The following is a 144,179-nucleotide window of genomic DNA, read 5'->3' on the forward strand; positions in this document are numbered from 1 at the left end:
CGAAAACCAGTATTTCTGACAGTCAACAGACATAACTTCAGTGTCGAATGGATCAGAAAAGTATAAGTTGATTTTGGTTTCTGTCCAAAACTTTATATTGGCAAAACGGAGAGGAACTTTTCCCTAAGAATATAAGAACATAGTAAAAGAAAATTGGTTTGAGTTTCAGTTCTATGTTTCCTCTATTCGTTTATGCGTTGGGTTGGAAAAGATGAATACTTAAATGAGTTTTTTCAATTTTTTTGTAATTTTTGTGATTGATTTTCTCCTTAGAAATGCATATTCAAATACAACTCAACACTTCGCATTTTCAGCCTCATCAAAACAGTAATTCCTCCATAATATTACTCGTATAATATTTCATTACGTATCTCCAAATTCATAATACTAATACTCCAAAAAGTTTTATATAAATCAGTTCCACTGTATGGTTCATGAAAGTTATTATTCTAACACTTTTCTTAATCCTCCTTCATCACGGTTACGGGCCTGTCTCCACCATTAAATCACTATTTGAAACCCCCAAATCACATTCAAATCGTTTCTCATTTTACTCCTTTTGATAAGCCTACGCGGACCATTTGCCAAGACGTTCCTGGTTCTCAGGATCCCAAAGAAATTAATTATCTTCAATCGCAAAGCTCCGGTCTCTCCAAAGATCCTGAATAATTTTAAGTTTAATCCTGTATGTAAATACGATTCCATTGGTTGGTCTGAGTTTCCGTTAACTTTGTAGAACTTTGGTGCTGCCTAGTGTAAATATTTTCTCAAGCATAAGGTAGGTTTGTAATAATATTAGAGGGCATTTCAACAGGATCGTCTGTTTTATTCAACAATTCCAATTATATACGGCAGAGCGACTCATATGCATGGTCTGGAATGTACAATGTTATTCAACAAATAACTGGATGAATGAGTTCTGTTAACATTTCAGTATTATACCGTTTCGAAATGATGCGAGGGACTCGATTTTCTATCGATCTTTCATTTATATAAAAAAAACAGAAAACGCGAAATGAAAAGTTTCAACGAACCTCACTGGAAAATGATATGTTCATGGAATCTCATACAATTCTGTGAGCTTTTATGCTGGATAATATTCACTAGACTCAAGGACATAAGTCACGATTTGAAAGACGAAACTCTGGACTGACAGACTGTGGTAGAAATAAATATGTGTATCAAAAATGTTGTCTACCACTGCGACGGATATAGTCAGTGTTGTGTGCGTTGACATCGAAAAAAGAGTAATATTTCCAAATCTTTGCAACAACTGTCCGATGATTTCTTCAGTTCGGACTCCCACTGTCTGATATGATATAAAATGATTTTAAATACCTGAAAAAAATCAATAAAATTGAAATGAATATTTGAAAGTAACAAATATATCAACAAATAAAAACTGAAATGAGATTCCAATAATACAAAATATAGGCAAACAATTTGAAATTGAACAATGAAAAAAATTGAAATTAAAAGACTTCAAGCCGAGTCACTTCACGACGATTCGATTGTTAGTAGCCACAATCGTCTTCGGGTGATAAATTTGAATACTCAATTGATGTTGTCAAGGTTGAGAATTCTGTACCATTATATGATGTTTCATTTTTATATTCTTTCTATTTTTATACTCAAATAAAACAAAGTGTGTGAGATTTCATCCAAATTTTTATATCGTTCGAAAGAGCTATCGATGCCATTATATATGGAATATAACAACGTTCAAATGTCCGCTACGGCTTCTCTTGGTGGAGCGGAGTCAAATCACACGACCTCGGTGGTCAGTTCACACCACCTCCACGTGAGATGACCATGTCCCTAATCGCACTTGCACAATATCCAATGTGGCATGAGCTGTGTGGCACGTAGCGCCGTCCTCTTGAAATCACATGTCCAATTCAGGCTAAAAGAAGTTGACGAGCACCTATAGTGTTCGCTGTTGACAGTGATAGCCTGACTGATGTCGTTCTCAAAGAAATATGGAACGATGACGCCGCCAGCTCAAAATTGACACCGAACAGTTACTTTTTCAGGATGCATTGGACGCTTATGGATCTCATTTGAATTGGTTTATTACCAAATTTGACAATTTAGTTTGTTCACGTACCGATTAATCCAGAAATGGGCCTCATCGCTGAATATGACTTTTCGATTATTATTAGGGTCGGTTGCAAACTGCTCCAGAGCTCAATCAGCAAAATCACGTTGTTGTCTATAGTCGTTTATCTCCAGTTCCTGGGTCAGTTGAATTTAATACAAGTGCATATCGAAGTCACTGTTAAAATATGCCTAATACTGGTGATTTTTGTATTATGCTTTTGGCTGCACTGCCTTGACATATAATGAAGTTTTAGTTAACTCTGTTCCTTGATGTAGGTTGAAGAGGAATGTAGTGTCAAGTTGGAAATACAAAATAAAATAGAAAATGTATACGGGGTTTTGATAAAGTAAAACAACAAAGTAAAAGGAGCCTATATTAACATGGTAGCATAGGCCCGTGGTTAAAAAAGGTGAAGGTGGCCGAGAAAAGAGACAATTCAACTTTGCAAATTTTTGATGGCGTGGAGTACGATAAGTGGAAGTTTAGACTTAACCTTTTTTTAAAAATGAGAAACTGCAATGAGGTGATAACAAATGAGACACGACCAACAAAAATAGAACAAGTTGAATGTGACAAAAAATAAATTCGAGCACAAAATTACATTGTAAATAGTGTGACTAATGCACAGTTGGAGTTGATTATATCTGAGACATCGGCCAGAAAAATGATTAAGAAACTTGATGACATATATTTAGTAAAAAGTAGTGCCGTGAAGCTGTTATGCAAGAGAAAATTATTAGATTTAAAAATGAAAGACGACGAAAACCCACTGGAATTTTTTGAACTATTTGAGAGACAAATAAACGAATTAAAGAATGCTGGAGAAACAATTTCAACTGAGGACAAATTAAACTATTTTCTATTAACTCTACCAGGAAATTTAGCTCATATTGTCGATATAGTAGATGCCCTTCCAAATGATGAAAAGACTGTTGAATATGTGAAAAACAAGTTGCTATTAGAATTTAAAAAAAACAATCTTCAAGTAAATTTAAACTACAAACATTCACCTCACAAATGCCAATACAAACAAATAGATACAATGCCTGACGAGAAATGAAGTGTATTAAGTGTAATAAACTTGGCCATACCCAAGCAATGTGGAAGCAATGCAAACTATAGGGGAAGAAATTATAGCAGAGGACACGGTCAAGGCTTTTATAGAGGAAATTCGACCTATAGAGGTAGAGGATCCATTCCAAGAACCCCTAATAGACAGAATATGGAAGGAAATTCAACAACACTGGAAGAAGGTATTACTTTTAACATAGAGTTCCTAACAACAAGCCAGGAGGCAGAAACTGAAAATCAAAAAAATGGAATGAACTGGTTATTAGATAGTGGCTGCACAGATCATATAGTAAATTCAGAAAATTATTTTTATGAACAAAAAATGTTAGACAAACCAGTAAATATTATGGTAGAAGATGGTTTTTTATTACAATCAAGTATGATACCTAATATTCCTGTTTATTTTTATGTTTTCAATAAGCTCATAAAAACTGAAATAAAAAATGTTTATTATGTACCAAATATGAAAAGAAATTTGTTAAGTGTTTCTTCTATTGTAAATCAGAATAACTCAATTATATTTCAAAATAATACAGCAAAAATCTACAACAAGATGAATTGATTGCAATTGCTAACTCAAAAAATAAGTTATTTGAAATATACAGTAAAGTTATAAATACTAAAAATCAAATTGAATCAAATGTTAGTGCGAAAGTAATGACTAATAAAGAAAAGTGGCACCGTATCTTAGGGCACGTAAATTTCGATGACTTAAATTATATTTGAAAGAAACAATTACTTGATGGTGTGCCAAAAACGACAGAAAAAGAATTCTTGAAATGTGAAATATGTTCACAAAATAAAATGACAAATTTAAAATTCAAAAATGATAGGCGTAGAGCAAATGATATTCTAGAAATCATACATACTGATGTGCATGGGCCAATCACACAGACAGGGTACAAAGGTGAAAAGTACTTTGTAACCTTTATAGATGATTCTAGTAAAATAGTTATGATATTTTGTTTAAAACAAAGAAGTGAAGTTTTTGATCGTTTTGTTGCATATATAAGGTTCGTGCGAAACGAAACTGGTAAAAAATTAAAGAAATCCGTTGTGACAATGGTAAAGAATACATTAATAAAGATTTTTATAGGGTAGCTGAAGAGGAGGGTATATATTTAAGACCTGGTCCAGCTCATACCCACGAATTAAATGGAGTGCAGAGAAATACAATAGGACAATTATGGATCGTGCGAGATGAGTACTTGCTGAAGCAAATATAGCAAAATGTTATTGTCCAGAATGTGTTTATACTGCAGCTTATATTGGTAATCGTTTATTAGCCAACACAAAAACTAAAAAAACCCGTTATGAAATATTTTTTAATAGAAAACCAAATGTTACATTTATATGGAAGTACTGCTTATGTTAGAATACCTGAAGGAAAAAGATCATCAAAACTGAATCCTAAAGCAGTTGAAGGTATATTGGTAGGTTATACAGATACAGGTTATAAAATATTAGTTGGAAACAAGTTAGTTATAAGTCGACAAGTACAATTCATTGAGAAAGATACAAAGTATATCAGATTTGAAAACGAAGAAGAAGAAAACATAGAAGAAAAGAAAGAAAGCTCTTTGGAAGAAAATGAGATAGGAGAAAAACAAGAAGAAGTGACACGTGAAGAAAGACCAAGAAGAGATATAAGATTACCGAAGAGATTTGATGATCATGTAATATTATGTAAATTATACAAGTGCGGAAATACCAGAGAGTTATGAAGAAGCCATGAGTTGTGAAGATCATGCTAAATGGAAAAATGCAATGGATGAAGAAATCAGAAATTTAGAAGAAAATGATACATGGGAAATAGTGAATGAACCGAAAAATAAGCGAATTGTTGAAGTTTAATGGATGAAATATATTCGACTGTGGCACGATTAAATACTTTAAAAATTTTACTATCGGTAGCTTGTAAAAGAAATTTCAACATTGAACAAATGTATGTTCAAGCGGCTTTTTTGAATGGACAAATTGAATCTGAAGTATATGTTTATCCTCCTGATGGCTATAATATCGAACCAAATAGAGTATGTCCTTTAAAGAAATCACTGTACGGCTTAAGGGAAAGTCCACGAGACTGGTATGAATGTTTTCACAATTTTATAGTAAACTTAAACTTCAAAAGATCAGATCATGACTATTGTTTGTACATAGGAAATGTTAATGATAATCTAGTGTTCATAATCCTATATGTAGATATTTTGATATTTAGTTCTGATAAAAACTCTATTCTTAAAATAAAAACTGTATTGAATAAAAAATTTAAAATGACAGATTTAGGTCAAGTAAAACAATATGTAGGAATTGAAATTAAGCATAATTTAAATGAACAAAAAATATTTTCAAAGCAGCAAAAATATATTGAAAGTCTAGGTGTTGAATATAATATTAAGGATTCTAAGATTTATAATACACCAATGGAAATAAACTCAAAATTAGAGTGTGCTCGAAATTGAACTAAAATATATGAACTTAATAGGATCTTTGTTGTATATAGCAAATGGTTCACGCCCAGATATTTCATACTCAGTTAACTACTTAAGCAGATATCAAAACAGTTTCAATAGTACTCACTTCAAATATGCATTGCGTGTTCTTAAATATTTGTATCATACATGTTTTTTGAATTTAGTCTACGACAATAACTTTACCGAAATAATGGATGCCTATGTAGACGCTGACTGGGCTTCAGACATTGTTGATAGAAAGTCAACAACTGGTATAATAATTCGTGTGTTTGGAAATGTAATTTTTTGGAAATCCCAACACATGCAGAATATTATGCACAAGCTGATTGTGTAGGAGAGATTTTACCTCTTAAGGGTATTTTGAACGATATTGGTATAAATATTAATAGTCTAGTTAAAATAAATGAAGATAAAACTGGTGCTACTTCCTTAGCTAAAAAATGATAAATTTTGTAAAAACTCTAAACACATCGACGTAAGTTTTCATTTTGTTAATGATTATGAAAACGAAGGTTTAATTGAAGTTCAAAAGGTTTCGAGTGAATATCAAATAGCAGATATTTTAACAAAATCACTTGGTAAAACTAAGTTTCAATCTTTCAGATCTTTATTAGGTTTACAGAATGATTGCAATTAATGATTATATTTAAAATTATTGTTATTTGTTTGAATACAAAAAATCAAGGAGGTGTGTTAAAATATTCCTAATACTGGTGATTTTTGTATTATGCTTTTGGCTGCACTGCCTTGACATATAGTGAAGTTTTAGTTAAGTTCTGTGTTCCTTGATGTAGGTTGAAGAGGAATGTAGTGTCAAGTTGGAAATACAAAATAAAATAGAAAATGTATACGGTGTTTTGATAAAGTAAAACAACAAAGTAAAAGGGGCCTATATTAATAGTCACGATGCAAAATTCGCCAAGATTTGTTCTGCAAAAGGCCGAGTACAGTTGTTGGTTGATCTTTCAGTAAACTAGTGACTTCAAATTTATCCACCACATTGCGAATAATCCTCTCGGTATAAAACAATTTCAATATTTGCACGTGTTATTGAATGCTTTATTCGTTCTTTGTGTTTTGGCAAAAGAGAGAGAATAAATATCTACTGATTTGACAGATGTAGCTTCAACAAGACGACCATTATCAATCATCAAGGACCGAAAGTCCCTGTTATTTCGCTCTAGTAAAATATGAATCTTTCACAAAATCATAAAATAATTGGGACCAACCAATTAATAATGGATACTTTCAATAATTTATAAAAAACCGATAAAATTTTTCGATGACTTACTTTTATCTGAAAATATAGTTTTTTATATGATGGAATTGGCGGATAGATACTTGGTGAAAATCGATAACACATTCAATTAATAGTTTATTCTGAGATTTTCACTGTATGGATACTGGGATATCTATAGTCAGCTCCAAATCCGCTGTCTTACTTCATATAGGAATGAATCCTATATGTGAGATTTCTTGAAAATCAAAATCGCTTTTTTTTAAGACAATTACAATATCTTGGTTCTCTATAGAACTTCTCCAATTCCAGAGTTCGATATTTGGATTTTTTTCCTCTTCGTCGTTATCCACATTTGGATATTATAAGAGCGAAGAAAAAAAAGTGTCAAAGACACGGAGTCATCTGTAATCTGAGTCTGGGATGGTGGAGTCTTTTGCGTCGAAAGCTCTAGGTTGATACATTCTGCTACTAGAGAATTGGAACGTCAACCACTGGTCATACGTAGACTTTCACGTGAAGACACCTTATTCACTTGTTGAGTGCGGCTAAACACGTACTTTCCGGCTGCGGCAACTCTAGAGAGGCTAGGCAGATTCGCGTGTTGTTTGTAATCTTTAGGTTCAGGAGCCTGGCTGGTTCTCGAAATGATAATTTCAATTCTTGAAATCCATTCAATATTCTGATCACTGGTGGAAAATATTCTAGTGAATACATTTATTCAAACTAGATATTCCAAAACTGATTGTAAATATTTCTGTTCATTGAACAAAAACAAAATTTCCCGTGACATAATTTGTAATGGATAATATAGATAGGATATTTAATCACGGGGCATTTATGTAAACAGAAAATTCAGAATTAGTGGAAAACATGTGCTCTCCAATTAAATTTGTTTATGACCTCAACATTTTTGTTTCATCTCTGCAAAATGACGGCAATTGCAAAATAGTTTTGTATTCATGTAATGGAGCAAACATGGATATAAAATAAGTGGATTAGGTACATATTTTCCATGTGAAACGCTTGCTGCTAGCTAAATTGTTCATTTCGTGCTGGCTGAAGAATATTACTGAGCATTTATTCGGTTGAATTTGTTGATCGTTCTCACAGATGATTCAATTATCGAGAGATTCATTTATATGAATGATATTGGATATAAATCCAGATCTGGTCACGAAGGTAACGTTAAAGATCATTCTACCTTAAATAAAACAAGCATGAAAATGACTATTCGAAAAGAAACACCATCTATGGAATTTTCAAAAAATTCAAGAATATCTAGATGAAACCAGAGCCCAAAAGAGTTTGATTCATGATTTCTCATCATCAAACAACAATATTTCGATACTTGGTAATACTTGGTTGTGTCACGGATGCAATGTTTCATCTTATTTGTGGATGTATCTCTTTGCAAGTGATAAAAATAACAACTTCCGTCACGATGACGCCCTGTACGGAATCGACAAACACTACCGATAATCATAATTATAGGGGTTTCGATTCCATAGATAGCGTTTTATCAAGGCGACATTATTGCATTTTCCCACTCAAACCTGTTCTGTAAGAACAATAGTTGAGTCCATTAGTGCACTCGTTGTTCAGCCTAGCAGCACTTATGTAAACTGCTCTCAGCAATCATATTTTTTTTATTCTGTAACATTCCATTTTTCCACTTTTCATTTCATTTTCCACATTCCATGCAGTAGAACTATAAATAAATCAGGATCAGGATGCTGTCATCTATTCAAAGTCCATTTTAATTGTTTTGATTATTTTTATTCATGTTACGGTTATGTATACAAATAGTCGTGTGCCGGAAGTGCGGGAAGTGAGGTACAGACAGATATATCCACTTTTAGTAACGCCATATTTAGAATCGCAGTCTTGGACTTTGAGTACCGATGATAATAATAATGATAGTAACGTCTTTATTATTTCTTCTTTCAGTACATTTAAGTAAAAGTAATCCTTTAAAATACATTCAAGAAAATAAAGGGCGAAGTTCAACTCAGAAGCGGAGAGTGCTACTCTGTTGTACTCCCACTCAATCCTGAAAAATACCTATGCGTACCTACTGATATGATAAGAAAGAAAGAACTCCTGAAGAGTTCAGTTTCCGTATATTAACCGAGGCAAGAATTTTGTACCTTCTGAATTTTTTGTTTATACTTGTTGAATTTGGTCCATAAACGGAGTTCACATAATAAAAATTAGATTAATTCAAGGTCTCGTAGGGTAAGGATTTCAATTCAATAAGAAGACAATGACCTTATATAACTCGTAAAGATGGGAATGCTCTTTGCACAGACATGTTAAACCTCAAGTTGATATCCAATAATATTCCTAGAAACCTGGATTCGTCTACTATTCTGATAGTTTCATTAATAATTTTGATATCTACTGATTTCAGAACATCAACTCGCTTGATATTGGGTCCTAATAAGATAGGTTTTTTGGTAGGAAAATATAAATAAATTTGGGTATCTCCACATAACAATAAATGTTGCGTTGCTGAATTCTTCTAAGAAGAATGGCGGAGTAAAGAGCAAACAACACGAAACCTGATATTGAGCCTTGTGGTACTCCAGATATAAGTGAAAGATAATCAGACTGTATGTTGTCAATAGAAACCCTCTATAATCCTTGGTCCGTTGCTCTCATGATATCATCAACAACGTGTAGGAGAGCGGTTGTGCCACGGTATCTTTTCTGAACCAAGATTGAACAGGTGGCAGTATATTGAATTCTGAAAGATGTTCTACCTCTCTATCGCACGCTCTAATATTTTTGACAAAGTAGATATGATACTGATGGCACGAAAATTTTTATATTCAACAGGGTTTGATTTTTTGGCAGTACTTCAACTAGCGCTCTACCCCAAGCTGCCGGAAAATACCCTCAATGCCTCAAGGAGACAAGTGTTTATGATATGGGTGATATACTCTTATGTGTGGACAACAGAGTCTGATTAGCCTAATATCTATTCCATCACAACCAGCTGCATTCGTCTTTATATTTAAGATTGTTTCGGCAACAAATCAGTGATTTGCTTCTTGAAAGCAGAATAACGGATTAACGAGACAGCTGTGTCTGTGAAAATTCGTTAGTTCTTCAGATGGATCCAACTGTGGTGTTGAATTGATGAAGAAATGATTGATTTTTCTTAGGTTTTTTAGATTTTCTGAAGAGAGAGCAAGTGAGAAGTTTTGCTCCAATATATACTTTTCTATTCCAATGGTTCAGTGAATAATATGAACTATTATAATCTGCCAGAGATTATATTTCAACTTCTTATGATTATCTGAATTACACTTTCCAAAATCTAAATGCAAGTGATTTCACAACATTGGATTCTAGAAGTGGCTTTCAAATTTTGTAATCGACATCTACTTACATCTTTCAAATACATTTGACAGTGACATTCAAATATTTGATTCACATACCAGCCACATTATTTTTCATAGTAATTGGAACGAAGACTCAGAAAATAATTATAGGTTTGTCCAAAATAACATTGTTATGCCAATTCACGTCAATGATAATCTTTGGTGGCTCATTTAAAAAATATGTCTCTATTTGAGGTTCCATGCCATTCTTATAGCACCCGTTTCACCGGGATGAGAATGCCAATTCTTTTAACAAATTTGGTCTTTATTTTTATTTTTTATTACATGGGGTCAAGATGTTCAATTACATGCCCTCAGATATACAACAGGCAAATTTGACCAACAAAATGTTTAGAATAAGGTCAAAACATTTTTGGCTGATAGACCCTATTATAATTTGCAAGAGTTCTATAATGATGAATTTACGTGACAAAATGTTCATATTCTTGTTTGAATATAAATATGTGTTTGTCTGGTGCAATGAGTGTGTTTATTTATATTATATTATATATAAGTATATATATTTATGAGTCTATTTATGAGTGTTGATAATGTTTTCAAACAAATCTGTACAGAACCATGTATTTATTCAAAATTTCGATGTTGAACTATATTGTATGTTCTAACTTCACTTTTTTGTATGTGTTTTCATATTCACATTTTATATTTCTATGCTTACATTTGTATGTGTTTTTCACAAGCTTTGTCCACAAGATTCATTCTTAAAGTATATTATTATTATTTTTTCTTCCATCGTAGTGTGCGCTGGTCGGGCCCTATCCCCCGAAGCCGAGTCCTGCGTTACAAATCTATTATTATCATTATTATTATTATTATAACGGCAAACCTCAATTCAACAGAAATGGCGAGCATGCTGTCGCAATAAAAAATCTCGCCTTCTGGCAATGGTGTAAAAATCTCAGAGCCGTAAACTGAACTATGTTTATTTATTTAGTTCGGATTTCTTCTATCTAATCATATATATAGAAATGGATGTTTGTTGGTTGGTTGGTTGCTGAACCAATCGTGATGAAACTTGACATGTATAAGTAATTTTTCATAGAGAAAGTTTTTAGGCTATCAATTTTTCTGTTACTCGCCACTAGATGGCACTGTAGAACAATTTTTTGAATGCACTGTTCTATAACGCTGCCCATTACTAAGTTCTTTGATTCTGATTCTGTCAAAACATTGGAACAACAGCGATACAGCAACATAGTACTAGTATGATATAAATTGATTTGAAATACCGAAAAAAATCTGATTTTTCATTTCGTGTTGATAGTTTTTTTTTGACTTTTTGGTCGTTTGGTCGTCTAACCGCCCGGCTAATCTCTTTTTCAATTTTTCACAGATTCTTTTCGGTATTTCAAATCAATTATATCATATTAAACAATGGAAGTCCGAACTAATGAAATGTACCAAGAACCTTCAAACGAATTAGGTTTCTTAGTGCTCGCAAAAGCTGCACAAACTTCACAATCAGAGAATTAGGGATGAACTATTTGCCAATCCCAACGAGTCCAGATCCTTCTGGTCGATAGCTGAAGCTGTTAATCAGAACTTTATAAAATTCACAATTACACCACTAACCCAGGAGGATGGTTGAATTGCAAATCTACAAGCTGAAAAAATTATGTTTCACTCCACAGTCGATTTTCTGGAAAAGGCTCCACCTACTATACCCACACTAGAATCCACAATGCCAGAAATTACTTCCCGACAGCGTCTAGTCAGGGGAATTTTTAAGCAGCTCAATATCAACAAGATCTAGTCTTGATTAAGTTCCCGTCATAGTACTTGAAAAGTGCGCAAATGAACTCGCACCAGTATTTTGCAGACTTTTCAACCTGTCTTACAAGAACGGGTTTTTTCGTTAGAAGATTGCTCGCGTTTAGCCTATTCCAAAAAATGGCAAGAAAACTCTTACAAATAACTAAAGACCGGTCGCTTCACTATCAGTGATATCAAACATCATGGAGAAAGCCGTAAACCACCATATCCTCAAATATTTGAAAGGCTTCAACATCTATCTGATCATCTATATGGCTTTCGGAAACAAAGATCAACAGACGACCTTCTATCGTATGTTACCCATATTTGGAGTAACGCAATCGAGAAACATGAAAAGTCAAGAGCTGTTGCGCTTGATATTTCTTAGGCCTTTGACCGTGTGTTGCATGATGGTTTGCTGGCCAAACTTCGATGCTTTGGCTTATCGGACCATTTTTTTGTATGGCTCTCAGCTTCCTGAAAGAACGTTCCCTGCAAGTGTCGATGGATATCTATCGAATACTTTCACCATCAACCATTTCATCCATTTCATCTCCAACCCCTCTTTTCATTGTATATCAACGACTCATTGAAAAAAAAAACGAGAATACTATACATTGCTTTGCTGACGACAGCACACTTGTCTTGTCATATTCAGAATATTCTTCATTTTCGAGTACTGATCAAATATTTCTTGGTTATTCATTAGTGTCTCAATCAATTGTTCTTGCTATTGAATTTTTCACTCATTTTTTCATTATCACCTTTTGAAAGATCAATTTCCTTGGCATCCGAGCAAATAATGTTTCAGTGATGGTGTTTGCCAATTGAGTAGGAAATTCTCCAGATGTACACAACTGAAGTTGATGAAATATCATATCTCAATACTTATTATCCTATTCCCGATGAGGACAAATCCGAAAACACAAAAGTCATAAAAATTGGTTCAGCTATTCTTGAGTGCTTTTGTCATTATTATTATTATTGGTATTATTTTCATTGACGAAGTGTCATATTGTAATACTCACTATCCTATTTCCGAAGAAGACAAATCCAAAAAAACAAAAATCATAAACATTGGTCCAGGAGTTCTTTTATTTTCGTTATTAATATTGTTCTCGAGCTCTCTTATTATTATTTGTCTTTTTTCCTTTTACCATATTCATAACCTTTCAAACCTTCCCCGGACTTCCACAAATGATTCAAAACCAAAATTAGCCAAATCAGTCTAGCCCACCAACAGAAATTCATTTTTATATATTAGAAGATTTATAGTTTTGGCACGCAGAATCATAAGAGCACAAAATCATGAAAAGCGTACGAGAAGAAGAAGCATAAAAATCATACAAGAACGAACATATCGAATTATAAAAACCATTGATAGCAAAACAACGAAAATGGATTAGACACAACGAGAATATCGTCTTGAACTGGCTGCAATGTAAAACAAAGGTCTTATGTCGCTACTGCTGGAGCCTGCAGGAATTCCGGATCTCGAAAATCAGAGAAGTCTATTTGGAGGAGTGTAGAACAAAAGCCTTGATCTTTCTTGATTATTTCGGGAAATAGGATTTCGTTCAGAAGTTGTGAGGTTCAGTTCATTGAAGACTAGGGTAAGTACCTGTACTTTGTTCTATTTTCTATCAAAGCAATCATTGAAACGGGTAGAAAATTCAGAACCTCAACACTATTAATTTCTTTATACAGCAATTATAATTGAATATGAATGGAAAACAGTACCGACCTGCGCCATTGCTCTAAATTGGAAAAAGAGTGGGGAAATGGTACAATTGAAAAAGAAAGAAATATGTCACATATTCATAATGAATAAATCAGGAGATCTCACTTCTCCACCGTATTTCCTTCGCTAATTTAGTGGGTGAGTTAACATTTCAACACGTCTGTCTGAAAGTGGAGTCAATGACATCTCCCCTTCGAAGATGTCATCTAAGGAATCGACAGAAGGCTCAATCCTAGAATATCAAAGGTAAACGTGGCTACACAAGTTCATCTAGCTACCAGCTAACTGAATGAACTTGTTATTCAACACCAGTCAGTGACGTTTCGACCCACCAGTTTTTATCAGAGATGATGAGCTGAACCATTGAACTATCCCAAAAGGAACAAGCCGGAAAGTAAAGGCGATGACATCTTCCCTTACGAAGACGTCATTGGTGCGGTCGATAGAGAACTGAATTTTTGAATATCAAAGAATATTCTCTGTCAGAATTGACCCTTTATCAAAAACTGATTCAATTTTGTAGGTAAGAAAGTGTATATGCCAATAATCGTGTAAATATTCTTATTACAGTCGTAATTATTTTTCATTAGGTTTCTATCCAGTTCGATTATTTTTAGAAAAATAATTCAATTGCTAACAAACCCAAAACATTAGGTATACTCTTCTGTGAACCGAACTATCCAAAAGACTTTGGTTCTAGCGATTTCGACTACACATGATATCAAATTCTGTGTTTTGAAACAATACAAGACTAATACATTATCTTCAAATGGAATTGCAGTAACTGATTGAATCAAATGGAAATTTTCCATTGGCAGGCTATTTAAACAAATTTAAAGTTATGATTAATGTCAGATTATTGTTTGTGATGCACCTTTTGGAACCTTTGGTGTAGTAATGAATATTACTGGAGTTTTTATCCAACAACAAACAGTTATTTTTAACACGAGGTGACGAGGTGTTGAAAATAACAGTTTGAACTCCAGTAATATTCAAATTATTGCGTTTAATAAATCGAATTGTTTTGTGTACACTCATAATTCACAAACGAGTTTTATGAACAATGTTATCCACACAAGACGAAGTGGTGAAAATTGTTCTTTTATGTGGTGAGAATATACTATATCGAGAAATATTCACTACAGTATTCTGAAAAGGATATTAAACATATTGGCTCTGTGGACAGGCTTGTTGAAAAACCATACAATTCAATAAGGTATAATGGAGAGAAACAACCTAATATTTGTTTGAGTATTGTGGAGAACGGGAAAACTGATATTGGGAATATATGTAAGAATACAGAGGTTTGCAGAGAAACTGCGAGAAACATTCTCCGCAATGATATTTTCCTGTAGAAAGGGATTATCATTAAATTTTTTTCCCATGTGAGAGAGAAAATAATATTGAATTTCCCTATAGGATTTTATGGACAGATGAGGCAACTTTCACGTCGAACGGAACAGTTAGTTCCCAAAATCGTCGCTGGTGGTTCAACCATAATCTTACCTGTTTGATAGAATGCCGTGACCTCAAGACAAATATGTATTTTATTACATAAAAAACAACTGAAACATATTTTTTGGCGAAAATTTGTTAGGAGATATGTACAGGAACTTCCTGGTGAATTATTCATTTGAAATGATAGACGAAAATTGTGACGAGGCACCGATCTACCAAACAATAGTAGTCACTGTGTCTCAGTGAGATATTCGGAAGTAAATTGATGGGACGAGATTGGGAATATTATTGGCCACCAAAATCATCGGATTATTTGGAGATCATGGGGTTATTTGAAACAAGAAGTTTATAAGAACAGACCATTTACAGACAATGAAAATTTAGACTACACCATTCGGGAATGGAATTGAAAATTCCATGAAGTCAAATAATTTGAATACGACGGGAAAGATGGCATACTGAATGATGAAATCGTGTTCTTTCTAAGATTATTGATATATCTCTCAGAAATGGCCCTCAACAATGAGGCCCATTTCTGAATGAATGGGTACGTGAACGAACAAAATTTTAAAATTTTACATGATACCAATCCACATGAAATCCAAGAGCATACAATGCATCTCGAAAGAATCACTCTCTGATATGGCTGGCGGCGTCATCGGTCTATATTTCTTTGAGAACGACATTGGTCAGGCCATCACTGTCAACAGCTAGCACTATATTTCCATGATAACCAACTACTTTTGGCCTGAATTAGATGATCTAGACACCAATGACATGTGTTTCCAACAGGATGGCGCTACGTGCCACACAGCTCATGCCACTTTGGATATTCTGCACGAGCGATTTGATGGCATGGCCATCTCACGAGGAAGTGATGTGAACTGGCCACCGAGATCGTGCGATTTGACCCCGTTAGACATTCTCTTGTGTGGTTTTCTTGAGTTGTAGGTGTATGCGTATAAGCCACAAACCACAGCAGTCCTCAAAACCTATATAACCTATGCCATCGGTCAAATTCACCCTGATTTATGCGCCAGAGTCATAGACATTAGAAATTTCGGAAGCACTCCACCCATAAAGTAGTGGCGGACATATGAATGATGTTAAATTCATGAATAACTGGGTTTTTGAATAAAAAAACAGTATAAATATTCTTTAGGTTTTTTACGCATTTCTTACCTTTGAAACCGCTGATAACATTACTAGATAGTATGAAAAATGCCAATGCACTAGGGATTAGTTTGAATATTAGAAAAACAAATTTGATTAAGTGAACGCAAGAAAATATATTTTTTGTGGTTACAACAATTATTAAAACTTGGTATAATTTATGAAATATTAGTTTTCCGTATAGTATACAACTGATGAAAAATGTAGGGAAATGTTGAAGCATTTGATGCAAAGGATTCTATTGACAAAAATTGAATTATGTCTGTTTGAAAATGCATGAAATTTGACCGGTTTCACCGAGCACACTATATATTGTTTCCAAAAGTTGAGATTCCAGAAATTATTATAGTGATGTTGACTATTCCTAAAAATAATCCACTTATTCGCGGTAGACATCCGGGTGGTGAATTGAAAAAATATTGTCTGCAAAATAGATTTTTCTGGAATAACTTGGCAATGCCGCAATGGAAATTGGAAAAGTGAAGAGAACTCACATAGCTAAAAAAATATGGAATCGAATGACGTATTAAACGGGGTGTTCTATTGAGAAAATATAACTTTGGCTGGCCACGCTCGGCTGAATCACACAGTATGCGAGAAAATAATTTTAAAGACAATATTATCAATATGACTGCAGAAAAAAAATTGAGCAGTTTGAAAAATTGTTTCCTCTGTTAGCAATGGACAGAGGGAATCTTGTTGACTCGCTCTGTATAATGGCATCGATAGGTCTTTTGAACGAATGAAAAATTTCGATGATATCTCACACACACTTTATTTTATTTAAATTTAAAAATAGGAAGCGTCTAATGGAAGACCGTATACTTTTCCAATAATTGAAATAACATACAATTACCTTTCGGACAACTACCGAAAAATGTATGCCCCATTTTCCACACTGAAATTGAACCTAAAGAAAACTCTCAGGCTGTTAATACTTTCTTTGAATTTTGATCTGTATAATCTTGAGCCATTTTTTATGAACCATTGTCTGGAACTGAATTCAAATGAAACTATTGCAATCGTTTTTGGTGGAGAGAATGCAAGAAAATAATTTATTGCAAATAACTTGGGTTGGAGAGGGTCCTTTAACACTTTCTGATGAAGTTAAGAATCTGGGTTTGTGGATTGACCAACATAGTTCAAAATAGTTGCTTGAGGTTGATCTATGAAATAAGAAAATACGATAGGATTTCATATACATTGAAATGTATCAACTGGCTCATTATGAGCTATCATACTGCTTCCTTGTTTCACAAAGTTTTGAAATACCAAAACCCTCCCTAAGTGTACAATAAGATAAACATTTTGCTCTGGTGTAATATTAACATTCGACGAACAATTTTGCTTACTCTTCCACATAATTTGCTTACTCTTACACATAATTTTTCAGATCATTGTCTTATCACATTGCCAAATGTATTAATCAAATACCACCAGAGTTGAAGAAACTCTCGTTATCGACTTTTCAGACGCGTATCACCAAATTTATTGATAGATAGGGATTATTCCTTAGTTCTGTTAGTATTTTTTTCTAATAATGAAAAAAACTTTTTATCTCTAGTACGATTTGAGAATTGCTAATTTAGCAGTAACTGTGCTGGAAAAAATCTTAATTTATGTTTCCTTGAGTAATCTTTATCTTAAATTCGATCTGAAATTCATTAACTTGTGATACCAATGGTTATATTCCTTGTAACGGAAGTGCGATCAAAAGTAATTAATTTTTTGGTGTTTGTTCTGACTTGACATTTAGTAGTCTGTTTCGGGTTAGGTGGAAGAACAGATGGCAGTGTGCACCTTCTGGTGCCGATTGCCATACTGAATCTCTCCCATTTACTTATTTAATTCGCATGTATGAATACAACTGAAAATTTGTCAGAAAACTTTCCGACCTAAAAAAGATACAATAGATCTTTTCAAATTTAATTTTTATTCTTCAACAAAGTCTCCTTTCAACTCTACATATTTCTCCCAGCGATGATCATGTCTCTTTAACCCGTCTAAATAGTACTACGCGTTTTTTTCCTGCAAAATAATTGTTTATGAAGATGATTGATTTTTCATTCGACGAGAATATCTGTCCTACGAGCACAATTTCCAGATGAGGGGGCTTGGGGCTAGGTCACGTTAGTGAGGTTACTGGTCAAGCAGTTCAAACCGTAGTTCATGGATTTTCGCCATGGCAAACCTCTGAGGTGTGAGACGGTGCGTTGTTTTGGTGAAACAGAATTTTCTTTTTCAGCAAATGTTGCCGTTTTTTCCACAAGTTCTGCCTCCAGCTTGTTGAAAAATGATGGATTTTTTCTGAAGAATATCAAATGAAATTATTTCATGAATATTCCAAAAAACAATTTTGGCAGGAAAAACAGATTTTGCTATTTGGAGCTGGTTCTTCCTTTGTTCCTTTGTAGTCCACTGTTTGGACTGAATTTTCATTTCGGACGTATAATGGTGTCTGTATCCACGTTTCATCTGCAGTAATTATTCGGTGACAAAACTTGGATTCATTGTACCTGAAATGGAATAACAAAGCATAGTTAATGTTCAATAAAACTTGTATTTTGGTCTAACGTGAGCAGACGCAGCACCCAACGCTTGGACAGATTTCTCATGTCTAAATTTTGATTCCATATGTGAGTAACACGTTCTTTTGACATGTTTATGATCTCTGTTATCTTTCTCACTTCGATTCAGCGGTCGTCTAGCACCATTTGATGAACTTAGGCGATGTTTTCGTCGATAGTTACAGTTTTTGTACGCCTCGAACGTTTGTCGTCTCCCAAGCTCTTACGGCCACGTTTACATTCAGCTGCCCAAAATTTCACTGTGGTAGATGATAGTGCAGAGTTCTTATACTCAGAAACCAACTTGCTTTATAGGAATTTTGGGAGACGGTCAGCTGAAACAAATTAATTTGTTCAAGTCTAGATAGCAAGTGTTTAATTTCTGGCAGTCCACCTCTCAACGTGGGTCACATAACAATAGCTTGTCACTTCTATTTCACAGGTCACTAACATCCCCCTTATTTCGGATGTCCAAAATAAGGGGGATGTTATATATATATATATATATATATATATATATATATATATATATATATATATATATATATATATATATATATATATATATATATATATATATATATATATATATATATATATATACATATATATATATATATATATATATATATATATATATATATATATATATATACAGGGTGTAACATAGGTACGTTGAAATATTCAAGTGACATATTCCTGAGAAAATTTCAAGAAAAAAATTCTTTATGAACTTGTGTCCGAAATTGCTTCGATTCGGAAATACGGGGTGTTGAAATTGAATTTCTTGTTCTCTTTTTGAAAATAACTCGTGCAAAAAATAAGTTATTTGCACGAAATTCGGTACCGCAGGTTTTTTTGACGTGGGAAATTATAATTTTGTATCAATTTCCATGTAACACTAGAGGGCGCTGCGTACGCTGTCATTATTTATTTCAAATTGGTCTAACTTTTTTGACAGTAAACTTTTGGTACTTTTCATGAAAAAACCTAATTCCCACACCTTTTACAAGTAAAAAAGGTACACTCCTCAACAACGCTGGATGTGATTGTTTTCGAAATATTTACAATTTTCTATATCGATGCATATTACTTAGCTCCTAGGGCGCTAAGTGAAGTTGCTGAGAACATTACAAAAACCAAGTATGTGGTGGATCTCGTCAAAATAAACAACTTTTTTCCATAATATGTTTGACGAAAATAACTAAAATTGCAAAAAACTTATGACAAAACCTATTATGTTTTGAAAAATTTCAACAATCTCTATGTCGAAAATTGGCGTGAAGTTATCCACAGATTTCTGGCCACACATGCTGACGTAGAGGAAAATAAAAATCTGTGGTTGGGATACGAAATTTAGCACCCGTACTAATATCTGTGGCTGGAAATACCTATTCACAATAGGTTGAACGTGGAATTATTAAGACTATTTGGTGTTTAACTTTTTTATAGAATCTTGAGTAGATTGACGCGTTGATAATCGTTTTCTCATCAACAATACAAATTTAGGAAAAAATAAAATTGGAAATATTAGACTTACTTTCCAATACCCCATATAAAAATGATATCCGATGATGTGCGTCCATCAAAATCACACAACTTACATAGTTTCTTGAGTAGATCAACTTGGTGATGACAGTTTTCTTGTCATCTAAACAGTTTTCGAAAAAGAAATTATTGAAACAATCAGACTCATTTTTTGTGATTCCTTGTATTCATGAAAATCACATATCTCTTATAGAATCTTAGGCAGATCGATATAGTGAAAACTGTTTTCTTGTCACCCATACAGATTTGCGATAAAAAAATTGTTGCAACAATCAGACTCATTTTTTGAGATTCCTTGTAGAATTGGAACCAGAAGATGTGCGTTCATGAAAATCACAAAACTCTCATAGAATCTTGAGTATATCGATATAATGAAAACCGTTTTCTTGTCACCCATACAGATTTCGATAAAAAAATTGTTGCAACAATCAGACTCATTTTTTGAGATTCCTTGTATAATTGGAACCAGAAGATGTGCGTTCATGAAAATCACACAACTGTTATAGAATTTTCGGTAGATCGATATAGTAAAAACCATTTTGTTGTCACCCATACAGATTTCGATAAAAAAATTGTTGCATCAATCAGACTCATTTTTTGAGATTCCTTGTAGAATTGGAACCAGAAGATGTGCGTTCATGAAAATCACAAAACTCTCATAGAATCTTGAGTATATCGATATAGTGAAAACCGTTTTCTTGTCACCCATACAGATTTCGATAAAAAAATTGTTGCAACAATCAGACTCATTTTTTGAGATTCCTTGTATAATTGGAACCAGAAGATGTGCGTTCATGAAAATTACACAACTGTTATAGAATCTTCGGTAGATCGATATAGTAAAAACCATTTTTTTGTCACCCATACAGGTTTCGAGAAAAAAAATTGTTGCAACAATCAGACTCACTTTTTAAAACACCTTGTAGAATTGGAACCATGAAAATAACACAACTCTTATAGAATCTTGGGTAGATCTATAGACTGAAAACTGTTTTCTTGTCACCCATACATATTTGCGATAAAAAAATTGTTTCAATTCTACAAGGAATCTCAAAAAATGACGAGAAAACACATCTGAACGCACATCTTCTGGTTCCAATTCTACAAGGAATCTCAAGAAATGAGTCTGATTGTAGCAACAATTTTTTATTGAAATCTGTATGGGTGACAAGAAAACGGTTTTCACTATATCGATCTATTCAAGATTCAATAAGATTTGTGTGATTTTCATGAACGCACATCATATGGTTTCAATTCTATTCACTATATCGATCTACTCAAGATTCTATAAGAGTTGTGTGATTTTCATGAACGCACATCTTCTGGTTCCAATTCTACAAGGAATCTCAAGAAATGAGTCTGATTGTTGCAACAATTTTTTTATCGAAATCTGTAAGGGTGACAAGAAAACGGTTTCCACTACCAAGATTCTATAAAAGTTGTGTGATTTTCATGAACGCACATCATATGGTTCCAATTCTACAAGGTGTTTTAAAAAGTGAGTCTGATTGTTGTAACCATTTTTTTCTCGAAATCTGTATGGGGATAAGAAAATGATTTCCACTTTATCGAACTACCCAAGATTCTATACGATTCGTGTAATTTTCATGAACGCACATCATATGGTTTAATTTTTTTTCTCGAAAACTGTATGGAAAACAAGAAAACGGTTTTCACCATATTGAACTACCCAAGATTCTATAAGAGTTGTGTAATTTTCATGGATGCACATCATATGGTTCTAATTCTACAAGGTGTTTAAAAAGTGAGTCTGATTGTTGCAACAATTTTTTTCTCTAAATCTTTATTGATGACAAGAAAACGGTTTTCACTATATCAATCTACCCAAGATTCTATAACAGTTGTGTAATTTTCATGAACGCACATCTTCTGGTTCCAATTCTACAAGGAATCTCAAAAAATGAGTCTGATTGTTGCCACAATTTTTTTATTGAAATCTATATGGGTGATAAGAAAACGGTTTTCACTTTTATCGATCTACACAAGATTCTATTAGAGTTGTGTAATTCTCATGAACGCACATCATATGGTTTCATTTCTACAAGGTGTTTTAAAAAGTGAGTCTGATTGTTGCAACAATTTTATTCTAGAAATCTGTATGGGTGACAAGAAAACGGTTTTCACTGTGTTTATCTATTTAATTCAATTCCACAAGGAATCTCAAAAAATGAGTCTGATTGTTTCAACATTTTTGTTTTCGAAATCTGTTCGGTTAACATAAAAATTGTTATCACTACGTCAATCTACCTAAGATTCCATAAGTGTTGTGCGACAAGGGGTCTTAAAAAGTGAGTCTGATTGTTGCAACAATTTTTTTCTCGAAATCTGTATGAGTGACAAGAAAACGGTTTCCACTATATCGATCTACCCAAAGTTCTATAAGAGTTGTGTAATTTTCATGAATGCACATCATATGGTTCCAATTCTACAAGGTGTTTTAAAAAGTGAGTCCGATTGTTGCAACAATTTTTCTCTCGAAATCTGTATGGGTGATAAGAAAACGGTATTCACTATATCGATCTACCAAGATTCTATGACAGTTCTGTAATTTTCATGAACGCACATCTTCTGGTTCCAATTCTTCAAGGTGTTTTGAAAAGTTAGTCTGATCGTTTCAACAATTTTATTTTTGAAATCTGTATGGGTGACAAGAAAACAGTTTTCACTATATCGATCTATCCAAGATTCTATAATAATAGTGTGATTTTCATGAATACAAGGAATCTCAAATAATGAGTCAGATTATTTCAACAATTTCTGTCATCACCAAGTTAATCTACTCAAGAAACTATGGAAGTTGTGTGATTTTGATGGACGCAGTAAGCCTGATATTTCCAATTTTATTTTTCCCTAAATTTGTATTGTTGATGAGAAAACGATTATCAACGCGTGGATCTACTCAAGATTCTATAAAAAAGTTAAACACCAAATAGTCTTAATAATTCCACGTTCAACCTATAGTGAATTGGTATTTCCATCCACAGATATTAGTACGAGTGCTCATAATTTCGTATCCCAACCACAGATTTTTATTTTCCTCTACGTCAGCATGTGTGGCCAGAAATCTGTGGATAACTTCACGCCAATATTTCGAGAACGAATCATTTTCACTATCTAGTGGTATATTTCTATAATAAAGTAGTGCTGAATAGGGGTCTTTTTTCATCGAAAATACTCTTTCTTTTAATATTCCTAATCGTTTTTATTGGTTTTTCTACTTGTCAATTTGACTGTGGATATAGAGGAGATATTATGTTTTGGAAATCCTAGGACCTACTGGAGCTTTGAAATTCGGAACACAAAAATTGTGGACCACTACCTGAAATTAGTACTTCTGGGATCCCAAACATAGCTTCCAATTTATGTATTACATTTTCAGCTGTTAAATCATTACCCAAATCGGCTATTTATACAAACTCTGAGTAATAATCCACTACCAAAATATAGGAGTCTGTCTGAAAATGAAAAATATCTGCCCCTAACTTAACCCAAGGCGACTTGGGAACTTAGCTGCCTTAGAGGTTCAGGACCTTGAGTCCTTCTGGAAGATTGTCAGTAAAACGAGAAGTTACATTTTTCTAAACACTTTTCATAGCCTAAATGGCTATAATACAATTTTTTTGGGATTTCTTCTCTCAGAGCTTTGGATACTATTGATTTACGTCCTTTGAACATGAGTTGATTTATCGAAGATAATCCAGAACTGTATTTAAAATAGAATTTGATATTTTCTGGCCAGTGTTTTATGTTCGAGCATAGTGGGCTCTCTTAAATATTTTTCAGATTAGTTAGTTCTGAATCGTCGCCGGTCATTTTTTGAATTTTCTGTTTCTTATTTTCTGATATATTTAGAGTGAGTTCCAAACTGCATCTTTCTGTTTCTATAAGCAGAAATATGCAAATATATATTCATATCAGAGATCAAAGCCATATTTTTTTAGCTGAATCAACATTCGTTGTAATCTCGGAGGAACAGAGATGTGAAGGCTTCTAATTATCACAATCGAAGGTTATGATCCGTTTCAACTATACATTTTTTTCCATAGACAAATTGAGCAAATTTTGTAATTCCAAACCAACATGCTAATAACTCTTTCTCTATTGGGAATATCTCCTCTGAGTTTCTGTTCGAGCTTTTGATGCACGAGCATCTAACGAGCTCTGACTAGGAACCTTCGTTTGCTTTGTTTATCTTTATATTATGATCCCTAGCTATTTTTAGTACTTTATCTAATATTCTGTCATGCTCATGGATTGTCTTGGCAAAAGTTATAATGTCATCTATATAGACATCACAGCCTTCTATATTTCCAAATATGTTGAACATTCGTTCCTGAAATACTTCAGGAGAGCAAGAAAGACCACATGGGAGCCTAGTAAATGAATACCTCCCAAAAGGTGTAGCAAAAGTACACTGTAAAAACCCTTGGGTCGCGTCAAGTGTGCTAAAAAAGTAACAGTTAGCCATTTTTGCTGTTATTTCCTTCAAAGTAGAAATTTCGAAAATTTGCCTTCTGATATATTCATTTAAGTCTGTTGGGTCCAAACAAATTCTTAAAGTTCCATCTGCCTTTTCCACTATAACCATGGGAAAGACACATCCCTCACTATCCATTACATTTTTGAATATATAGTTTTTTTCTAGTTCATCAAGAGTCGATTTCAATTTTTCTTTCAATGCAAATGGAATTTTTCTTCGTGGATAAACTGTTGATTCAGCTGTTTTAGACACCCTACACAATCGGAAGTATCTTTATATTTATTCAAAAGTGCCTCTAGGTTTTCATTTTGAACTGATTTCTTTTGTTTCTATTCTTTTCATAAGTTCTAATTCAACAGACCCCCTGAGTCTTAATATTGGAAAATGTTCTATTTCCACAACATAAAACATAAGTTCTACTTGTTTATTTCGCTTTTTGCATTTCAGATAACATTGTCATTGTCACTGGCAAGCTCACTGGTATTAAATTTGACATTGATCCAGTATCCATTTTGAACGTTATGGCATCACTTTCATTAACTTCAAAGTCCACTATCCAAGATTCTCCACTCAGTGCCCCAATCTCCTCAGGTTGGTGGTTGGTTGACTCGAAACTACCTATAAAGGAAACCTCTTGTGAATCTACATCATCACAGTGAATCACAGTTATCTCTTGAATGTTTTGAAAAGTTTTGACAAGAATATTTGACAAGAACATTGATTTTAAAAAAGTTAGAATAATGATTCATGATACCACATTTATCATACTTCTGTCCAAAGGCTGGGAATTTTCGATAACCATGTAATCGACCACATTTCTGGCAATCACTTTGTCCCTTGCTCTTTCATATATGGTTCTTCTTGAATGTATCTGACTTTTACTGTTGATACTTTCTTAGAATATAGGACATCTATCTCAGAACTTCCTTCGTCAAACCCATTCGTTATTTATCTATTACATTCTCTGGTATATTCCTCGTTGACACACCTCCACAGTTTTTGTGTCTTCCTGTAGTAGTCTCTCACGAAATCGCTCAAATTTCAATCCGCATACCAACAGCTTCTTTCAACATGCCAAATCCACATGAAAGAGAGAGATTTTTGAGCTCTGTTACAAAATGTTCTATGTTGTATCCCTCTTTCTGTTCGAAAGTCAAAACCTTGTAGCGTTCAAACAATAAATTCTTCTTGGGGTTGAAATGTTCGTCAACCTTTTTCAGAAGACCATACACAGTTACATTTTCTTTTCTCTCGGTCTTGAATGTTTCATACATTCTGATTCCTTCGTCTCCAATCAACGTTAAAAGTTGTGCACATTTTGTACTTTCGTCCTTTTTACTTATTTCTGTTGCCTTTAAGTACATTTAGAACTTTTGTTTCCAGAATTTCCATTTTTCTGACAAGTTTCCTGTCATGCACATTGGTGGGATACCTCGGAAATCCATAATCATCGGCTATATTTCTAACTTTTTTCCATTCAATTAATAAGCACTTTCTGATAATCATTTTCTATGCAGTATTTCCCACAAACTAGAGAAAAATTATTGATCTCTTGTTCAATTTCCTCTCAGTTCAAAGTTCACGACTGCGCCATATTTTATAAGAATTTTGGCAGAAGGCCAATTAAAACAACTACTTGTTCAAGTCTAGATAGCAACTGTTTATTTCCAGCAGTCCACCTCTTGACGTGTGTCACAGAACAATAACTTGTCACTCCTATTTTACAGGTAATAAAATACTCATCTTTGATTTGTGTAGGCGTATTGCCTTTTAAAAACAAATGTTCAATGATAGCTCAATAATCGACTTTGTCCATTTTCATAAAAATACTCTCATCAACTGACTCAAGCGACTGTTTCATAACAACTGCCCATTCAAAATGGCTTGAACTTTGGTGAATATCTGTCAATAGATGAACAACAAAATTCACTAGCTTATATTTATGAGGGCTGTTATCTTCATGTTGAGGTCGGAAACTTTTCAGACCATCCTTGTATATTTCAACAGGAAAAGCCCAAGTAGATTACCTACATGTAAGTAGTTCAATAAATAAATTATTTTTGAGTACAGATACTTGCTTATTCTACTCCCTTTTTTTGACAATAATCAATTAAACCTCCATTCAGTTCTATATGTAACTTACCGTACATGAGAAAGGTATCAATCTGCATAGTCAATGGGCAAACATTTTTTGTGAGTTTGAAATGAGACTGTACAAAATTCAGTCATTTTTTACTTCCATAATACTCCACAATTTTCATGCAGCTACCCATCTGAATAATACAAATTGGAGTAGTGGTTTTCAATGCACTTTTGGTTATAATCGATAAACGTGTGAATCTTTCCAGTAACAGCTTTCTGGTATAATCCCCCAGAGAAAACGAAGTACTAGGACGACTCTAATCTTATTTGATTGAAATTATGGGAATTTCTCGACGTCAAGGCAATTAGACAATGAACACCCACCCGAGTAATATGTTCTACCCGATGGAAATTCATCGATACTAATCCTGTTTATTGGATTATATAGGGGTGAATCGAGGCAAACAGGTGATAGATTGTTGCAATTGAGTTACCTTTGAGCTATCGTGTGTGTACGTCGTCTCTCGCTGTTTGTAGATTTGTCGACGTTTGCTGTTCGACGAGCACATATTCAGTCGCTCATTCGAGGACTAATTTGGAGTGCGTTTGAAATAAAATTATACGGTGTGGGTTTATGGGACGATGGAAATCAATACTTACCTGTATAACGTAATTTTGAATTAGTTCACTGATTTCAAGTTTCTGTTAGAAATGGTAGATTTCATAGCAGGTACTTCTCATTAACATTTCCCAATTCTCCTCATGTACCAGACTCACATTAAAGAGCTTCACTTTTTGACTAATCAACTTCTTGAAAGTTTCCAATTAGGTAGTAGCTTGGTGACTCTATTTGAAAATGATCTGAAAACAAATACTTGTGGCTACACACAAATGAAAAAGACTATCAGGTTTTGGCTTTCTACTCATGTATCTTCATACAAAATTTGTGAGAATCTTCCAAAGAAAAAATGAAAGCATCTCATTTCAAAATACACTCTTTACAAAAATGCAAAAATCATGCAAAATTCAGGCAAAATTCTAATTTCGTAAATTCCAGAAACATCACTGAAGTGTACTTTGACTCAAACTTCACGGTTATGATAAAAAACAGTAACGACTAGATGATGAACATTCATCCTCAGACTGATAAAATTTTTATGAGTGTAATTTTTGGACCATGTACAAAATTCAGGATGCATAAGATAATTTTTATTTTTCACCCATTGTTTGCATATTTCACTTTGTCAAATAAGACTCACTGCAACTTATATTATTTTGATAGCGTATATTTTCATCCTCAGAAAAAAGACTATAAAAAATATTAAAATGATAGAGTTATATTTTTGGGAGTGATTAAAATCACAATTTAAAATCATGGAAAAATAGCCAGTGTTCATGATAAAAATGGAAACTATGAACACATTTTCAAATACACAAACTAAGGACATATGACTGAAAAACAATAAAATCTCATATTAGTCAATAATTACAGAAAAAACTTTATTATTAACACGACTAGCACATGTGATTCAATAGGCCACCTTACTTAACTATGAAGATGTACAAAACTACTGAGAAGAAGAATTTAACATATTATTTAAAGTTTATTTGAAAAAACTGAGAAAGGAGAAGCACATTTTCTGTACTTGCAGTAAGTAGTATATCATATAAGAGAGTTATCAGGCAATTTGTCCATTTTTTGTAATATTGAACTATCACAGTGAAAATGTATTCAATTCGTGAACAATTATCTTCGAAGGAAATTGTTATTCAAAAATCTTTTCTCGAAATTTATCTTATGCCTGGTGCAGTCGAAAGTAGCATTTGTCTAACGGTTATAACTATATAACTTGCGAAAAAACTGCGAAACAGCTGAAGACGTTGCCAGATTTATCTTCGACACGTCAAAATAAGTAACCTATAAAATGTTCAGTAGTACAGTGCAGTGATGCACTGTTTGGGAACTTTTGGTGTAGTAATGAATATTACTGGAGTTTTTTTTTATTTTCCCCAACATCAACTAGTTTGATCTTCCTCTTGAAGAGGATCACTTGGTAATCGAAACACGTGTCGAGGTGTTAAAATAACAGTTCGGTGTTGGGAATATCCAAGTTACTGAATACGACAAAAAACACTTGTGAGAAGAACATTTTTTTGGAAACATTTTCATTCATCCTGCATCCTTTCATAAACTCCTCAGAAGATTTGCTCGACGCCTTTTCAGTGAACACAAAAGTTATTTCAGTAGCATTCATCTAGGAACAGTGTATCTCTTGCTGTTATATATCCTGAATTTTAAATAAAAAACTGTTCATCTCATTGAAAACTACAACAATGGGAACAAATTTTCTCTTTGAATACTCTCATGAGTTCTTTCAACTCTCAGAATTTGATTGATTCTATTGAGAGTAGTGTATATATGAGAAATGTGTAAATACTTTTGACCCCAAGGTGTTACGGAATAAAAGTCTTGAGAACTCATCCATGTATAAAAATTATTATTTCGAAATAATATTTTCCGTCATATACAATATATAAAGGTTCAACTTCAACTCAAATCGATATTTTTGCATATCTACTATTTTCGCCTGTCTACAGCTTAGTTATTCCGAAAAAGTCATTAGATATTCTGTATCACGTGATAAATTCTGTTCAAAGATATTATTTTCATTCTCTATGTATTTTTTTGAATCCCCAACCAGATTTCCGAAAATTCGTTTCATTTCGATTCAAGAGATCAATTTTTTAGTAAAGAAGTTTTGACATTCCTCTTCTCCGTCTTCATACAAAAAAATGTGTGAATCTTCCAAAGTAATGAAGAAAGCAATTGATTTCAAAATGATCATCAACGAAGTAACTTTCAGACAGAAACTGAAAGAGACATTTTTTTTCTATTCAGTTTGTACTCCAAACATTGATAGGCGCTACAGTATATGAAAGATGTGAAATTTTACTGACATGGACTATTCTCATTCTCAATTACGGACACTCGATGTTTCGGAATAAGATACTTGCCTTATTGCTTCTTCAGCACCAATCTGGATAACATTACAAAATGAAACACTCAATTCATTCATAAAATCACGACTCCATGTCACGAATAAGTTATATCTTATTTGTTTTTTTTCGTTGAGATGAGGCACGCACGTCTGTGCGTCTAAACTTCTTACTTCGTTTTCAATTCCGTGCGATTCAAACCCAAAGCGTTTATCAAACTGACAAAGAAATATATAATCGCATTAACATAAATGATTTGGAATATGAGAAAATTCCAATTTCCAGCCTTTGCCTCTCACATTCCTGATGTGGGAATTCAAATGTGATGCCTTCACATCTAGCACCATAAAATATGGAAGTTTTTCATGAATGCCATTCCGGAGACATTGAAATATATATCGCACGAAAGATTTGAACCTAATAAAATGGATTCCAAGAAAGATGGACGTGTATTCGTCCCAACATGAGATTTCAACTCGGTTTATTACATGCGTGAAGTGACATGTGTCTTAGGAAAATAACATGTTGCAGCCTTTATCACAAGCAATCGTGAAAATTTTCAATGAACAAGTTCTATTACCATATTTTATGGGCATTTTTTTATATCAACATGAACAGAAAAAAAGAATTGAAAGAATATTTCAGGTATGGAAACTAATGAAAAATCTACTCATGAATCAATTTTTGAACCGTGTCGTAATGAAAAAATTCAGTCACTGAATTCATCAGCTTCAAACAGAACACTGACAATATATTCTTGACAAAAATGAAGCTGAATGGGAAAAAAACATAATAGTTACAACAAACTATGATTGCGTTGCTGAAGGAATACGTTAGAAATAACCAGTCCTGATGGTCCTTCGTGAGCTCAATGAAAAACTTCTGGCGTTATACTTCAATTTTGAAGCCCTGTTAGGCTATCAAGGCGAATCCAGCAAAATTGCAAAAAAATACATCAATTTGTAGCTAATTAGTTGCTAATTAGTTGCCAAAACAACAATTTTGTTGCTCGTGCCGATCCCTAGAAATCGCAAATAATTTATATATTTTCCCTTTGATCTATACAGAATATTTAGTTGCTAAACCTTGGATATAGCGAAAAATTTTAAAATATTTTTTTATGATCTTGCTATCTTGGAACTGTTTTTTCCTGGAATTGAAGATATTCTAAATTCGTTGCTCATCAAGAGTAAACTCAAATACACTTCGAGTAACAGCAACAAAATAGTTGAAACCGATCGGCCGATTTTCAATTTTTTTTATTCTCCACATTCTTGCTATCTTGAAACTGGTTTTCCTCAGAATAAAAAGTGTTTCAAATTTGTTGCTCGTCAGGAGTATACTCAAATACACCTTGAGTATCAGCAACGAATAATTGAAACCAATCGGCCGATTTCATTTTTTTTTTCAGTTTCCTCATTCTTGCTACCTTAAAACTGGTTTTCTTTGGAATGAGAAGTATTTTGAATTCATTGATCATCAGGAGTATACTCAAATACACCTTGAGTATCAGCAACAAAATATTTGAAACCGATCGGCAGATTTTAATTTTTTTTCTCATTTTCCACGTCCTTGCTATCTTGAAACCGGTTTTCCTTAGAATAAAAAGTGTTTCAAATTTGGTGCTTACCAGGAGTCTACTCAAATACACCTTGAGTATCAGCAACAAAATAGTTGAAACTGATCGACCGATTTTTATTTATTTTTTTTCTTTTTCCCCGTTCTTGCTACCTTGAAACTGGTTTTCCTTAGGATAAAAAGTGTTTCAAATTTGTTGCTTACCAGGAGTCCACTCGAATACACCTTCAGTATCAGCAACAAAATAGTTGAAACCGATCGACCGATTTTTATTTTTTTTTTAATTTTCCTCGTTCTTACTATCCAGTTTCACTATCCAGTTCAACCAGTTTCAAGATATCAAGTACGCATGCGAAATTGCGTGCGTGTTTTTTTTTCTAAAAATTGTATTGATATAGGTCATTTAAGATCAGCATGAATGAGTGCACCTAGATTTTCAACTTCCAATGGAACTTTAGCGATGTTGTTTTTCATATAAGCATGTCTCATAGAAATCTACTGGAAGTTCGAGGCAACAGTTTCCGAAAAATGTCTATATAACATACTCATTTCGATGATCTAAGCTTCCGTGCCATATACCTGTAGTATATATGTATATTTCTGTGATAATTTCAAAACTTTCAACGCAGATATGCATGTAGTACCATGTCTCACGATATTGAAGTTTTTTGTCTCCAAACTGAAACCACCCTTCTTGAAAATGAATAGCGGATATATATTCTATAAAATAATATTTATTGAATCATGATGCCTTTCCTAAATGCTTGCATCCTTCTTCAATTTCCATCTTCAGAACATATATGAAGCTGAAATGTTTCAAACGTGGAAAACCTTATTTTGTACATAGTCATATATTTTGGCCCTATAATTGATTTTGTAAAAATTTGCTCTGAATCTTGTGAAAAAATTTAGTTTTGAGTTGCTTAATCGAAATAAACCATAAAATCTCATCGAAGTAATCATTTACGAATTTTCAATTGAATTTCATTCGATGTTGTGATATTCAAAAGATTGATTTTTTTTTCATTCACATCTATGCTCTTCATAATTTATTTTCGATATCAATTTCGATATCTAGTGATTACATTCCATGTTTCCATTCTAATCCTCTTCTGGAATAGAAATACTATTTCTTAGTAACGATTTGAAAGCATATCAATTCTCGGTTTATATCATGAAACCTGAATCAAACTATCCCACTAAGAGAAATCATGAGTCCGCAATATTTCAACGTTTCTACTGCCGCACAAGCCATTAAAAGGAATTATGAGAGGCACATTACAGTAGCAGACCTTTATATTTCATTGCTCGAAAATTCGCTTTTATAATACTAACATGAAAACAGCTGAAGTGTTCCCATTTCCCATAATTTTGTTTATTTCGATCGGACTCGGACCTGTTAGTCCAAGTCCAAGTGGTATTGTATGAAAATTATAGTTTTGTGATTTGTTCAAGCAAGTCGATTCATATGAAAAAATTATAACTTAATTTTTTCAAAATATGCCTCAAGTTTAAGAAGGTGGTAACTCAATTTTGCAGTGAAATACTGAAAATGGTTTTGATAGATCTTCAAACTGTCCATAATATTTTGTATCGCAGTCCTTGCATTAAATTCCGTAAATTCTTGACTGTAAGATAAGGCAATAATGTAAAATTGATTTAAGGCTAGTAGATAAGGCAACATGTTAAGACAGTTAAGTCGCAGGTACCTAGCAGAGGTGTGTGAGGTATAAATGAGGGCAATATTCTCTGTAATTTACTTTAATATTCCTCTTGAAGATGATCGCTTGGTGGTTGAAAGACGTGTCGAGGTGTTGATTATGGTTTGGTTTCGGGATTAAACTCCAGTAATATTCGTTATTACACCAAAGGTTCCAAACAGTGCATCAAATGTTTCAGTATGACAACATACATCATATTACATGTGTTCGGGTGCTCGGGTGAGAAACATGCAAAACAATAATAGTGATACTTTTATGGAATTTTATGGAATTTTTCATAAAACTTGTCTCAATAGAGCAAGAAAAAATGTCAAACTTTTAGATAACAATCATGTTCTGTTGTGAGAAGGAAAAACATATGTAACATAAGGAAGAAATAAGATTACTCGAGACAACAATTCAGGATTTAACAGATGATGCAGTGCTGAGAAGTAAACATTTTGAAAAGTTGAAAATTGAATATAAAAATTTCACCCAGGAAGCCATTGAGGTGGAAATGGAACTGAACAATCTAATTGAAGAACAAAAACAAATCATCGAGGATTTAAACATGCAATTTAAAAACTTCCAAAAAAGCTGAAAGATAAGATACCAAAGGGAAAAAAACGTCAGTATACAAACAATAAATTCTCAGAAACATGCATCTACAATGACCAAAGACGACACCTCCAGTGGCGTAGACCTAGACAATTCACCAATTCACCAATTCATAACAACACATAATAGACCTAATTACTCGATACAAGCAATACTTAAACCCAATAGTACTACAGATACTCTGATTGAGGCTGCAATAAAACACGCAGAGAACCTATCAAATAAGGATGTAGTTGTCTTGTGGACAGATAGAACGAGTACCGATATTTTAAAGAAATTTGTTCCAAAGGTGCAGCACACAAATCCATCACACAGCCTTACAGATATGACAACAGAGAAAATGTAGATTCGGTATACCATAGAAATCTGCAGTTGAAAAAAGGATTACAAAACATGAACTTACCTCACACGTGTATTCTAGATTGCAATAACATTCTTAGGAGGTCTAATTACCACCAGAATGGATACAAAATATAAGCAAGAGGTAAATGGTACATAAGTAAAGCTATTTGGGAATATGTAATGGGATTAAACAACATAACCAACACAAGTGAAAGAGGGAAGATGCCTTTTATCACGGTAGATGTAAATTACTTTCCACACCAGAATAACTCTCTTACAAGAATCTTTGAAAGTTTATAGGAAACCCAGATGAAAACTTTTTATACCCACGTCTATCAGAAGTAGCTCCAATAAATGTTCCATAAATGATGATTTTTTCAATCGAAACATATATCAATCCGACAATCCTGATGGTGAAATAGCTAAGAATCAAAGAACTTCAAATGTATGTCATCAAAATATCCAATGTCTTGGCAACAAAATTCTACAGGTTGATGAAATAACGGACTATGAACTCAAATGTGACCTATTGTTCATCTCAGAACACTGGCAAAACAAAATGCAACTTGATGTTATGAACTGAAAAATTTTAGTTTGTGTTCGTATTTTTGTGAAGTTTTTATTAAAAATGGTGGTGTAGCAATTTACAAGAGTGACGAAAGCAGGTTGGAAATTTCAATAATTGATTCAACCAATTTCTGCATTGAAGGGGTCTTTAAATGTTGCAGCATTGGGTTATCTGAAAACAAAACGGTTTTTGCATGTATTTATAGACCTCCATCGGGTAACTTTAAATGTTTTCTTAATTGTTTATACGGGTTACTGACATTATCAAGTGACAAATATGAAAACATAATACTAGGCGGGAATTATAACATAAATTTTGGAGTTGAAAGCAGAGAACTCAATCTCTTCAGTGATTAGCTGGCATGTTCCAACATGATATATACTATCAAAGAACCAACCAGAATAACGGCTAAATCAAGTACTTGTCTAGATAATTTCATCATCAGAGATGATTCTGATTAGCAAATAAAAGTTGAAGACTTCAGGCTGTCTGATCATTATGCTCAAATCATTGAAATTCAAGTAGAAGATAATAAAAAAGCGAATAATAATGTTCAAAATGTCCGGCAATTTTTTTCAGAAGAAAACATTTGGAACTTCAAGGCTGTCCAACAGAAGGAGTCGTGGGATGATATTTTCAACAATATTCTTCAATATTATATTGAATTGATTTTTCCGGTGAAACGCTTCCGAAAGAAGACAAAAAAGCATAATTTTGACATTTTCACTCCGGAAACACCAAGTAAACCTCTATTCAGAATGTGCTAAAGTTGATAATAATTATACGGAGATACATAATAGAGTGACCCAAAAGTATAGGGAAAAACTAAAAGCCAGTTATGAGCAGTGCGTAAATGACAAAATGTCTATTTTCAGCAACAAAGTCAAATCAATGTAGCATATGGTACATACTATAAAAAAAAGAATACGTTTAAAAAATCTGTTTAAAATCTGTTTAAAATCTGTTTTTCCATTAACCAGCTGTCGCACCCCTACGAACGACAACCCTCAGAAGTCGAAACTTGTGCGAGCTAAGGATTAACGAGGTCTTACCTTTCAACGTGTGATTCCTAACACGGGTTGGACGGTAGCAAGTGAAGATCGATCGTTCAGACTAGGGTTTGAACCACCGACCAATACGGCAGTCAATTCGAGTGAGTGAACAAAGCACCCACGCCGAACCGCTTGACTACCGACTGACGTGGTAAATGAAATAAAAATTCAACAAGATGGTATTGAAGTATCAAATATAGACATGGCCAACAACTTCAATAATGAGTTCTCGAATTTCATACAGCCGCGAAATGTAGACTTCGATTACATGAATAGCGATATCTCAATATGCGAAAAATCAATGTTTTTGCGTCCCCTAACTGAACTCGAAATTATAGAATTGATAAAGAGCTTAAAGCATTCAAACGCAAGTGGTTACGATAAGATATCAAACAATTTTTTGAAAAAATGTTCCTATGAACTTTGCAGCCCAATGACGTATATCATAAACTTGTCTACTGAAAATGGAATTTTTCCGGATAGTCTAAAACTAGCGAAAGTAACACCAATTTTTGAAAACTACACGGGAATTAGCTTACTGTCAAGTGTTTTCAAGATTTTTGAACTGAATTTAAAAAATCAATTAATGTCTTTCTTCACAACAAATAACCTTTTTTCAGAAAATCAACACGGTTTCACAAAGAACAAAAGTACAGAAACAGCACTTTATGAGTTCAATGAGCATGTGGTTAATGCTCTTGATGGTGAATTCAATATTTGCGGATTGTTCATAGACTTCCCCAGAGCTTTCGATTGCATTAATCATGACCTGCTATTAGGGAAATTGGAAAGAAATGGTGTAAGAGGAGTTGCCCTAGATTTAATGAAATCCTACCTGGAAAATAGAGGGCAACGTGTCAGTGTTGGAGACACTCTCAGTCAGTTGGCAACCATTAGGCAGGGTGTCCCACAGGGATCAATCCTTGGACCTATACAGTAGCGTATGCAGATGACACAAATTTCATAGTGAAAGAAATTGATGTAACGACCCTACAGGAAAGAACCCAGGATGTACATAAACAAGTAAACATATGGACAGAAAAAAATCACTTAACACTCAATACATCTAAAACTGTGATGATGAAGTTCACAATTAGTAACTGGCCTGAACATTTTGTTATCCATGAAAATGGGGAACTGCTAATTAAAAATTGTACTTCTACAAAAATGTAAGAGTAGTTGTTTACAGCTGATTCTCGGCCTCCCCCCACCACTATGACGTATTAATTGCTTTTTTATTAGTTGTTGTTTGGTGAAGTCAAGGTGATGTGACCTTGAAGGGTGTAGTGTATGGATCGTTCAGAAATTTTTTCCCGGTTCTAATCCTCCCCCCACTAATATGACGTGTTATTTGCTTTTTTTGTTGTGCACTGAAGTCAAGGCGTTGTGACCTTGAAGTGTCTGGTGCATGGATCGTTCAGATTTTTTTTTTCATATGAGATTTTGTGTGTGTATGTGTGTGTGTGTGTGTGTGTGTGTGTAAGAGAATGCACGGTACAGGGTTTCATCATGTGCTTGTTTGTCTATGTACAAACATACGTCTGCATACTTCGAAGATCCTCCAAGTAATAAATGCTCCATCGGTGTGAGGGCACCAAGTTAGTAGTGGAGTGACGTCACAGCAATAACCGTTCAACGGCTAGAGAGCGACATGTTCACTCCAGGACGTGTGGCAGAGTAATGCGTATTCATCGGTCTGCCCTCACCTCTCCCGAAGCGATGAAGGTTGTGACGTAACGCATCGCTCTAGCCCCGCTATCGATGGTGACACCACGGCAGCCGAGGACCGTCTGCCTAACGTCTACCCTCTCCGAGACCGCAACGACCACTGCTTGCTCGTATATCGACATCTGTTATCGCATTCAGTTGGGAGGTAATCTTGGCGCATGTAGTTGAGAAGTGGGGTTGGCTATGACGTCTTGACGGGTCCTATCAGAGTGTATTTAAGAAGCGTACGAGTGTTGGCTATGTCAGTTTACATCAAGTGAGTTAGTGAGAACTATTATATAAAATGTATTCCTGTGACTGTGGTAAATCTTTCACTCGTAGTGATAATCTTCGACGGCATCAGCTCCAGAGTTGCCAAGGAGGGCCTGCAGTGAAACGGATGAGAGTGGATAATGCAACACCTATGTATACGTGCAATTGTTGTAATGTGACAATTCCTATGACCCAAGTGAATTCTCACCGAAGAACCATGAGTCATAAAAATAATGCATGTGTTCAATTGTCTGACGGTGTTCAAATTATAACGAATGCATTCAATTGCCGCATTGCTACATACAGGGTGGAGAGTTCGATTGTAACCAGTGACTACATGTCATTTTTCAATGAGATTAGGCAGAAGGTCATTGAATTACTGGAATCGGCCATCAGGATCCATAAAAGCATCAAGGTGAATATGGAAGTTTTTGGGAATTATATTCTTCAGACTGAAGATTCGAGGGACACGAAGTCATTTAATTCCCAAAATAAAATAGTGGACCAATCTTCAGATTTGAATGCTGTTTTTGATGGATTCCGTGATGTAATTGTGGCTCAAACGACTGAATTCCAGGAACGTGACTCAGGTATTTATTTTTTAAAAATTTCAATAAGATTGAATAGTAATATTTTTTTTTTATAATTCAGGTTGGACTTGTGAAAAAATATTGTTTCTCGAGGTCAACATTAATAAATACAGTCCACTGGAAGGACGTTCATATGTGAAGCTGCCTCAATGTATTCAATGGAAGAAAGCTGTTGTAAATGTTCGTAATGAAGATCAATATTGTTTCGCTTGGGCTATAACATCAGCATTATATCCCGCAGATAGTCGAGTGTCCGAACTTACGTCATATCCACATTTTTCCACTGTTTTAGATGTCACAGGTATGGATTTTCCGGTTAAAGTTAATAATAAGAGTATTGAAAGATTCGAAGATAGGAATGATATTTCAATTAATGTTTACGGTTTAGAGAGTACATTTGAGAAGGGTAAAATGAAGTATGAAGTAATTGGTCCATTGCGATACTCACAGAGAAGACTCCGGAGACATGTCAATTTGTTGTTTATAACTGATGACTCCGGTAATGGTCACTATTGTTGGATCAAAGATCTTTCAAGATTAGTTTCTAATCAACTATCAGCTCATAGACAGAAAAAATATTTTTGTGACGGATGTTTGATATATTTTTCTGATGAGAGATTGCTTTCACGTCATAATATGTATGATTGTAATCACATTAGTACCACAACACCAACTACTAATTTAAAGATCAATAAATATGGTAGAATGGTTGCGGAAAATTAACTATTGTTTGAAAACTTTGAGAGACAAATGAGGGTGCCATTTGTAGTGTATGCTGATTTTGAATCAGTGCTTAAACCGATTTATGTGAATGAGCCAAATCCTGAAAGTTCATACACGATTAAAACATTCAAACATGCCCCATATTCATTTGCTTATTTGATAAAGTGTTCATATAATGATGATTTGTCAAAATTTGTTACATATAGGGGTGTAGATGCAGCTCAGAAATTTGTGAGTAGCATTGAAGATGATTTGAAAGAGATACATGAAAATCATCTCAGAAACCCTAAACCAATGGATACACAAACTGTCGAAGAAGAAGAACAGTTTGCTGCAGCCAGAACTTGTGGTATATGTAATAAAGCATTTACTGATGGTGAAGTCAAAGTAAGAGATCATTGTCATGTCACAGAAAAGAAAAGATCACATGCCGCTCACTCGAAATGTAATTTAAATTTCAAAATACCAAACTTCATACCTATCATTTTTCATAATTTGAGTGGTTATGATTGTCATTTATTCATAAAAGAATTGTATAGGAATAAAGAGAAAGTTGATGTTATCCCGCAAACTAAAGAGAAATATATATCTTTTACGAAGCATCTCTTTACACACCTCTATACTGATAAAGATGGTGTGGTTAGGAAGAATTATCTCAAAATGAGATTTATCGATAGTTATAAATTTATGACTAATTCGTTGGAGAAGTTGGGTGCAAACTTGACCTCCGATCAATGTTTGGAGATGCACAAACATTTCTCACAAATTGAGAAATTCAATTTGATGAGACAGAAAGGTGTATTTCCATATAGTTTTGTTGATGACATCGACAAATTGAATTATCCATTACTTCCGACAAAAAATCAGTTTTATGACACACTCAATTGTGAACATATATCGGAAACTGATTATGATAGGGCTAGAAATGTTTGGAATTTATTCGAGTGTCAGAATTTGGGGGAATACTCTGATTTGTATTTGATGTCGGATGTATTGCTACTATGTGATATTTTTGAAAACTTCCGCACCACAAGTTTAGAGATATATAACTTAGATCCGGCACAATATAACACTGCACCTGGATTATCATGGGATGCCATGTTGAAGTTCACTAATGTTGAATTGGAATTACTAACTGACATTGATATGATTCACTTTTTTCAAAAAGGTATACGAGGTGGAATTAGTCAATGTAGCGAGAGGAAACATAGCAAATAATAGATTTTTACCGAATTATAATCCCAATGAACCTTCCACATTCATTACATATTTAGATGCAACAAATCTATACGGTCACAGTATGTCACAACCTCTACCATCAAGTGAATTTACATGGTTGACACCAAATGAAATTCTTAATCTTGATGTGATGGATGTGAGTACTGATAGTCCGTATGGGTATGTATTTGAAGTGGACATTCATTATCCACAAGAGTTGCATGATAAACATTCTGACCTTCCATTTTTAGTCGAAAAAATAATACCACCTCGTACACAATCGAAAATTCCCAAATTAATTCCAAATTTGAATGATAAAAGAAAATATATTGTTCATTATAGGAATCTACAGCAAGCTGTCAAAAATGGATTGATTGTAATGAATACACATAGAGTATTGAAATTCAAACAATCATGCTGGATGAAACCCTATATAGATCTTAATTCTGAAATGCGTAATAGGTTTAACAACAAATCTGTTAAAGATTTCTATAAACTAATGAATAATGCGGTATATGGAAAGACAATGGAGAATGTAGATAATCGAATTGATGTTAGACTCGTTACACATTGGGAAAATATAAAGAAAAATATAGGTGCCAGCACTCTCATAGCCAAACCAAATTTCAAAAATTGTTCAATTTTCACTGATAATTTCGTTGCCATTCAATTGGGTAGAGTGAAGGTTCATTACGATAAACCATTATATTTGGGATTTTCCATATTAGAATTATCTAAAACAGTCATGTATGACTTTTTCTATGGATGCATCAAACAACACTTTGATGAAAATGTCTCTTTACTTTACACAGATACCGACTCGCTCATTCTTAAAGTAAACACAGAAAATTTTTATGAATTCATAAAAACTAACATAAGTAGATTTGATACATCCAATCACAGTATAGTTAACCAATTCAATATTCCAGTAACAAGTTCAGTCTTGGGTAACTTCAAAGATGAATTTCCAAATGATCCAATCATGAGATTTTATGGTACAGCTGCTAAAGCATATTATGTGAAATCTGTTGATGGTAAATTTAAGAAAGCCAAAGGGGTTAAACGATCAGTAATAAAGAATGAATTGACATGCGAGGATTATCAAAAAATCGTCGAACAAGGTGGTATGATATTCAGAAAGATGAATTCATTTAGAAGCGTGTTGCATGATATGTATACTGAATTGAAAAATAAAGTTGCATTATCATACCACGACGATAAATGATTTACCATTCCGAATACTACCCACACTCTTCCTTGGGGTCATAATGATATTGAATTTTATGAAAACGATCCAAATGAGAACATTCGTTGGATAAGTAATATTATTCAACAATCACAATCTCAGGAGACTCCATTGGATCAATTGATTAATTTATTATCTGCCGAGATCAATGATTGAAATATCATTCAATATCTTCAAAACCAGAAAATTCAATATGACAGAAGTAATGTGATATTAATGTATTATGTATGTATGTATATGTATTACTGTAATGAATATAAAATGATTAAAATTTCATTTGTATTATTTCTATTTCCCTAATCAATTACTGCAATATATAGTATAATGTAAATGAAAGGAATATCAGTTTGAAAAGAATCATCGTGGGTGCACAATGTCTAAAACAATCGATAAATTTGGCAGAAAAAGAAAATGGGATGGTAATGTCATCCGAGGTCATTAACAAAAGATGGTCATTATGACATGCAAAGAAAAATATTGAAAAATACAAGCGAACCAATTGACAAGAGTGATTGTGTAACTGTATCATACCTTGAGGGGGAAATTAACGGAACAAAGGAGGTTATACTTCTAGCCCTACAAGCTGCAATACAATCCACAATAGGCAATATTGCTCGCGATGCCCGTCAAGCATTTGACGATAAAATTGCAGAGGCTCGGATAACTTTCACTCGTAAATTTGACAAACTTACAAATGATATAGATATAAAAATGTCTGACATAACAGCGTCTACAAATAAAAAATTTGATGCTATGTCAAACATAACAGGGACTACAATGAAAAAGTATGATGTACTGGAACAGAGAGTTGAAGTATTGGAGAAAAACCATAAAGAAGTTTTGGAGAGAAACTATAGTCAGGCCATCATCATCAGGTGGACTGGGATATCCAGGACTGAACATTAATCCAAATGTTAGAATAAAACAGCCAAAACCAAAACCAACTGATGATGTATTAATGGAACCAACATGGTGAATGTATTCCCTCGTTAGGTTAGGTTAGCTGCATACTTACGTTAGGTTAGGTGTTAGGTTAGGTTAATACTTACTATAGGTTAGGTTAGGATCATACATATATTAGGTTAGGTTAGGTGTTAGGTTAGATTATTACTTACGGTAGGTTAGCCTACTAGATTAGGGTAGGCTAGGTTAGGTTCATACATACGTTAGGTTAGGTGTTAGGTTAGACAAAGGTAGGTTCATACATACGTTAGGTTAGGTGTTCGGTTAGATATTATGTTAGGTACGAATGGTGGAAGCATTCCGCGTGCGCGAAGCGGGCGTTTACTAGGAGGCAGAGGTCCCACCTACCAGGGGTCGGAGGCCCCACCCACCTGGGCGGAGCCCAGGCGGTGGGCGTTGCCCGTAAGCCCCCTGTCGACACCAACTTTTCAGAGACCCCGCCCCCTTCCCGAAGCCCCACCCCCTTCACGAAGCCCCGCCCCTACCCTCCCCGAAGCCCCGCCCCCCCAACTCCCAACATTTGCGCATATACCCCCCTACCTTCAACGCGCATGCGCGCTCCCACCATTTTCCCACCACTCACGCATCGAAGTCGATACCCTCCGGAAAGCACTTCACAACATTCAGTTCGACAAGTCATCTCATCGAGAGCAGTCCACTCCACTACAATACAGTAGCTTCCAACGACCAACTTGACATTTGAGTATGTAAATTAGGAATGTTATTTTTTTATATCAACTAACTTTGTATTATTTTTTCTTTTTCAGAAGGGCAACCAATACACAGGAGGTAAATAATACTGTGGCGTCTATTCTGCCGGTGTCCGCTGACCAGGAGGAGGCAGCATCTTCGGGAGCGGTGCCGGGTGACCAGGCAAACACTTCGCGTTCGCGAGATAGGTGCAGATCTCCTAGCCCTGACTTATTCGAGGAGAAGGAGGAATTCATGGCTGTGAAGAAGTTTTGCCAACGACCTGCAGCGAGGGTTGGTCCTATTTCTAAGTACCGAGCTACTTGCAATAAGACTAATCCTTATGCAGGTAGTTGGTCGACCTCTCGTAAGAGGGCCTCCACACCGCCACCAGCAGCAGCAGTGGAAACTCCGAGGATTCCTTCTCCGGAGTCAGTGATATTGTCTCCGTTGGTGACGCGACTACCACCGCTGCCAGCGACACCGGCGGATCCCGAGGTGTTGGTGCCACACGTAGTGCGACAGCCTATCGGAGAGGTTAGTGAAAAGTTGAGTGGTTTTCTGCAGAGATGTAAGGTGCTGCCCGATTAAGTGAGGCCGCGTTGGCTAACATGAACCACATAAAGGGTGACAAGGTTAAGCGACGTAGAGAATTGGAAAAAGAAATGGCTGAACTTGATCGTGATATTGCATCTCTGGAGGAAAGGTGTGAAGCGGAGACCTCTTCGATAGAGACTTATGAAGGATTAGTGACTTTTATGGACAATTATCCATAGATTAAGTGTAAATATAAGATTAGTTTTAGGTTAGTTAGGAAAATTTAATTATGTTAGTTTTAAGTTTATATTTGTTAAGTTTATATTGAATAAAGGAGAAGGAAGTGAAATGAAGGGTGTACATTGTTTTTTTTTTGGTTTGGTACACATTGAACAATGCGATGGTTGGAGCATTTTTCTTCACTTCCTCTTATTATTATTAATTTTTTTTTATTTCAATTCCAAGTTCTTCTAGACAAATACCTCACATCAATTCTTGTGTTCTCTAATCACTTGTAAATAATTTCATGTGAAGAAAATTTAAAAAATAAAAAATAGACATGTTTCATAATGAAATCGATAAGTATATTTCATTTGTATTTCATCCATTCAAGTATCTCTTTCATTGAATATGTCTTATGTCACTTTGCAATTTACCCCTACTCAATGTCCCACTCCTCTCCCACTCCCTCTCAAAAGTATAAAAGTAGGAATCATCTGATGAAACATTCAGTTGATCAGCTAGCATTGAGATGGAACCTGATTCAACTACTGAGCCCTATAGTGTCCCGCATGAAATAGATTCAACGTCTGATCATTTGAGTATAACCTTCGCTCAATTTCTGCAGCGAATCTATGATCTTCCTGATGATTTCGCAGAACGAGTGGAACAAGGTATTCAGGACGACATAGATGCTGTTGACGATAACAATGCGGATGATGTGTTTAGTATGTCATCTGATTCAGATGATTATGAGGATGATATCATTAGTATATCATCTGATTCAGATGACGGTACCATAATTATTGTTTCTGATGATGAGGAGCGTTAGTCCATATCATTGCATGGATCAATAAAAAAATAACAGCCCTTTTCAGGGCTACAATTAAAGACTGAAACAATAAAAAAATAGCTCTTTTCAGAGCTATCATTATACTTTCAAACAGAAACAGATTCATACCATTGTTAACATTATGTTAACATTATAATCTCAAACGAAATATATGTATGTGAAAGTATTCATCATTATATGCATACAATGATTGACAAAATGCCAACTTCAACTTTCATTTAAAGTAGTACTCATCATGTGCATAGATATTCAATGACTATCAAATTCCAAATTTCGACTTTTCAGTCAAAGTAGTAATTTATTTGTCATATAATGTATAGATATTCAAAGACTAACAAATTTCCAACTTAGACTTTTTATTAGTCAAAGTATTCATTTGTCATATAATCTATGAATACTAATACAACTAACTACTGTTTGTGTGAATAATGTAGCCCTGAAAAGGGCTGTTGTTTTTTTTTGACCAATAGGTCCAGGGTTATTCTGCCACAGGTTTCACATTATTGCATATTACGCAAGCTGATACTCTCGTGAAATTCGTAAGCGGTCTTTCACATGCCTCACACCAATATTGACCCATCTCCATCATAGAAACCGTATCGTGGATATTAACGTGTTGATACCAGCCACCGTTATTGTTCCTTATTGAATGGAATCGGAAACAGCACCAACATAACTTTTTTATGCTGCCATCAATCGTTTCGATCTGCACATGCGCATTCATCACGCAATATCAATCGGCAGGATCTTCTAAGGTATCGGTGATGTTGAGCATTTGGTGACCGATTCTCAAAGCGCTATCACCTTCAGATGAGTCTGCTACAACCCCTTCATCTTCACCTTCACCATCCACGACTAGCTCAACGACCATGTCTTCATCTTCATCGCTCTCAGCATCAATTTCAACTTCGTTGACTTCAAGGTCAATCTCCACTTCATCGACTCCAACACCTTCAACTCCAACACCTTCTTCGAGTATCACTTTCTCTAGCGGAATGTTGACATCCTCATCATCTGTCTCTTCTATCCAATTATTTGTATCAATAGCAGATATTCTGTTTAATGCAGCAACTATTTTTTGAGTATTCATCTTAACGTTTTCTCACAGTTGCAGAGTGAATGAATGAACTCTAGGTTTGCAAGTCGACTTATATAGGCAGTGATGCGACTTCCACTTGACTCGTTTAGAGCGGAAGAGTAGGAGAAGTTATCCCACTATACTTTCACATGATGTTGATTTGTATAAATAGAGATCGTAGGTATAGGACAGAGCATTCAGAGTTTCTGTAAGTCATTTCTTAATATTTCTAATCGAATTAGTAAAATGCCGTTTCCAAAAGAGTGGAATGAAAAACCAAAAGTGTGTGTCTACCCAATGATGATTGCAGGGGCTATTGTGTGCTACTTTTGTCAAAAAAGTAGACCTAAGGATTCAATCAATCCATGTACTGGTATGTGTAGTGATTGCGTGTTGCGGATTCAACTATCGCCTCCATCTCATCCACCGAAGCGAACAAAATCGGATTATCATCAACAACAGTTACAGTGTCTGAAGTGTTCCGAACCTATAATATTTAACAATATAGGTATCTGTAGAAATATTTGTGGTACCTGTGCTGCCGTTCCAGCTCCACTGCAACGTTGTTTGCGTTGTGATACATATTCCATGAATTGTTGGAATCATGTATGCAATGCATGTAGAAGTACTTGGGATCTGTGTGAGAAGGTTGGTCAACTCTACCCCAATAGGAGAATCCATTTTTTTCAATGTTGGTGTTTGACGCACGAGCAACAACTATTGAGGAATAGAGTCAAAGAACGTTCCACATCCACAGAGACATATTAACATTTTTCATTTTATATTTTATTATCGTTATTGTCCTCTATTATTAATAAATATATATATTTTGAATTTATTTGTATTATTTTCTAACATTTAAAAATACATGCATGCAACACAAAGTTTTCCTCTTAAATGACAAATATTGTTACATGCGTGAATAGTTTAGTGAGAGAGCGCATGTGCCAGTTGATGAAAGAGCGCATGCGCTAGTTTATTTTCTTCTATAAATGGTGAGGTCTCAGTAACATCATCACCTTTTCTATCCACATTCTATTGCTATCACATATCATTCCTCAGACCTTAATAATCATGAGCTCTATGCCGCTATTGATTGCTGAAGATGGTTCACCACTTGTTGATATCGATCAGACTGATTTTGAAAATATTCCAGTATTACATTTATCGAGTCAAGATTCGATAAATGATTTTGATATTAACGACTTCGTTAACTTTGCAGATGTGCCAGAACCAAATGAGCAAATTATTATTGAAAATCCGATCGTTTCGCAATTATCATCACTCAAACACTCTTCATCTACCCTTCCTCTTGGTGTTGATAAGAAATCTAGAACAATCAAGAGGAAGGTTACTAAGGCATCTTCATCGATTGTCACTGACTTTAACGAAAAGAAAGAATCCAAAAGTGTTGTGAGACAGAAAAAATCCGCAACGAAAAGTGACAGATCGAAGAGGAAGCCTAAAGGTACTCCTAAAGAAATGAAGAGTGATTTGAAAGCTGAACCGCTATCTTCTTTCAGTCCCCTCCATCGGTTTGGGGAAATGAAAAGGAAAGCAAAATGCCGTCTTGTAAAGGCACAGATGACTATTGCTGAACTTGAAAAGAGTGAGCGAGCTATTAATGCTAATAATGAAACTCTTGAAGCATTAGATGCCAAGATTGCATTAGCGAAGGTTGAATTGGCTAGAATGTCTAAAGATGCTGATGAACTCCGTTCAAAAATTGGTAAAGATAAGCAATTCCATCAACGTTCGAGAATGCAAGCTCAGGCTGAGCTTGAGGAGTCGACTAAGCTTTATGAGACGGCATTATCAGTGAGAGATAATTGGCAAAAAGAGTTGGATACTGCATTTCAAAGTGACGGCGATTAGTTTTGGGAATGATAATGTGTTTTCAATATCATGAGTTGAAAAATATAAGCGGGAATGGAGTATACAATTAATTTGGTTTGGTATACACAGAACATTGCGAATGGCTGGGGCAATGTTTACCGCTGCAATATTTTTCAATTCACATACTTATAATTGAAATGAAAATAATAATGAACTTTAATATTACTTTATTCATAAAAGTCACTATTAGATACATTTAAACCATATTTGATTCATCAATCCAAGAATTTTGTTCGCTAGGAAGCCCTAATCACTTTACATATACTTTATTTTTTCTTCTCTTCAACACCTTCTCAATCAGATATACGTCAGGATTCTCGGTTCGTAATAACTCTTCTTCGTAAAAACATCCTCTAATCGGCTGTTCATTCATATCTTCAAGATTATAAGTCGTTGAGATGGTTTTATTAATTTAAAAATCTTGAATAGCTCCGTGGTAAAATTCGCAGTGTAAGACTTTTCGAAAATATTTTTGTATTTACTTATACGTACAATATCATTCAATTGGAATTTGGGTTTACTTTGTCTTCCTCCAATTCCATTGATACCCTTGAATTTCAATTTTGTTGTTGAATCAACATTGATGGGTGCCATACCTATTGTACGATGAACTTTATTATTATATCTACTAGTTATAATTGGAAGAATATCAAGCCATTTGTGGTGACCTCTCATCGAAAATTCCTTGTAGAGCCATGCCTTCATTGTACGAATCACTCTTTCGGCTATAGCTGTCTTCTTTGTGCTGAATGTTGAATAATGATTGATATTATATTCTCGCATGAGAGATGAGAAGCTTCTATTAAAAAATTATTTCCCTTGATCGCTTTGTATATGTTTAGGGGAAAATTTGGCTTCCTTCAGTATATATTTCATTGCATCAGTTATTGTACTACCTGTTTTATCTTTAACTGGCACAGTCTATAGATATTTTGAGTTACAATCAATTACTACAAGTATATATCGGTATCCTTTATTACTTTTTGCATAAGGTTGTAGTTCAGCTAGATCTATTTGCCATAGATCTGCAAAACCTTTGATGGTAGTTATTCTTCTACGGAAATTACGTCTTGCAGGTCTATGTAATTCATCAACAACTTGTCGTTTGATATCACTTACTTCATTAGTCATTCTATTTCAATATGATTGAAGAGAAAAAAAGTGATAATGTTACGGCATTGAATGATGATGTGACAGTGATCATTACTTGTGGATATATATCAATATATTATACCTTCTTCACGTAATTCTTCAATTATTGAAATTATTTCATTATCATGTCCGGTATGTCCAGCTGACTTTGAAGCTACCAATAGTCGTACGCGAGCAACTAACTCTTTCGGTGAATTCCAGTACACATAATTCGCAGGTTTAGAATTATATGTTTTCTTCATTTTCACTCGTTTGAGTGCTCCACCAATTTTACTTCTACTCCTTATTGGATATTGTCGTGAGTCTAATAGTGGTTTGATAACTTCACGAAATTTTTTAGAATTTGTATTTTTAAAACCATTCTTCAGATGATATTGTTTATATGGAGCATTCGTAATTTTCAATATTTTGGAATATACTTGACGAGTTTCTTCATTATCAACATCTTGTGGATTCTTCAAAAGATCATATCATACAATTCTGGACTACCTGCGCATTCATATCTTTTCACTTTATTAGCATCCCCAAATGAAATGTTTCCATCTTTGAAATGTACTACTAGACTTCCCATTTTCAGCTTTTGTGTAATTGGATCCATACGTACGCCAAATGTTCCATCATATGCTGGATTTCTAAATTTAACATTATTCAAATGTTTCATCAAAACATCTTCACCACTTTCATTCATAACAGGTGAGATGTCAGGATCCGAGGAATCGATGTGGGACGATGATGGTGTTTCGAATAGAGTTGTTCTCATATCGTCTTGAAGTGTGCTCGTGTCACTATTCACAGATGATACACCATCAAAAGATTGTTTTCTTCCTATTGGAGTACTCATGGGATAATTTGAAGTAGATTGAACAGTTCCACGATTTGGTGATAACACTGCTGATTTAGAAGTAGCGTTTGATGATAAAACATTCAATGGTTTCATTATGGGCTCATACAATCTTTCAAGTGTCGAACGATTTTCAATATTATCATTCTTGATAGAGTTGAATTTCTGTCTGACAGCTTCTGTTGTCTCTACTAGTTGACGTTTCAAATTCATTTCACTGTTTTTATGTTCAGAATCGTTTTTTGTATTCATAATGCCCTTTTTAAATAATAGCTCAATTCGTTGATGAAGTGACCTCTACAATATTCAGTGATCGAATAAGTTTCAAAAACAAGATCATGGGTATATAAAACTATCGAATCCTTTGCGATATCTACCTTCATCTATTTTTCTATCCTTATCAATTACTAAAAATCCATATTGATCCTCCCAGCATTTAACACACATCAATTGGAATTGTTTGAATGTTACATCGGGTGAAACATGATCTGAATAAATGTGATGTAAGTAAATAGGCTGCAAGAGTTCTGGCCCATTCCTTATGGAGATTAACATGGGAAAACGGCTAAGGTTCATTCTGCAATTTTTGGTTCCTTTCAAGGTCACGCGTACGGCAGAGTCCAATCAGAGCGCTCCAAATTGTCACGTGACCCAGATGCATCGTCGCGAGTACACCACACTGGCGCCACCTATGAGTCACTAGCTGAACTATCTATTGGTTGAAGAAGGACACTGTAAACACTAATCTTAGCGCCACCTATGAGTCACTAGCTGAACTATCTATTGGTTGAAGAAGGACACTGTAAACACTAATCTTAGCGCCACCTATGAGTCACTAGCTGAACTATCTATTGGTTGAAGAAGGACACTGTAAACACTAATCCTAGCGCCACCTATGAGTCACTAGCTGAACTATTTATTGGAAGATGAACAACGTATGTTCTGGCCCACTTGGGAGTGGGGGAAACGTGTGACGTCATCGACGCAGAATGGAACGAGTATAGTAGCGATTTAAGCGTAGAACTCCGCCCCTCGGCCCCCCTTAGTACTCCACATCACCGCTCAGGCCTTCTTGGTACCCCACCTAACCCCTCGGCCCCCTTGTCACGTTCCAGTCACGTGATTTTAATTAAAAAAAGTTTATAGTTATGAGATTTGAACCTGGGTCGTCCGCGCCGTAGACATTGTCCGTAGCCTCTACACCATCGTAAGATATTGAAGTTAACTGCGAATGTTGGGTATTTACAGCGTTAGTTTTGTCGGGACCGAAATTGACTCATTCATTATACTTGACAGCATTTTTATTTTTGATTTCCATAGAATGTAATTGTCATTATCATATTGAAGATAGGAAAATATACTTAGATTTGGGAAATAATTAATATTTCATGTAAAGAGGTGCATGTGTGTGTAAGAGCGAGAGGCGCGTGTGACGTAATCGATGCACAAATTTACGTGGCTTTGCGTATATTGAGGGATTCATTTGAATAATTTATCGTACAGAATTGTTTCATGTCCTGTTATCAGTAACCGCACAAAAATAGGCGCTCGATTCATCGATACAAAAGTATATGGAAACACCAAAGTTATAGAACACACAGAGTCATCTATGAGTCACTAGCTGAACTATCTATTGGTTGAAGAAGGACACTGTAAACACTAGACTCATAAGACTGCATCTGTCAAATGTCAATACATGCCAGCATGGCAGGTTCGGCGTTGCCAGTTGTACAATAAATCAATGTGTATGGAGTAATGTAGCGTTGCCGGTTTTGGAATTAATCGTGAACTACTCGACGAAAATTGGAAGCGCGAAAGTGATATATTTTATAATAATGAATCAGATTTAAGAAAAAATATAACAACCTGCGATCCGTCATTGTATACGGGGTGTCTCAAAATACATCATTGAAAACAAACATGACGTCGAAGTGTACAGGGTGCGTCAAAATATACCACTTAAGAAAAAACATGTCGGTTCAACAGAAGTCCAGCATTCCAACATGCCAAAAGGGCACTACGTCTCGTATCTTTGTTAACCAAGTCAGCATCATCAGGAGAAAGAGGAGATCCAAAAGTGTCGAGAGGTTGAGCTTAGTGGACTCAACATGAGGGCAATGGGAGAGCGAAGTATTCGACAATGACATTTCAAAATACGTGGTTTTCCGTGCGTTTTCGATCGTTTTTCGTGCGTTTACGATCGTTTTTCGTGCGTTTACGATCGTTTTTCGTGCGTTTTCGATCGTTTTTCGTGCGTTTTCGACCGTTTTCCGTGCGTTCATTCGTTATTGTTTCATCGTTATTGTCGTAACGGTTTTTCGTGTTTCAATATGACAGTCATTTATCATTTAACGCGTTTCGCTAACCAAGTTAGCATCATTAGGAAATGACTAAAGTCCATGCTTTGTCATATGAAGATTCATTTTGCGAATTTTCAGACTCTTGAACGGAACCTTGTGGAACACCCAACCTAACTTCTGTTACAGAGTAGTATCGGTCAGCCAATCAGAATGGAGAAATCAAATATCGCTCGATTGATTGTGCTAGATGAAATTGAACTGGAGAATGAGGGTCGAATAATAATAATAGTGATAAAACATTAAAAGCTTGAAAGTGACGTAGTCAGCGTGATAGGTGGTGGCGTGTGTGAGGATTTGTGGAAATAAATGAGTTATTACAAAAAATAATAGCGCAACTGTCAGAAGGGCACTGAGTTGTATATTCACTAATAATGATCGGATCGTCGCACACAGCACGTCAAATGAAAGGATAAGAAATGGAGGAAGAATTGCAAATTCAACAAACTTATAATTGAAAAATGTTGGGTTGTGAACAACTATAAGTTTATTCCAATTGCAGAAGCTTGATTCAAAACGCAGAATTTATTGACAAAGAAAATGAAAAAATCATTGGATACTGAAACATATGATATATTTGGATTCCTTAGGGTGAGAAGATTTCGAATCCATCAAAAAACGACCACTTCCGGTTTCCACTTCCGGTCCTCCGATTTCGATGACTTCAACATCAATGGATTCGTTTAGATGTCATGAAACATAATTAATCATTTGTCGAAGCCAAAAGGGCCTTATAACCTATTTTCGCTATACTAGTCGCAACAGGTCGATGTGGGTACTCATTTCAAATGATTTAATGTGTAGACAATGAAAAATATAATATCGAGCGCCTAATGTGAAACAGCATAGGGAGAATTGCAAAGAGAATCATTGAGAAAACTTCGGATCGCCACGTACATCATGTCAAATGAAAGAAGAAAAATTACAGAATTCATCTATAGAGAAAAAACAAATATGGTGCAACATGTCAGAAGGGCACTAACCCACATCTTCATTAATGATAACTGAATCTCAACGTGCAGCACATCAAATGAAATGGAAACGAATGCAGAATTCATCAACAGAGAAAAAAAAACGGAGACGATGCCAAGAGGGCACAAAGTTGTAACTTCACTAATAATAGTCGCATCATCACATGTAGTACTTAAAATAAAATGGGAAAAAAAAGCAGAATTCATGTGTTTGTTGCGCTATTCAAATCCAAGGTGACATGGATCAATGTCAACGCTGAATATGCATATAACAAAGACTCTTTGATTTTTTTTTGTTTCATTTCAGAATATGTCATCACTAATTTTTATATTCAAACCCAAAGTGACATTGATCACTGTCAATGTCGAATTTACATCCGGAGATACGCAGTTCTCAAAGCGACGAAACAAAGGCTCTTTGTTTCGTTTTAAAATATGTCATCACTCATTTTACTATAAATACGTCATGCATGGCGAAATGAGTTAGTTGCATCCGTTGAAAGTGATACCAGTGACAAGTGCACCGATTCTATTTGAAAGTAAGTGTTTTAGGTTTGACTTTTTCCTCAGATGAATTTATTCAAATGTAATTTAATTGAAAATTGGTGAGAATTGTTGAATCATTTGATTTCCAAAATTTTTCTCGATATATATATCTTGGATGATTTCAGTCAAATGTGTTACATGTCGTGGTTTGTTTGAGATAGTATTCGCATATATTGTGAATCAAAACATGAAGCTTTCATTTTTTATTTTTCACAGATGGATTTACAAAAGTTGAATGCAAGTTGGATCGTGAAGAGAAAGCCAAGTATCAAAGTAGCAGATTTGCCTGTGGAGATGCCGCAGAGGATATTCACTGGCAAAATCGTGAAAGGAAAATTTGGTGAGGCGGTCTTGTTAGATTTGGGAGGTAAAGTATCATTTCTGCCCCACCGAGTGACGGAGGCGTATCGTCCTCACTTAGAAGAATTTTCATCAGGAAAATACGCTATTGTGTTCAAAGGGTTAATGGACATTGGGAAACCGAATCTTGTCGTTTCATTTGAGATTGTACAAAATTAAGGTTAGTACTGTTTCCAATTTTTTCTTTGTTTTATAGGCAAAGAGTTTTTGGGTGTATACAATATTTTTCATTCGGGTCAAAAATTCTCACTCACAGATATGATCCGCATAAAGTAGTGTTTTCATACAATATTTTTCCTTCACTTAGTACGTGCAGAATATGTGTTTTAAATTCTTTATTTTGGATGACACTTGATTTTTTATTTTCATTATAAGTGTAGCAATTACTTCATGAAAGACATTACCCTGTCTGTTGCCACAAAAATTTTTTTATTGTATGTTTTTATTGAAGAATCGAATTTATTTCAGTGTATTTTTTTACTGAAAAATCGAATTTATTTCAGGATAATACATCAACGTGTGCAGTATCAGTCAGAGTCATCTCAACAACAACATTCAGAACCGTCGCAGCAACCTTTCCAGAACGAGTTTGAATCTCAGCAGTTTCCATTTTTGTCAGTCTATAGTTGCACATTATGAGGCTAGAATTTGTCGATATTCAGTGATTTGTTGGACAAACTGCACCTATTCAATATATATATATATATACAACCGTAGTGAATTTGGAAGACTTTGAAGATTCATCGTGGTGTGTTCCAAAATTCAAGAAAAACACGCCGTTCTGTATGGGTCATTCCAAAGGAAATTTGTTCAGCTGCAGTCTCAATAACATTGATATTCTATATAAATGGCTTTATAATATACTACCAAAATAAATAAAATACATATCACACACATCTTTTTTTGAAAATGAAAACTTATCTTATACAGGGAAAGTTGTCAAAAATATGCAATAACAAAAAATTATATACCAGATTTTATAGAGATGAATAAACATCATATTGAAAGATACTAGGTTGACAAAAACAGAACATTTTAGAAAGAAAGAAAATAAGTTTGTCTGTCATTTTAAATTCTGATTCGTTGGGTCGATATAACAAAAAGTGGCATTTTATATCTTGAATTTTATTCAGGACATTATCATAGATGATTGACATTTGACATTAAATTTCAAGTGTGATATTTGGAAATCCATTTCGTATTGTAGTTTTTTCGAAATTCCCATTCAAAATAGCATCCTTTGATATAGATACCGGACGAGTCTATTATGTGTAGATAACCTGAGTTTCAATTGTTCGGAGTTCTGAGTTCTTGTACATATAAACATAACAAAGTAACGATACAGACAAATATGAAAAATCGTCATAAAATAATTCAAATCCATTCAAGTGAATTCATGAATTGAAAGATATTTTAACCTCAACTTCGATATTCTGAAACAAAAACACGCAGTATTCACAATTCCATCTTTCGTTATTCCAAGTTCATAGTCATTAAAATTGATACGATTATAATATATATATAGGAATATAATACTATCTTCAAATACAGTTGCATGAATGCACATCAAGCATTTTGTCGTAGTAAGGTGACCGGGGCGAAGTTACAACTTCAGCATAATATGAATGTTTATATATATTAGGGAAGATTAAGATCATCAACAGGTATTAAGAAATTCATTCGGTGTCCAAAGCTTTCGGAATACAATGCAAATAATTTTCTTTATGACTATTCGTTCGATATTAAATATTATTACCTCAAAATATATCGAAATCATAACACGTTTGCGATTCATTTTTTCAGTTACATTTGAAAAGTGAGTTTCAGTTTGCAGAAATAATAGCCCACACATGTTGGAAATTTTGCCATAGTGTGGTGAAAATCGTATTGAAAATTCTACGAAATATAAGCGCATACATACAGAGTGAATCAATATTTGAAATACGTCGTTTGGAACCCCCCATAACCCTTCTCTATCGAATTTTGGCAGAAATAATGCTGAGTCGTATTGTAGAGTTAACGTTCGAAATTGAGGAAAGTGAAGTATTCAACAGTTTTGCGTGCGACGGTTATGCGTGCGTTTTCGAACAGTTTACGTGCCTTTATTCGTTATCGTTTCGTCGTTATTGTCGTTTTTTTTCCTATTTCAATATGACAGTCATTTAACACTTAACGCGTTTCGCTTACCAAGTAAGCATCATCAGGAGATGACTAAAGTCCACGCTTTGTCGTATGAAGGTTCGTTTTGCGAATTTTCAGACTCCCGAACCGAACCTTGAGGAACAATCAGCCTAACTTCTGGTACAGAGTGGTGTCGTAAGCCAATCAGACTGGAGAAATCAAATATCAGTAGAATGATGGTTTTAGAGGAAATTGAACTGAGGAATGTGGGTCGAATAATAATAATGATAGTGATAAAACATTAAAACTCAACTTGTGTTACAGAGTGGTGTCGGTCAGCCAATCAGAATGGAGGAATCAAATATCGGTCTAATAATTGTGTTAGATGATAGTGAACTGGGGAATGTGGGTCGAAAAATAATAATAATAATGATAAAATGTTAAAACTTTGAAAGTGACGTAGTCAGCGTAGGAGGTGGTGGCGTGGTAGAAAATGTGTGAGGATTTGTGGAAATGAATGAGTTATTAGAAAAAAAAATGGAGCAACTGTCAGAAGGGCACTAAGTTGTATATTCGCTGATAATAATCGAATCTTCGCTTACAGCACGTAAAATGAAAGGACAAAAAATCCAGAATTCATTGACGAGAGAATACAAAGATGGCGCAACATGTCAGAAAGACATTAAGTTACAATTTCACTCATGATATTTGGATCTTAACGTGCAGCACATCAAATGAAAGAGAAACGAATGCAGAATGTTATCGACAAAGAAAAAACAAAGATGACGCAACATATCAGAAAGGAACGAAGCCACATCTCCGTTAATGACAATTGAATCTCAACGTGCAGTACATTGACTGAAAAAGAAAAAAAATGCAGAATTCATCGACAGAGAAAAAAAACAAAGACAACGTAACATGTCAGAAGGGCAATGAGCCGTATTTTCGTTAATAATGATTTGTTCTCAACGTACAGCACATCAAATGAAATGGAAACGAATGCAGAATTCATCGACAGAGAAATAACAAAGATGGCGCAACATGTCAGAAGTGCACTAACCTGCTTCTTCGTTAATAAAAGTCGCCTCGTCACGTGCAGCATATCAAAGAAAAAACAAAAGAGGCAACCAAAAGGGCACTGAACCATATTTTCGTCAATAATAGTCGGATCGTCGCATTTGACATGATTCATTTACTCAAAACTGAAATATTTAGAAGATACCAAAGGAGATCTCACGGTGACTATAAGTTCTGGTATGCTTTGTTAGGTATCGAATGATGCGTGCAATTTCATTAATTCCAGCGACATGATTATTCCAAGACATATTGGTGTCCATTTGAACCTCAAAAAACTTATCGAAGCAGAAGGTGGAACCCCAAAAAATAGGAGATATAGTACACCAAGTCAGTGAAGAGCGGCATTTTTCTGCCGAAAAATTTTTGAATTTCTTCAAATTTTCCAAATATCTGTAACAGAAAGACAAAACTCAGCTGCGGAACGCTTCTATCTACTAAAGTTAAGTATGTGTCGGTAGTGTGTAACGAAGGTTTCCATTAAATTCACTGGTTGCGCCCTCTGGAGGATGTTTGTTGCGATACACCATAGATGACAATATTTATTGTTTATCATTTCGAATCCGTTGAATACAAGGGGTTTGGAAATAGAAAAAAACAACGTTTTAACGCTTTGTAGACGTGTTTGATGCTCTATGACCAACACCCGTTATCCATATTTTCATTATTATCTCGATTGTATGACCACCAAACATTCAATATTATCGGGATTGAAGGGAGCTGATAGGTTAGGTGGAGTACCAAGGTGGCCGATAGGTTAGGTGGAGTACCAAGGGGGCCGAGGGGCGGAGTTCCACGCTTAAATCGCTACGATACTCGTTCCATCCAGCGTGCCCCCTTGGTACTCCACCTAACCTATCAGCTCCCTTCAATCCCGATAATATTGAATGTTTGGTGGTCATACAATCGGAATAATAATGAAAATATGGATAACGGGTGTTGGTCATAGAGCATCAAACACGTCTACAAAGCGTTAAAACGTTGTTTTTTTCTATTTCCAAACCCCTTGTATTCAACGGATTCGAAATGATAAACAATAAATATTGTCATCTATGGTGTATCGCAACAAACATCCTCCAGAGGGCGCAACCAGTGAATTTAATGGAAACCTTCGTTACACACTACCGACACATACTTAACTTTAGTAGATAGAAGCGTTCCGCAGCTGAGTTTTGTCTTTCTGTTACAGATATTTGGAAAATTTGAAGAAATTCAAAAATTTTTCGGCAGAAAAATGCCGCTCTTCACTGACTTGGTGTACTATATCTCCTATTTTTTGGGGTTCCACCTTCTGCTTCGATAAGTTTTTTGAGGTTCAAATGGACACCAATATGTCTTGGAATAATCATGTCGCTGGAATTAATGAAATTGCACGCATCATTCGATACCTAACAAAGCATACCAGAACTTATAGTCACCGTGAGATCTCCTTTGGTATCTTCTAAATATTTCAGTTTTGAGTAAATGAATCATGTCAAATGCGACGATCCGACTATTATTGACGAAAATATGGTTCAGTGCCCTTTTGGTTGCCTCTTTTGTTTTTTCTTTGATATGCTGCACGTGACGAGGCGACTTTTATTAACGAAGAAGCAGGTTAGTGCACTTCTGACATGTTGCGCCATCTTTGTTATTTCTCTGTCGATGAATTCTGCATTCGTTTCCATTTCATTTGATGTGCTGTACGTTGAGAACAAATCATTATTAACGAAAATACGGCTCATTGCCCTTCTGACATGTTACGTTGTCTTTGTTTTTTTTCTCTGTCGATGAATTCTGCATTTTTTTTCTTTTTCAGTCAATGTACTGCACGTTGAGATTCAATTGTCATTAACGGAGATGTGGCTTCGTTCCTTTCTGATATGTTGCGTCATCTTTGTTTTTTCTTTGTCGATAACATTCTGCATTCGTTTCTCTTTCATTTGATGTGCTGCACGTTAAGATCCAAATATCATGAGTGAAATTGTAACTTAATGTCTTTCTGACATGTTGCGCCATCTTTGTATTCTCTCGTCAATGAATTCTGGATTTTTTGTCCTTTCATTTTACGTGCTGTAAGCAAAGATTCGATTATTATCAGCGAATATACAACTTAGTGCCCTTCTGACAGTTGCTCCATTTTTTTTTCTAATAACTCATTCATTTCCACAAATCCTCACACATTTTCTACCACGCCACCACCTCCTACGCTGACTACGTCACTTTCAAAGTTTTAACATTTTATCATTATTATTATTATTTTTCGACCCACATTCCCCAGTTCACTATCATCTAACACAATTATTAGACCGATATTTGATTCCTCCATTCTGATTGGCTGACCGACACCACTCTGTAACACAAGTTGAGTTTTAATGTTTTATCACTATCATTATTATTATTCGACCCACATTCCTCAGTTCAATTTCCTCTAAAACCATCATTCTACTGATATTTGATTTCTCCAGTCTGATTGGCTTACGACACCACTCTGTACCAGAAGTTAGGCTGATTGTTCCTCAAGGTTCGGTTCGGGAGTCTGAAAATTCGCAAAACGAACCTTCATACGACAAAGCGTGGACTTTAGTCATCTCCTGATGATGCTTACTTGGTAAGCGAAACGCGTTAAGTGTTAAATGACTGTCATATTGAAATAGGAAAAAAAACGACAATAACGACGAAACGATAACGAATAAAGGCACGTAAACTGTTCGAAAACGCACGCATAACCGTCGCACGCAAAACTGTTGAATACTTCACTTTCCTCAATTTCGAACGTTAACTCTACAATACGACTCAGCATTATTTCTGCCAAAATTCGATAGAGAAGGGTTATGGGGGGTTCCAAACGACGTATTTCAAATATTGATTCACTCTGTATGTATGCGCTTATATTTCGTAGAATTTTCAATACGATTTTCACCACACTATGGCAAAATTTCCAACATGTGTGGGCTATTATTTCTGCAAACTGAAACTCACTTTTCAAATGTAACTGAAAAAATGAATCGCAAACGTGTTATGATTTCGATATATTTTGAGGTAATAATATTTAATATCGAACGAATAGTCATAAAGAAAATTATTTGCATTGTATTCCGAAAGCTTTGGACACCGAATGAATTTCTTAATACCTGTTGATGATCTTAATCTTCCCTAATATATATAAACATTCATATTATGCTGAAGTTGTAACTTCGCCCCGGTCACCTTACTACGACAAAATGCTTGATGTGCATTCATGCAACTGTATTTGAAGATAGTATTATATTCCTATATATATATTATAATCGTATCAATTTTAATGACTATGAACTTGGAATAACGAAAGATGGAATTGTGAATACTGCGTGTTTTTGTTTCAGAATATCGAAGTTGAGGTTAAAATATCTTTCAATTCATGAATTCACTTGAATGGATTTGAATTATTTTATGACGATTTTTCATATTTGTCTGTATCGTTACTTTGTTATGTTTATATGTACAAGAACTCAGAACTCCGAACAATTGAAACTCAGGTTATCTACACATAATAGACTCGTCCGGTATCTATATCAAAGGATGCTATTTTGAATGGGAATTTCGAAAAAACTACAATACGAAATGGATTTCCAAATATCACACTTGAAATTTAATGTCAAATGTCAATCATCTATGATAATGTCCTGAATAAAATTCAAGATATAAAATGCCACTTTTTGTTATATCGACCCAACGAATCAGAATTTAAAATGACAGACAAACTTATTTTCTTTCTTTCTAAAATGTTCTGTTTTTGTCAACCTAGTATCTTTCAATATGATGTTTATTCATCTCTATAAAATCTGGTATATAATTTTTTGTTATTGCATATTTTTGACAACTTTCCCTGTATAAGATAAGTTTTCATTTTCAAAAAAAGATGTGTGTGATATGTATTTTATTTATTTTGGTAGTATATTATAAAGCCATTTATATAGAATATCAATGTTATTGAGACTGCAGCTGAACAAATTTCCTTTGGAATGACCCATACAGAACGGCGTGTTTTTCTTGAATTTTGGAACACACCACGATGAATCTTCAAAGTCTTCCAAATTCACTACGGTTGTATATATATATATATATTGAATAGGTGCAGTTTGTCCAACAAATCACTGAATATCGACAAATTCTAGCCTCATAATGTGCAACTATAGACTGACAAAAATGGAAACTGCTGAGATTCAAACTCGTTCTGGAAAGGTTGCTGCGACGGTTCTGAATGTTGTTGTTGAGATGACTCTGACTGATACTGCACACGTTGATGTATTATCCTGAAATAAATTCGATTTTTCAGTAAAAAAATACACTGAAATAAATTCGATTCTTCAATAAAAACATACAATAAAAAAATTTTTGTGGCAACAGACAGGGTAATGTCTTTCATGAAGTAATTGCTACACTTATAATGAAAATAAAAAATCAAGTGTCATCCAAAATAAAGAATTTAAAACACATATTCTGCACGTACTAAGTGAAGGAAAAATATTGTATGAAAACACTACTTTATGCGGATCATATCTGTGAGTGAGAATTTTTGACCCGAATGAAAAATATTGTATACACCCAAAAACTCTTTGCCTATAAAACAAAGAAAAAATTGGAAACAGTACTAACCTTAATTTTGTACAATCTCAAATGAAACGACAAGATTCGGTTTCCCAATGTCCATTAACCCTTTGAACACAATAGCGTATTTTCCTGATGAAAATTCTTCTAAGTGAGGACGATACGCCTCCGTCACTCGGTGGGGCAGAAATGATACTTTACCTCCCAAATCTAACAAGACCGCCTCACCAAATTTTCCTTTCACGATTTTGCCAGTGAATATCCTCTGCGGCATCTCCACAGGCAAATCTGCTACTTTGATACTTGGCTTTCTCTTCACGATCCAACTTGCATTCAACTTTTGTAAATCCATCTGTGAAAAATAAAAAATGAAAGCTTCATGTTTTGATTCACAATATATGCGAATACTATCTCAAACAAACCACGACATGTAACACATTTGACTGAAATCATCCAAGATATATATATCGAGAAAAATTTTGGAAATCAAATGATTCAACAATTCTCACCAATTTTCAATTAAATTACATTTGAATAAATTCATCTGAGGAAAAAGTCAAACCTAAAACACTTACTTTCAAATAGAATCGGTGCACTTGTCACTGGTATCACTTTCAACGGATGCAACTAACTCATTTCGCCATGCATGACGTATTTATAGTAAAATGAGTGATGACATATTTTAAAACGAAACAAAGAGCCTTTGTTTCGTCGCTTTGAGAACTGCGTATCTCCGGATGTAAATTCGACATTGACAGTGATCAATGTCACTTTGGGTTTGAATATAAAAATTAGTGATGACATATTCTGAAATGAAACAAAAAAAAATCAAAGAGTCTTTGTTATATGCATATTCAGCGTTGACATTGATCCATGTCACCTTGGATTTGAATAGCGCAACAAACACATGAATTCTGCTTTTTTTTTCCCATTTTATTTTAAGTACTACATGTGATGATGCGACTATTATTAGTGAAGTTACAACTTTGTGCCCTCTTGGCATCGTCTCCGTTTTTTTTTCTCTGTTGATGAATTCTGCATTCGTTTCCATTTCATTTGATGTGCTGCACGTTGAGATTCAGTTATCATTAATGAAGATGTGGGTTAGTGCCCTTCTGACATGTTGCACCATATTTGTTTTTTCTCTATAGATGAATTCTGTAATTTTTCTTCTTTCATTTGACATGATGTACGTGGCGATCCGAAGTTTTCTCAATGATTCTCTTTGCAATTCTCCCTATGCTGTTTCACATTAGGCGCTCGATATTATATTTTTCATTGTCTACACATTAAATCATTTGAAATGAGTACCCACATCGACCTGTTGCGACTAGTATAGCGAAAATAGGTTATAAGGCCCTTTTGGCTTCGACAAATGATTAATTATGTTTCATGACATCTAAACGAATCCATTGATGTTGAAGTCATCGAAATCGGAGGACCGGAAGTGGAAACCGGAAGTGGTCGTTTTTTGATGGATTCGAAATCTTCTCACCCTAAGGAATCCAAATATATCATATGTTTCAGTATCCAATGATTTTTTCATTTTCTTTGTCAATAAATTCTGCGTTTGAATCAAGCTTCTGCAATTGGAATAAACTTATAGTTGTTCACAACCCAACATTTTTCAATTATAAGTTTGTTGAATTTGCAATTCTTCCTCCATTTCTTATCCTTTCATTTGACGTGCTGTGTGCGACGATCCGATCATTATTAGTGAATATACAACTCAGTGCCCTTCTGACAGTTGCGCTATTATTTTTTGTAATAACTCATTTATTTCCACAAATCCTCACACACGCCACCACCTATCACGCTGACTACGTCACTTTCAAGCTTTTAATGTTTTATCACTATTATTATTATTCGACCCTCATTCTCCAGTTCAATTTCATCTAGCACAATCAATCGAGCGATATTTGATTTCTCCATTCTGATTGGCTGACCGATACTACTCTGTAACAGAAGTTAGGTTGGGTGTTCCACAAGGTTCCGTTCAAGAGTCTGAAAATTCGCAAAATGAATCTTCATATGACAAAGCATGGACTTTAGTCATTTCCTAATGATGCTAACTTGGTTAGCGAAACGCGTTAAATGATAAATGACTGTCATATTGAAACACGAAAAACCGTTACGACAATAACGATGAAACAATAACGAATGAACGCACGGAAAACGGTCGAAAACGCACGAAAAACGATCGAAAACGCACGAAAAACGATCGTAAACGCACGAAAAACGATCGTAAACGCACGAAAAACGATCGAAAACGCACGGAAAACCACGTATTTTGAAATGTCATTGTCGAATACTTCGCTCTCCCATTGCCCTCATGTTGAGTCCACTAAGCTCAACCTCTCGACACTTTTGGATCTCCTCTTTCTCCTGATGATGCTGACTTGGTTAACAAAGATACGAGACGTAGTGCCCTTTTGGCATGTTGGAATGCTGGACTTCTGTTGAACCGACATGTTTTTTCTTAAGTGGTATATTTTGACGCACCCTGTACACTTCGACGTCATGTTTGTTTTCAATGATGTATTTTGAGACACCCCGTATACAATGACGGATCGCAGGTTGTTATATTTTTTCTTAAATCTGATTCATTATTATAAAATATATCACTTTCGCGCTTCCAATTTTCGTCGAGTAGTTCACGATTAATTCCAAAACCGGCAACGCTACATTACTCCATACACATTGATTTATTGTACAACTGGCAACGCCGAACCTGCCATGCTGGCATGTATTGACATTTGACAGATGCAGTCTTATGAGTCTAGTGTTTACAGTGTCCTTCTTCAACCAATAGATAGTTCAGCTAGTGACTCATAGATGACTCTGTGTGTTCTATAACTTTGGTGTTTCCATATACTTTTGTATCGATGAATCGAGCGCCTATTTTTGTGCGGTTACTGATAACAGGACATGAAACAATTCTGTACGATAAATTATTCAAATGAATCCCTCAATATACGCAAAGCCACGTAAATTTGTGCATCGATTACGTCACACGCGCCTCTCGCTCTTACACACACATGCACCTCTTTACATGAAATATTAATTATTTCCCAAATCTAAGTATATTTTCCTATCTTCAATATGATAATGACAATTACATTCTATGGAAATCAAAAATAAAAATGCTGTCAAGTATAATGAATGAGTCAATTTCGGTCCCGACAAAACTAACGCTGTAAATACCCAACATTCGCAGTTAACTTCAATATCTTACGATGGTGTAGAGGCTACGGACAATGTCTACGGCGCGGACGACCCAGGTTCAAATCTCATAACTATAAACTTTTTTTAATTAAAATCACGTGACTGGAACGTGACAAGGGGGCCGAGGGGTTAGGTGGGGTACCAAGAAGGCCTGAGCGGTGATGTGGAGTACTAAGGGGGGCCGAGGGGCGGAGTTCTACGCTTAAATCGCTACTATACTCGTTCCATTCTGCGTCGATGACGTCACACGTTTCCCCCACTCCCAAGTGGGCCAGAACATACGTTGTTCATCTTCCAATAAATAGTTCAGCTAGTGACTCATAGGTGGCGCTAGGATTAGTGTTTACAGTGTCCTTCTTCAACCAATAGATAGTTCAGCTAGTGACTCATAGGTGGCGCTAAGATTAGTGTTTACAGTGTCCTTCTTCAACCAATAGATAGTTCAGCTAGTGACTCATAGGTGGCGCTAAGATTAGTGTTTACAGTGTCCTTCTTCAACCAATAGATAGTTCAGCTAGTGACTCATAGGTGGCGCCAGTGTGGTGTACTCGCGACGATGCATCTGGGTCACGTGACAATTTGGAGCGCTCTGATTGGACTCTGCCGTACGCGTGACCTTGAAAGGAACCAAAAATTGCAGAATGAACCTTAGCCGTTTTCCCATGTTAATCTCCATAAGGAATGGGCCAGAACTCTTGCAGCCTATTTACTGATGTAGATTCGTCTCATCTTGTTTAAACATTATAATGAAATTGGTATTGTCACGCACTAACTGTTTGGGTACCCGTGAATATGTCTGTGCTAGATAAAAACAATCAACATCCTTATGACGTCCCATACAGAAATATGATCTAATAATATCTTGCTTTTCACATATCACATCATCGAAAATGAAAACAGAATTAGGCTTAGCGTCGGAGGGTTCCACTATTTCTGCATTATTGCTGAATGTATAAAAACCTAATCCTTTTATAGGTTCCAAAACACTTCGCAAGTACTGATATTTAGGTTGATTGAGTGATTTCGAATAGAGATACACATTTCTAAATCTCAATCCTTGTGGATGTGTTAATAGTGATATCATTGCATTCGTCTTTCCACAATTTGAAGGTCCTATAATGAGTCTTCGAACTGATGATGGAAGTAGTGGACCATGTCTGAATACTCTTTGTCCATTCAATCCACACCCAAATTACTCATCTAGATTATCTACAGCAAACTTTTCTTTCTGTTTTACAATGCGCATCGTGCCGTGGTTGGAGACTATATAAGTGTTATTAGCTTATTCATTTCAATGTATACCATCAAACGATACGGACGTATTGAAAGTGATCGTAAAATTAAAAGAGGTTGTGGTTTTGTTAATGATTTAATAAACAAACTTCCTTTCGAATTACATCTACCCGGAGGATATCAATACTGTGGACCGGGTACAAAATTGAAACAACATTTAGCTCGTAACGATCCTGGAATCAATAAATTAGATATTGAATGCAAAAAACACGATATTCAATATTCTAAGCATCCATCCGATCTTGCAGCAAGACATTTAGCCGACAAAGAACTTGAATACAGCGCTTGGGGTAGGGTTAAATCGAAGGACGCGAGTATTGGGGAAAGAGCAGCTGAATTACTTGTCACCAACATTATGAAAGCGAAAAGACATATGGGCATGGGTTGTAGTACCAATAAGAAAAAATGTGAGAGGAAACAAACGAAGAAAAATAAAATTAAAAATGTTGCACTTGGTGCTGGGATAGTCCATAAAGTGCAAAATGTATTGAAGAAAGCTGGTGGGAATCAATTTGTGACGAATAATAGCAAAAAAGCTATCACTGTGGCATTGCAGGCGCCACGTAAATACCTTAAAGCTGCCGGTGGAAAGAAGAAAATCCGCACACCATGCATAATTCCTGTTCCCAAGATCGGTGGACTTTTACCATTGATACCAATTTTTGCTGGACTATCCGCACTACGAAGTTTGGCGGGAGCCGCTGCTGGTATTACCAAGGCCGTGAATTCGGCAAAAGCCAGCAGAGCGGCTTTAATGGATGCCAAACGTCACAATAAAACCATGGAGGCTGTAGCATTAGGCAAACGCGGAAGTGGAATATATCTCAAACCATACCGTAAAGGTTTAGGACTATATTTAAAACCATACGAAGCCACAAACAAAACAAAAAACTAATTGAACCCCTACCTCAGAAGCCTCTTACTGATCTCGATCTCAGTTATTATGCACAAAAAATGAAAATTCCACATTTTCGTGGTGTTTTTATGCGTGATAGATTACCATCTTCAGGTCCAAAACAAAACGAGACAGCTATTGTTGATTTAGATGGAATAAGTGGACCAGGAACACATTGGGTGGCATATAAAAAATGTGGGAAAGAATTTACATATTTTGATAGTTTTGGAGATCTACCCTCACCATTGGAATTGACTCGATTCTTTCGAAAATGTTCGAATGTAAAAATCAAATATAACTATGATCGACAACAGAAATTTAATACAGTTCTCTGTGGTCACTTGTGCTTGCAGTTTCTCTCTAAATAATTTTCCAAATAAAAATGGATTCAACACCAAAACTGGATCGGGAGGCTATCAAGGGAATGGGGTTTTCACTTAGAATGTTTTCAAAATATGGTACCTTGAAAAAAATGGATAAAGTGATGCTTGCAAATATGCCTGAGGAAGTGATACTTGCATGTGTTGCACATGAGATTGCATATGTTTGGGAAAAGTTGCCTAAGCAACTGCAAGATGACATCGATATAATGAATCTTAGATATTGTTATGAGCACCACCACGATCAAAATTCAGATTCGGATGTTAATGATGGTCCTATACCTCGAAAATCTATGTGTTGTATTTGTAATATAGAGGATGTGAATATTGGTATCAATAAAAATGATACTTATTACAATACAACACCTTCCAAAAAGTGTAAATTGTCTCAAATGTGCTGTTGCTGTGTACAATAATAAATTGAAATGTGTTTCAAAATATTCATCAGTCATGTCACGAAAGTTCGAGCTACAAGCTGTCGGGACAAGTGTCTTGAGTGCGGATTTTTTTCCACCAATTGAATTGGATAGGAACAGTCGTTTTGGATTAGGACTTTTGGGATTCTATGGATGCAATACAATCAATAATATAACTGAAGCTAATAACTTAATTAGTTTTAGAATCAGTAATGACAACTCATCGATACCCCAAAAGTTGACAATTGAAATTCCATGTGGTGCTTACGAAATAGAAAAGATCAATGCCGTCATACAGAAACATATCATGTTCAGATTGTTTCATGATGAAAAACCAAATGATGTCGTTGCAGATGATATTTTCTATCTACACGCCAATAATAATACATTCAAATGTGAAATGCGATCCAAATATGAAATTGATCTGACACATCCAAATTCTATAGCAGAAATGATGAGGTTCGCTCATGGAATATTTCCACCAAATCAGATACATGAATCATCATTACCAATAAACATTACAACTGTGAGACTTATCCGCTTAGATTGCAATATAATATCTGGTTCATATATAAATGGTGAAGAATCCCACATTCTTTTCTCATTCGATATTGATGTTGAACCTGGCTACAATCTTACTAAAGAACCACACAGTATTATATATATATGCCTGTCAGTCCAGAAGGTCGTCAATTGATTCACAACATTACAGTGCGTGTTTTGGATGAAAAAAATAACCTTATCGATTTTGGAAGTGAAGAAGAGATTTTTATTATTTTGGAATTGAAGAAAATCGAATAACTGTTGTTATGGGTTTCATTCATAATAGACAAAATCGCATTGAACAATCCCAAACGAGTTGCACTATCGAAAAGAAAGGTGTGCATAAAAAGAAGCTCATTCCACAAGTGTATGCTAAACAGTTAGCACATAACGCTCTGTCTGTGAGTGATCTTAAATTTTTGAAATCGATTGGATTGAAAGTGAGAAAATAACAATGGTGCTCGAAACAAACAATGAAAAGTTGAATATATTCAATCAACCAGTGCTCATAAGTTTACATGAGCACACATATAAGCCCAATGGATCACCGCTATTCAGGAGTTCGGATGAAATCAGAATTGCAAACAATAATCAAGATGTTATACTAGATATTGCCGAGAGCTTCATTTACATAGAAGGTAATTTCACCCCCAAAGATGTAGCGAAAACATGCTATCTCTCGAATAATGCAATTGCATTTCTCTTTGACGAAATTCGTTATGAAATGGGTGGTGAACAAGTGGCTGTTGTTGGAAAACCTGGGATAACATCTACAATGAAAACCATGATATCATTTGGACAATCTCATGCTAACACATTATTGACATCTGGTTGGGGACTTTCACAATTGAAGCAAGATATCTTGGATACAAACAGTCATGTTTTTAGTGGAAAACTACCACTGAGATATTTGATGGGTTTTGCTGAAGATTACAACAAAAGTATCTTGAATGCCAAACAGGAATTGATTTTGATTATCACTCGATCATTCAAAAACTCATATATAGGTGAGGTTGATGCTGATTTGGAAATAAATAAAATCGAATGGAAAATAAGACATATTGTACCAGATGATAAACACAAGCTCAAACTTTTGAGTAGAATAAACAAAAGCGGTCTGAATGCCAAAATCAAATTGGCGTATCGTATGTGGGACCTCTATGAACTACCATCATTACGTGGGACTTCTTCAGACATATAGGCCATCAAAACAACTAACGCATTGGAAACTCCTCGTATTGTCATCATCGCATTCCAAAGTACTACCACATCTGAAGATAGAACACAGGATATAACAAAATTCACAACTGCTGATATCAATAGTATTCGGGTATACTTGAATTCTGAAGTTTATCCATATAAGCGTTGGAATTTGAATTTCGATAAAAAACTTGATGCTCCTGCTTATTATGCTTTTGAGAGTTTCCAGCGATGTTATTATGATAAAGATATGAGTGAACCTCTGATGGACATTGGACAATTTAGAGAGAATCCACTATTCGTCATCGATTGTTCTCATCAACCGAATGCAACAAAATCATCAACTATTGATATAAAGATTGAGTTTGCGACGAGGAAGACCAAGTTTCCAGACAACACTAAAGTATATGCATTAATTTTGCATGATACAGTTTTAACATGGTTCAGTTCGTAGCAGATATTGACACTTTTTTTCACTCTATCATGTACTGTTTCATGATCTTTTTTTTTATTTGTAACTGACTTATATCATGTATTGTATTTTATATCATATTTATTGTTTTGTAATCATTTTCTATTGCATTTCATGAGATTCAAATAAATAAAACATGAAAATAATACAAAGTTTTTTGACATTATTTATGATTAAGAGGAACATACAGACTATCTAAAATAACTTCTTCCTCATAATCATCATTTTCGCGACCATCTTCAATTTCCTCTCGATTTTCATCATTCAATTCAAAGTGATGAATAAATCATTCTGGCAAGTATGGTTGGAGGCTCTACAGGAATCTTCTTAGGTTCAGTTCAATCATAACCTCACAAAGTTGCCACAATTCCAATTCATTATCCAAAAATTTGTTACAAACATCTGCACCACTCCAATAGTTCTCAGCATCACGAAGGCATAATTCGATTTGTTTTTCATCATAGCATACACTCATATCATAATTGCTTGCATGTTCGGCTCCATCACTCAACACCTTCAATTTAGATGACAAATGTTGAACCGATGATTTGAGATCTACAACATCGACCCAATCTTGACATGCGTACTGCATCCACATCTTTAAATGGTGGAACTGAAATCGAATAAAAAAAACAATAAGCAACCTCCAATTTTTCAGTGATATAATACTCACATTCCCATTTTACTTATAGTTACAAAGTGATTGTATTCAACTAAGTTAGTAATGTTTATATTTCCATATAATTATTATCATCTAATATATGAATATTATAAAACAATAAGAAATTCATTATAATTACTATTATTATTCAATCATATTGAATTTGACTAGAGTTAGCGTTTTCACACCAAAAAACTTTGTAAGCTATGACCTAAAGAAATTCACTATAAAGTATTACTATTATTATTCAATCATATTGAATTTGACTGGAGATCGCGTTTTCATGCCAGCAAAACTTTGTTGGCTCTGTCCTAAATACATCATCGTATATTTACCACCTGATGAGTTGATACAAGATATATCGTCATCACTGAATTGCAACGAAATACGTTTTGGTAGCCATGTTTTAAATAATTTATCATTGCTCACATCTTGCAAAGTTAATAAAATTGATTTACCAAATCGTGTAGGATAAGTTGATATATTTTTAATTATGTACACGTCATCAATTGGCAATGATGATAAGGCCTTTTGCTCTAGTATTCCAATCTCCTGTACAATCAAATTATTAATTTTATTCAAGTCTACTTTTGAAACGGACATGATGAAAATATATATGAAAATATAAACAATTTCCAACAGACAAATACACTCACCGTCTTCCTTCTATTACGAACTGAATAACACTCTACCAATTGCTAACTGCTGCAGATATATTCGTCTACTGATTTCATAATGTGCCAGGCATTTCTTTCATATTAAACAGTGCGAGTCACCCCCACCATGAAACCGTGAAAGGTTCACATTGCTAGTTGCTATCCACTAGAGATGCCTGACGTCACAGCCAAGCCCATCTCCCAACTTGATGCGATAACAGTTGCCGGTACGAGCAAGCAATGGTCGTTGCGGTCTCGGAGAGGGTAGACGTTAGGCAGACGGTCCTCGGCTGCCGTGGTGTCACCATCGATAGCGGGGCTAGAGCGATGCGTTACGTCACAACCTTCATCGCTTCGGGAGAGGTGAGGGCAGACCGATGAATACGCATTACTCTGCCACACGTCGTGGAGTGAACATGTCGCTCTCTAGCCGTTGAACGGTTATTGCTGTGACGTCACTCCACTACTTACTTGGTGCCCTCACACCGATGGAGCATTTTTTACTTGGAGGATCTTCGAAGTATGCAGACGTATGTTTTTACATAGACAAACAAGCACATGATGAAACCCTGTACCGTGCATTCTCTTACACACATACACACACATACACACACAAAATCTCATATGAAAAAAAAATCTGAACGATCCATGCACCAGACACTTCAAAAAAGCAAATAACACGTCATATTGGTGGGGGGAGGATTAGAACCGGGAAAAAAATTCTGAACGATCCATACACTACACCCTTCAAGGTCACATCACCTTGACTTCACCAAACAACAACCAATAAAAAAGCAATTAATACGTCATAGTGGTGGGGGGAGGCCGAGAATCAGCTGTAAACAACTACTTTTGCTGTATATAATTCTTGCATTTCCCAGCTGTATAGAAAGGATGGGGTTGGTTATAGGGGTTATTTGAATATCGTCACTTTGGACTCGGAGCACGTGAAGTAGAAGGTATAGCGGTATCAACACGTGTATCTTCATGTTCTTTTACTCCCTGTAACAAAAGTTTTTTTGAAATTTTTGGTTTTCTGGCTATTGTTTTGTGGTAGGTGCCTTTATTTGTTTTAAGTTTTATATCGGTCTCTTCAATAATTTCAGTTTTCTTAAATTTCGGTCGATCTTTATTTCGCGCCTTTGTTCTAATATACGCAACTTGTTGATTTGCAAACTCTGGGGGTTCATTTCGTTGGGTATTTCTGTTTTCAATGACTTTTTCTTTAGTAATTTGGTTGGAATTTTGAATAGATTGATACAGTTTTTTGACATTTTCTTTGTGTTTTTGAACGTAATCGGAAACAATTATACGATCATTTAAATCAAATGGGTCTGTGTTATTAATATGACCTTTAATTACTTCGAAAGGTGTAAATTTGGTAACACTATGTATTGAATTATTATAGCCAAGGACAGCTCTTTTCATCAGCTGTCCAGCTGTGAACGATTTTCCTTCTTCCTTTAGGCATCGATAAAGGTCAATCAGTGTTGAATGAAATCTTTCAACTGGTGAATTAGAATTACTGTTTTTTGAAGTTGTGTAATGCAACTCAATGTTATAAATTTTACAAAAGTTTTCTAGATCTTTATTTTTGAATTCGGTGCCTGAATCAGCGGTTATTTTGAGTGGTAAACCGTGATGGGTAATAAAATTGAGTAGATTTTCGACTACTAAAACTCCGGTTGAGGATTTTAATGGATATGCCTGACCGTATCGTGAAAATGTGTCGATAATTGTTGAAAAAGTTTCGTTTGAAATTTTGAATGTATCTATGTGAACATGCTCAAATGGCTTAGAAGTTGTAGGTGTTAGGTTGAATTTAATTACAGGAGTGTTCCGATCGTATTTGTTTTTCTGACATGTTTCGCAATTATTAATATAATTTTGTATGTCTTCTGCCATTTTTGGCCAATAAAATCGTGAACTGAGGGATGTCCTCATTTCATTTATACCTCTATGGCATGTTTTCTTAACGTGATAGCATTTAAGTTTTTCTTTCTGTTCTTTCGATGTTTTTCTACATCCTCTAAGAATGTTGGACAATGAACAATTTTGAATGAAGAAGTCTTGAGTAAATTTTGGATTGTTGTATTGAACATTTGTGAGACTGCTGGGTTTTTAAAATGGAAGGCAAATGTTTGTTTTGGAACGATATACTCTTTAATAAGTTTAACAATATTCTTGCACAGATTTTTACAGGGTATGGTAATATAAGATCGCAAATTCTCGAATACCTTTTCTATTCTACATTTAAGTTTTTCTATGTCACCAATAGCTACAATTATTTGATTTTTATATGTATTAACTGGTCTTTCTGAAATGGGAATTTGAAAGACAGGGTCTTCGAGAGAAGTGTGAACGGTTTGTGAATCCGATGGTTTTTCAATTTCATTTAATTTTGAGGGAACAATTTGAATATCAGATAATATGTTAATTTGTTTTTTCGGTTCTTGCGGTTCCAGGACTTCATTGAGAACGTCGTTGTCTAAGACTGGAATATTATCGTTATTCAAATAGGTGTCGATAAGTTCCTTTATGTCTCCAGGATTATTTTGAACTGAAAGTGTTTCGATAGCATTTGAAGTCATTTGTATGAGGATTTCTGGAAAGAACATCCGCTGCTTGGTTGCATTTTCCTTTCTTATATTTTACAACATAGTCGAATTTCTCTAATTTCAAACGCCATCGCACAAGTCTTGAATTAGGTTCCTTTAGCGAGAAAAGCCACTGAAGGGGTTTGTGGTCTGAATAAATTGTAAACTTTCTGCCGAAAACGTATGGTCTGAAATATTTGCAACTCCATACAATCGAAAGAATTTTTTTTTTCGATAGTTGAGTAATTAATTTCAGGTGGGTCAAGTGTTCGAGAAGCGTAACAAATTGGGTGTCCATCTTGTGACAAAATGGCGCCAAGGGCGTAATTTGAAGCATCAGTTGTGACTTCGAAGGGTTTTTCAAAATCGGGGTATGCGAGAACCGGTTCTGAAGTCAATACTGATTTACAAGTATTGAAACATTTGATAAATTCTTTTGTGTGTTCAACTTTTGCGTTCTTTTTAAGACAACTTGTTAGAGGTTTTGTTAGTTTAGCAAAGTTGTTTATATAAATTTTCGATAGTATCCCAATAGTCCTAGGAATGACTTTATTTCCCGTTGTGTTTTGGGGATTGGAAAATTTTGAACATCTCTGATTTTCTTTGGGTTTGGTTTTATGCCTTCGGGCGTAATAACATGACCCAAGAATTCTACCTGTTTTCTGAGAAACTCCGATTTATCCAGTTGGATCTTAAATTGTGCCTCTCGTAATTTAGAGAAGACCAATTTTAAGTTTTGGATATGTTCTTGGAGTGCAGTGCTAAAAATAATTATGTCGTCCATGTAAATCATGCATACCTTATTCTGTAGGTCTTTCAGAACCTCGTCTAATACGCTCTGAAGACTTGATGGACCGTTCTTAAGGCCACACGGAAGTCTCAAGTACTCTTAGTGTCCGTGCTCTACAATAAAAGCCGTTTTTTGGATTGAATTTTCATCCATCTCGATTTGATGAAAACTGCTTGCCAAATCGAGGGTGCTAAAGTACTGAGCTCGTCCCAGTTTATCTAATATGTCGTTTATGTTTGCGAATGGGTAACGATCACTAATGGTTTTATCATTAAGTTTTCGATAATCGACTACCACTCGCCATTTTGGCTTCCAGGAAGCATCCATCTTTTTTGAAACTATCCAGACCGGGGAAGACCAGGGACTACAGCTTGGTCGTATTATATTTTTTTTCAAGCATGTCTTTTATTTGACGCTGAACTTCGCTCTTATGAACGTATGGATACCTGTATGGTCTGGTATGTATGGGTATTTCGTCTGTGGTCTTGATTTCGTGTTTGACCTTGGAGGTGAATGTTAATTTATCTCCAGGTTCCAAAAATATATCTGAAAATTCTTTACAGAGTTTCAGTATAGCATTTGTTTCTTCCTTGTTCATGTGGTCTGTACGTATCAAATCAGCGATATTAATTTCGGTTGCCAGTTTAGGTGAATCCGTCCCTGTATTTTAGAAAGTTCCGTAAGAATACATTTCGAAAGTAGAGGATTGAAAGCTCTCTACAGAAAGTGGTTGTATCAATTTCACTGATATTTTTCTATCGGTGGGGTTCTGTACTTCCATAAGGGCGTAACCATTTTTTGAAGTTGTTAATATTTGCGGACTGAAAAGATCATTGAGTGTTCCCTCAAGGGTAAGAATTTCACCTTCACGAACTGTGACAGGGAGATATTTGAGTACTCTTTCTTGTGGGTTGACAGAGAAAGAAAAACTCGTATCTGTAGACTGTCTGAACTTGAAAGGAATTTCAACATGATTTCCTATCAGTCTTTTATTTACAAGGTCTATATTCAGATGCATATTTATTAAGTCTGATAATCCTAAAACTACGTCAAAGTAATCGTGGAAATCAAATAAAATAAAAGTAATTTCATAGTTTGTGTTGAACTCTGGAAAAGCAGGTATCGAGGCTTGGTACCTTACTTTCTAACTTCCTAAAGCCGTTTTGATTATAGTATTTGAGTGATAAATTTTGTTTGGGAATAATTTTTCAATAACAGATGGTTCAATAATCGATCTTGAACTTCCAGTATCGATTGGTAGTTTAATAATTTTATTTTTGTGACTAACTTCGACATAAGGTAATGCATTGTTACAAAATGCAATAATTTCGGCTAAGTATGATTTTCGAATTGGGTTGTTAAATGAAAATTTCCAGTTTCATCACAATCTATGTCGCTCAAGTATTCATTCTGAAAATTTGGTTCGTTTTCTGAATAAACAGCATTTTCTGAAGTGTATGCTTCTTCACTGAGGTTGGGATTATCATAGAATTGTTGATCAGTGTCATTATATTGGAGAAATTTATCGTATTCGTTAGAAAATAATTCCTCAGATATAAAATTCGGTTTTTGACTTGCGGTAAACATTTTTTGAGGGTTTCGGTAATTATTAGGGTTCCTAAAAGTGTTGTTTTGTTGAGAAAAAGGTCTTTGAGACATTTTTGTTGGGTTTCTTGATGTAGTGGACATGGGTTCCGGTTTCGGTAATTGATTAGGTGGAATATTTTTTGGTTCAAAAACATTCTGAGGGGGTCCAAAAACTTCTCGGTTTGTAGGGTATCTTTGCGGTAGTATTTGTCTGGGTTGGATATTAATAGGTTGGCTTGGCCAATTAGGTCTAGTTGAGAATTGTGGATTGAAAAAAATGTTGTTCATTTTTTGAAAAATAATTTGTGTTAGAGAAATTTTCGTTTTGAAAATTTTGTCTTTGAGGTTGTATGAATCTAGGGCCATTTTGGTTGACGTTTGGCATGATGGATTGTCTACCGAAAGTATTGAACTTTGGTTTATAATCGTTTAACGAACCATACATTTTTTCAAAATTTTCGAACTCGTTTACGTATGCCATGGCATCTTCCAGTGAGTTCAAAATTTTCGAACTCGTTTACGTATGCCATGGCATCTTCCAGTGAGGCTGGCTTTTTGAGATGCATATTATTTCTCAAAATACCAGGACAACCAGCAATGAAAGTACTGAGGGCTACTGTATCATAGTGAGTTGTTTGGTAAAGTTTTTCTTCTGGAGTTAAGTCTGGGTTGTTACTGACTCTTTGAACTACATTACTTTTGAATAATTGAATTCTACTACCGAAAGTCATTAGGTCATTTCCTCTGTGGGGTCGACTTCTAGTTAATTCTTGAACTAAACAGTCCAAATCTCTCCTATCCGAAAAACATTGTTTCAGAGCAGATTTTAAGGCATCCTAAGTATTAAGTTCGGTTCTGTTACCAACCATATACTCGGCTTTACCTATCAATTTTTCTTGAATACATTCAAGAACGTGTTCATTGAGTGAAGCATCATTAAACACATTGTACGCGTTAACTATACATCGCATCTACTGATAAATTTGTTCAATGTATTGCTATCACAATCAAAAGTTTTTAAATTGTTTATTCTAGATTTGAAAAGGTTCCAATTTATTTGAGTTGGTTGGGGCGGAACTGGTGGAACTATTGTAGATTGAAAAGTATTATTAAAATTTTCAGTATTATTTGCTGAACTTTCTTGAAATGATAAACTATTCAATCGTGATAAAATATCTTCGATTTCACTCATAAATGAATAATTGTTTTTCTCAATAAATAGTTTCTTAAAATTACTCGTCTCGAATAGACAACAGTTTGTTCGCAATGAACGAAACTATATATCTTCGCCGAAGTCCTTATACAGAGGGTTCGTGAAGGCAAGAAGGAAATATTTGGCACTTACTTGTAAGTTCCAGTTCCTTCTCCGTTGATTCCTTGCAGCTTCCCTGGGGCTCTGTCGTCTCCTTGTCCGCTCGTTCTGGGTGGTCCTCGAAGGATTTTTGTTGAATTTGTGCTGAAGGAGTTGAAACTCCACGACGCAAAAAGTTCGTTTTCACGCAGCACAAATCCTACCGACTGCGCCCATTAAAAGATTGGAACGAGAAAATAAATTTTTAAAAAGAATTTATTTTACAAACTAGAGACGACTGTCTCTCACGAGAGCTACAAACAGAATGATAATTTATTTAATGTTATTAACTGGATGCTAACTGCATGTCGAGATAAGGGATTCCTGGAATATCTCTTACTCAGCTGAATCTCCGTGTGAATGGCCGTGTCGTGGGAACTATGACCACGTAACTTGCTTCAGCTTCTAATTTTTGATGTTTGGATTTTGTAAATTAAGTTAACTTATAGGTTCCTTTTTGCCTTGCCGCAAGTACGTTACTCATAGTTTCCAAGACACATGTTGCAACGGGCTGTTGCATGCAGCATTTTTTGAGTGCTTTCGAAACCACTGGTACTAAGCCACAACTCCCTTGCATCACCGTGGTTGCCTTATTCTGATGATAAGATTCGGTACTTTCACTGAGAGGAGTAGGAGCGTCTTCTCCGTTCTTCTCGGAGTAGCGCAGAGGTACATTCTACTGAATCACCCGCAGATAGAGCTTATAAATGTTTGGAATTGATTGATATTAAAAAAAATAAGTATCTTTATGAAACATGACATTTTTTGAAGGGAGTGATTATTAGTGACAATAATTTCAAGGGAGAAGATTTTGATCAGCAGTTGACTTGAATTTTCCTTTTCGATATTTGAGAACAAAGAACAGTGGAATTGTTATAATTCATTTCGCGAACATTATCATTTTTATCATATCATCACATGTTCTGGTAATGCACTGATTATTCTTTAAAAAAAATTGTTTCAGAGAAAAATGTATTTCCTTTTTCAATCTCACATTAGTAAGTAGTTTGTGGTACGAAAAACATATTGTTGTTCAATATATTTCCTGAGGGAGGTGATAAGCACCACCTAAAGTTTGACAAAACAAAGAGTTTTATTATTAGCCCTCAAAACCGGAATGCAACGACATGAAAATTGAAATATATTAGTTTCGATTATGCTTTCGATTTTTTATTTATATTGAATGATTTCATTTCATTCAGTTCAGATCAATGAAATAGATCTTTTTTCAATTAATAACTATAGATTTTATTCAAATGTTCAACATTTGTTTTTTTGTTCATTCAGTTTGGTTCGCTATTGTTTTCTACCATTTCGAAAAAAAGCTTCTTCAACATGTTCCTTCCTGAATGTAAAATATTTGTTTCACTGAATTTGATTTTGTATCCAGTTCTACGAGAAAGTTGTGTTAGTGCACAAGAGTTGCCTTTCACTTTTGTGGGAGATAATTTCACTCGGTGACATTCTAAACGTTCTTTCAATATAATTCAAGTCGCAATAATTGCGCAATATTTGGTGAACTACGGTTTATTATTTTGATCAGGTGTTGTATCTTTCAGCTATGATTTTGATTTCTCAATTACCTCGATAATTTTTTTCGGAGTTCAAACTCACAACTGAACTTGAAAATATACGATTGCACAGGTAATCTCATGTCAAAATACTGAAATACATTTTTCAATAGATAATGTGTCATTTCAATATACAATCAAAATTTTTCCCATAATTGTTTCAATATTTTCCCACTAAACTGTATTTCTTTTCGAATAATATGTAAGAAAATGAGTAAGTAAACAACAGTTTTCCCAGTTTTTCCACATCGAAGTAGATAACAATAGCAACATTTTACACATGATTATCTCTCTCAATAAGTTATCAACAAATTCTTCACTAATAAAAAATTATTCTTTCGAAATTCTGGCTAGACAACTGATTTTTACACATTTTCACATTTCCATTTTGCTTCTTTCTATAATCCTATCCCAAATGTCAAAATTATCCTCATTCAGACATTCTTTGCAACCCGTCATTGTAGCTGACGATGCACTCATAAAAGTCATGGCACTATTATAGATTTCGAAAGCTCTCTCAGTTATCGTGAAATGCAATTTAACAAAGAGAGTAAGAGCCGAGCACAATGTCGGTAATCTGCATCTGAATGTGCAGTTTCTGATGCAGACTTTAGACCCGATCTGACGTCCGTAATATTTTAGTGACAGGATCTTCTGAGCAAAAGCAGCTATTGTTCTATTGTTGGAGATGGTAGGTGCTTGACGAACATACAGGGTGATGAAGTATTTACAGTGTCACCATTAAAGTGCGCAGAATATGGAAAACTTATTTTTCGAAAAGTTTCAATGAAGTTTAACTTCAGCACTTGTTTGTGCTTTGAATTTAACTAAAAATTTTGCGAATTACTGCGACCCACTGACATTCAGTGTTTGTCAAATTCAACTTTTTTTTTTAATTGAAAAAGTGCATTTCTAGATCGAATTTAACAAAAACTTACTTGAAAAAGTTGTGTCTACGGCAATTTTATATCCATATGCCAAATTTCATGCAACACGTTTTGCAACGTTTTGTTTATTTTTGACAGATATCCCCTTTATTTTAAAAAACAAGTTCGGTTAATTGCCATCAATTCATGTATACATAACAAACTCATCATGGAGTTTAACTTTTCTGATGAATTTTTACTTATACGGACATTTTTAGAGAGAAATTAAAAATGTGCTATGAAAATTTTAACATGACTGTTGCGAAGTTTCGATCACTTGGCTATTTTCTTAAACAAACGTCACTACCTTCAATTTTGGAAAAGCAAACACAACTCAAAAACTTCAATAAATATTATTAAAATTATTAGAGTTGAAATTACATTAAAATTTCAATATTCAGTATTTACAGATTATTTATAAACACTAACTAGGGTGGTAAGGATGCTTAATCACGTAGAATAAATTTTTTTTAAGTAGGTCTTGACAAACAAAATGCATGATATGGTAGTGTTAAGTTGTTGATTTACTTATCAAATTTTTAACAGTTATTGTTGCAATATTGTTGTCTCTTCTGGAAAGAATAGAAATAGTTTCAATATGTGGTGAGAATACACCATACCGGTAAGTAGCTATATAACATTTTTAATGAACGGCATTCAGGAAAAAATTTTCAACATACTACTGTGTCAAGGATAATGTCGAAATTCAGAGAAACAGGATCCGTAGCAAATCAATTCAAGAAAAAGCACACTCCAAGTAAATATGATGAGGAGGCCCAACTTAACATTTGTTCAGAAGTTATTGAACACGGGCAAACGAGCATAACCGATATTATAAAAAATACCGATTGCAAGAGAGAAAATGTTAGAAAAATTTCATTAAAGAATACATTTTGGCCTTACAAGCCTTACAAAATTTATTAACACATTAAAAGAACGAGATTTTGATGTCCGTTTGGGGTTTTTATTCGGGTTTCAACGAGAAAGAGCAGAAAATGTAAAGTTTTCGTATAAAATTTTATGGACAGATGAGGCAACGTTCTCAAAATTGCCGATGGTGGGCCCAAGAAAATCCCAATTTCACAGTTGAATGTGGTAATCAGTATTCCTTTTAAACTAATGTATGGTGTGGGATACTTAACGACCAAATAAGTGGGCCATTTTTCTTTAGGGAAAATTTATCATCCGTCGGTTATCTGATAATGAGGTTAGTGAAGTTTTAGATAATATGCCTTCAAATATCAAATATGACCTATGGTATCAGCTTGATGGCGCACCAATACATCACACGGTTGCTGTAAAACAGTCCCTCTAACAAATGTTCAGAGGCAAAGTTATTGGACGTAACTGGGAACATTATTGGCCACCTAGATCACCCGACTTGACGCCTTTAGACTTTTCCTTGTGGGGTTACCTGAAACAAAAAGTGTACCGAAGTAGACCATTTACTGAGATACAACATCTGGAAAATACCATTCGCGAGTGCTGTGCAAATATAAATTCCCGATCTGAAAAAGAAGCAGTTACAGATGTCAGTTGAAGGACCATAATTTGTATTGAACGTGGAGGACGACATACTGAAATGTAGGCTATAAGTTTTCAACAACCTCATTTAGATCAAGTATTTTTTTGTACCCATTTGTATCTTCAATAATATTATTGTTGTTTGAAATTTATAATGATAATAATAGTTCTATCGAAATCATTTGCATTTTTTTTTTTTTTTCAGTTGCCTCTGCTTTTTCGAAATCAAAGGTTTGTTCAAGAAAATAGCCAAGTGATTTAAACTTTGCACCAGTCATGTTAAAATTTTCATAGCAAATTTTTAATTTCTCTCTAAAAATATCCGTATAAGTGAAAATGTATTAGAAAAGTTAAACTCGATGATGAGTTCGTTATATATACATGAATTGATGACAATTAACCGAACTTGTTTTTTAAAATAAAGGGGATATCTGTCAAAACATTTTCAAGTAACTTCTTGATAAATTCGATGTAGAAATGCACTTTTTCAATTTTTTTCAAAAAAAAAGTTGAATTTGACAAACACTGAACGTTAGTGAGTCGCAGTTGGCCGCATCATTTCAAGTTAAATTTGAAGCACAAAAAAGTGCACTGAAACTTTTCGAAAAAAAAGTTTCCCAAATGGTGCGCACTTCAATGGTGACAACTGTATACAAATTTATAAAATGATTCACGTTGATAAACGAATTCGAAAACTTGCAATGTTAGTTATAGTAGGCAAATAGATATAGTAGCAGCAGTTCAGTCGATATACATTGAACAAACATTGCAAATGGAAGTGATAAAGAATCTTGCATGAGCATTCTATTTAATACTAGTACAGAGTATTAACAATTTTTTCCCAAGCACTGATGGATACAATGTCGAATCCATACATTTGTTCAAATATTCAGTACCGAGTAAGTATTTTGTTTTCAAGTATCTAGAAGTCGAAGAAATCCCTTTACAAATATTGGTGAGAGGGTGTTTCTTGAACGATGTCACTGATTCAAAAGAGTGATTCCTGGCATATTTCAAAACCCAACATTTTTTCCAATATTCACTGACAGTGGTGGAAATTGAATATTTCAATCCTCTAACAGATTCAGAGGACATAGTTTAGCTACAGGTTTACGGTAAATACTCCTCTATAGATGCACGTCAACTAGTCGTACCACTTCGTCCCTTCCTGGATGGAATTCTACAATTATTTCCATCGAAAATTGATCTCCAAAAGTTTGTTATCCTCCATCACAAGGGGATTTCCTTCCTTCAATTCGACCTTTTGATGAACTTTGGCAGTTATTCACTAATCTTTCTGTTCCGAAAACAGTCGGAACTTAATTTTCTCAAATTACTGATGGCAGAATCAATATCATAGGTGGCTTGGATTGGGTGTGGGGTTCTTATAATCTTCTTGTTTTAAAATGTAGAGCTTTGTCTTATATATTTCAAAGCATCATATACTTACCGCGGTGCTTATTTTTCAAGTGGCCTCCAACAGTTTCAACGGATCTTTCTACGCGGTCCCGAACTTTTTCAAAGTGAAGGTGATGGATTCCTTCAATGTTTTGAGTGATGAAGTCGAATTCGTATCGTTTTCGCGCCATATAACTTTGAGCTCTCTTATTCTAGTGGTAAATTTTCACTAGCTATTATTGCAAAACTAGTGAATGTAGTGATGTAAACTAAATAATTTTTTCTTTCTTGCATGTAATGGTTACAATTATGGCACGAAAATAATCCATACCTACGAAACTCAATGCTTTCGGAGATTATTGATGGCCCTTTCGAAATATGTTCTAGCTAGTTTTAATCTTCCTCTTTGAAGATGATCACTTGGTGATCGAAACACGTGTCGAGGTGTTAAAAATAACGATTTGGTGTTGGGAAAAAAACTACAGTAATATTCTATTTCTGACTAACTAACAGTTCTGGTGAATGATAGTATTTGCATCAATTTTGATGAATAATATATCCATCCCACCGTTGAGCAAATGATATCGTCCTCAATACAAGGTGATGATTGAAAGGACATACTGTTGTGGAAAAATCATTTGTCCTGTTCAAATACGGCAATGTTTTCTAACCTCCAAGTAACAAACACATTTCGTTTGACAGTTTTGAAAATCTTGATATACAAAGCTGAACAATTTCCGCATAATCCTATCTGAAAGTGGAGAGCAATATTCCGCAGAAACACCGTTCATTTATCTACGTCAGTTACCCTTGAAATAAAAAGCATATGTCTATCAACAGTGTCCGCCTCCAAATCCACTTAGAACGCTCGACGAAACCGTTTCCTTTCCGTCCCCATCTACATTTGGATACGCGTCGACACAGATGTCATTCATCTCAGCTGACTTTATATGCGGACGTTAACTTCGACCATTTGTCAAAGGAACGTCAAAAGTTACGCGATAACTGAAATGAAAGAGTATTATATTCAAAATATATAACTAATATCCCTCGCTAACGTGAAAAATGGACTCTGCCAGAAATACTTCAGGAAAGATTGTTCGGTAACGATCTGAAGGACAGGCACTTACGAACACTCAAGTGCCCTAATGGCACACTTCTTTCGTTTTAATTCCGACTCGAAGGTGGAAGAATACGGCTATTGTTCCTCGATGACAATGACAAATTTATTTCCGGAGAAAATGTAACGTTGAGATTTCCTTCGAATTGCTCAGATCATACAGCCTTCCATTTTATGTATTTCAACGAAAAAAAAATTGTCTTTGGTTGAATACATAGCCTTTCAATGAGCGTGAAAGGAATTGTTGGTGATATATTGTGGGATCGGGCAAGTTAAATTTTTCCTCATTCTCATTTTTTCAATAAAAAAAGTTCAGAATGGAGTGAGAAATTGAACCAATCTTCCCATGGATTGTTGATATAGGTGATCTGAATATTTGTCCAGGTCCCTTGCTTAATATATGTCATACTCTTCTGGACATGATTTAGGTAGTCCATTAATTGTTTGCCTCCTGTGATTCATTGTTTCACATTGCATTTCTATGCAAATGTGCAATATGACGAGCTGTCTCTGTGCCCTTGCTGTATTGCCTGCAGTTGAGTTATCTGTTGTATAGCCTTATTTTGTTCAGGTATCTTCTCAATGGAGAATGCCCCGGGGTATACCTGTAATTGTTCTGAATTGATCCCTATTTTTGAAGCTGTATTTCGATTCTAATTTCGGACGGTTCATAAACGTTTTTTCGTTTATGTCTCCTAAGTTTTTTTATGTTTCTTATAGACCTATTCACTAAGCTGAATCCACATCGATGATTTTGGTATATCTCAAGTAAACTGGCGCAGCAGAACTGCGCAGTTCTACTGCGCTAGTTGGTTTGTTAAATCGGTGGTAATAAATGAAAATCTCAGTAGAAATCAGTCAAAAGTCTCTGGGGTTGCAGAAGTTTTGGGATGATCGTATGGTGGTGTCAATATATCTGTAACGCTTCGTTTGTTTGATGTTTAATGATAATAATAATAATAATAATATGCTTTATTGCCCAAAGAACATTATGTCTTATTGACAAAGCTATACACACATATATATATATATATATATATATATATATATATATATATATATATACACATATACAGATACACATATCTATACACACACATACATATATAGGGTACCAATTATGTTAAAATACTCAAACACATATGAAATTGATTAAACATACATACAATAAAAAATACCAAAAAAGTTCAAAATGTTAAAATGCAGTATACTATAATTTGATTAATAAAAAATACAGTTGATAAAATAAATTAGAGAAAGCGGTCCTCAAAGAACTCTTCTAAACTATAATAGGATCTACCACATAATAAGTCTTTTACTGATTTTCGAAATACCCAGATATCCTCTAAAATTTTAATATGGTCAGGTGAATGATTAAAAATCTTGAGACCATATATATAGTGTCTTTTACTAGAGTAGAGGCTGGTATGGGTAATCTTAGGTCGTTAGATTGACGAAGGGCATAATAATTGGAGTAACCACTAAATATCAATTTATGTTTGTTAATTAAACATACTGTTTCTAAAATAGAGATTCCAAAAACTGTCAAGATTTTATGTAATTCAAATAGGGTTTGCAGGAGTGTCGACTTTTGGCATTACACATGAATCTTATAGCCTTTTTCTGAATGATGAACACCGTCTGCATTTGAGTTTTGCAACAGTTTTTCCCCAGAGAAGAAATCCATACCTTAAATGTGACCCAACAAGTGAGAAATAAGCCTATTCAGCGGCAGACAAACCAACATCCTTATATGTTATTCTCACTGCAAAATACCCTGAAGGCTTTTATTGAGGGTTACAATGTGATAGGCGAATTTGAGTTTATTGTCAATTATTACCCCCAAAAATTTAGTACTAGGTATGTTTTCAATTATCCTGTCCGCGTCGTGTGTTGGTAAAGGAATGCTGTCAATAAAGCAGCGGAATTATATCAAATTTTTTTGGAAACATTGAAAGACAGCAGATTAGAGTCGCCCCACTTTTTATTTTTTTTTTATATATGCACTTATATTCTAGTGTAGATTACATAAAGTTTTATCACGCCACAATATTGTGGTTTCATCAGCAAATAGGGTAAATTTTCCTTTCATATCGATAGATGCTAAATCGTTTATGTATAGCAGGAAAAGTATCGGTACCAGTACGCCATTTTTCATTTCGCCTTCTGATGAGGATGATGAGGTTTTCACAATCTGACTTCTTTCTGTAAGATAACTTTCGAACCACTTGTGAGTAATTCCACGTGAGTAATTCCATAGTGATATAGTTAGCTTGCCAAGAGTGGGAATGGGACATATAGGACGGAAGTTTGAAGGATCACTGAGATCACCACCTTTGAGCAATGGGATAACTATTGATTTTTTTAGGCAGGAAGGGAATGTTTCGGTCTTGAAGAATGAGTTTATTACGAACGCTAGACCATTTAATATGGTATCAGGAAGGTTAGCAAAAATTATAATTGAAATTTCGTCTATTCCGGCGGTCTTGTTATTTTTGAAGAATTGAATTATTTCTTTAAGCTCATTTGAATCAGTAGGGTGTAAAATAAAGTGGATTAAGAGGAGTTGGTATGTTTTTTGTCGATTTTTCTGCTATAGAGCAATAGTAATTGTTCAGCATGTTTGCGTTTATTGGTATATCAACTTGATCTTTCCTTTGTTTTCCTCTAAAATCATTATTCATGGACCACATCTCTTTTGATTTATTGCTTGCTTGCAAAATTCTGCTTTGAGAGTAGATCTTTTCAGAGCATTCAATTACTTTTCTATAAGTAGTTCTATATTTTTTAACATTCGTATGAAAATATTTACTATCTGTGATTTTTTTTAATAAAATTAGGTGATCTCATATTTCTCGCGGAAACCTGTATGTCCTTTGTAATCCAGTGTTTCTTTTTTTTCAGTTCAATTATTTGATAAGAAAAAGATTCATCAAAAATGTTTTTTATTTGGGAATATAAAACAAAAAGGGGTTCATTTTGCACTTCTAATATAAAATTCCAATCAGCATGAAGACATTCGTGGTAAAATCTATCATAATTCCTAGAGTTGAAGACTCGTCCATACTTGAATTTCCTAGTTTTCATAACTGACTCAATCAATATTGTGACATGAACCGCCTCTTGGTGGGAGAAACCAGGTGAGTCTACCGAACACTGGATTTTATCATTATCTAAATTGCTACATACATAGTCAATGATCGAAAGACTGTTCTGAGATATGTATATGTAAATAGTAATTGAAACTCCTAGAAGAAAAAAGCCTGTCAAATGAGGATAAAATTCAAAACTGAATCAAAAAGTCATAAAAGGAAAAATCCTCTCACCATAATTTTATGTTAGAAAAATCGATTTTGAAAATGATATTATACTGTGAGAATCAGAATATAAAATCGCCCAAGGATACAAATACAAAAATAATTTGAAACTCATAGAAGGAAATATCCTGTCAAAATAATTTCATATTGAAAAAATTGAATTGAATCATAATAACAATCTGTGAAAATCTCAACATGAGACCGTCCGTCGAAGGGGGTCAAATGATGTTATGAATACAAAAATAAATCGAAACTCATAAAAGGAAGAATCCTGTCACTACAATTTTATGCTGGAAAAATCGAATTCGATCATAATAACAATCTGTGAGAATCATAACATGAGACCGCCCGTCGAAGGGGGTCAAATGGGGTTTTGAATGAAAAATAAATCGAAACTCATGAAGGAAAAATGTTGTCACAACAATTTCATGCTAATAACAATCTGCGGAAATCACAACATGAGACCGCCCATCGAAAGGGGTCAAATGGGGTTATGAATACAAAAATAAATAGAAACTCATAGAAGGAAAAATCCTGTCACAACAATTTCATGCTGAAAAAATCCATTTCTATCAAAATGACAATTTGTGAGAATCATAACATGAGACCGCTCGTCGAAGGGGGTCAAATGGGGTTATGAATACAAAAATTAATCGAAACTCATAGAAGGAAAAATCCTGTCACAACAATTTCATGCTGAGAAAATCGAATCCGCTCATTATGATGAACTGTGAGAATCATAACATGAGACCGCCTGTCGAAGGGGGTCAAATGTGGTTATGAATGAAAAATAAATCGGAACTCATAGAAGGAAAAATGCTGTCACAACAATTTCATGCTAGAAGAATCGATTTCAATCATAATAACAATCTGTGAAAATCACAACATGAGACCGCCTGTCGAAGGGGGTCAAATGTAGTTATGAATGAGAAATTAATCAAAACTCATAGAAAGAAAAATCCTGTCAAAACAATTTCATGCTGGAAAAATCGAATTCGATCATAATGATAATCTTTGGGGATCATAACATGAGACCGCCCGTCAAAGGGGGTCAAATGGGGTTATGAATGAAAAATAAATCGAAACTCATAGAAGGAGAAATCCTGTCACAACAATTTCATGTTCGAAAAATCGAATTCGATCATGATGATAATCTGTGAGGATCATAACATCAGACCGCCCGTCAAAGGGGGTCAAATGGGGTTATGAATGAAAAATAAATCGAAACTCATAGAAGGAAAAATGCTGTCACAACAATTTCATGCTGGAAGAATCGATTTCAATCATAATAACAATCTGTGAAAATCACAATATGAGACTGCTCGTCGAAGGGGGTCAAATGGGGTTATGAATACACAAATAAATCGAAATTCATAGAAGGAAAAATCCTGTCACAATAATTTTGTTCTTTTTATTTTCTAGAACATTCCTATAATGTTCTGTAAGAAATATGAAGAAAGTTCTTACCTTCACTGGTCCGTAATTTGTTTTCTCGATTTCTGATGGTGCTGGAAATGGCTTTAGCAAGGAAAGGAAGAATTGGGAAAAACATCACCCTTGACCCAATGAATATCGGATCAAAGCACGCTATACTGATTTTCACCTTTCACCGTAAAACTATACCGAATTACCGTAAATTATTCAAACAATATGAATCGGACCGACCGACTTCCGATAATTTTCTTGCTACTCTCTCTAGCCTCTCGAATTTGTATTCGCAGTTAAAAACTTCTGAGAAGCAATGTTGACGGATAATCAAACAAAAATTCTCCATTCTAATAATAAAGACTAAAACTACAACATACCCCTCACCCTGAAAAATTGTTTTTCAGCTAACTTTTCAACACCATGAACAAATAGGTGGGAGATACTGAACCGATACAACAATAAATATCTAACCCATTATAGTAATACCAAATGTAAATATCCCCAAAATAACAATTGCATGAAGAATTTCAATTCAATAAAATAAATAAAACAATATTTGAAATAAAGATATAAGAAAAACTCTTTTTATTGAGTGGGTAAAGGACATACCTTAACCACCGGTCTAGAGTAGGTGCCTTTATTAGTCCTTACTGTTACATTACGAATAATTCCTTCCTTTCCTGGATGAACATCAGTAATAATAACTAATGGCCAATGAAGCGGTGGCGAATTATCATTTTTCAAGATAACGGTTGTCCCGACCTTTATATTGGGACATTTTGTATTCCATTTCTCTCTCACTTGTAAAGTAGTGAGATACTCTAAATGCCAACGCTTCCAATAATCTTGAACCATCCTATCTATTAGCTGGAACCGATCAATTCTGTTTATATTGATATCTGTCAAATTATCTGCAGGTAAACCTTTCAATGGAATTATTGTCGAAAAATGCGTAGGAGTCAATGTCTCAGGTGCTGATGGGTCGGTCCGCTGATAAACTACAAAGAGGACGAGAATTCAATAATTCTTCAACTTGTATCAACAAAGTGTTGAATTCCTCAAAAGTTAAAAGTTGCGTGCCTATCACTCTGAAGATATGAGTTTTCGCACATTTAACATGGCTTTTCCACAATCCACCCATGTGTGGAGCCGCCGGAGTATTGAGTTTCCACTCAATACCATTTAGAGCTAATTCTGTTTGAAAAGCCTTTTTGTAACGTTCGGAATTGACGAACTCATTAATTTCTCGAAGAACAGTCTTCGCGCCTACGAAATTTGTACCCTGATCGGAATAAATAACACTGCAAGGTCCTCTCCGTGATAAAATCGTTTTAAAGCCTGCAGAAAACTATCTGTTGATAATGAGCTAACAAGTTCTAAATGAATTGCTTTCACACTCATACACACGAACAAACAGATCATAGCCTTTGTATACTTGAGCCCCTCTCCGTCTTCCAAGGGTTATACTGAATGGGCCGAAATAGTCAATACCCGTATGAGAGAAAACTTTAGCTTGATGTAATCTTGATGTCGGCAAATCCGCCATCAGAGGATTTATCGTCTTGAGTTTCAATCTGAAACACCTATTACATGCATGAACTCGTTGTTGAATGACGTTTCTACCTCCCAATATCCAAAATTTTTGCCTCAAAGTTGCTTCCATCAAATATGGACCGGTGTGAAAATATATTTTATGATATTAATCTATTAATCTCTCCGTGAAAGAATCCTTACCAGGCAGTATGATAGGATGCCGAGACGCGAAAGATATGGGAGCATTCTCTAATATACCCCCCACCATTAGAACTCTGTTTTGAAGAAAGGGGTTCAACTTGCACAATCTATTTGAAATGTCCTTTTCCGAATTCAAAAGTTTAATATCGGATGCAAAATATTTGCTTTGCACGATTCTCACCAAGGCCAGTTCCGCTCTATTCATATCACTTGTGTGATTAATTCTTTCATCGGAAGGAGCTTCACAAAACGAAGCATCCTCACCGTCATCCGCAAAATTGAAATATATGATGACGACCTCATAACCATCTCGTACAATGGATGCGTTTCCGTGTTCTCCATTGAAATGAGACGTTTTATGGATTCGATGTCCTGCCCACAATTCTCAAAACAACTTTTCTCACTAATAGGCCAATCTTCAACCGGTAATTTCATCCAAGTTGGATCCGAAATCCATAAGTAGTTTGCCATCAATTGGGAAGGAGTTGCACCCCTAGATAAAATATCCGCAGGATTTGGTAACCCAGATATATGACATCACTCAGCATTTGAAATATTTTCTTTTATTTGTGCAACCCTGTTGGCGACAAATATATCTTTCAAGAGGGTAGAATTCATCCATTGAAGAACTGTCGTAGAATCTGAAAATGCAAATATTTTTGAAATACAAAATTTTATTATTGAAAATGTTTAAAACATGCTTGACCAATCGAGATAAAAGAAGAGCTGCCACTAACTCTAGTCTAGGAATTGTAACAATCTTGAAGGGGGAAACCTTGGATATCGCACATAACAAATTAACAGCAATTTCTCCGTTTTCTGTTACTGTTCGCACATATACCACAGCTCCATATCCATCCATGCTGGCATCCGCAAAAGCTACTAACATTATTGGAGATGTTCTCACGGTTCCCATGTAACGCGAAAACTGAATCTCCCCAAGTACCTACTATTCATCTTTCAGATTCAACCACTTCTGGGAAACTTCATAGGGTCCTATGTCATCCCAACCTATTTTGAGTTTCCATAACTCCTTTATCAGAAGTTTCGAATACAAAATGAATGGTGCCAACAATCCTACTGGATCATAACATCGCGCCACTGTGGACAAGATTGAACGTTTAGTGCAGTTAGATCCTGGAACTGGAAACTCAAACCTAAAACTATCCATTTCAGGATTCCAGAACATTCCTAATATTTTTGTTTCTGTCTTAAAAAGCACAGGCTGTGATAACTTCTTTTCAAAGGGGATTTTCTCCAACAATTCCAACGAACTCGAAGACCACTTTGTCAAATCGAACTTTCCTTCTGCAAACATTGCTACCGATTTTGAATATAGCCGCTGAGCTTCCTCTTCCGAAGATACACTACACACCAAATCATCCATGTATAGATCCGTCGATATCACTTCTGCTGCTAATGGATATTTATAATCTTCCTCTTTTATCAACTGTTTGACTGTACGTAGAACCAAGTAAGGACTTGTCTTGATCCCAAATGCCAACCAATTGAACCCGTACACTTGAACTGGTTCATCTGGACTGAAACGCCAAAGAAGTCTCTGAAATCGCCAATGATAGTTCACTAGTTTGATCTGCTGGTACATTCTACGAATGTCTGCAGTGACCGCAATTCTAAAAAGTCTAAAATTCAACAACAAAGAAAAAATATCCGTCTGCAATTTCGGGCCTCCGTATAGAATATCATTCAAAGAAATATCACTATCGGAGGATGCACTAGCATCCAGCACTATTCGAATCGGAGTGCTGGAACTATCAGGTTTGAAAATAGCATGGTGAGGAATGTAGTACTTTGTATCCGCTGCTTTCAAATATTCATCCCTTACCCAATGCATATGGATTCAATGGATTCTCTCATAATATCATTGTAACCTGAACTAATTCCGGAAATTTTGTCAATCTTCTTCCTAAGGAATACAATCGTGTCATAGCGCAAGTTTTAGAATCACCCAGTGTACCAGGTGAATTCTTAAAAGAAAGAGCTACCGTAAATCTCCTTTCTGCATCTCTGTTGTAAGTACTAGTGTACATTTTATCACATTCTAATTCCTCAGCATCCGGTGAGGTGTTTTTTGGAACTTGTCCAATTTCCCAAAATTTTGTCATAAGTTCATTCAGAGATGATTCTTCTTTCAAATTGAAAAATACATTCGAGCCTGAAACCGAGTTGAATATCGGAACTTTTCCCATTATAACATACCCAAAAACAGTCTGTACCGCCCCTGGTGATCCCGCTGAAGGAGCATAACCTATGATACCGTAAATTTCTGTCGGCTCATCAAATTTATTATCAGCTAGTTGAATATCTCCAAAACTACCCAAAAAACTCCGTTCAGTTTTTACTCTTGGAAGTCTATCAGAAATTTTATCAACTAAAAGCGCCTGCATGAAATATTTCTTCGATGAATCATACCGAGACCCTACGATGAGGTCTATGATACCTCTTACCGAATGTGTATTAGAACCAATTCCTTGTACCGAAACAGAACAACGAGATATTTTCAATCCCAATTTTTTTGAACATTTCTGAGTGATGAGATGAACCTGACTGCCGCTATCCAATAAAAATCTAGCCGTTTGACCTTGACCTGAACCGTTCAGAACGTTCAGTATCACCGTTGATAATAATACTGTATTATTACGATTCTTTATTGCCGTTCCACAAAAATGTTCCGATGTAGTATTCGTATTCGAGACGTCACTACTAGCATTAATTTCCCTTGGTACAGGTCCATGTACTCCTTGGTCATGTTGTACCCCGGCCAAAGGTCTCCCTAAATGCAATAAATAATGATGTTTTCTGGTACATTCCGAACAAACCCGATCATACGGACAAGATCTTACACCATGATTTGGAGACAAGCAATTGTAACACCAATTAGGTATTATCACGAACCAATGTATAACGTTTAGATGGAGTCAACCGCTTGAATTTTTCACATCTACTCAAAAAATGCCTACCCTTATGACAAAACATACAAAAGTTTGTCTTTTCTTTATTATCCGATCTGTTGTCTTGGGTGACACAGAAAGATTTATTTGTTGAACGCGATCTCGTATCAACACAATTCCTCCTACCAGTTGTAGCATAAGTTGGTATACCCTTACCATGAACAGACATTTCGAAAGATTTAACCGTTTCCGAATCCAGTTTCACAAGTGCCTGATGCACTTGAATAAAATCTGCCAAATACTTCATCTTCAGGTTTTTCAAGGCTTGTACAATCGAATTTTTCCAAAAATAATTCAAGATTTTTTTGCTGATTCCCCCTATATATGCCTAAATCCCAAAATCCGATCCAAGTAACTAGTGGCTAATGAACGTTCATCTTGATATTTGTCAACAGGAGATATCCAAATAATATCATAATTGTCCCGTGCAAACACTCAATCCAGAACCCTTCAAACAGCACACTAAATAATTGACTTTATCAACATTCGTCAGCAATTTATTATCGTGTATTAAATTTTTGAAAATTGAGTAAAACGTTTTCCACTCTCGAATAACACCGAAAAATTCAGGAAGTTCAATTTTTGGAAGCGAAGGAAGATTTCTCGCAAAACTGGTGTTTCCCAGAACACCCGAATCACCCTGAGAAGCACTACAATGCTGTGAAGTTGACGCCGCCGCACTGCTTTGCGAAGCATTCGTCTGCTGTTCTTCTCTCTCTGATTTTGCAGCCGCAATATGAATGTAACGACACATTTCATCAATTGTTTGAATAATTGCATAATTTGGTGTGAACGCATCATCAACATCAAAACTAATCTCCATGATATGGTCAATAACCTTGATCAAATCCGCTTTCGTCGAATCCATCGACTTATATAAGGCTGAAAACCTAGATTTTTCCGTTTCATTTTTCATTGATTTGGATAAATCCAAAAGTTTTGCAAAATTGAAAATAATGACTCGTTTTTAGCCGTGAGCATTTTTAATTGTCTTTCCGCTGCAGTAACTCCCATTCCGAATATCAAAATAATATTTTGAATTATTTTTTTATCTGAGAAACTATTTCAAAATGTTCAAGGTATGAAATAAGTTTTGAAGAGCTTCTATTACTTTTTCAGTACATTTGGCAACACCGCCTCTCTAAACCCGTAAAGATGCGGACTAGCAGCAAAAACAGTTACTGTAAAAACCGACACACTGCCTGTGAAATAAAAAAAACTCACTAGAAAGATTATAATCAAATTGAGGTGAAATGAATGAACAATATTTTTTTTACAAACATTTCGTATGAATGTTTGTTTACGAATCGCAATATTGTAGGTAACCGAAAATTACAAAATTCAGTAAAACCGATTCAAACAAACTGCGAACTATTTAAAATTTTACACAATTCGAGCTCGATGGGACCAAACTGTTCTTTTTATTTTCTAGAACATTCCGATAATGTTATGTAAGAAATATGAAGACAGTTCTTACCTTCACTGGTCCGTAATTTGTCTTCTCGATTTCTGATGGTGCTGGAAATGGCTTTAGGAAGGAAAGGAAGAATTGGGGAAAACACCACCCTTGACCCAATGAATAACGGATCAAAGCACGCTATACTGATTTTCACCTTTCACCGTAAAACTATACCGAATTACCGTAAATTATTAAAACAATATGAATCGGACCGACCGACTTCCGATAATTTTCTTCTTGCTACTCCCTCTAGCCTCTCGAATTTTTATTCGCAGTTAAAAACTTCTGAGAAGCAATGTTGCCAAATAATGAAACAAAAATTCTTCATTCTAATAATAAAGACTCATGCTACAACAAATTTCATACCGGAAAAATCGAATTCGATTATAATGACAATCTGTGAGAATCATACCATGGGACCGCCCGTCGAAGAGGGTCAAATGGGGTTTTGAATGAAAAATAAATCGAAACTCACGAAGGAAAAATCCTGCCAGAACAATTTCATGCTGTAAAAGTCGATTTCGATCATAATAACAATCTGTGAAAATCACAAGAGACCGTCCGTCGAAGGGGGCCAAATGGGGTTATGAATCCAAAAAAATAGAAACTCAAAAGGAAAAATCCTGTCACAATAAATTCATGCTGGAAAAATCGAATTCAATCATAATGACAATCTGTGGAAATCATGACATGAGACCGCGCGTCGAAGGGGATCAAATGGGGTAATGAATACAAAAATAAATCGAAACTCATAGAAGGAACAATCCTGTCACTACAATTTCATGCTGAAAAAGTCGAATTGGATCATAATGATTATCTGTGAGAATCATTACATGAGACCGACCGTCGAAGGGGGTCAAATGTGGTTATGAATGAAAAATAAATCAAAACTCATAGGAGGAAAAATCCTGTCACAACAACTTCATGCTGGAAAAATCGATTCCAATCATAATAACAATCTGCGGAAATCACAACATGGGATCGCCCGTTTAAGGGGGTCAAATGGGGTTATGAATACAAAAATTAATCGAAACTCATAGAAGAAAAAATCCTGCCACAACAATTTCATGCTGGAAAATTCGAATTCGATCATAATGATAATCTGTGAGGATCTTAACATGAGACCGCCTATCGAAGGGGGTCAAATGGGGTTATGAATGAAAAATTAATCGAAACTCATAGGAGGAAAACTGCTGTCACAACAATTTCATGCTGGAAAAAATGGATTTCAATCATAATAACAATCTGTGAAAATCACGACATGAGACCGCTCGTCGAAGGGGGTCAAATGGGGTTATGAATACAAAAATAAATCGAAACTCATAGAAGGAAAAATCCTGTCACAACAATTTCATGCTGGAAAAATCGAATTCGATCATTATGACAATCTGTGGTGAGAATCATAACATGAGACCGCCTCTCGAAGGGGGTCAAATGGGATTATGAATACAAAAATAAATCGAAATTCATTGAAGGAGAAATCCTGTCACAACAATTTCATGCTGGAAAAATCGAATTCGATCATAATGACAAACTGTGAGAATCATAACATGAGACCGCCCATCGAAGGGGGTCAAATGGGGTTATGAATGGAAAATAAATCGAAACTCATAGGAGGAAAACTGCTGTCACAACAATTTCATGCTGGAAGGTATGGATTTCAATCATAATAACAATTTTTGAAAATCACAACATGAGACTGCTTGTCGAAAGGGGTTAAATGGGGTTATGAATACAAAAATAAATCGAAACTCATAGAAGAAAAAATCCTGTCACAATTATTTCATGCTGGAAAAATCGAATTCGATCATAATGACAATCTGTGAGAATCATAACATGAGACCGCCCGTCGAAAAGGGTCAAATGGGGTTTTGAATGAAAAATAAATCGAAACTCATAGAAGGAAAAATGTAGTCACAACAATTTCATGCTGGAAAATCTATTCCAATCATAATAACAATCTGCGGAAATCACAACATGAGACCGCTCGTCGAAGGGGGTCAAATGGGGTTATGAATACAAAAATAAATCGAAACTCGTAGAAGAAAAAATCCTGACACAACAATTTCATGCTGGAAAAATCGAATTCGATCATAGTCACAATCTGTGAGAATGATAACATGAGACCGCGCGTCGAAGAGGGTCAAATGGGGTATTGAATGAAAATCGAACGTCATGAAGGGAAAATCCGGCCACAACAATTTCATACTGGAAACATCGATTTCGATCATAATGACAATCTGTGAAAATCATAACATGAGACCGCCCGTCGAAGGGGTCGAATGGGGTTATAGATACAAAAATAAATCGAAACTCATAGAAGGAAAAATCCTGTCACAACAATTTCATGCTGGAAAAATCGAATTCGATCATAATGATAACCTGTGAAAATCACAACATGAGACCGCCCATCGAAGGGGGTCAAATGGGGTTATGAATGGAAAATAAATCGAAACTCATAGGAGGAAAACTGCTGTCACAACAATTTCATGCTGGAAGCATGGATTTCAATCATAATAACAATTTTTGAAAATCACAACATGAGACTGCTTGTCGAAGGGGGTCAAATGGGGTTATGAATACAAAAATAAATCGAAACTCATAGAAGGAAAAATCCTGTCACAATTATTTCATGCTGGAAAAATCGAATTCGATCATAATGACAATCTGTGAGAATCATTACATGAGACCGCCCGTCGAAAAGGGTCAAATGGGGTTTTGAATGAAAAATAAATCGAAATTCATAGAAGGAAAAATGTTGTCACAACAATTTCATGCTGGAAAATCTATTCCAATCATAATAACAATCTGCGGAAATCACAACATGAGACCGCTCGTCGAAGGGGGTCAAATGGGGTTATGAATACAAAAATAAATCGAAACTCGTAGAAGAAAAAATCCTGTCACAACAACTTCATGCTGGAAAAATCGAATTCGATCATAGTCACAATCTGTGAGAATGATAACATGAGACCGCGCGTCGAAGAGGGTCAAATGGGGTATTGAATGAAAAATAAATCGAACGTCATGAAGGGAAAATCCGGCCACAACAATTTCATACTGGAAACATCGATTTCGATCATAATGACAATCTGTGAAAATCATAACATGAGACCACTCGTCGAAGGGGGTCAAATGGGGTTATGAATACAAAAATAAATCGAAACTCATAGAAGGAGAAATCCTGTCACAACAATTCCATGCTGGAAAAATTGAATTCGATCATAATGATAATCTGTGCGAATCATAACATGAGACCGCCCGTCGAAGGGGGTCAAATGGGGTTATTAATAAAAAATAAATCGAAACTCATAGAAGGAAAAATTCTGTCACAGCAACTTCATGCTGGAAAAATCGAATTCAATCATAACAATCTGTTAAAATCATAACATGAGACCGCCCTTCGAAGGGGGTCTAATGGGGTTATGAATACAAAAATAAATCAAAACTCATAGAAGAAAAAATTCTGTCACAATAATTTCACGTTGAAAAAATTGAATTCGATCATAATAATCATCTGTGGGAATCATAAGATGAGACAGGCCGTCGAAGGGATGAAATGGAGATATAAATGATATTGTATTGTACTATTGCAAGAAAAGAGGTATTTAGGAAAAAATATTTCAAATAAAAATTGTAGAGAAGAAAATTTCAAACAAGTTTCATTCTCAGAATTATTTGTCTATAATGTGAATTAAGTGAGATATGTGCATTATTTCTTGTCCCACGCGTCCTACCTTATATCTCGTTAACCGAACACAAATTTTATTGGCTTTCTACCAGCGAGCAACTTATAGAAGATACTTGCGGTGCGTTTGCCTGAGAGAGCTTTATTGGATTATATTCGAATTTATTCTTGTTCACGCTGTTTTCATAGATTTTGTTTTCAATTTGAGTTCTTTACTCTTTTATTATGAAGAAACGTTACCTTCCCGTTGAAAAGGCTTTCGAAGCAATATCAATAGTCTTAAAAGACAAAATTCCTTCATATAACCTAAATATAGTTGAAAAATATATTTGATTTTTCCAGCATAAATTTGTTGTGATAGGGTTTTCCTTTCTATTAGCTTCGATTTATTTTTGTATTCATAACCCCATTTGACCCCCTTCGACAGGCGGTGTCATGTTTTGATTTTCACAGATTGTTATTATGATTGAATTCGATTTTTTCAATATAAAATTATTTTGACAGGATAATTCCTTCTATGAGTTTCAAATTATTTTTGTATTTGTATCCCTGGACGGTTTTATCTTTTGCTTTTCACAGTATAATATCATTTTCAAAATCGATTTTTCTAACATAAAATTATGGTGAGAGGATTTTTCCTTTTATGACTTTCGATTCAGTTTTGAATTTCATCCCCATTTGACAGGCTTTTTTCTTCTAGGAGTTTCGATTACTTTTTAAAGGTATGTCTCCATGTGACCCCATTCAATTATTTCACTATTTGAGCCCTTCTAACTGCTGGTCTTATCTACTGCGTCTGATAACAATTCATGTTTTCAGTGATAGATAATTTCTTACAAATTTACTCATCCCCTATTTATAATTTTTTTGAATCTGCTTTTTTAGTAGGCACATTCGAACTAGTTGCTCGAGGTGTTTGTTCAGCCGGTTCAGCGATAATAATAGAGCTTCTAATCATTTTTCAACTTTTCAATGTTTATTTCTCAGTAATAATTTTTCGACATACGTCTATGTGCGCTCGGGTGTTTTCGGGATTTTGGCTGCTACCTTTCAGCTGCTAAATTCACACCGGTGCCGGGATATAGAAAATTGACGGGGTTTGATGAAGCACTGACTGTACGTGCAAGAATATGAGGACTATCTGATTGCAGATGTTGGTGCACTGAGTTTATATTTGAGTTGAGTTCTCTGATGTTGTAGGAATTGGTTTTGAAGTTGCTAGTGGGCCTCTTAACAACTGCAGTTACCATGCTATTTTCCTGTGAACTGTTGTTAGATAGACTCTGCTGACTGTCAGAAATAGTGGTTTTCGAAAAACTTCTGCAGGATGATCCGATTGGGGAGCTATTTTACCTCCAAGTATTTTGACTTTAGGGGCTCCATTATGCATTATAACCCTACTCTCGGCAGCGGCACAGCAACGGAACGTTAGCCTGAAAGCAACTTAACGCTGCCTAAGCCATTGCGATTGTATCTCACCGGGCGATGCCGTGTGGGACCAGCATCTACCATTTAATTAGACAACTTCCTGGGGCACATCAACAGCATAAGACCTTCCGTCACTTTCACAATGGAGAAAGAAGTCCACAACGAATTGCCATTCTGAAAGGATTGGTGAAGAGAACCACTGAGTGGAAAACATCTGTATACCGAAAATTCACTCACACAGACAGTATCTGAACCACGAATCCAATCACTATCAATCGACTAAAAGAGAAATCATCAAGACTCTAGTATATCGTGCTTTCGGGCTCTGTAATGCGACGGAATGTCTCGTGAAGGAACTAGGCTTTGGCTGAAAGACAGCAAAATCCTTGCAAGGATAAGAAGCCGTACTTGCACTTCCCTGCACCAGAGTTGGTCGAAACGAATAAGGAAGATTTTCTAATTGTAACTTGTAAGAAACCTGTGAAAACAGCTACAACCTGAACAATGAGCTGTTGGCTGAAGAAAAGCATGAAGCTTTGTGGTACCAATATTGATAAATTCAAAGGCCACAGCGGCCGGCATGCTGCCAGTTCTGCGACGTACCAAGTAGGTACTACTATAAATATCATACGAAACAATACCGGTTGGTTCAAGAAATCAAACACTTTTTGTAAAGTTCACAACAAATCGATAATAAAAAGCAGCTTTGTAGATTTTATTGAAAATGATACTTATCAGGTAAAGGTTGTAAAGCAACCATGTTTTTTCGATTAATTATTATGATGTAGAGAATATTTTCCTAATATAATTTGATAATTGTAATTCAAACTGAATATGGAGGGTTCAGCTATACCCACTGCCTCTCATCATTAGAAGCCAGTCAGAATACATTTTGATCGCCTTTTATGACTCTTGGAATATCTACAGGGTGACCTATTGGAATGGGATCAACCGAAGTAAAATTGAGGATCAAACGACTTACCTGAAGGAAGTTCATTTCAAACTATACGAGGTTGGTAACATCCGAATAGAGACACCCGCCCAGACGAAAATCACAAAGGTGTTTTGTGTCTCCTGAGCCCAAAGGGACATCTAGAAAATCATCGCAAGTTTTATTGAAGAGTATTTGAGAGTTATCGTAGGGTGAAAAGGACGGTGACTAATTCTCCCAACTTGCGCATATCAGTCATAAAATTATATTGAAATTTCATGGTGCAAAACAGGAACTCAGAGACAGAATTACCGAAACTCGTCTCAGTATTACGTCAGAAAAATTCCAAAATGTTATTTGCTAGAATGATTTTTCTAGACATGAGATAAGTAATAATGGGTTAAAATAAAATACTATCGTTTTATGCCCTCGAAATCGACAGCAAAAGATTTTACTGATCGATATTTTCTTTCAAGAAACATTTATTCAAAAAATCTGACACAGGGTGACGGAGATACGAAATTCCTAGTCTCAAATTCAAACATCAATAACCATTTTCCAAATAACTTGTCAATCTTCACTATCATATAAGTAGTAGTTTGAGTAAATTACATTCTTTCTAATAATAATTTTCAACAACAAGAGCAAATTCCTGAATCCCGAAACTTTGATGTTATGTGGTTCAAAACCTAGCGATACATAATTTAGGATACTATTCTCTTCACTTGCAAACACCATTTACTTTCTGCAAAGCAATCATTCCAGTGCCGAAATTTCAATATACGGTAACTTCAATGTCCACAATATCGAATGACTCAGATTTTCAAATATCAACGACGAGCAAGGTCACGCAAGTAGACTCGGCCCCGATTGAGCCAGACAGACAGCCGGAGCGAGACAGACAGCCAGGCATCCAACCGTGGCGTGGTGTACCAGTGACGAACAGTGACGTCACCAGCCAGTCTTACAACTAAATTGTCACGGGTTGTCAGGCATCCAATAGAGAGGCGAACCATTGTCACGCGCAGAGCGTGCATCATAGTGGCGGGAGATTTGATCTGTGGAATAATTCAGAATAAGCGGGTAGGTAATACGTTATAAAAAAAAGTTTTGTTGAGGAGTTGAACGCGGGACGTTTGGTATCGTAGCTTTTGAGTATAATCTCATCTCTAGCGAGGTATATTGAAAGTGAATGCGAATAGTTGGTAGATATGGGTTGTGGTTGATAAGCTCGTATTGATAATTTGGCTGTTATAACAACAATGACATAATCACGAATCGGATTGAAGAAAAAAACATGAGGCGCAAAAAACATGTCATACAGGGCGCAAATCGATGTAAATAGGGTGTAAAATGTCAGAGGGTGTATCGGTTCAGCGAACGATTCCCGTGTGTACAGAGTGTCTCAAATACGTTACAAGGTAGGGGGACTCTATCGTTTTTGCGTGCGACCGTATTTTTCGTGTGTTTTGACCGTTTTTGTGCGTTTTCGACCGTTTTCAACCGTTTTTCGTGCGTTTTCGATCGTTTTCCGTATGTTTTCGACCGTTTTTTGTTCGTTTGTGACCGTTTTTCGTGTGACCGTTTTACGTGTTACCGTTTTCCGTACGTTTTTCGTGCGTTTTTGACTATTTCCCCAACATGTGTGTGTGTGTGTGTGTGTGTGTGTGTGTGTGTGTGTGTGTGTGTGTGTGTGTGTACGTTTACATATATTAGTGGAACACTGTGTATATAAAAAACAGTATTTGTGGCAGACTTCACAATTGTGGTATACTTGCACGCTCATACCACAATTTTTCCGTTGATTTTCGCATAGTTCAGCTGATGACGAGTCTGTCTATACCTACTTCGTACTTTCAATGTGTAAGATGCCACTAAGACCCTTCATGCATGTTGCTACACACACCAATATTTGTGGAATACCGAAAGTCACTGCTTTGAGCGCCCTCTATATGGGTTATTTCCAGTAATTTTTTCTAATCTCTGGCTGTAGCTGTGTAAATAATATTCTACCTATTCGTGTATATTAGTGGAATACCAACTGGATTATTAAGTTTTGTTACTTATACATTCGGAGAGAAAAACAATCGATACTTTTTCATTATTATAACAACCATTGTACAAAAAAACCATTCATGAATACTTTATTTGGATTCATTGGTACAGGAAACAGCATGCAAAATTAATTGAGGTAAAATAAAAGAATCCAAAAACTATATTTCAAAAAGTATGAAAAATCGTGAAAATGATCTTATGTATCAGTAAGAGTTGGGATAGAGATTCAAATACATCGAATCCACTCTTAATGGAAACTGAATGCATCTATATACCGGGTGTCCCACATTTTATGTGACAGGCAATATCTGGTTTGTTGAAGGAGATACACAAAAATGTTTCATACAAAAGTTTCAGGAGTTCATAAGAGCTATATTTTGATATAATTTTTGAATATACAGGGTGTTTGGTGTAGGTGCTACAGACCAAAATTCCATTTTTTTAAATAAAACACCCTGTATATCATTACATATTCAGATGCTACGTTAAATTCTGATATTATTTCATGTTTGGTTTTTGAAATTCGGTTACGGCGTTGTTGAGTTATTGCACTTTTCCTTAAATATAAAGTTTCAAAAAAACTTATTTACTCGTACACGAATCCAGTCTATATCTTTTATTAAAGTGAACTAGACTACTACTGAATACAAACCATTATTCTCACCTCTACGATACGATATCGATATCAGTTGAATATAATATTGAAATTCTTGAGAATGTGACTAACTTGAGGGTGAATTGCTTTATATTGCACAATTTCATCAAGTAGCTTATGCTTGTTGATGCCATAGTGACAAATGTTGTTGAATTGTATCTACTTGTCAGTTCGATTCAGTGATTCTTTGCAAAACAGTAACTGTGTTCTTTGTGCGAAAACTCCAGTATGCCTTTCGCGTTTAGTTCAAGTGATTGCATTGATATATTATTAATTTTTGGGGAATGTCAGAAAAACTGCCGTCAAGCACAACGTCTATACTAAGAACGTTTTCCAGACAGACCCATTCCGTCACGAATGACTTTTTCGAGATTTGTAGAAAAATTGCGAACTGGGTCATTTCTTTTTACTATAAAGCATCGTCATCATACGAGATCTGTTAGAACTGAGGATTTAGAGATCAATGTGTTGGCTTATATTATTATTCATCCACATGTTTCTATCCGTACTCTTGCAGAAGAAGTCGGTGTGAGTAAATCTAATGTACAGAGAATTCTGAAAGAAAATAAATACAACCCATTCAAAATTCAGTTGGTACAAGGTTTGAAACCCACGGACTTTGAACGACGACTTGAATACATTGCTTGTATTCAGGTAATATTACATGAAAGTCCTAACATATTCAGTCAAATTTTGTGGAGCGATGAATCGCGATTCCACAATAATGGAGTTGTGAATCGACATAACAGTCACTATTGGTCTCAAGAAAATCCACAGGGGGTCCGCGAAAGTAATTTTCAAACTACTTGGGGTATTAATGTATGGTGTGGATTGTTCAATGGCCGCATCATAGGACCTTACTTTTTCAATGAAAATCTCAATGGATTGCGATATTTACATTTTCTAGAAAATGATTTGATCCAGTTGATGGAAGATATTCCCATAGCAGAACGACAAGGAATTTGGTGGCAACAAGATGGTGCTCCTCCTTACAATTCACAGGTTGTTACTGAATATCTGGATAGAACGTACCCAAATAGATGGATTGGTAATAAGGGTCCAATTCGGTGGCCGGCTCGTTCCCCAGATTTATCACCGCTTGATTTTTTCCTATGGGGTTATTCAAAATATATTATTTTCACTACTCCCCCTTTGAATGTGGATGATCTGAAAATGAAAATTAAACTAGCGTGCAGTGATATTACGCCTGATATTATAAGAGCGACGAGAGAAGTGATTCGACGTTTCGAAGCCTGTATAATATCTAATGGGCATCACTTTGGACAATTTTTATGACTTATTTCTAGGTCCTACCATTCTTATGAAATGATTTATCAAGTTATATTATTTACATTGTTATTAATTGAAGATTTGTTTTCGAATACACCTTTTTCAATTTCGCAATTGTTTCATATTCAAAATGATTCCTGACTGAATTCCACAACTCAAAATTGAAACCATTACTTCGAACACCCAAAATTTTGACTAATTTTCATGTGATCTGATGCAGAGAGAATAATTGTATGAGATATTTTTAAAAATAATAGTCGTTCTCAAGACTTTACATTTTAAGCAATAACTCAACAACGCCGTAACCGAATTTCAAAAACCAATGAAATGATATCAGAATTTAACGTAGCATCTGAATATGTAATGATATACAGGGCGTTCTATTTTAAAAAATGGAACTTTGGTCTGTAGCACCTACACCAAACACCCTGTATATTTAAAAATTATATCAAAATATAACTCTCATGAACTTCTAAAACTTTTGTATGAAACATTTTTGTGTATCTTCTTCAACAAACCAGATATTGCCTGTCACATAAAATGTGGGACACCCGGTATATCGTTGTTACACGACACAAGGTCTGTCAGTCATCAGGAGATATATTTCATTCATTTATTCCCAGACTGAGTACTTGATATGAGCAGGTAGTTTTGTAGATAATCAATAGCTTGTAGATCCTGATGATCTCAACTTGGCGAGTGAAACGCATGTAGAGTAACAGTGACATAGTTTTCGTGTTTTTATAAAAAAAATAGTAATTTTGTATGGGATTTGTGGACTTGGAATTATCTACACTGTGACCTCCCCAGATCTATTGAAAATATTATGATCTTATGTTACAGTTCTTCATCCAATATCATCCATTATTACCAAGGAAACTTCAAAGGAAAGTTTGATATGATACAAATTTTGCTAAAAATATAATTCCAAATCCAAGATTTCAGGCATTTTCAATCGAAGGAACCAATATATGCTCAAGAGAACTCCGTCAAATTCAGAACAAGAGATATCAAACTAGTTTTCTATTCACGGACGACAATTTGCCGGGCCAAAATATGTGGGAATCTTGGAGAATACAGATGAACTTTCTATTAGTTATCAATGGGATAGTCCTTGGTTGCAATAAGATGAATGTGGTTTACTCAACTTCAGAATATATTGTGGTTGATTATTTCAGTAAAACATTTTCAAATTAATAAAGTTCAGTGGCTTGTCCACTTAGATCGCTGGATTCAAATCCATTATATATTGATTCAACAAAATGTAACTTGGAATTGAATTGAAATTTATAGTCTTCTACCTGAAATATGGTACAACTCTGGCTGTTTCATTAGATATTTCCGGGACGTTTGATGGCGTTTGGAACCAGGGTTTCGTCGCCAAGCTTCCATCTTACGATTTGCCCCCACAGTTATATTCCTTGCTATCTAGCTTCCTTTCAGACAAATCACTCCACGTAGAAGTTGATAAAGTTTCATCCGACATTCTATCTATAAATGCAGGCGTCCCACAGGGACCAGTACCAACACTGTTTAATCTTCACAACGACTTGTTGAAAGCTACATCTTGTCCAGTGCACAGCTTTATGAACCATAGTATCCTTCACACTCCTTTTCCACCAAAGAAGAACATGGAAGGAACGTGAACAATTTAATTATGGACTTGGCAGAAATTCTAGTATGGATATCCAACAAGTTGGTGGACAAAATAGAAAAAAATGTTCATAATAAAACTTTATGATCGATTTTCACAGATTGATAGTTTACAAAACCGCGACATATGTTTCACCATACAATGGCTTCTTCAAGGCAAAAATATACTAAATTATATCATGAACACTATTCTTGAATTCTAATTTTCTATCCATAAATTACTAGCTTACGATAAATCTAATTAGCAAATAATATTTTTAGTTTTCCAATTATTATATTAACTATCATCTATTCACCTGATAAATAAATTTGTGTGTTGAATAAATTTTTTCTTATACTTATTGGTGAATTATCTGATACACTCAACCCATAGAATGATATTTGTGAAATATTTCTCACACAAAATATATGTTGTGCTATGATAGTGGAGTATCTGATACACTCATCTCGAAGAATAATATTTATGGTATATTCCTTGCACAAAATATATGTTGTGCTACATTAGTGGAATATCTGATACACACTCACCTCGAAGATTAATATTTGTGGAATATTTCGTACACACCCTGGTCTGATGATATTAGTGGATCCAGGGTGCCACAAATAGTTTTTCAACATATATGTCTTATCCCGGGGAGTTAAGCGAAACAAATTAGTTTTCCATGGTTCTGATTTTTTGTAGCATCACTTCAGCTATATTTCAGAGCTGGCTCCACAAATACCTTTCATGCACGGGATCCACTAATATTATCAAACCTGTATGTGTGTGTGTGTGTGTGTGTGTGTGTACAGGGTGTTTTATTTAAGGAACATGGTAGGGGACTCTATCGTTTTAGCGTATTTCAATGTTTACAGGTTGTAAAATGTCAGGGAGTGTATCGTTTCAGCGAACGATTCCCGTGTGTCAGGGTGTCTCAAATACGTCACAAGGCTGTATCGTTTTTGTGTGCGGCCGTTTTATTCGTGTATTTTCTACCGTTTTCGACAGTTTTCAACCGTTTTTCGTGCGTTTTCGATCGTTTTTCGTATGTTTTCGATCTTTTTTCGTTTTTGACCATTTTTCGTGCGACTTTTTCGAGTGCGATTCCCCAACATGTGTGTGTATAGGGTGTTTTATTTAGGGAACATGGCAATGGGGCTCTATCGTTTTAGCCTGTGATTCTTCAATGTGTACAGGGTGTATCATTTAATAAAAAACTCCGTTTCTGACTCATTTATGCTTTGGAGCTTCAGACCTCATAGCGGAACCTTGTGGAATACCCCTGACTAGAGGTAGATGTGTGTAAAAGATGTAATATGGGAAGAAGGTGATGACATCAGTGTAGAGTAGAGAAAAAATTAGTGTTTTTTGGGAAAAAAATAACGAAACAGCATTACATATGATTGACCCGCTGGGCACCGAATCAGGTTTTTAGAGTTAAGCCTATCCATTCGAACATGTGAGCCACAATAAGTCCTTGCGGGTTGCGATGGGGACTCACTGTGGACTTAAACTAGTAGAGTGGAAGGGAGGTAACGATTCTATGTGTGTCAGAAGGACACAGAGTTTCGTCAACTAAGGTACCATCAACAGCTTGAATAACTGTAGGTAAAAATGTATATGCCGGACCATTGTCATGTTATTTACGTGTTGGCTTTTGATAAGAAATCCGTCGGGTAGCGAGTTATCTCGTATAACTTCCTGTTGCTGTGTATGTGTGATAATATGAAATTCATTTGTGCGAGAGTTTGGTGAAGTAAAGTATTCATTTGGTAGAAGTGAAAAACACATAGGATAATTTGAGGTGAGTTAGATTTTTATTTTAATTATATTACCAAGGTTCGTGACATAAATTGAGTTTAAGGAATATTCTGAACATAAATATTTAAATTGATTGATTGAAATTATAAGTAGCATTTTTTGTATTCCAAGAGTGGATAATAATTGAAAAATTGTTGAAAAACAACAAAAAACTATGAAAAACAACCAACTGAAAGAAGTTTTCATGATAATAATAATAATTAGTCTTTTTGATTGGTTTATTTGAATTTGGGTGATAGTAATAATGAAAGGTAAAGTTATTCAAAATCACACACTACAAATTAAAACATTTTTTATATTTTCAGTTACAATAATTTCAACACAGAGTCTTATAAATCGGTTTTTGAAAATTACACAACGAAAATGTCGAGGTGTACATTTTTTTCAATAATTTCACTACAAAATTATACAGAGTGACACCTATAAAATGTTAGGGTATACAATTCAGGATGATTTTCAATAATTCCTCAACAAAATTGTACAGAGTGACACCAACAAGTCTTGTAAATCAGTTTAAAGAACCACAAAAAATGTTAAGAGTGTACAATTAACAACATTTTTCAATAACTCCTCAACGAAATTATACAGAGTGACACAACAAACATCGGTTTTTGAACTCCACTATAAAATTTATAACATCAATATAAAAATTATACAGAGTGACAAAAATAGGTTTGTAAAAATTTTTTTTTGGAAATCCCATCATGTCTGAAAATTGAAAAAATCACCAACATATTGAGAATGAGTGACTTCGGAATGTTAATATTGTAGATATTTGAGTCATACGAAGAAAGGTGTGGATATATGTGGGTGTATTTTTTACCACTGTACACCTTGATGAAGAATTGATAATATTTGAATGAAACAAAACATAATAGTGTTTTCATTGGCCAACATAAATGTTTAAATGGATAATAAAAAGTGTTTTCAGCTACATGGCGAGTTTTTATTCAAATATTGGTAATTTCAATTAAAATGTTTTATTTTTTTATATCCATAAGGTACAGAATCGAAATTTTCAACACGTTTTCGTTTGGTAAAGTTGGTTCGAAAAACTTTTGTTACATCTTTTGTGATGACAGAGTGATGAGGATTCTTTAAAATATTTTTTGTTGTTATATACTCGTCGGAAGCGTTTTCGTTGATAACCATGTCTCTGAGTTTTTCAAAATTAGCTTGCTTATACGTGTTATAATTCAAAGTGATCCCTTTGACTTTGATTATATCAAATATTTTATTCCGCATTGGGGAATATACACGATATGCGTATAATTTTGGACCACCAGAGACAAAGTTTTATATGTAGCTACCATTTCCATATTCAGACAATTCATCAGTCATTTCACCTAAAAAACTACCTGAAGGTACATCATACATTCCGGGACGTGAAATATAAATAACTGAATCTGTGTCGTGATACAAAACTCTTATATCTAGTTTTTCCAAATATTTATATAATTCCAGTCTTGCTTGGGCTGTAGTATATGCAGCCAGCACAACGTTAACAGTTGGAAGAGGCTTATAAGCTTCATCTTTGAAAGTCCAATTGACTATTAAAGTGTTTTCATTCACTGGAAAAATGCTGTTCACTACAATGAATGGTTTTGATAACATGTCAAAAAGTTCAACAGCCTCAGAAACTATGGAAGTTTTTTGTTGGTTTTCCCTTTGACCTAATTCTCCCCAAAAACTTGTTATAACACTTTTGTCAATTTGTCGACGTCCTGGATTAAATTCGATTTCTTTGGCACACAAGGTAACACCCTCTTTGTCATAGTAATCTTGAATATATTTATTTTTTTGTTGTTGTGATATACAATCGGAGGGCCAACCTGAAGCTTGTTGTTTGATTTTCAAAAACTTGGAAATATATTCAGAAAATAGACCGCCTGACTTGATAACAGGGTCATATTGTACAACTTTGTATTTCCAGATTTTATAGATTTTCATGAGTTTGTACCCTTTCTCCTAAGCTTTTATAACCTCATCTATCACCCAAGTACCGGAGAGAGCCCGTTCTTCTTTACATATGTGAGTACATTCAACAGCCATATGTACAACACGATCGACCGATCGACAAAGGGGAAACATCAATTTGCCATTCATTTTCACCGGTAATACGGGGTGATATAGGTTTTGAGGAGGAAGAACTTTACATTTTATAATTCCATCAACGTCATTTAAATTCAAAGTATTACATTCTTCCCCTACAAAAACTTCCGGGTGTCCTACAGGGTTCTTTCCGTATTTATTTATGAATGGATATAGGCTGCGCACATCGACGTACTTGATTTTTTCACCTTCTTTACATTTGTAATATAATTTCGTAGCATCAGTTCGGCCACCATAGAAAGCATCACGGGGATTCAAAGGTAATTGAGCGAGTAAAGGGTGTTTTTCGGTGAAAATACACAATTCTGGATTTTCCAAAAGCTCTTTTCGAAAAGAACACTCCCATTTTTCTATGACTTCATAGTCAAGTTGTCGCAAACGTGCAGTTTTCGCCAAGGTTGCATCAAAATGCATTTCTATAGTAACAGTAGGTCTTCGAAAGTGTGGTCTTTGCGTTTGTATTTCATACATTTAGGACATCCGTCGAAATAACAACCATGAAACTCGAAAATTTGTTTTGTTTTCTCAAAGAAACCATCCACTTTCATATTGAATATGGATGCTTCAGACCCTCGACCAGCATGCTGAATCTAAATACCTCTTTGTCTTTCTTTCCACAGCAGCCATTGGACGGCTATTTTCGACTGATTGTCACACCATCTATATCCATTTTTAGGTATGAGACCTATGGTATTGGGTTTCAAAAAGTTTCTCCTGAATATTGTGTTACACGTACCTGGTGATGTAATGGCCTCTGTGAAAGGATCCACGCCGCCTTTTTGTATCATCAGTTCTCTGAACTTGAGACATGCTCGAGACAATATATCCACATCACTTTGACAATATTCCACCAGTTCTTTCTGAAAGTCAAAGACATAGCCTCGTTCAGATAATTGTTTATGCCATTCAATGAGTTGTTTTTTAGGGTCCTTGTCTTCTTCGAGATTGGTTGTATATTTGATTGATTCTGGGTCATAATATCCTAGAGCAGGTAGTGGTCCAACATAATTCCAGTTTTCAGCTTTATTGAAAAGGTGTGGGAAGTAACCCTTCTTTACACCATCCAACCCAAAAGCCTTGGGTAATTTAGCTAAAGGCATCGGGAAATAATTGAGCGAGTCGATAAATTTCACATTTTCTACAGACATCAACAACAGTTTCGTTCTCTGGGTTATCAACTCTGGTTTCAGATTTGTTGATGTCAGTAAATAGTTCAAAAGGAATTGGTTGTCATATAGACCTGAGGCATGCCCAACAACAATAATTTGTTTGAATTGTACACGTTGATTCATTACGTACTCCATGAACCGATCCACAGGTTGTATCTTCAAAACTTGTTTTCTGACACCACAACAGCATAGTTTTATGTTTGTACCCAGACAATTTTCACAGTGTTGTTGATATACACACAGATTGGGTTTATGTCGTAAAGATCCATCTGATAATATTTCTTCTTGAGTACTTTCCAGGTCGTAAAATATGAAAAGTACTCTTGACATTGATGGTTTGCCATTATCCACAGACATGAAGCATTTGTGTGGAGTAGCTTTGAATTCTTTACATAGTTTACAAAAAACTTCCCCACAAACATGTTGTCTGTTTTTAGGAACAGTTTCAAGGCACTTTTCACAACACCTCATCTGTTCACAGATCTTGGCAGTTTTATGATTGTCAAAACATTTTTGGCCCCTAAAACCTCTGTTACAAGCGGTACATAATATTTTCTTTTCGTTGTGGCAGGGTGGGCTTTGCTGACATGCTGGACAAGTTTGGTTACACTTGTGTTTCTCCTTATGATCGAAGGGTACGTGGCATGCTTCACAGTAATTCTTACAACAGATTGCAGCAGTCAGCGAAACTATTACATTGTAGTGGTTATTGTGATGTAAGAGGTTGATTTTTTTAGTCCCGCCAACACCCTCGTAAATAACAGTGCGAACTTTATTTCCATATTCATATACTGTGATTGTGTGATCTGACAAATGATCCTGGAATTTTTTGAGTTCGCTTATGCCGCCACCCTCTTTAGGTATATCCACACCACTCTTCTCCAACAAATCTAGGGTAAGACACGTTTGCACCTTCATGACCACTCGGATTTTTTTCTTATATGTGGCTTTGTCTGCATATTCTTTAGCAACCACCAAAGCTCTAGCAAGACAAATATGGTCATTATTTTTAATCACTATAATTCCCTGGCGTTTGGCACATTCTTCGTCAAATGTATTATACTTTCCTTGACCTTTGGGCATTTTCACAGTAGTAGCCCCAAGACAAAAAGTCTCAGTATCTAAACCTGTCGAGTTCGACTGATAAACAGAGCATATCATATTCCATATGTCCTCATACGATACTTCGGAAACGGACTTGAATTGTAACCATCCTTCACCACGGCTAAACTCTTTCGAGCAAAATGTAAAACCGACTTGGTCCGTAACTTCTGCATCTTGTGTTACTTCTTGTACAATCTCTTTTATGCTATTTTTCGTCCAAATAAGAGGATCTACACCCTTGGGTGCGGGTTTGAGTTTGAACTCTAAAATTCTACCAGCCAAATTGAATTTACGAATTTTCTTCAGCGTATCTTTAAAAATAAAAAATTTCTCCATTTTTAGAAATTCGTGTAAAATGAGTTATTAGAAAAAAAAAATGAAGCAACTGTCATAACTCATTTATTTCCACAAATCCTCACACATTTTCTACCACGCCACCATCTCCCACGCTGACTACGTCACTTTCAAAGTTTTAATGTTTTATCATTATTATTATTATTTTTCGGCTCACATTCCCCTGTTCAATATTATCTAACACAATTATTCGACCGATATTCGATTCCTCCATTCTGATTGGCTGACCGACACCACTCTGTAACACAATTTGAGTTTTAATGTTTTATCACTATTATTATTATTATTCACCATCATTCTACTGATATTTGATTTCTCCATTCTGATTGGCTGACGACACCACTTCAGGAGTCTGAAAATTCGTAAAACGAACCTTCATACGACAAAGCGTGGACTTTAGTCAGTTCCTGATGATACATACTTCGTTAGCGAAACGCGTTAAGTGATAAATGACTGTCATATTGAAATAGAAAAAAAAATCGACAATAATGACGAAACGATTACGAATGAAGGCACGTAAAACGGTCGAAAACGCACGCAAAACCGTCGCACGCAAAACTGTTGAATACTTCACTTTCCCCAATTTCGAACGTTAACTCGATAATACGACTCAGCATTATTTCTGCCAAATTTCGAGAGAGAGAATGGTTATGAGGGGTTCCAAACGACGTATTTCAAAAATTGATTCACTCTGTATATATGCGCTTATATTTCGTAGAATTTTCAATACGATTTTCACCACACTATGGCAAAATTTCCGTCATGTGTGGGCTATTATTTCTCCAAACTGAAACTCACTTTCCAAATGTAACTGATATATCAATCGCAAACGTGTTATGATTTCGATATATTTTGAAGTAATAATATTTAATATTGAACGAATAGTCATGAAGAAAATTATTTCCATTGTATACCGAAAGCTTTGGACACCGAATGAATTCCTCAATACCTGTTGATGATCTTGACCTTCCCTAATATTTATAAACATTCATATTATGCTGAAGTTGTAACTTTGCCCCCGGTCACCGCACTACGACAAAATTCTTGATGTGCATTCATGCAACTGTATTTGAAGATAGTTTTATATTCCTATATATATTATAATCGTATCAATTTTGATGACTATGAACTTGGAATAACGAAAGATGGAATTGTGAATACTGTGTGTCAACTTTCGATGTGACCACGCCCTACTTCATAAATTCGTCCTGAATGTAGTTTTAGTTTCTGAAATTTATAATTGAGATAAAAGACCCAATATTATTCATGAGAATATTTATCGCTTTAAACCACAAACGATAACTCGATTCACCGAGTATTGTAAAGTGGTTTCACAACAGATGAAAACTTTGATATGAAAAAAATCGAAAAAATAGGTCACACAGAAATAGCAAAATATTTACCTTGAACTTGTCAAAACCTGTAATCCGTGTCGTCATATCCAACTTTTTGATGCTACCACACCTCGTGTAAAATGAATTCGTCGTATTTACTGGAACTTTGACAGAAACCCCCCTCATAATGGACTAAGCCAACGCTCAACTTTCGATGTGGCCACACCCTGCGTGATAAACTCGTCCAGAATCTTAAAACCACAACACAAAATGAATTTCTGAAATTTATAATCAAGTACACATAACATGTATAGTATTTTTCCGGAATAAATTCTAAAGGATATTTATAGCTGTTATATACATATATATATAAATATATATATATATATATATATATATATATATATATATATATACATATATATATATATATATATATATATATATATATATATATATATATATACATATATATATATATATATATATATATATATATATATATATATATATATATATATATACATATATATATATATATATATATATATATATATATATATATACATATATATATATATATATATATATATATATATATATATATATATATATACATATATATATATATATATATATATATATATATATATATATATATATATATATATATATATATATATATATATATATATATATATATATATATATATATACTAATATTCGGTAATTTCGAAATTTAGGTTAAACACTTTCGAGAAAATAATCACATGACATCTTTAGACCACGCCCACTTTTTATCTTTATAAAAACGATAGCGCGCTAGGGATGAGCTCATTGTGCTCTTACAGTATCTTCTGATAAGATCGCGCTTCGAGTAGAATTTTAAATTTCTCAAAAATTTCTAAAAATGGAGAAATTTTTAATTTTTAAAGATACGGTGAAGAAAATTCGTAAATTCAATTTGGCTGGTAGAACTTTAGAGTTCAAACTCAAACCCGCACCCAAGGGTGTAGATCCTCTTATTTGGACGAAAAATAGCATAAAAGAGATTGTACAAGAAGTAACACAAGATGCAGAAGTTACGGACCAAGTCGGTTTTACATTTTGCTCGAAAGAGTTTAGCCGTGGTGAAGGATGGTTACAATTCAAGTCCGTTTCCGAAGTATCGTATGAGGACATATGGAATATGATATGCTCTGTTTATCAGTCGAACTCGACAGGTTTAGACACTGAGACTTTTTGTCTTGGGGCTACTACTGTGAAAATGCCCAAAGGTCAAGGAAAGTATAATACATTTGACGAAGAATGTGCCAAACGCCAGGAAATTATAGTGATTAAAAATAATGACCATATTTGTCTTGCTAGAGCTTTGGTGGTTGCTAAAGCATATGCAGACAAAGCCTCAGATAAGAGAAAAATCCGAGTGGTCATGAATGTGCAAACGTGTCTTACCCTAGATTTGTTGGAGAAGAGTGGTGTGGATATACCTAAAGAGGGTGGCGGCATAAGCGAACTCAAAAAATTCCAGGATTATTTGTCAGATTACACAATCACAGTATATGAATATGGAAATAAATGTCGCACTGTTATTTACGAGGGTGTTGGCGGGACTAAAAAAATCAACCTCTTACATCACAATAACCACTACAATGTAATAGTTTCGCTGACTGCTGCAATCTGTTGTAAGAATTACTGTGAAGCATACCACGTACCCTTCGATCATAAGGAGAAACACAAGTGTAACCAAACTTGTCCAGCATGTCAGCAAAACCCACCCTGCCGCAACGAAAAGAAAATATTATGTACAGCTTGTAACGGAGGTTTTAGGGGCCAAAAATGTTTTGACAATCATAAAACTGCCAAGATCTGTGAACAGATAAGGTGTTGTGAAAAGTGCCTTGAAACTGTTCCTAAAAACAGACAACATGTTTGTGGGGAAGTTTTTGGTAAACTATGTAAAGAATTCAAAGCTACTCCACACAAATGCTTCATGTCTATGGATAATGGCAAACCATCAATGTCAAGAGTACTTTTCATATTTTACGACCTGGAAAGTACTCAAGAAGAAATATTATCAGATGGATCTTTAAGACATAAACCCAATCTGTGTGTATATCAACAACACTGTGAAAATTGTCTGGGTACAAACATTAAAGTATGCTGTTGTGGTGTCGGAAAACAAGTTTTGAAGATACAACCTGTGGATCGGTTCATGGAGTACGTAATGAATCAACGTGTACAATTCAAACAAATTATTGTTGTTGGGCATGCCTCAGGTCTATATGACAACTAATTCCTTTTGAACTATTTACTGACATCAACAAATCTGAAACCAGAGTTGATAACCCAGGGAACGAAACTGTTGTTGATGTCTGTAGAAAATGTGAAATTTATCGACTCCCTCAATTATTTCCCGATGCCTTTAGCTAAATTACCCAAGGCTTTTGGGCTGGATGGTGTAAAGAAGGGTTACTTCCCACACCTTTTCAATAAAGCTGAAAACTGGAATTATGTTGGACCACTACCTGCTCTAGGATATTATGACCCAGAATCAATCAAATATACAACCAATCTCGAAGAAGACAAAGACCCTAAAAAACAACTCATTGAATTGCATAAACAATTATCTGAACAAGGCTATGTCTTTGACTTTCAGAAAGAACTGGTGGAATATTGTCAAAGTGATGTGGATATATTGTCTCGAGCATGTCTCAAGTTCAGAGAACTGATGATACAAGAAGGCGGCGTGGATCATTTCACAGAGGCCATTACATTACCAGGTACGTATAACACAATATTCAGGAGAAACTTTTTGAAACCCAATACCATAGGTCTCATACCTAAAAATGGATAAAGATGGTGTGACAATCAGTCGAAAATAGCCGTCCAATGGCTGCTGTGGAAAGAAAGACAAAGAGGTATTAAGATTCAGCATGCTGGTCGGGGGTCTGAAGCATCCATATTCAATATGAAAGTGGATGGTTTCTGTGAGAAAACAAAACAAATTTTCGAGTTTCATGTTTGTTATTTCCACGGATGTCCTAAATGTATAAAATACAAACGCAAAGACCACACTTTCGAAGACCCTACTGTTACTATAGAAATGCGTTTTGATGCAACCTTGGCGAAAACTGCACGTTTGAGACAACTTGACTATGAAGTCATAGAAAAATGGGAGTGTTCTTTTCGAAAAGAGCTTTTGGAAAATCCAGAATTGTGTATTTTCACCGAGAAACACCCTTTACTCGCTCAATTACCTTTGAATCCCCGTGATGTTTTCTATGGTGGCCGAACTGATGCTACGAAATTATATTACAAATGTAAAGAAGGTGAAAAAATCAAGTACGTCGATGTGTGCAGCCTATATCCATTCATAAATAAATACGGAAAGTACCCTGTATGACACCCGGAAGTTTTTGTAGGGGAAGAATGTAATACTTTGAATTTAAATGACGTTGATGGAATTATAAAATGTAAAGTTCTTCCTCCTCAAAACCTATATCACCCCGTATTACCGGTGAAAATGAATGGCAAATTGATGTTTCCCCTTTGCCGATCGTGTTGTGAACATATGGCTGTTGAATGTACTCACATATGTGAAGAAGAACGGGCTCTCTCCGGTACTTGGGTGATAGATGAGGTTATAAAAGCTTAGGAGAAAGGGTACAAACTCATGGAAATCTATAAAATCTGGAAATACAAAGTTGTACAATATGACCCTGCTATCAAGTCAGGCGGTCTATTTTCTGAATATATTTCCAAGTTTTTGAAAATCAAACAACAAGCTTCTGGTTGGCCCTCCGATTGTATATCAGAACAACAAAAAAATAAATATATTCAAGATTACTATGACAAAGAGGGTGTTACCTTGTGTGCCAAAGAAATCGAATTTAATCCAGGACGTCGACAAATTGGCAAAAGTGTTATAACAAGTTTTTGGGGAGAATTAGGTCAAAGGGAAAACCAACAAAAAACTTCCATAGTTTCTGAGGCTGCTGAACTTTTTGACATGTTATCAAAACCATTCGTTGTAGTGAACAGCATTTTTCCAGTGAATGAAAACACTTTAATTGTCAATTGGACTTTCAAAGATGAAGCTTATAAGCCTCTTCCAACTGTTAACGTTGTGCTGGCTGCATATACTACAGCCCAAGCAAGACTAGAATTATATAAATATTTGGTAAAACTAGATATAATAGTTTTGTATCACGACACAGATTCAGTTATTTACATTTCACGCGTCGGAATGTATGATGTACCTTCAGGTAGCAGTCATCACCCGAAGACGATTGTGGATACCAACAATCGAAACGTCGTGAACTAACGTGACTTGGAATCTCTACACTTTTTTATTTTTTTATTATTTTCTTTTTGCATTCCTTTAATTTTTATTTATTCAATTATTATATTTTTACTTGTACGTTATTTCACTATCATTTCATTTCAGGTTTATTGTTGCTTAATATAATTGTTATTTTCAACTATTCTTTTTTACTTGTTTCAGGGATTTCAAATCATTTTATATAGTAGACAATGGAAGTCCGAACTAGTGAAATTCATGTACCTTCAGGTAGTTTTTTAGGTGAAATGACTGATGAATTGTCTGAATATGGAAATGGTGGCTACATAACAAACTTTGTCTCTGGTGGTCCAAAATTATACGCATATCGTGTATATTCCCCAATGCGGAATAAAACATTTGATATAATCAAAGTCAAAGGGATCACTTTGAATTATAACACGTATAAGCAAGCTAATTTTGAAAAACTCAGAGACATGGTTATCAACGAAAACGCTTCCGACGAGTATATAACAACAAAAAATATTTTAAGGAATCCTCATCACTCTGTCATCACAAAAGATGTAACAAAAGTCTTTCGAACCAACTTTACCAAACGAAAACGTGTTGAAAATTTCGATTCTGTACCTTATGGATATAAAAAAATAAAACATTTTAATTGAAATTACCAATATTTGAATAAAAACTCGCCATGTAGCTGAAAACACTTTTTATTATCCATTTGAACATTCATGTTGGCCAATGAAAACACTATTATGTTTTGTTTCATTCAAATATTATCAATTCTTCATCAAGGTGTACAGTGTTAACAAAAACACCCACATATATCCACACCTTTCTTCGTATGACTCAAATATCTACAATATTAACATTTCGAAATCACTCATTCTCAATATGTTGGTGATTTTTTCAATTTTCAGACATGATGGGATTTCCAAAAAAAAAAATTTTACGAACCTATTTTTGTCACTCTGTATAATTTTTATATTGATGTTATAAATTTTATAGTGGAGTTCAAAAACTGATATACAAGATTTGTTGTGTCACTCTGTATAATTTTGTTGAGGAGTTATTGAAAAATGTTGTTAATTGTACACTCTTAACATTTTATAGTGGTTCTTTAAACTGATTTACAAGACGTGTTGGTGTCATTACAAGACTTGTTGGTGTCACTCTGTATGATTTTGTAGTGAAATTATTGAAAAAAATGTACACCTCGACATTTTCGTTGTGTAATTTTTAAAAACCGATTCATAAGACTCTGTGTTGAAATTATTGTAACTGAAAATATAAAAAATGTTTTAATTTGTAGTGTGTGATTTTGAATAACTTTACCTTTTATTATTACTATCACCCAAATTCAAATAAACCAATCAAAAAGACTAATTATTATTATTATAATGAAAACTCCTTTCAGTTGGTTGTTTTTCATAGTTTTTTGTTGTTTTTCAACAATTTTTCAATTATTATCCACTCTTGGAATACAAAAAATGCTACTTATAATTTCAATCAATCAATTTAAATATTTATGTTCAGAATATTCCTATACCTCAATTTATGTCACGAACCTTGGTAATATAATTAAAATAAAAATCTAACTCACCTCAAATTATCCTATGTGTTTTTCACTTCTACCAAATGAATACTTTACTTCACCAAACTCTCGCACAAATGAATTTCATATTATCACACATACACAGCAACAGGAAGTTATACGAGATAACTCGCTACCCGACGGATTTCTTATCAAAAGCCAACACGTAAATAACAATACATGGTCCGGCATATACATTTTTACCTACAGTTATTCAAGCTGTTGATGGTACCTTAGTTGACGAAACTCTGTGTCCTTCTGACACACATGGAATCGTTACCTCCCTTCCACTCTACTAGTTTAAGTCCACAGTGAGTCCCCATCGCAACCCGCAAGGACTTATTGTGGCTCACATGTTCGAATGGATATGCTTAACTCTTAAAACCTGATTCGGTGCCCAGCGGGTCAATCATATGTAATGCTGTTTCGTTATTTTTTCCCCAAAAAACACTAATTTTTTCTCTACTCTACACTGATGTCATCACCTTCTTCTCATATTACATCTTTTACACACATCTACCTCTAGTCAGGGGTATTCCATAAGGTTCCGCTATGAGGTCTGAAGCTCCAAAGCATAAATGAGTCAGAAACGAAGTTTTTTATTAAATGATACACCCTGTACACATTGAAGAATCACAGGCTAAAACGATAGAGCCCCATTGCCATGTTCCCTAAATAAAACACCCTATACACACACATGTTGGGGAATCGCACGCAAAAAAGTCGCACGAAAAATGGTCAAAAACGAAAAACGATAGAAAACATACGAAAAACGATCGAAAACGCACGAAAAACGGTTGAAAACTGTCGAAAACGGTAGAAAATACACGAAAAAAACGGCCGCACACAAAAACGATACAGCCTTGTGACGTATTTGAGACACCCTGACACACGGGAATCGTTCGCTGAAACGATACACTCCCTGACATTCTACAACCTGTAAACATTGAAATACGCTAAAACGATAGAGTCCCCTACCATGTTCCTTAAATAAAACACCCTGTACACACACACACACACACACACACACACATGTTGGGGAAATAGTCAAAAACGCACGAAAAACGTACGGAAAACGGTAACACGTAAAACGGTCACACGAAAAACGGTCAAAAACGAACAAAGAACGGTCGAAAACATACGGAAAACGATCGAAAACGCACGAAAAACGGTTGAAAACGGTCGAAAACGCACAAAAACGGTCAAAACACATGAAAAATACGGTCGCACGCAAAAACGATAGAATCCCTCTACCTTGTAACGTATTTGACACACTCTGTACACACGGGAATCGTTCGCTGAACCGATACACCCTCTGACATTTTACACCCTATTTACATCGATTTGCGCCCTGTATGACATGTTTTTTCCGCCTCATGTTTTTTTCTTCAACCCGATTCGTGATTATGTCATTGTTGTTAAAACAGCCAAATTATCAATACGAGCTTATCAACCACAACCCATATCTACCAACTATTCGCATTCACTTTCAATATACCTCGCTAGCGATGAGATTATACTCAAAAGCTACGATACCAAACGTCCCGCGTTCAACTCCTCAACAAAACTTTTTTTTATAACGTATTACCTACCCTCTTATTCTGAATTATTCCACAGATCAAATCTCCCGCCACTATGATGCACGCTCTGCGCGTGACAATGGTTCGCCGCTCTATTGGATGCCTGACAACCCATGACAATTTAGTTGTAAGACTGGCTGGTGACGTCACTGTTCCTCACTGGTACACCACGCCACGGTTGGATGCCTTGCTGTCTGTCTCGCTCCGGCTGTCTGTCTGGCTCAATCGGGGCCGAGTCTACTCACGCAGCTGAGGCTTTTGCAATAAGCAGCGGACTTACTTAGATGATAACTGAGCCAACCAGCATTCCTGACCGTGATGGTGGATATGCTACTCTTCTGGATCTATACTCAACAACTAATTCAGAAATTTTCACAGTCACCGTGAGGTCTCCACTGGGATCTTCCGACGATAACCTTATTTCAGTGTTGAGTGAATTACTGGTAAATGTTGGGGAACAATTTGAGCCGCGCAAAGTTTAGTATTGAAAATTAGATGAATGGAAGGATCTTCAAGACCATTTCTGAAATTTCCCCTGACTAGATGTTTTTTTCAGCTCTAAAGATACATCAACTTGGGCTTCTGATGTTACGGAAATCATTATGTCATCCATGGATACATTTTTTTTCCAATTAATGACCTTCTAACGGCAAACCTTGGTTCAACAAAAATTGCAAGCAAGCTGTCGCCTCCAAAAATCCCAGTTCCAAAAACCAAACTAGGTTCATTAATGCTCGCAACAGCTGGAAACTTAGGATACATTTAGGCAATAAACTTCTCAAACAGAGAATTAGGGATTAACTGCTTGTCAATCCCAACGGGTCTAGATCTTTCCGGTCGGCAGCTAAAGCTGTTGATCAGAACTTTTCAAAATCTATAATTTCACCACATACACAAGCGGATGGTTCAATTGCAGCCATAGAAAGAGCAAATCTACTAGCTGAACAATTTGCGTCCCATTCCACAGTCGATTTTCTAGGGAAGGCACCACTCACTATTCCCACACTAGAATCCACAATGCTGGATATCACTTTTTGACAGCATCTAGTCAAACAAATTTTGAAACAGATCAATATCAACAAGGCGTCTGGCCCTGATGAAATGCCCGTCATCGTACTTAAAAAGTGCGCAAATGAGCTCGCACCAGTATTTTTCAGACTTTTCAGGCTGTCTTACAAAAAAAGGGTTTTTTCTTCTTGTTGGAAGATCGTTCCGTTTAGCCTATTCCCTGGAAGGGTAAGAAAAATTTTCCATATAACTATAGACCAGCCGCTTTGCTATCAGTGATATTAAATCCTCATATCCTCAAATATTTGAAGGGCTTCAACATTTCAAGAGATCATCAATATGGCTTTCGAAAATGAAGATCAACAGGCGATCGCGTATCAAATGTCACCCATATTTGGAATAACGCAATCGAGAAACATGGAGAATCAAGAACTCTTCCGCTTGATATTTCAAAAGCCTTTGACCGTGTGTGACATGAGGGTTTGCTGGCCAAACTTCAATGCTATGGCTTGTCGAATCATTTCTGTGTATGGTTATTCAGCTTCCCGAAAGAAAGGCCTGCAAGAGGCCGTCAATGGATATGTCTCGAATACTCTCACTATCAACGCTGGTGTTTTCCAGGGATCCATATTGTCTCCAACCCTCTTTCTATTGTATATTAACAATTTATTGGAAAAATAAATTAAGAATCCAATATATTGCTTTGCTGACGACAGCATACTTGTCTCGTCATTCTATTTTGATTCCAGGACATCTGCTAGGAAGGCACATCTTCACCGGCAGTAGGAGGTTGCATATCTCAAAGAGGATCTAGAAGTGATTTCGAATTGGGGTGAAAGTAACCAGTGTCGTGAAACAAAACTAGGTTTTGAATTTCACGAGCTCCAGTACAAGGATCGCCCACTCAGAATGAACATTGAGGAAAAGCGAAAAAACATCGGTTTTCCCAAGATATTTCAGCTTAGTTTTGAAAATTAAGATGTGAAATATCGTTTCCTAAGCGATAGAAAAATCTTTTGCAAGAATAGTCGATTTTATGGAAAATGGCTTTTTCAGATATCTAGATAGGGAAATCGTGCTTTCTTCAAAGAAGTATCGATAGAGATTCTTAGTAGCTTTTGTTTGACACCTCGATCACATTTCTAGTGCTCGTGGTTCAATTTTTATTAGCATTCGAGTTTTGAAAAATGAAACATTTGGAATGGGAATATCGAAACGCGGCATGAGACTTTTTGTTTTAGGATGCTGAGTCCTATATGAAATCGAGGAAAACGAAAATTTAGAATTTTCGCGATTTCCCAAAGATTTCCCAGTGAAGCCGAAGACTGTTTGATTTCATTTATCGAAGAACGCAAATTGAGGAAACGAAACGATACATGCAAAGAATGAGTCAGAAACAGCGGCATATAGACGTCAATGGAAAGTATTCCTATTTCAAAGCCAGCGCCTGAAAAAAAAACAGGTCGTTAACGCTGGCAAATCCATACGAAATGAGTTTTTTCGTTGTGAACATATTGAATTTAGGTCAGGCAGGATCGCACGGCTTTTGCGATCGCCGATTGGCTGAAAGTGGCGCGGAAGAGAGCCCGTTTATTTAGCATAAATATACGGATTTCCAAGCCACGATAGTTAGTCGAAGTCTGAACATCGGTCGAGTAGCAGTCATTTTAAAAACCCGAAGATTTTTTGAAAGTTTGAAGCTGCGGTTGGGATTTATTCAATGAATTCGAGTCTCTGGTTCTTTTCAGAACTCAATAGAGACAAAGCACAGCACAGGAGTTTTGTTGCGGTTATCATTAATCAGTGGATTTGAAGGAATTTTTACTGGAATCAGGAATCTCTAGGACCAATAGAGATTAAATCGGAGCAGACCAGTGGCTGGATACTTATTCGAGGAATTCTAGGATTGTGGAAACTCTGGGATTTATCAAAGCTTATAATGGAGCAGATTACTGGTTGAATAACTCATTGAAGTACTTAATCTTACCTTACGTTTGTCCAGGTTCCTTTTGGCACTCCGCTAGAGGAAAGCAGCCAAAATCCTGCAAAGGAAGAGCAGGTCCCTACTGAAGTTGCCCGGTCGCACTCCACCCGATCACCTTGCGGTGTTAAACGATCGAGGTGTTTCGAGATCAAACTCGGGAGGGTCAAAACATCATTAGTTACGTCCTTTGGACGAACGACTCAACCTAACCTTCGGGACCTTCGATTATAATACCTTTCTACCTTATCCTGCAAGCGGCCCTCATCCTAGGGTGCTGTTCAACCGTTAGGCTCCTTGTTCCTAAATCACCAGCTCAGTTCACCCTATAGGCCTTGGATAGGTAAGTAGCTTTCGCGAGCCAAGAGTGAACTTAAAAATATTAGATTTCCGTGAATCCTTCCCTTTGATTATTTCCTCGTCAGAGTCATTTTAGGGACACTTTTGAAATCGAAATGCAGACTAGGGCAAGACAAGCGCGAGCGCAGCTTGCAGAAAATACACCAGTGCCAAATCGCGAGACCACAAGCTTCGGTCAATCAAGTTCCTTGTCAGACACGCTTAGCCGCCTGAGTGCGACTTCTACAAGCAGCCCGGAACCCCCCAGGGCTCTGTTTTCACAGGAAACAGTATTTCGAGAATTCCGGTAGAGTCGGTCAGTCTGAGGGTAGCCTCTACTCAACGTAGACCTTTTGCGTACGAAGACATCAGTATCTCTCCCGTGGTCGCAGAGCGACAAACCTTGGGCGTTGGTGGTTTTTCAGCAAGTCGAGTAGTTAGAGAACTTGACATGACACAAAGGACAGAGTCCTCAAATCGCGAAAAACTCCGCGAAATAGTGAAGTTGTATTAAACCGCTTTAGGAATTTAAATACACCGAATACGTTGCGAATGGACCAGGAAACATTTGCAAGAGAACGTCAGGAGACGTTACTCTGAGAAAATGGACATCGTCTCCGAGGAGAGGTGTTGTCCAGGACCAGGAGCACGCACCAGGCCAATCTTCGTTAATTATCGACATGCGAGCTGAATTGACGCCATGAACGGTCTCCACTAGAAAACATCCACAGAGCGAACCCCAAATAGGGCTTCGCGAGATGTTAAATATGAAAACGCGATCTCCTATGCTGATCGTTTTTCATCAAAATCGGAACGTCCGGAAAAATTTGAAATTTTTAACCGGCGGCGACAACCGGAGGGTTGTCCGCCTCTAGACTTGGGAATTTTCCCTGAACGAAAAGTTTTGAGTGAAAACATTTAGGCGGTGATACCTACTTATGTAGTAGAGTCATCGGAGGTAACGTTTCACAGGGTGTACAGCCATCCTGTGACAACAATAATCAGCGAAATGTCGAAGCCATTGTCAAACCCGACAAGAGAATCATGCTACCGTGGACAGGACTTTCGAAACAGCGAATGTTTCGAAAGAAGGACTACCAGACAGGACTTTCGAAACAAGGAAAGTTTCAAGAGGCGCGGTGAAGGATAGGGTTTCCAAAGCAAAGAAGGCTTTGGAGATGCTAGCAATACGGAATTGAGCGACGAAGCACAGGTCGTCCGACGCCGGGCGTGGTGATGCCCCCAGGGGGGAACACTTGGTGATCCCTGAGAGGAAAAGTGGTCATCGCGCATAGGAGCGCATCGTCCCCGGTTCGAGCCGGATACTGACGACCTAGGGGAAGCACTAAGGGGTGGTGGAATGTCAGGGGATCACCCTGAAGTCGAGAGAGGCTTGGAGGTGGTCCCATGGCGGGGTCACTACCTAAATGCATCCCGATTCCCAGAATACGAGCAAACCGAAGCATACCAACCTCCTATTGCACCCAGGCAAGAGCTGAGTCCTCAAATCTCAAGGGCTCAGGTCTGGGAGGCCAGCCGGCCGTTGAGACGATGGGTAAATGCGGTCGACGGGGGCGGAGTCGTAGGACACGCCCCCCTAAGAGAACCCTTGCGGAGGACATGGCGCCCAACGTGGCACTGAAGCACGAGGACGTGCTTAGGAAGGCCAGAGTGTCTACCCGAATTCGCGAGTGGGAGACAATGGCGGAACAGTTGTGTGTAATCCCGAGGTTTTCAAAAACACTCTGGCGTCTAACAGCAACAATTTAGTAAACCAGTACTGGGCGGGTACTGAAGATGCATGGGAGGTACGAAACCTCGAAAACATGCAGAGGGGAGGATTGTCAATCCAGAGAGGGTGCGAGACAGCTGAAGAGGGTGCACAGGGGATGCAACCGTCAGGAGCCAGCGCACGAGTGCCATTTACAAAACCAACCAAACAACCGGAAGCTGAAATAATGGAATTAGTTAAACGAGTAGATAAGATGGAAGAACTGTTCACCCGATTGGTGACGGTTCTAGAAAATCACCAAGAGCCGCAGAGAGATGCGGAAAGCGATTCTCATGTAGACAAGAAAGTGAAACCCCTTTACCCTCGTTCAGTGGAGTGGACAACAAGGACCCAAGGGAGTTTTGCAAAAAAACTGAGGAACAGCAGAGCGGCTTACACCCTTCGGTATGGATTATGACAGCAGGACAATGGCTGAAGGGAGCTGCTGCACAATGGTTCACACCCTACAAGACCATGACCCTGGACTGGTCATTTTTCACTAATCGCCTACAGGAGCGATTTAACAATGAACTCTTAGTGTGTTCATTGGAAAGTAATTTATACGGGGTGGATCAAAGGATGGAATGGAATAAAGGAGGTCAAAGAGAGGACCTGCCTCAACAACCTCGTCAACGGTAGGGGCCAGCAAGAGCCCAGAAAATAACAACATAGGAGGTAATAAACCAGGCGAGGGCAGGCCAGTACCCCCATTAGGGTGTTTGGTCTGCAAAGGACCCCACTGGGTTCGAGATTGCCCAAAGCAACGGCAGACGACTGCCAACAGTAATTGAAGACGTTACCAGGCGAAGGCAAAACCTAATGAGAATATAGTCGCGCGGGTGGTTGAAACGACTAGGCCGCTCGACAGCAGCGAGGAGCAGCGACCGTCGGGAAAAGTCAGAGGGAGTCAAAAGGCGGCTCCCAGAGGCAGCTCACCAGTGAACTCACTGTCTGCCAGAGAGCGAGTACGCCCAGAGGGACGTACATCGCAGATAGTGGAAGGTCCACTGAAGGAGGAGAAGCAGAGCAAATCAGGGGGGATTTGTGTCTGGTCTGCCGGTGGGCGTTAAACGTAAGGAAGTTTTCGTGAAGCAGCCGAGGGCTGGAGAGCTCAAGCTGGAGTCGCCGACGGGCGTTAAACGCATAGAAAACAGGGAACCCCAGAACCAGGACAAGGGACTTAGTTCTGGCGGATCAGGTGGCCAAACCCAGGAGAGGTCAACGGGACCCAGATCTGGTAGGTCAGGTGGCCTAATTTTTGAAAACTAAATAGGACTCAGGTCTGAACGGTTAGCAGGCGATACCGTTAAGGAAAGCCAAACTGAGCCAAGCTGACTCAAGTCTGGTGGACCAGCAGGCCAAGTTGAGGCAAAGGAAGGGCAGGACAGGCTGATGGAACCTGTGCCTGCTGAACAAGAATTAGTGAATGAAGAGGCTGATGTAGCCGTACCCCACAAGCAAAACAGGAAGAGAGGCTGGAGAAAGTTATTCGTCATATCGGAGAGGCGGACATAATGCGAGGTATGTAATCGAAGAAGCACAGAGATATCTTGGTCAAGACGAAATTTTGGATAGGAGGCACACCTCAGAGCGGGAAGGGAGCACTTCCAGAGGGGAAGAACAGCTTGATAGTTGCTCTCCCAACCTGCATAGCGACAATGGGGTTTACCAAATCCAACCTACAGGAGCTGAAGGAGCGAGAGTTGACGTGCGTTACAGGCACGTTCGGCGTATCCATGAGGGGTACATGTGCTGGGTGTGTGACTGATAGTACTCAAGAGGATTCAGGTCAGGTCGATAAGGAGGTAGGAGCTGTTGGAGGGACTTTGCGACAAGGCAACCCTCAGCAGGCCCGAGGTACCCAGAGAGGTACGAGAGCCGAACCAGCAGTCGCGCAATCCTTGAGGGTGAAGAGGCACAGCAGCGAGGTGGTACTAGACTGCGTGGTAGCACTCTAGGCCACCAGGCGGAAGTAGCGGCCAGGCATACCCAGGCAGGTCCCTGCCTCGCCCAGGCTACGGAAGCCCCCAATCAGTTGGAAGTAGTGGTCAGGCATACCCAGGGAGGTCACTGCCTCGCCTGACCTGCGGAAGCAACCAGCATGACAGCGGGTGCGCTCAGGAACGCACAACGTGAAGGCGACCACTGTTCAGAGGCGGAAGGAGAGGCCGAGTATACCCAGAGAGGTCCTACCTACAGGAGCCCTTTTTGACTGGTTCACTGAAAAGTAAATCCTTTAGACGAACGCGCACTGAAGCTGGCTCGAACCTTCTAATGAAGCCGATCATAGATAGCGAAGGCGCGTTGAACTCTATTGGAGATTTTGGATTGCGGCGGAACGACGCAACGTGGGTGTCAACGCAGCTCAAGGCATTGGTGCACAGTGGGAGTTTGCCGAGACTTCCGCGTCGAACTGCGGGGCCAGACGCTCATGGCAGGAACCTTGATTGGTTCGAGGACTGCCGAAGCGGACTGTCCACTGGGTACCAGTGAATGGATATTAGTACCAGTGGAGCAGTATGAGCGTAAGGAATGGAAGCCGGAGCTTCCGAACTATATTACGGATGAAGAATGCTCCCCACAGAAGCCTGAGTTGCTGACCCGGGAGCAAGAAGATACGTCAAGATTGCCGATTGTCGATTGCCAAGAAGGCGTAAGAGGCACCATCTTGAAGACAAGAATGATTTGGCACACCGTATAGTTGTGCCAAAGAAATTGAAGAGGAGAAAAGGCTTACCACCCGAAGAGGTAACCTGGACTCTAGGAGAGCCACCTGGCGAACAGGGACTCGAAATTGGACCGGTAGGGAAGAAGATAAAGCTTGATACTCAAGAACCCATGACAAATGCTGAGAAGCAGCTGCGGGAAGAGTATAATATAAGAAAAGCGACTTATAAAGACTCATCAGTACCACCGTGAAAGCGCCAGGATGATGTGATTGACATCAGAAAATATATGGCAAAGGAAGAAGGCTTAAAGAGGGGAACCTATGCTAGTAGGAACCCCAAATGGACCAAAGAATTCACAGGAGTAGAACCTTGGAGAAGGGCGAACCTGCAGAAGGGGCCTGCGGAGACATCCAAAGGAGAACGCGAATTCGCGTAATGGTGACGACGAATGCATCGGACCTAGGGAGATAGTGACCAGAGCCCTGGTGCACTAGAACCCTATGAGCGGAACAAGTACTGGCGGCGTGCCAAGACAGGAACCTTTTTTAAAGAAGGAGGGTGTCGTGAAGCAAAAGTAGTTTTGAATTTCACGAGCTCCAGTACAAGGACCGCCCACTCAGAATGAACATTGAGAAAACGCGAAAAAACATCGGTTTTCTCAAGATATTTCAGCTTAGTTTCAAAAATTAAGATGTGAAATATCGTTTCCTAAGCGCTAGAAAAATCTTTTGCAAGATTAGTAGCCTTTGCCAAATTTTTGAATAGGGAAAAAGTCGATTTTATGGAAAATGGCTTTTTCATCTATCTACATAGGGAAATCGTGCTTTCTTCAAAGAAGTATCGATAGAGATTCTTAGTAGGTGTTTGACACCTCGATCACATTTCTAGTGCTCGAGGTGTCGAGACTGTTTGATTTCATTTATCGAAGAACGCAAAATGAGGAAGCGAAATGATACATGCAAGGAATGAAACAGAAACAGCGTCATATAGACGTCAATGGAAAGTATCAAAGCGGTTTCCTACCTCAAAACCAGCGCCTGAAGAAAAACAGGTCGTAAACGCTGGCAAATCCATACGAAATGAGTTTTTTCGTTGTGTACACATTAAATTTAGGTCAGACAGGATCGCACGACTTTTGCGATCGCCGATTGGCTGAATGTAGCACGGAAGAGAGCCCGTTCATATAGCATAAATATACGGATTTCCAAGCCACGATAGTTAGTCGAAGTCTGAACATCGAGCGAGTAGCAGTCATTTTAAAAACCCGAAGATTTTTCGAAAGTTTGAAGCTGCGGTTGGAATTTATTAAATGAATTCAAGTCTCTGGTTCTTTTCAGAACTCAATTGAGACCAAGCACAGCACAGGAGTTTTCAGGGATCTGCGGTTATCATTAATCAGTGAAATTGAAGGAATTTTCACTGAAATCAGGAATCTCTAGGACCAATAGAGATTTAATCGGAGCAGACCAGTGGCTGGATACTTATTCGAGGAATTCTAGGATTCTGGAAACTCTGGGATTCAACAGAGTTTATATTGAAGCAGATTACTGGTTGGATAACTTATTGAAGTGCTTAATCATACCTTGCGTTTGTCCAGGTTCCTTTTGGCACTCCGCCAGAGGAAAGCAGCCCAAATCCTGCAAAGGAAGAGCGGTGTTAAACGATCGAGGTGTTTCAAGATCAAACTCGGGAGGGTCAAAACATCATTAGTTACGTCCTTCGGGCGAACGACTCAACCTAACCGTTGGTACCTTCCAGGATTACGATACCTTTCTACCTTATCCTGCGAGCGGTCCTCATCCTAGCTCAGTTCACCCTGTAGGCCTTGGATAGGAAAGTAGCTTTCGCGATCCAAGGGTGAACTTAAAAATATTAGATTTCCGTGAATCCTTTCCTCTGACTATTTCCTCGTCAGAGTCATTTTAGGGATACTTTGAAATAATCGAAATGCAGACTAGGGCAAGACAAGCGCGAGCACAGCTTGCAAAAAATACACCAGTGCCAAATCGTGAAACCACAAGCTTCGGTCAATCAAGTTTCTTGTCAGACACGCTTGCGGAGGACACCAGGTGAAAACCCAGGCATCGGTTTTCTCCAGGAAGATTATAGTCTCCGAACCGGATATAATAATATCAGGTCAGGCATACACACTTGGTTTATTTTGTTTCTGAAATATAGTTTTTGCTCAATATAATGTCTAAAAACAGTTGGAGAGCTCTCATTTTTCCACTTGATTTCACATTGTTTACAAGACAATCTGAAACGAAGAAACCCATTTCACCAATTTTATCTTGAAGATTGTGTCATACCAGTTATTTGAAATGTATATTTCATATTATCTCAAATCTGGGATTCTTCTGAGCAATCAACTAGTCATCTAGTATTCTTCTTTTTTGTTCAGTCATCAAGTTTATTTTCATAGTATAATGCAACGAAGAATGGAAAGTTAGTCATGTCATACATAGAATCGGTGGGCTCTGTATATATTTCTGAAGAGAACAATGTAACAGGTGGTTGAATTGCCTGAATTTTGAATTTATATATACCAATTCTATATGTGAATAATGAAGTTTTGAATTTGTTTTTTCTAAGCCTGGATTAGTATAGAGAACATGTAATTGTGATTTGAGTAAAAATTTTGAGAATCATCCAGCTTCTGAGGTATTTATAGATAATAATCCGAAAGTGGATCATATAAAATCATATTTTGAAATTTTTCATTTGTAACTGTTTTCAGCACTCAGAATAGAATATCTATAAAAAAATCAAGGAACGAACTGCGCTCTTGCTTTCGCTAATCAAGAGCAAGTCATCACAACGGGGCACATGTACCGCTTTCTTTCTCATGATAAAGAAACGGGTAAGGTAACATTATAATCTCAACAAAAATACTTCAAATCATCTAATACATCCAATCATCTTAAAGAACAATTCGTTCAGGCCAGTCTCAACTTTCTACACTGTAGGTGTCGGTTAATGAACTGTCACCTATCAGAAAACAACTACTTCCCTGGCCGATAGCACGAACATCCTTGGATTATATTCGACAAGTGTCAGCAGTGTCAGAAGCCAGTTTTCAAGTATGCCCACTGACTATATGTGAAAATTTTTCTTTTCTTTTACGAGGAATTGGGCAAATTTCGGATATGCGGTTGGTTACCTCGTTCACAGGCAGATGGGATGATGAAAAACCTGTTGTTGGTTGTTCGTTTCAGCCTAGTTGGTGGGATGGTGCTGTGATGGAATTCGATTTTCGGAAATCATCGACTTTATGTAGATGATCAACACTACCTTTTACTGACGAGTGGCCAAACAGCCCGAAACTGGTCTGCAAGTATGTTTCAATAATTGAAAAACTATTGCGGCAGTTGTATCGCCATCGGCATATGCAGGAATAACTTCAGTGAATAATCCTGTACTGACACTTCCCAACCAGCAAAGTTGAATTATAATTCCATGGTGTCGCAACAGTTTCATTCAATTAGTATGTTATAATTACTTCCAAAATGTTAATTGATCATATTAGATGATCGGTGAACACAATACAGTTGTTGGCAATAAAAGTGTTTTATAAATTTATCATAGAAACGTTTATGAAATAAAATTAAAAAAACCATTATAAAATAGTCAGGAAATTATCACAGAAACGTTGTTGCAACTAACTTATTAAACTTATTTTCCTATAACAGTAAATTGTTATATAGCAGTTTTATAAAACTTTCCTGCGAGATTTGTATGATAGGAATAAAACTATTTCAAGCTTATTTTATAACTGTTTCCTGTTGCTTTAATGAAATTATTTTATTGGAATGCTTTCAGTTACTATTTTATTTTCATTACCATATTGATATAATGATAATTTTCCAACTATTTTATACTATGGTATATTAACTACAATTCAGAAACACTAATATAACTGTTATAAAATCAAATTGCTTTTGCTAATATATATTTGCTGCCACCAAGAATAAAATGCAGCATTTAAGAACAACCAGCTGACATCGATTCCTAATCACAGCTTTGAAATATTCTTCAAAATTTTAGTTATGTTTAGTAAGAATATTTTTGTTTAGTTATTCAAGTGGGACACCATCGATATTGTGGTGGAAATTAGTTCTTCAGCAACTTATGAATATTTGATTTTTATTGAGTATAAGTACCCCATAAGTAAATTCAATATTTTCAATTCATCCTTAATTTTAGACACTATGATATGCATATATATGTATATATATATATATATATATATATATATATATATATATATATATATATATATATATATATATATATATATATATATATATATTATACTTTCAATTTGATAATAATTCCATTGTGCGGATACTGTAGTGGATTTTTCTGTTTGTATCCCAATTATATAAATAAAAAAGAATAATAACTCAATGGAGGCCATTTTGAACATTTATTAGGGGGTATATAATAGTTTTAGATTCAGTTCGAGGAGCTTCAAATAGACGAAGAAATGACTTGGTGTTCCGTAAAAAATCTTTCTGGAAGTGTTTCCTAACAGTTTTATAGGGGTAACATAGTAGCTAAAATACGTTGAAATACTTGCTACTGATACCAATTTATTTTATAGAACGACTCCATTTTGAATGATAACGATCCGGGATACTGAAATTAGATGAGTTGAAATTATGAAATACCGCACATATAGTGATATTTACAGCCGAAAAGTACATAAATATCATAACATTATATTATTTAGAATAAAGTGAGTTAAATTTGTGACTAGAAAGTGAAAACGTCGACAGAGTGAATTTTTGTATAATTAATAATTTTACCGAAAACATTCATAAATGGGAGGCGCGCTTAAATTTTGCTAATAACAGGCTATATATTTGTCAATAAAATTTCATTTGCAGTAAAAATATCAATCTTCCAAACACAAACAATGTCTTCAACAGTTTTATGAGTGCAAAAGTGAAATTTCAAGATGGCTTTAACCTTTCTATTTCTTAGTTTTCAGTTGGTGATATATCAATTATATTTTCCTAGTGTCCAATACGAAATTACTTCTTGCGTCTTCAAGAAAACATTTTTAATACTTTTCTACTTCGCTGTTATCGTTTTTGGCTGTATTATATTTCATAACGCCTACTTGGAACTACTAAAAAACTCTTTTAAAACTGTCTTCTGATTATTTTATAAGTATCGCTTGAATATGTTGCAAAAGGGCAGTAAGGGAAATCTTTACAAAACTACTTTTTAACAGTGTTAGACAAATTTTGTAGTAACTGCCAAAATGTTTATAAAACTATTTTCTAGTGTTTGTAAAAGGCCTTACAAAATATTGATAATGACAATAATGTTTTATAAAACGGTGCCAATTTCCTATGTATAGCAGTTTTATAAACACATTAAAAACATTCCTGGGAGAAATGTAGTTTTATAATTTGTTTCTCCGAAACGTTTCCGCAACTATTATAAAATACTAAATTGCTAGTTGGGTTGTCGGATATAATCCAACGCCCTTCGTGTTATTAGCCAGGGAAGTAGTTTTTTTTTTTGATAGGTGTCACTCCATCAACCTACAGTGTAGGAATTTGAGACTGGCCTGAACGAATTGTTCCTTTAGATGATTTGAAAAATACTTTATGAAAGGCTGAATTGATGATAGGATTCAGAGATTCCAAATATGAATTTAATCTTGAAAACGTAACATAGAGCAATCCAAAATATTATCAAATTTCTTGTGAGAAAAATTTTCATTATCAAACTGAAATGTATTAGAGAAGGTGAAGTAGAATATGAAGGTGATATTGTAATCTACATGTAGAAATACGTACCCAACTTTTTTTTCGATTAAAGGAAGCATTTTATCTGAAATTTCACCAAAAATACTTTGAACAGTTTTCCAACATGATTTGATGAAGTGATTCTGTTGGTTTTTATACCTACAGTTGTTTACAGTTTTCACCAGATTTTTCGCGAGTTGCCAACAAGAAAGGTAGCTGAACGACTATATCGCTGATATTCCAGCGATTGCGTCTGCTTTCGTGGAGGGTTGATATAATTTAATTGAAAACTGGCTTACAAAATGTCTTGCTTGAAAAAGTTTGACGTGTTTCTGCATATTCTCAGATTTTTTATAGAAGCCGAAATATAAAGGATAAAAAGTTTGTGAATTGACACACTGTATGTGACACATTATACAGGGTGTTTTTAACTACGGTACGAAACTACAGAGAGTGATTCGTTGTTGTCAAAAAAAGTTCCTATGCACATACGCCCGGAGTTACAAGGCGTTGAAGTATAGGAAAAAAACGCATTTATAAAATATCATGAATATCCTTACAACGATAAGGTTGAGATTAGGTTGCTACAGTTATTTGAAGTGATAGGGTGCTTACTTAGCCCGAACTATATTAAAATTATTAGGTCCAGTGGCGTTTCAGTGAGCACCACAGCCAATGTTGAGAAAAAAATGCTACTGATTGGTAGTTTTTTTTATTTTTTCAGATCAATAAACTGAAAATACAAGTTTTTCATCGCTTATGTTTTCTTCATATCTAGCTTCGTTTTCGAGAAAGAAAATTGAAGCCACTTTGTGTATCACGAACATCTGCTTTGGTGACCAGCTGACAGTGATAGTGTTCTCATATAAGTGAAAGTCAGAGTCATCAATTAGAATTGATGCCATCATGAATAATTTTACTGAAGCTGACATGGATGAAATGCACTTTATTAATGGATTAGCAAATGAAAATGCGGAAGAAGCACGGAAAATTGACAAGGCAGGTATCTCAATAGAGTAATCCCATGTGCTTAAACATTCAGAATGCTACATGTAAGATTATGTGAAACTGGGAGTTTCAATCGAAATGTAGGTGATAGAAGACCGGAAACTGTAATAACGTCTGAACTAGAAGAAGCTATACTTGATACCTTAGAAAAAGACCCCTCAAATAGTACCAGGAAAGTTGTACTCAACTCAAAAACTGTATGAACAGTTCTGAAAAGAAACCTCCTATACCCATATCACATACAGCGGGTCCGAGCTCTACTGCTTTGGAATTTTCACCCAAGATTCCTATTTCCTATTCCTATTCCTATTTGGCAGATGATTGATTCATACAATAACACACAATAATAATTTTCAACCAAATATTCCATATACGGAAGGAACAAATTTCTCACGGGATCCTTTTATGAACTTCCCCAATGACAATTTATGGGCCGACGAAATTCCCGACGTTATTAGAGAAAATCATTTTCAGCAACATAATTTTTTGGGTAGCAGTCATCGGTGACTACCTAACTGGCCAGTTTTTCTACTAGCAATATTCACAGGTGGATTCTACACGCAAATCATTTACTCATTTTATTAAAAGGAGTGACGGTACAAGTACCGTAGTACAAGTAGAAGGCAACATGTGGTTTATGCATGACGGGGCTCATGCTAGTGTTCTTGCTCGTTAGTATCTCGATATCACCTACCCTAATCACTTGATTGGAAGCACAGAACCTCAAAATCAGCCAGCTCACAGTCCTGATATGAATCCTCTATATTTCCATTTATGGAGTCGTCGGAAGGCTCTTGTTTATAAAACTCCTGTACGAGATGTAAATGACTTAAGGAATCGACAATTGCAATGTGGTAAGGAATACACCAGGTATTTTTGAACGAGATAGATTATCAATGACGAATCGATTGCGGTCATGTAGTTTATGAGAAGGTGGAAATTTTGCCTATTTACTTCGAAGTCCAAATTGTTAATTATTCACTTCTGGTTTTTATTTCATGTTGACTAGGGATATCTTTTAAAAGTGATTTTTAGCACTCAAGAACAAAGCTTGATATGGAAAAATACAAGCCACGGAAAAGTTGTAGTTTTGTTTTAAATTCCAACGCCCTGTGTCTCAGAAACGAAACAACTCTGCGCATATGTTCATGAAAACTTTTTTTCAAACTACCTAACGAATCACCATCTGAAATTTCGTAGCATAGTTGGAAAAAACATAGTTTATTATCCAAGTACTCTTCACAAAGCGACCTGGATCGATTTTACACACCCACCATCACGATAGCTCGGTCACCGATTTCTCAACTATGAGGATTGGTCTATCGACAATTGAGCAAACCTTTTTTACAATTTCCTATCAAAAAAACATTCGATTCTGAATCATGCTTTCTGGTCCACTCAGCAATTTCAATATTGTAGTGGCGTTACAGCAGTTTCGACAAAACTCTCCAATTTCTTTTTCTCTTTTTTCACATTCCAGTGCCAGCTATCCCCTAAAATGAAACAAACCTATACAGAAAATGCTTTCAGTTTGCCGCAACCGAGTGGAACTTTTTCAACAATCAAGCCCAGTTGAGCTGATGTGGGATAATGTAGTTTCGGTAATGTTGAACGACTTTTGAATCGAACCGATGAATCCAGATAATTCATAGCCCGCATGAATCGATAAATTCACCGACGCTTTGTAGCTGGTTCCAAAAATTCATTGAACAAAATTATCAAAGTGGTGAATAATATACCCGCTCATCAAATTATTCACTGATTAAAAAGGTAATATTTTCAGGAGAGATTGGTTTTTTGGGACAAAGTCCTGTTGAGTTTTCTACTCCTCCACCAATGTATAGAAACCGAAAAATTCACAGAAGGAGAAAGAAAATTCAAATATCACAATTATGAAACTTTTTCTAGAGATGAGTGGATCATGCTTGTGCACAGATGTCCAACCGAAATAGCCACTTCCTAATATGAATAGCGATTTACACTAATATTACTCTCATAGGTGGGTAAAAACGCTTGTCTTCAACTCTTCATCAGCACCTTTTGGATATTTTTAAAATGCGAGCCATTCAACTCTTACAAAAACTTCACAATTATTTGTCAGTAGAAGAGACAAAACTATTTCATTCAAATGGCAATTTCCACCACTAGGTCACTTCGTCGAATATCACATTTGCAGAATATTTTCAGTATACAACAATTTCGGAAACGAAAGAAATTCAACAGACACAAATATTTGTGACGTCAGAAGGTATATTAGACATTGAGGCAAAACGACATGTTGTGTTATCAATGGATTTTTTTTATTTGTGACCATTTCAACGTAGATGAAATTTATAACAATGTTCTTACAGTGAAAACATTTTCAAAACAATTGCGGAAAATATAGCAGAATTAAGCTGTTATTATTTTCCTGAAAACAGCATGTCAAAGCGCTAGTTATTCATTGATTTATCAAATATTCAATCTTTTTTACCAGGTGAAATATAAAACCAAAATTTTCGTTATGCTATCCAGTCTATGCTTTTATGTACTTCATCCCTGTGAAATTTCTGTATGTTTGTCATTATTTCTCCCCGCATTTTTCCGAATTTGAATATTATTTGAATGAAATGAGTACAAAATGTTTTTATGTCAAACAGTTTCATTGAAAAAAAGTTATGATCTAGAGTATATACCAATAACTAAAAAATAATTCGGAAGATCTCAGATGGTAGTAATTACGTCATTACACCACTCTTCTCAGCAGTCTACGGTATTGATCAGATGAAAAAATGATAAAATTGTTGGGCGTAGTAAATATGTAAATACTTCGCCCAACAATTTCATTTGTTTTTGTCTAATAAATATCGTAGATTGCTGAGGAGATTGGTGTGATGACTGCTACCTAGGACCTTCCGGATAATTTTTCACTTTTCAGTTCATTATCTATTTCATTTTTTTATCAATAAAATGGTAAATATAAAACAATTTCTTTACTTATTTTACTTTCAAGCTTTTATTTTATAATTTTGTCACTCAATTTTTCTCTTTCTTCTCATTCTATTCTTACTAACTGATACAGTTTATTGTATAATTTTCACTATGAAGTGTTTTAGAAAAACCGCGACACGTGTTTCGTTATACAATAGCTTCCTCTAGCGTGACCTAAAAGTTCCTTCTGAATTGAAACTATTTTATACTTTAACATATCACTTACTTGTATGTCTACTCTCTAATGAATGAGTCTACCTGAAGAGGTCAAGTATCAATTCATTAACTATGTGAATAAATTTTTCGAAAATACCGTAAATATACTATTTTCACCTGGAAATGAACGATTTCAATAATGGCGAATTATTCAACTCAGTTTGATCGTGCATGAAATATTGAGAGTTTTTGAATTTGTTCATTTCCATACTCTCCATTTTGTTCCTGACACCATCTTGAATTTACATATTTCCAAATCCCTGTCATTTGACATGCATATCTAGGTAGTTGTAAAAAAATTGTAATTTGTCATTTTGTAGCTGCGACCATTTTCATTTGCATCTTTCTCAAAACGACTACTATTTTATTTGTCAAGCCCTGTCAGTTGACACCCATATTGAGGAAGTTGTGGAAAAATATGTGATTTGCCATTTTATAGCTACCGTCATCTTGAATTTGCTTTTTTCTCTACTAGTCAAACCCTCTCATTTGATAGTCGTATTGAGGTAGACGTAAAAAATATGAGATTCACCATTTGGTAGGTGCAGCTATCTTGAATTTGCATCTTTTTCAAAGTGTACGACTATTTTACTAGTAATATTGAGGTAGTTGTGGACGAATATGTAATTTGCCATTTTGTGGCTACCGTCATCTTGAATTTGCATCTTTCCAAAAGTGTACTTCTACTATACTAGTTAAGTTCATTTATTGGTACCCATATTCAGGTAGTCGTGAAGAAATATGTAATTATCAATTTCATAACTGCTGTCGTCTTGAATTTGCATCTTTTTCAAAGTGTACTACTACTCTTCTAGTCAAGCCCTGTCATTTGATATCCATATTGAGTTAGTTGTGAGAAATATGTAATTTGCCATTTTTTGGCTGCCGTCAACTTGAATTTGCATCTTTCCCAAAGTGTACGACTGGTCTACTAGTCAAGCCCTGTCATTTGATACCCATATTGAGGTAGTTGTGAAAAAAATATGAAATTCGCTATTTTGTAGCTTGAATTTGTTTCATTGGTATTTCAACGAAAATAGCGAAACGTGCTATTCCACCAGTTAGTTCTATCTCATCCATAAGATTTTTTTTTGTCGAAAAAGAAAACAGTCTCAAAAGAATCAAGTTGTCACCTACAGATATGTTTTCAGTCTTTCACTTCTTCATCAGTGCATAGATAATACATAACCTTAAAAAAAAACAGAAATTAAAATTATTAGGAAAAACTCATCACAGACATGAATGAAGTTATGTATAGCTATAGGAAACCAATGAAAAAAAAAATCAGCCAGAATAATAACTCTTGAATATAAACATTGAATTTTCGATTCAAATATATTGCTGTATCGTGAAAACTATAGTTGGCCAGAAACTTTTTGTGTTTGGCTTCAAAAATATTCCAGTATTTGAAAATACAGACTTGTGGACAATTCGAATAATAATAATAATAATAATGTTTATTCGCAGAAAAAAAGAAAAGTTTTACATAATAAAATACAAATGTGAATAAACAGCGGCAACACGGAAGCAATATGAATATTGCGTTATGGCCATGCTGAAGCTAATAATGATAAAAAACAGAACAGAAAAATACATGAAGCAGCAATCATTATATACACTCATCAACAAATATTAGCATGGATATGTTCTGACATTTCGATACTTCATTTAATAGTTCAGTTATATATACATACATATACACATGTACATATACATATATAAGTACACACATAAACATATTTACATACACAAGTATATTATAAAATTGTGTCACAATCGGGTTCACTTAAGTCAATATATGGTAGAAGTCTTAATCGGGTAACAAAATTCCAGTTCTAGTACATATATAATAACACTAGAAACACTCATATACATATGCACACGAATATTCATATAAACATATAGGTGCAGAAACAAATTCGAGATATATTTGAACTTATAGACATTTATACATATACACACACATAAACGGGTGTATATGCGTACGCACACGTGTACACACATTGTACCTGCAGATTATAATGTTATTACATACTATCTGGGAATATTTTGATTCACAAAATCTTTAAAATATCCAACCTTTTATTTTTTCTTTAACATTTTTAAGCTGTTAATATTCTTTATTGTTTCTGGTATGATTTGGTGAAGGCGCGGTCCCAGATAAGAAGCATTTTTTTGTCCTATAGTTTTTTCACATCTAGGTGTGATTATGCGCATATATCTATTTCTAATATGATGAGAATGGATCACTAGTTCTAATGAAATTTTTTTTTCTTATATTATCAAATATACTCGAACAAAATAGTTGACGTGCATCAAGTACGCCAGATTCCTTGTAGAGTCTATCGCTTAAGATTCGATTGCTGACCTTCGAAGAGTGCAGACGTGTCTTAGTGATATAGCGTGTTTTTGCGGATTTCTCAGTGAATGACCAGCCGTGCTGTAGTGTTTCTGGCTCAGTGTAGTTCGTGCGTTCTGTTGTTTTGCGCAAGCGAAAACGTTTCTGGTGAGTACGTTTAAATATTTCTTTTCCGTTACTTTCTTGGTGCTCAGAGCTACTGGTTGTTTCAATACAGTGTTTTAAAGTTACGGCAGTATGGAGGAACTGCTTTGCAGCCTGGCTGGGAAGGAGAAGGGCGAGATTATTGGCTTTATAAGCCAACTGATCTCGGCTCTTGGTCTGACCCAGTCGGACTTGCTTGGCAAAGCATTGCCAAGCCCTGGGAACGACCGCCACGTGTTGGCGGACCGCGAACAGGGAGTGGCTAATGCTCCGCCTACCCGTGACTATTTCTCCGAACGCGAGTTCAGTGACGCCGACAATGACAACATGAGCGTACTTTCCTTCGCTTCCTCCGCCTCCAAAAAGAGGCGACTAAGCGACGGCTGTCCACCGCTGCCTGACGTCTCGAGGCGTCGAATTGACGAATGGACTAAAAAAGTTATAAAAGATCAACCAAAGCCAGCGAAAAAGAAGCTGAAAAAGCTGAAGAAGAAAGCGGCTTTGGACAACGTCAGAGACGAGGCTCGGAAATATTATTCAGAATCCGAGACCTCCTCTCATCAAATAGCCAAAGATCAGGCTAACGAGGTGGCCACTTCGAGCAAACCAAGTACTGGCGATGCAGAGATGGACACAAATGTCAAAGATTCAACTGACAGTGCCTCCGAAAAATCAGAAAACACTGTCAGAACTCTACATGATGAGGAACCCACCCCCCCTACCCCTCTGAAGCAAGACATCCCGTCTTCAGCTTCAAATGCTAGAATTCCACCCATTGTTGTCCGACAGGACAACAATGGGTGGAATTCCGACAGGACAAATGGGTACCGCTGTTGAAACTGACGACTAAAGAGAACATCAAGTTCTCGAAAGCCGTCAACCTGCATGACGGGATTAAAGTCCAGCCGGAGTCTCCTGACGACTATCGGCGTCTGGCAAGGCTTTTGGTGAGGGAAAAAATCCCTCACCATACTTACTCGCTCCCCGAAGAGCGGCAACTACGTGCCGTCATCAGGGGAGTGCCAGAGCACTTGGCAGTCACCGATGTGCGTGAGGAACTCGAAGCAAAGGGCTTTGACCTCACCAGCGTCACGCGCATGAAGCGCGCTGGCAAACCTATGCCTCTGGTCCTCGTCTTGGTAGACAGGGACCAGAAGCATATTTTTGAGGTCAAAGACCTCTTAAGCGTGAAGGTTCAGGTCGAACCCCAGCACGCAAAAACTTCGGCGGGTCAATGCCACCGATGTCAGCGCTTTGGACACTGCCAACGCAACTGCTTGGCAGTGCCCATCTGCGTAAAATGTGCTGGCAGGCACTTAACTAGTGCCTGCAAAAAGGCTAAAACTGACCCCCTGAAGTGCAACAACTGCAAGGGGGCTCACACAGCCAACTACCGCGGCTGCTCCGCGTACCCGAAGGTACAAAAAAAGGG

The 144,179-nt window shown here is 35.8% G+C and overlaps 1 long non-coding RNA gene across 3 annotated transcripts; it reads right to left on the bottom strand.

Moving 5' to 3' along the window:
• Window positions 1-25,197: 25,197 nt before the first annotated feature.
• Window positions 25,198-121,050, bottom strand: LOC141480867 (uncharacterized). 3 transcript variants are annotated; one of them, XR_012464603.1, is made up of 5 exons: window positions 120,950-121,050; window positions 115,113-115,294; window positions 101,568-101,677; window positions 27,776-27,976; window positions 25,198-25,651 (listed from the first exon to the last, which is right to left on the bottom strand). It is a non-coding gene; the product is annotated as an uncharacterized lncRNA (long non-coding RNA). The 3 variants fall into 3 exon arrangements; XR_012464605.1 differs by lacking the exon at window positions 101,568-101,677; XR_012464604.1 differs by lacking the exons at window positions 25,198-25,651; window positions 27,776-27,976; window positions 101,568-101,677 and adding an exon at window positions 101,748-102,574.
• Between the last annotated feature and the right edge of the window lie 23,129 nt (window positions 121,051-144,179).

Source organism: Leptinotarsa decemlineata, unplaced genomic scaffold (assembly GCF_025532065.1).
Source record: "Leptinotarsa decemlineata unplaced genomic scaffold, Ldec_3_MD MMD2_tig00000026_RagTag_RagTag, whole genome shotgun sequence".
Classification (NCBI taxonomy): domain Eukaryota; kingdom Metazoa; phylum Arthropoda; class Insecta; order Coleoptera; family Chrysomelidae; genus Leptinotarsa; species Leptinotarsa decemlineata.